At 36.1% G+C, this 136,699-nt stretch overlaps 7 protein-coding genes across 9 annotated transcripts; 4 read left to right on the top strand and 3 right to left on the bottom strand.

The window, feature by feature from the left end:
- The first annotated feature begins 19,769 nt into the window (after nucleotides 1-19,769).
- On the top strand, nucleotides 19,770-21,256 carry LOC128175551 (uncharacterized). The gene has a single exon (XM_052841303.1). The coding sequence runs from the start codon at nucleotides 19,770-19,772 to the stop codon at nucleotides 20,826-20,828; it is 1,059 nt and encodes a 352-aa protein (XP_052697263.1). The 3' UTR covers nucleotides 20,829-21,256.
- A 1,389-nt stretch (nucleotides 21,257-22,645) lies between these two features.
- Nucleotides 22,646-46,057, bottom strand: LOC128175509 (methionine--tRNA ligase, cytoplasmic-like). Of its 2 annotated transcripts, none has more exons than XM_052841187.1 (25): nucleotides 45,862-46,057; nucleotides 43,707-43,797; nucleotides 40,707-40,785; nucleotides 37,230-37,355; nucleotides 37,003-37,078; nucleotides 36,596-36,711; nucleotides 36,345-36,476; nucleotides 35,816-35,916; nucleotides 34,811-34,927; nucleotides 34,333-34,536; nucleotides 33,902-33,991; nucleotides 33,403-33,589; nucleotides 31,417-31,587; nucleotides 30,306-30,401; nucleotides 29,836-29,953; nucleotides 29,612-29,745; nucleotides 29,293-29,372; nucleotides 28,871-29,002; nucleotides 28,299-28,403; nucleotides 27,646-27,829; nucleotides 26,636-26,731; nucleotides 26,460-26,516; nucleotides 25,453-25,608; nucleotides 24,845-24,943; nucleotides 22,646-22,965 (listed from the first exon to the last, which is right to left on the bottom strand). In XM_052841187.1, exons 1-25 carry the CDS (start codon nucleotides 45,962-45,964, stop codon nucleotides 22,804-22,806), a joined length of 3,012 nt encoding a protein of 1,003 aa, XP_052697147.1. In that variant the 5' UTR covers nucleotides 45,965-46,057; the 3' UTR covers nucleotides 22,646-22,803. The 2 variants fall into 2 exon arrangements, with proteins under 2 accessions (XP_052697147.1, XP_052697158.1); XM_052841198.1 differs by having other exon boundaries at nucleotides 26,460-26,512; nucleotides 26,635-26,731.
- Nucleotides 46,058-46,987: 930 nt separating this feature from the next.
- LOC128175595 (uncharacterized) lies at nucleotides 46,988-56,806 on the top strand. Its single transcript, XM_052841355.1, has 13 exons — nucleotides 46,988-47,222; nucleotides 47,374-47,622; nucleotides 47,804-47,925; nucleotides 48,113-48,254; nucleotides 48,947-49,057; nucleotides 49,288-49,435; nucleotides 49,730-49,852; nucleotides 51,267-51,353; nucleotides 51,505-51,584; nucleotides 51,669-51,746; nucleotides 51,905-51,950; nucleotides 52,045-52,514; nucleotides 52,690-56,806. Exons 1-13 carry the CDS (start codon nucleotides 47,052-47,054, stop codon nucleotides 56,794-56,796), a joined length of 5,934 nt encoding a protein of 1,977 aa, XP_052697315.1. The 5' UTR covers nucleotides 46,988-47,051; the 3' UTR covers nucleotides 56,797-56,806.
- A 135-nt stretch (nucleotides 56,807-56,941) lies between these two features.
- On the bottom strand, nucleotides 56,942-98,944 carry LOC128175503 (cubilin-like). Of its 2 annotated transcripts, none has more exons than XM_052841164.1 (67): nucleotides 98,813-98,944; nucleotides 97,795-97,924; nucleotides 95,680-95,730; nucleotides 95,293-95,418; nucleotides 94,597-94,722; nucleotides 94,020-94,082; nucleotides 93,496-93,534; nucleotides 93,269-93,370; nucleotides 93,076-93,179; nucleotides 92,713-92,842; nucleotides 92,070-92,238; nucleotides 91,498-91,629; nucleotides 90,990-91,085; nucleotides 90,716-90,849; nucleotides 90,217-90,403; nucleotides 89,589-89,939; nucleotides 88,595-88,779; nucleotides 88,148-88,310; nucleotides 87,750-87,940; nucleotides 87,326-87,482; nucleotides 86,929-87,110; nucleotides 86,475-86,640; nucleotides 85,727-85,952; nucleotides 85,088-85,218; nucleotides 84,537-84,723; nucleotides 84,215-84,375; nucleotides 83,860-84,041; nucleotides 82,774-82,927; nucleotides 82,254-82,435; nucleotides 81,823-81,982; nucleotides 81,413-81,594; nucleotides 81,001-81,169; nucleotides 80,406-80,587; nucleotides 79,883-80,045; nucleotides 79,656-79,769; nucleotides 79,261-79,500; nucleotides 78,795-78,927; nucleotides 78,280-78,479; nucleotides 77,790-77,971; nucleotides 77,367-77,574; nucleotides 76,767-76,970; nucleotides 76,358-76,507; nucleotides 75,941-76,128; nucleotides 74,355-74,710; nucleotides 74,004-74,182; nucleotides 73,451-73,660; nucleotides 73,165-73,305; nucleotides 72,645-72,826; nucleotides 67,064-67,232; nucleotides 66,508-66,708; nucleotides 66,259-66,411; nucleotides 66,021-66,142; nucleotides 65,702-65,927; nucleotides 65,237-65,421; nucleotides 64,275-64,434; nucleotides 63,369-63,524; nucleotides 63,074-63,262; nucleotides 62,695-62,821; nucleotides 62,222-62,439; nucleotides 61,736-61,932; nucleotides 60,214-60,376; nucleotides 59,707-59,918; nucleotides 59,391-59,532; nucleotides 58,693-58,874; nucleotides 58,409-58,574; nucleotides 57,807-58,048; nucleotides 56,942-57,297 (listed from the first exon to the last, which is right to left on the bottom strand). In XM_052841164.1, the coding sequence occupies exons 1-67, from the start codon at nucleotides 98,917-98,919 to the stop codon at nucleotides 57,193-57,195; spliced, it is 11,172 nt and encodes a 3,723-aa protein (XP_052697124.1). In that variant the 5' UTR covers nucleotides 98,920-98,944; the 3' UTR covers nucleotides 56,942-57,192. The 2 variants fall into 2 exon arrangements, with proteins under 2 accessions (XP_052697124.1, XP_052697133.1); XM_052841173.1 differs by lacking the exon at nucleotides 94,020-94,082 and adding an exon at nucleotides 94,145-94,198.
- Nucleotides 98,945-100,444: 1,500 nt separating this feature from the next.
- Nucleotides 100,445-104,549, bottom strand: LOC128190779 (uncharacterized). The gene is made up of 9 exons (XM_052862975.1): nucleotides 104,339-104,549; nucleotides 103,750-103,862; nucleotides 103,011-103,137; nucleotides 102,551-102,679; nucleotides 102,195-102,374; nucleotides 101,976-102,110; nucleotides 101,546-101,752; nucleotides 101,329-101,413; nucleotides 100,445-101,051 (listed from the first exon to the last, which is right to left on the bottom strand). Exons 1-9 carry the CDS (start codon nucleotides 104,532-104,534, stop codon nucleotides 100,550-100,552), a joined length of 1,674 nt encoding a protein of 557 aa, XP_052718935.1. The 5' UTR covers nucleotides 104,535-104,549; the 3' UTR covers nucleotides 100,445-100,549.
- A 1,396-nt stretch (nucleotides 104,550-105,945) lies between these two features.
- Nucleotides 105,946-110,983, top strand: LOC128166193 (protein arginine N-methyltransferase 1-like). The gene is made up of 10 exons (XM_052831198.1): nucleotides 105,946-106,053; nucleotides 106,517-106,648; nucleotides 107,107-107,262; nucleotides 107,629-107,692; nucleotides 107,953-108,101; nucleotides 108,452-108,539; nucleotides 108,747-108,862; nucleotides 109,351-109,501; nucleotides 109,618-109,742; nucleotides 110,054-110,983. The coding sequence occupies exons 1-10, from the start codon at nucleotides 105,961-105,963 to the stop codon at nucleotides 110,135-110,137; spliced, it is 1,158 nt and encodes a 385-aa protein (XP_052687158.1). The 5' UTR covers nucleotides 105,946-105,960; the 3' UTR covers nucleotides 110,138-110,983.
- Nucleotides 110,984-113,499: 2,516 nt separating this feature from the next.
- On the top strand, nucleotides 113,500-121,203 carry LOC128155545 (uncharacterized). Its single transcript, XM_052817314.1, has 15 exons — nucleotides 113,500-113,640; nucleotides 115,368-115,523; nucleotides 115,723-115,798; nucleotides 116,033-116,144; nucleotides 116,527-116,674; nucleotides 117,153-117,419; nucleotides 117,782-117,928; nucleotides 118,143-118,295; nucleotides 118,635-118,750; nucleotides 119,002-119,058; nucleotides 119,284-119,355; nucleotides 119,575-119,646; nucleotides 119,813-119,973; nucleotides 120,226-120,374; nucleotides 120,582-121,203. The coding sequence occupies exons 2-15, from the start codon at nucleotides 115,383-115,385 to the stop codon at nucleotides 120,675-120,677; spliced, it is 1,767 nt and encodes a 588-aa protein (XP_052673274.1). The 5' UTR covers nucleotides 113,500-113,640; nucleotides 115,368-115,382; the 3' UTR covers nucleotides 120,678-121,203.
- Nucleotides 121,204-136,699: the final 15,496 nt, after the last annotated feature.

The following is a 136,699-nucleotide window of genomic DNA, read 5'->3' on the forward strand; positions in this document are numbered from 1 at the left end:
GACAAACGGAAGTGCTCAATCTAAATTGTATTTAATATTTCTTGTATACTTGCCCTTTGTACTTCATTTCTCATCCAGCACACTACAAATATCAATGGAAAAAAATTAAACTGATAAACAGTTCGATTTGTTTGAACTCTTCCTGTGTGGACCGGAAGTAACGGAAGACAAAACGAAACCGGTTAAACACATCTTCAATCAAATGTCTATCATCCATTAAAGTTTTGTGTTCTGATCACTTATAGTTTCTGAGATCTCGTTTGTACAAAATGTGTTTCAAAAAAGCTACCTGAGATATTTGAGATATCTCACCGGAAGTAGAATTTTTTTGCTGAGTTAACATCGCATAGACAACCTATGCATAGATTTATACTTATATATTTATTTAATGGAAAAGAAATTTATGCGAAAAAGTAGTTATTTTTTAAGTGATTCCGGTAACGACCGGAAGTTACGACGATCAAAACAAAATAGTTTAAACACATCTACAGCTATGGGTCTATCATCCCACAAAGTTTTGATGTTCAAGTCTTTTCTGTTTCTGAGATCTCGTTGATACAAGCTTTTTCAACGCGGGACAGGAAACGGACGACCGGAAATGATTTTTGACAAAATGAAAAAATTATCTCGAGATATTGTCATTCTATTTCATTTTAGAAAATTTCAGATAAATCTATCCAGTCATCTCTGAGAAATCTTCTGGACAAAAACTGGGAAAAAAATAAAAATAACTAGACACGATCTCGTTGCGAGCAACGAGGAGGTCTTCCGTCCGATTTTTAGAAGAGGAAATGACCTTGCCTTTTATCTTCATCAACGAAACATATCAGGAAATGCAGATGTGATCTCTTAAAGAGCGATGGATGAAGAATTATACACCCCGTTGGATCCCTAATTTAAAGGACCAGCCCCATTTTATTTCATATTAAATAAGAGGTCTTTTGACCTAATAACACGTATAATAACCTGTAATAAAAAGAAACCGAAGAAAAAAAAGAGGATCTTCCTTTGTAAACGGAAGACCCTAATAACAATAAGAATAGAAGGGTCTTCCGCTGAAGACGGAAGACCCTAATAATAAAAGACTGTTTTTGTCTAAATCTTAATTGAAGAGTGTTTTTCAACTTGAACCTTAGCCCAACAACCCTTTTATGTTGAATATTTTAGTTAGAAAATTAAATAAAAAGGAGAGAAAGAAATAGAGAGAAAGAACAAATCTTGGCTCCGGCGAGATTAGAACACACAGCCTTTGCAGATGTCTCAAAACATGGCTGACGCGAAATATTTCCCGAATTTGTCTTTGAATTTGGGAGTTTCCGCCCTGGAGAAGAGCTGAGTTTTTGTATGAGATGAAAAACAACGTGTAAGATGTCTGACTATTCAGGTTTGGTAAGAGTGCGAGGTCATTTGAAATATTGATGCGTGTTTGTGTCTTGAGGGGGGGGGGGGTGAAAAGACTTGAGCTTGATTTTCGTCGTAAATAAATCGAAAATAGAATTTTGAGGTGTGGATCTCGAATTCGGTCATTACATGTACAGTAATCTAGAATTGAACTAGGTTGAAAATAAATGTTCAAGATGAAAGATCCAGTAAAATCAGGCCAGAAAAACTAAATGATTTTGTAAATAGGGGGGGGGGGGGTCGGTGCGTGTACTGTGTAAATTTAATTTCCCGGTATAGGCAGACATATTTGGCAGACAATAAGAATGGTGTCCGAGGTTCATTTTTACGAATTTTCATTAGGATTGAGTGAAGAGCTTGGGGGTTATGATTTTTTTACAGTACATGTCAATCACGACAATTGAAACTCAAATGCCAAAAACTTAATAATGAACTAATTGGTCTGGTAATAAGTACAGTAATCTAGAATAGTACTTAGTTGAAATTAAAGGCCCAAGATCAAAGATCAAGTAAAATCGGGCCAGAAAAACTAAATGATTTTATGAATTGGGGGGGGGGGGGGTCGGTCGGTGACTTCTATAATTAAACGTAGAATATCAAATTCTAAATATCACATATTACACAATTTCTAAACAAAATACGTATGTTAGAACAATGTATAAGCGTTGTCTGAAAGATGTAACTATTGATTTTTTAACATCTGTTTATCTTAGGCTCAAACACTCATAAACGGCTGGTCAGTTTTCAAACCTTGTCGCAGTCACCCGTTCGTTTGTATAGTTACGTGTATAAACTTTGGAGGTTTTTCTTAATCCCAGACAGGCAACATATTTGTATCAGTATATAGACATGCACAAAAAAGGAAAAAGTCCACCATCTTTCATAAAAATGACTTTTTAGCGTTGACTTCCAATCAGTATGAAGAAAATCATTAAACATTGAATTTCAAATTATATGAATCCAAAGACATTATCCCGTAACTTGAAATAAATACATGTATACTTTTTGGACGCCAATGTACATTTAGCCTCTATCCAATTTACTGCATGTTACCTGTACTAGTTCTTATTTAAATGCTAAAACATTTGTACTTTAGAGAGAGAGAGAGAGAGAGAGAGAGAGAGAGAGAGAGAGATTTTCTAGCCTTTTATAGTGTTTAGGGAATCAGTATATTAGCAACGTATGTCAATAAACACATTTATATACATGCATGCGTGTATCTATATATGTGAATAAATACTAATCAGTCCTCCTTTTAAGGTCATGTTGAATACTTACTTAAACGTGGGTGCATTGCTAAATATTGTGTGTGTCATTGAGATGGCTGCATTTCTTTGATGCCGGCAAAGCGACCCAGCGTACTGCAGGGGTACTTTGGCGGCACGTCTTTGATGCCTACGATGCGACGAGCATTTGAATTTAGCGAACTGCTGACAGAAACAAGCTATCTATTTGTAATTTGAAAAAGCCGCTATTATTTCTATATATAATAAATATAAAACGGAAAACATTAAAATCCATCATTTTAAAGATAAAATCGTTAAACAAAACAAAATTAAGAAAATGTCTTTGATACCGGCAATGCGACGAGCGTCTAAATTTAGAGAGCTTCTGACAGAAAAGAGCTCCATATTTGTACTGAAAAAAGCCGCTATTATTTTTAATTATGACAAAAATAAAACGAAAAACATTCAAATCCATCATTTTAAAGACGAAATCATTAATCAAAACACAAATAAGAGAGAAAAACATTCGGCACTCAAGGACTGAACCCGGGTCGTCTGGGCACAAGTCCAACACTCTAACGACTGAGCTACGCAGACCTTCGCTTCAGGATTTTGGGGTCCAAAATCTCAAGAATGCGTAGATCGATTTTAAAACGAATTTCATATTTGGAAGTTTTGAGGGCGTCTTTATCGAATGAAATAATAAAATAATTCAAATCCCAAAAATTGAAAAAATAAGGTTTTTCATTTCCTTCCGGTGACGACCGGAAGTGACGGCAGACGTTCGGATATGCGTAGTACACTGCGGCTAACCACTTTCTATCATCCCTGAAAATTTAAAAGTTCTATCTTAAATACTTTTGGAGAAAACTTGTGAACAAGCAAAAACATAAAATCTTTCATATCTCGGGACCGGAAGTGACGACCAAAAAAATCCTACGTACTTTTCTTACAAAATTTGTCATAAACAAGATCTGAAAGTTTTATTAAAATCGGCTGAAGCGTTTTTGAGAAAACGTGGGAGAAAAAAAAAAGAATAATAACTAGACACGATCTCGTTGCAAGCAACGAGGAGGTCTTCCGTCCGATTTTTAGAACAGGAAATGACCTTGCCTTTTATCTTCATCAACGAAACATATCAGGAAATGCAGATGTGATCTAAAAGAGCGATGGATGAAGGATTATCCACCCTGTAGGATCCTTAATTTTAAGGACCAGTCCCATTTTATTTCATATTAAATAAGAGGTCTTTTGACTTAATAACAGGTCTAATAACCTGTAATAAAAAGAAACCGAAGAAAAAAAGAGAGCCTTCCTTTGTAAACGGAAGACCCTAATAACAACAAGAATAGAAGGGTCTTCCGCTGAAGACGGAAGACCCTAATAATAAAAGACTGTTTTTGTCTAAATCTTAATTGAAGAGTGTTTTTCAACTTGTACTACAGTCCAACAACCCTTTTATGTTGATTATTTTAGTTAGAAAATTAAATAAAAAGGAGAGAAAGAAATAGAGAGAAAGAACAAATCTTGGCTCCGGCGAGATTAGAACACACAGCCTTTACAGGTGTCTCAAAACATGGCTGACGCGAAATATTTCCCGAATTTATCTTTGAATTTTGGGAGTTTCCGCCCTGGAGAAGAGCTGAGTTTTTGTATGAGATGAAAAACAAAGTGTAAGATGTCTGACTATTTAGGTTTGGTAACAGTGCGAGGTCATTTGAAATATTGACGCTTGTTTGTGTCTGGAGGGGGGTGAAAAGACCCGAGCTTGATTTTCGTCGTAAATAAATCGAAAATAGAATTTTGAGGTGTGGATCTCGGATTCGGGTAACAACAATTAGGGGCAGTCCTAAAACAATGACTGATGCAGTTTACCCATGTATTTCAGTGTTGAGAATTTTTGTTCGTGTCGTTTACTATTATGTTTGACTGTTTTATTTCAGCAGGATTGATAAAATCTTTATAAATGTAGAAATAACGAAATCAGTAACACGTAAATTTATTCGGTAAAAATTTGATGACAGTAATTTCCACAGTTCTAACATTCATAAGTAGTTCACACGCTATCGTAGATTCAGACTAAACGGAAAAAAAGAAATATACATGCAACAGAAATATTACGCGGCTGCACAGGGGCCAAGCCCATTTCAACATTAATTTCAATGAAACCATAAATAAAGAAAGAGGTCGAACTCTGACCCAGATAGAAAACTACCAGCTCGCTTCAAAATCCTAAAAAATCAATTAATCTTTAAAACACTCGCAACGTGCATGTATTTTTCATAAAAGTAATGTCTGAGATACACTCCTGCCGAATTTTAAGTTGATGGGTCTTACAATAGCGGAGATATACGCAATTATTCTCTCGAAGTCGCCAGTTTATTTTCACTCGGACATTTACCGGTCCAGAGCTCACGATGGGATTTTGCCTATGACAACAGCAGTATTGCAACAAGTCGAGAAACATTTGCAATAATCTTTTAAAATCTTACATCAAACACAATTTATGGATTTACTTTTTACTTTTAAAGTTTTCAGAAATAAGATATATAAAATGCCATAACATTTACATGCTAAACACTACATATGTATGATGAGAGAGAGAGAGAGAGAGAGAGAGAGAGAGAGAGAGAGAGATTAATCAGAAATCGATTTGATCAGAGACATAAATAACATTTATGTCTCTGATTTGACAAAGAAATTTATAATTGGTTTATCTGCTTTTTCATATCTATTATATTTCTTTTTGTCTCAAGTTTTTCTTTGCCGACAATAACTGCATAATAAAAAATTCTGGTAAGTCAGCAAATAAAATAACCTACATCATTAGAAATATAGTATGATTATTTATTCCCCATTTTCCCGAATCCAAACGATACCCAAGTGTTATGTCTAAATGACCAATGTTAAGCATTCAGTTGATAATAAAAATCGTTTTTTTTAATCCCAGACAGTCAATAGATTTGTTATTAAATCATTGAACAGTGAATTTCAAAAAATAACATCCGTAGACAATATCCCGTAACTAGAAAAAAATACGTATTTACTTTTTTGACGTCAAATGTACATTAGCCTCTAGCCTCATTACTCCATGTTACCTGTAGTAGATCTTTGAGAGAGAGAGAGAGAGAGAGAGAGAGAGAGAGAGAGAGAGAGAGAGAGAGAGAGAGAGAGAGAGAGAGAGAGAGAGAGAGATTTTAGTGTTCAGGAATTCAATATAAACGCAACATTTGTCAATAAACGCATGTATACATGCATACATGTACATATCTAAATGTTTGAATAAATACAAAACAACCTTTCTTTTTAAGCCATGTTAAATACTAAAAACGTTGGTGCATTGCAAAATGTTGTGTGTATACAATCATTGAAATGGCGGCATTTCTTTGATGCCGGCAAAGCGATCCAGTGAACTCTAATGCGGTCGAACTGCAGGGGTGCTTCGGCGGCATGTCTTTGATGCCGGCAATGCGACAATCGTCCGAATTTAGCGAGCAGTTGACAGAAAAGAGCTCTATATTTGTACTGAAAAAAGCCGCTATTATTTTTATTTATGACAAAAAGTAAACGTAAACATTCAAATCCATCATTATAAAGATAAAATCGTTAAACAAAACACAGTTAAGCAAGAAAAAATAATCGGCACTCGGGGACTGAACCCGGGTCGCCTGGACACAAGTCCACCACTCTAACGATTGAGCTACGCGGACTCTCGCTTCAGAACTTTGGAGCCCAAAATCTCGAGAATGCATGGATCGATTTTAAAACAGATTTCATATTCAGAGGTTTTTAGAGTGTCTCTATCGAATAGTAACATAAAAAAAATTCAAGTTCAAAAAATTGAAAAATTAAGGTTTTTCATTTCCTTCCGCTGACGACCGGAAGTGACGGCGGACGTTCGGATATGCGTAGTACACTGCGGCCGTTCACTCTCTACGATCTCTGAAAATTTGAAAGTTCTATCTTAAATACTTTTGGAGAATACTCGTGAACAAGCAAAAACATAAAATCTTTAATATCTCGGAACCGGAAGTGACCACCAAAAAAATCCCACGTACTTTTCTTACAAATGTTGTCATTAACAAGATCTGAAAGTTTTATCAAAATCGGCTGAAGCGTTTTTGAGAAAACGTGGGAGAAAAAAAAAAGAATAATAACTAGACACGATCTCGTTGCGAGCAACGAGGAGGTCTTCCGTCCGATTTTTAGAACAGGAAATGACCTTGCCTTTTATTTATCTTCATCAACGAAACATATCAGGAAATGCAGATGTGATCTAAAAGAGCGATGGATGAAGGATTATACACCTGTAGGATCCTTAATTTTAAGGACCAGTCCCATTTTATTTCATATCAAATAAGAGGTCTTTTGACTTAATAACAGGTCTAATAACCTGTAATAAAAAGAAACCGAAGAAAAAAAGAGGGTTTGCCTTTGTAAACGGAAGACCCTAATAACAATAAGAATAGAGGGTCTTCCGCTGAAGACGGAAGACCCTAATAATAAAAGACTGTTTTTGTCTAAATCTTAATTGAAGAGTGTTTTTCAACTTGTACTACAGTCCAACAACCCTTTTATGTTGATTATTTTAGTTAGAAAATTAAATAAAAAGCAGAGAAAGAAATAGAGAGAAAGAACAAATCTTGGCTCCGGCGAGATTAGAACACACAGCCTTTGCAGGTGTCTCAAAACATGGCTGACGCGAAATAATTCCCGAATTTGTGTTTGAATTTGGGGTGTTTCCGCCCGGGAGAAGAGCTGAGTTTTTGTATGAGATGAAAAACAAAGTGTAAGATGTCTGACTATTTAGCTTTGGTAACAGTGCGATGTCATTTGAAATATTGACGCGTGTTTTTGTCTGGAGGGGGGTGAAAAGACCCGAGCTTGATTTTCGTCGTAAATAAATCGAAAATAGAATTTTGAGGTGTGGATCTCGGATTCGTGTAACAACTATTAGGGGAAGTCCTAAAACAAGGACTGATGCAGTTTACCCATGTATTTCAGTGTTGAGAATTTTTGTTCGTCTCGTTTACTATTATGTTTGACTGTTTTATTTCAGCAGGATTGATAGAATCTTTATAAATGTAGAAATAACGAAATCAGTAACACGTAAATTTATTCGGTAAAAATTTGATGCAGTAATTTCCACAGTTCTAACATTCATAAGTAGTTCACACGTTATCGTATATTCAGACTAAACGGAAAAAAGAAATATACATGCAACAGAAATATTACGTGGCTGCACAGGGGCCAAGCCCATTTCAACATTAATTTCAATGAAACAATAAATAAAGAAAGAGGTCGAACTCTGACCCAGATAGAAAACTACAGCTCGCTTCAAAATCCTAAAAAATCAATTAATCTTTAAAACACTCGCAACGTGCATGTATTTTTCATAAAAGTAATGTCTGAGATACACTCCTGCCGAATTTTAAGTTGATGGGTCTTACAATAGCGGAGATATACGCATTATTCTCTCGAAGTCGCCAGTTTATTTTTACTCGGACATTTACCGGTCCAGAACTCACGATGGGATTTTGCCTATGACAACAGCAGTATTGCAACAAGTCGAGAAACATTTGCAATAATCTTTTAAAATCTTACATCAAACGCAATTTATGGATTTACTTTTTACTTTTAAAGTTTTCAGAAATAAGATATATAAAATGCATTTACATGCTAAACACTACACTACATATGTATGATGAGAGAGAGAGAGAGAGAGAGAGAGAGAGAGAGAGAGATTAATCAGAAATCGATTTGATCAGAGACATAAATAACATTTACGTCTCTGATTTGATAAAGAAATTTATAATTGTTTTATCTGCTTTTTCATATCTATTATATTTCTTTTTGTCTCAAGTTTTTCTTTGCCGCAATAACTGCATAATAAAAAATTCTGGTAAGTCAGCAAATAAAATAACCTACATCATTAGAAATATAGTATGATAATTTATTCCCCATTTTCCCGAATCCAAACGATACCCAAGTGTTATGTCTAAATGACCAATGTTAAGCATTCAGTTGATAATAAAAATCGTTTTTTTTAATCCCAGACAGTCAATAGATTTGTTATTAAATCATTGAACAGTGAATTTCAAAAAATAACATCCGTAGACAATATCCCGTAACTAGAAAAAAATACGTATTTACTTTTTTGACGTCAAATGTACATTAGCCTCTAGCCTCATTACTCCATGTTACCTGTAGTAGATCTTTGAGAGAGAGAGAGAGAGAGAGAGAGAGAGAGAGAGAGAGAGAGAGAGAGAGAGAGAGAGAGAGAGAGAGAGAGAGAGATTTTAGTGTTCAGGAATTCAATATAAACGCAACATTTGTCAATAAACGCATGTATACATGCATACAGGTACATATCTAAATGTTTGAATAAACACAAAACAACCTTTCTTTTTAAGCCATGTGAAATACTAAAAACGTTGGTGCATGCTAAACACTACATATGTATGATGAGAGAGAGAGAGAGAGAGAGAGAGAGAGAGAGAGAGAGAGAGAGAGAGATTAATCAGAAATCGATTTGATCAGAGACATAAATAACATTTACGTCTCTGATTTGATAAATAAATTTATAATTGTTTTATCTGCTTTTCCATATCTATTATATTTCTTTTTGTCTCAAGTTTTTCTTTGCCACAATAACTGCATAATAAAAAATTCTGGTAAGTCAGCAAATTAAATAACCTACATCATTAGAAATATAGTATGATTATTTATCCCCCATTTTCCCGAATCCAAACGATACCCAAGTGTTATGTCTAAATGACCAATGTTAAGCATTCAGTTGATAATAAAAATCGTTTTTTTTTAATCCCAGACAGTCAATAGATTTGTTATTAAATCATTGAACAGTGAATTTCAAAAAATAACATCCGTAGACAATATCCCGTAACTAGAAAAAAATACGTATTTACTTTTTTGACGTCAAATGTACATTAGCCTCTAGCCTCATTACTCCATGTTACCTGTAGTAGATCTTTGAGAGAGAGAGAGAGATAGAGAGAGAGAGAGAGAGAGAGAGAGAGAGAGAGAGAGAGAGAGAGAGAGATTTTAGTGTTCAGGAATTCAATATAAACGCAACATTTGTCAATAAACGCATGTATACATGCATACAGGTACATATCTAAATGTTTGAATAAACACAAAACAACCTTTCTTTTTAAGCCATGTGAAATACTAAAAACGTTGGTGCATTGCTAAATGTTGTGTGTATACAATCATTGAAATGGCGGCATTTCTTTGATGCCGGCAAAGCGACCCAGTGAACTCTAATGCGGTCGAACTGCAGGGGTACTTCGGCGGCATGTCTTTGATGCCGGCAATGCGACAATCGTCCGAATTTAGCGAGCAGTTGACAGAAAAGAGCTCTATATTTGTACTGAAAAAAAGCCGCTATTATTTTTATTTATGACAAAAAGAAAGCGGAAAACATTCAAATCCATCATTATAAAGATAAAATCGTTAAACAAAACACAGTTAAGCAAGAACAAATAATCGGCACTCGGGGACTGAACCCGGGTCGCCTGGACACAAGTCCACCACTCTAACGACTGAGCTACGCGGACTCTCGCTTCAGAACTTTGGAGCCCAAAATCTCGAGAATGCATGGATCGATTTTAAAACAGATTTCATATTCAGAGGTTTTTAGAGTGTCTCTATCGAATAGTAACATAAAAAAAATTCAAGTTCAAAAAATTGAAAAATTAAGGTTTTTCATTTCCTTCCGCTGACGACCGGAAGTGACGGCGGACGTTTGGATATGCGTAGTACACTGCGGCCGTTCACTCTCTACGATCTCTGAAAATTTGAAAGTTCTATCTTAAATACTTTTGGAGAAAACTCGTGAACAAGCAAAAACATAAAATCTTTAATATCTCGGGACCGGAAGTGACGACCAAAAAAATCCCACGTACTTTTCTTACAAATGTTGTCATAAACAAGATCTGAAAGTTTAATCAAAATCGACTGAAGCGTTTTCGAGAAAACGTGGGAGAAAAAAAAAATAATAATAATAATAGAGGAAAAGAAACAAAGCAAAAACAATAAGGTCTTCCGTTTCCAACGGAAGACCTTAACTAGACACGATCTCGTTGCGAGCAACGAGGAGGTCTTCCGTCCGATTTTTGGAAGAGGAAATGACCTTGCCTTTTATCTTCATCAACGAAACATATCAAGAAATGCAGATGTGATCTTAAAGAGCGATGGATGAAGGATTATAGACCCCGTTGGATTCCTAATTTGAAGGACCAGCCCCATTTTATATCATATTAAATAAGAGATCTTTTGACCTAATAACAGGTCTAATGACCTGTAATAAAAAGAAACCAAAGAAAAAAAAAGAGGGTCTTCCTTTGTAAACGGAAGACCCTAATAACAATAAGAATAGAAGGGTGTTCCGCTGAAGACGGAAGACCCTAATAATAAAAAACTGTTTTTGTCTAAATCTTAATTGAAGAGTGTTTTTCGACTTGTACTACAGTCTAACAACCCTTTTATGTTGAATATTTTAGTTAGAAAAAGAAACAAAAAGGAGAGAAAGTAATAGAGAGAAAGAGCAAATCTTGGCTCCGGCGAGATTCGAATACACAACCTTTGCAGGTATCTCAAAACATGGCTGACGCGAAATAATTCCCGAATTTGTCTTTGAATTTGGGGCGTTTTCGCCCGGAAGAGGAGCTGAGTTTTTGTATGAAATGAAAAACAACGTGTAAGATGTCTGACTATTCAGGTTTGGTAACAGTGCGAGGTCATTTGAAATATTGATGCGTGTTTGTGTCTGGAGGGGGTTGAAAAGACCCGAGCTTGATTTTCGTATTAAATAAATCGAAAATAGAATTTTGAGGTGTGGATCTCGGATGCGGTTAACAACAATTAGGGGAAGTCCTAAAACAATGACTGATGCATTTTACCCATGTATTTCAGTGTTGAGATTTTTTTCGTGTCGTTTTCTATTATGTTTGACTGTTTGATTTGATTGATAAAATCTTTATAAATGTAGAAATAATGAAATCAGTAACACGTAAATTTATTCGGTAAAAATTTGATGACAGTAATTTCCACAGTTCTAACATTCATAAGTAGTTCACACGCTATCGTAGATACAGACAAAATAGAAAACAAGAAATATACATGCAACAGAAATATAACGCGGCTGCTTACATCCCTTGTACTGTGTAAATTTTAAGTCTCCGTACAGGCTATACTCGCCGTTTGATCTCAGGAATTTCTTCTTAATTGTTCAATCCGCTGCATATTTGGCAGACAATAAGAATGGGGTCCAAGGTTTTTTTCTACAGTCATGTCAAGCACGCCAATCGAAACTCAAATGCCCAAAAATTTATAACTCTCTTAAAAATGAACGAATATGTCTGGTCATTAGTACAGTAATCTAGAATTGAATTAGGTTGAAAATAAAGGCTCAAGATGAAAGATCCAGTAAAATAAGGCCAGAAAAACTAAATGATTTTGTGAATAGGAAGGGGGGGGGGGTCGGTGCGTGTACAGTGTGTAAATTTAATTTCCACGTATAGGCAACAAGCGCCGTTTAATCTCAGGAATTTCGTCTTAATTGTTCAATCCGCTGCATATTTGACAGACAATAAGAATGGGGTCAGAGGTTCATTTTCACGAATTTTCATTAGGATTGAGTGAAGGGCTTGGGTGTCAGAATTTTTTTTTTACAGTACATGTCAAACACAACAACTAAAACTCAAATGCCAAAAGCTTCATAACTCTGTTAATAATGAACGAATTGGTCTGGTAATTAGTACAGTAATCTAGAATGGTAATTAGTTGAAATTAAAGGTCGAAGATCAAAGATCAAGTAAAATCGGGCCCTAAAAACTGAATGATTTTATGAATTTGGAGGGGGGAGGGGGAGGTCGGTGACTTCTATATTAAACGTAGAAAATTAAATTCTAAATATCACATATTGTAATATGTGGTATTAAATAAAATACACATGTTAAAAACAATGTATAAGCGTTGTTTGAAAGATGTAACTATTAATTTTTTTTTTACATCTGTTTATTTTTAGGCTCAAACACTCATAAACGGGTGGTCAGTTTTCAAATCTTGTCGCAGTCACCCGTTCGTTTGTATAGTTACAAGTATAAACTTCGGAGGTTTTTCTTAATCCCAGACAGGCAACAGATTTGTATCAGTATATAGACATGCACAAAAAAAGGAAAAAGTACACCATCATTAATAAAAATGACTTTTTAGCGTTGATTTCCAATCAGTAGGAAGACAATCATTAAACAATGAATTTCAAATTATTTGAATCCATAGACATTATCCCGTAACTTGAAATAAATACATGTATAATTTTTTGACGCCAATTTACATTTAGCCTCTATCCAATTTACTGCATGTTACCTGTACTTAGTTCTTATGTACTTTAGAGAGAGAGAGAGAGAGAGAGAGAGAGAGAGAGAGAGAGAGAGAGAGAGAGATTTTTTCTAGTTTTTTATAGTGTTTAGGGAATCAGTATATCAGCAACGTATGTCAATAAACGCATGCATACATGCAAGCGTGTATCTATATATGTGAACAAATACTAATCAGTCCTCCTTTTAAAGCCATGTAGAATAACGTTGGTGCATTGCTAAATGTTGTGTGCATACAGTCATTGAGATGGCGGCATTTCTTTGATGCCGGCAAAGCGACCCAGTGAACTCTAATGCGGTCGTACTGCAGGGGCGCTTCGGCGGCATGTCTTTGATGGCGGCGATGCGAACTGCTGACAAAAACGAGCTCTATATTTGTACTAAAAAAGCTGTTATTATTTTTATTTATGATAAAAATAAAACGGAAAACATTAAAAACCATCATTTTAAAGGTAAAATCGTTAAACAAAACAAAATTAGGGAAGAACAAATAATCGGCACTCGGGGATGGAACCCGGGTCGCCTGGGCACAAGTCCAACACTCTAACGACTGAGCTACGCGGACTCTCGCTTCAGAACTTTTGAACTCAAAATCTCGGGAATGCCTGGATTGATTTTAACACGAATTTCATATTCTGAAGTGTTTTAAGCGTCTCTATCGAATAAAAACATAAATAAAATTCAAATTTAAAAAATTGAAAAATTAAGGTTTTTCATTTCCTTCCGGTGACGACCGGAAGTGACGGCGGACGTTCGGATATGCGAAGGGCACTGCGGCCGTTCACTCTCTCTGAAAAATTGAAGTTTCTATCGTAAATACTTTTTGAGAAAAATCGTGAACAAGCAAAAACGTAAAATCTTTATTATCTCGGTACCGGAAGTGACGATCAAAAATAGCCCGTGTACTTTTCTTACAAATTTTGTCATGAATAAGATCTGAAAATTTCATGAAAATTGGCTGAAGCATTTTTGAGAAAACGTGACAGAAAAAAAAAAACAATAAAAATAATAGTGAAAAAGAAACAAAGCAATAACAATAAGGTCTTCCGTTTCCAACGGAAGACCTTAATAATAGAGGAAAAGAAACAAAGCAATAACAAGAAGGTCTTCCGTTGGAAACGGAAGACCTTAATAATAAAAAACATTACAATCACTATAAGGTCTTCCGTTGGAAACGGAAGACCTTAAATATTGAAATAAATGGAATTGTGTTTCGTTGCATTCTAATCATTTTGAAAACAAAGAAAATTCGACTAAAAAAAATTGATATTTTTTCGTATGTATAACATGTATAACGTGCTGGTTTCTCAGATTTAGCAAAAAACATAGTTGGTAATCAAGTAACAAATGTTGGGTTTTTTGGTGTGTTATGTAGAATATGATTTATTCTAATTTTCAATATTATTATAATTTTTTTTTTTTTGCTTTTTTAAATTATTAGTTTTAGTCATTTTATATAAATTTTTATACCCAAAATAATAAAAAGGATTATATGAGATATACATAAACATACGTAAAATTATATATATATATATATATATATATATATATATATATATATATATATATATATATATATATATATATATATATATATATATATATATATATAATCATGTATATGGCGAATAAACAGTTTTTCCATATGTCTGTGAGTGAATTTTTCAATCCGCCGAAAATGTTCTGCACAGACCAGTAAATATGTTATCCCGGTATTTTAAACCCTGATCGCGAAAATATGTCCCCGTGAACAAGATTATCATCGGTAAATCGGGAAATAAAATCTTTGCGAATAATTTGAATTTTACCTTTGGATGTTGAATCGTTTATTATTCGTATGTTCCTGGAGACATTAAAAACTGTACAGTAAAATGTAACAGTGAATGACTAACAGCTGCATATAAATCATATTAGTACCATATTTAAGAGTTATCAAACCTTGCTCAAAGCGTACATTAATGTGATTGCTGAGGATTACAAATTGGGTTTTTTTTTTAAAGAAAACGTTAACCTGTTATGATATTTCTTTCTTTCTATATTTTTTTTCTTTTTTTTTTCTTTTCTTTTTTTTTTTTTGTTTGTTTGTTTTAAATCGAACCTTAATTGTCTAGAAACGAATTGATGAGACAACAGCATGTTGATTTAAACTTATTTTATTGTAATGCATTGTTACAAAAGGGATTCAGGGGTTTCGAAATTTTTAACTAAAATACTCTGAAATTAATACATTGCGCATAAACCAACTGCATATTATTGAAGTGTTTATATCTCAACTCCCATGTGACTAGATGTAGTTTATCAATGATCAGTGTATTCCTTGCGATACTTTTGGTTATCAAAATCTTTTTAATTAAACGTAATAAGTCTTTAAATACTCGACGACCTACTTTTACCGCTTCAAAATCACGGCCCCCGTGCTACACCGATCACAGCCCCCTTATGTGTGTTTGTACACGGTGACTTAACAATCTTTTTTATCGAGAGAGTCTGAATTTCCGGTTTTTATTAGTAATACATTTTAGACATTCTTAAAGTTTTTTTAAGAACTCGTGAACTTCGTAATGGGATGATTTAGAGCCATGTTAACAATGAAAGTAAGAAAAGCATTCGCTTTTTAAATATAACTTCATATTGATTTATTCTTAAGTATGCTCTTTTTATTTTATTTGAACGATAAATGTTATCTTTATTTTTAAAAAAAAAAAACAACAATATTTAAATCAATATCATCATAATTATTCAGATTTCGAATAATAAAAGGTCTAAACTTAGCGAACTTTTCTACATTTTCAGCTGCATGAATTTAGCTACGAGATCTGACAAGTGTGACTTTGTTTGTGTTTTGTGACGTCTTTCCGAAAACTTGTAATTCTATTAAGCTTAAAATGAGGTACCTTTATCATCATCATTATGTCTGTAATACAGCTGATATTATTAAAACGAAAGTCCTGGTTTATGCAGTATTTAGTCTTTGGATTATTGTTCTTAATTCGAAGCTTATCAAACAAAGCTAAAAAAGGAGAGAAAAAGAGCAATCTCCCTAAAAACAGTTTTTAAAACGTGTTTATCAATGCAAAGCAGGTTAAGTATTAACACTGTTAACTTCATATGTATGGTTATAACAAGAATGTCTTATACACAACGTTGCATAATGAAGTTCTGCTGCACAGTTAACTGTGGCTACAAGGTGACTTAAAAATAACACGATCTGTCAATTTGTCAACATATATCTATAAAAAAGATATAAAAAAAAAAGCAACTTGGTATAAACGTTGTATTTACAAACGAAACTCCGCCCGGAAATATCTCACCTACAAGTAAGGAGAAAAGTTTAGCAAACAAACGTACTGCATGTATAAAAAATTGAGAATTATGCCATTAGGTTTTTGTAATGGCGAATTTCAGCACGTATGTACACGAATGAACACACGTGTGGATTGCAAAGTACCAGTCAAACTTGTAGGTTATATTTTTTGTTGGCTATTTACTTTAACAAATGTTCTGATTTAAAGGCGCTTTTGATATTCTATTATTCTGGAATGCTACATCTTGATTGCGAAAATTTGTCCCCATGAACAGGATTTTCATCGGTCAATCACGGAAAAAAAATTTGCGAATAATTGAAATTTTACCTTTGGACAGTGAATAATTTATTTTCGAATGTTCGTAGAGACATAAAAGTAAATTATAAGTAATTTTAAGTTAACAGATGCTTAACACCAGATTTAAGATGCATAATCTTGCTCAAAGCGTGAACAACTTTAATGTGATTACTAAGGATTACCATTTGATTTTTTTAAAAGAAAATGTTAACCTATAATGGTTTTGGTTTGATATTTTTTAAATAGTACCTTAGTGTCTAAAACTGATTTAATGAGACAACAGCCTGTTGATTTGAACATAATTTAGCGAAATGCATTGTTACAAAGGGATTTAGCACAAGTTATGAAAACTTATTACACCCTCTCCCTACACGTATAACAACGAGATCAATGACATACGTCACACGGTTTTAATATATAGTACAAATTTTGCAATTACTTGTACAATACCAGGCATGGGGTAATCGTAATCGAGTATTCGTAATCGATTGTAATTATAACTCTTTTTCATGTAATCGACAGTAATCTGTAATCGAAGAGATTTTCGATTACTTGTTATCGCAATTTAATCAATTACAGCTAAAAATTTCAGTGTAAATATAATTACTTTTTCGATTACTTTCGATTACTCTTCACATAAATACTTTGTGATGCACATATTAGTAGAAAAAATACTCTACAAGTGTTATTTATAATATTATAATTAGAATAAAATTGATTATATTCATGTATTTAGTATAATTTTTCTCTTTCACTAAAAATAAAAATATTGGTTAACTTGAGTATATTATCAAATAATCAGTTGTTCTGTATGCGTTCACTCCGCCTTGCAATTTTTTTCATTATTTAAACTAATGTGTCTTAGAAAAATAAAATCACTAGAGCTACCTATTGGTTGACTATTATTGAGAGAGAGAGAGAGAGAGAGAGAGAGAGAGAGAGAGAGAGAGAGAGATATTACTCAGTAGAACTGCTTAATGATTGACCATAATTGAGAGAGAAACAGAGAGGGGAGTTCGTTATCACTAGATGTATTGTAACAATACATCTGGTGATAACGAACAGCGTTTAAAATCGAATGTCCAAAGAAAAAATATAAAACAGGAGAAGAGCAAACACTGGCCTCTACAAATATTAAAGCTACAGGATCAGTTGTCATAGAGAAGTAAGCATCCTCTGCTGACCGGTCATCCCATCGTGTGCTCTTTGTCGTAATCGGGAAAATCCGGAAAATACATTTGATTATATATTATTTAAGTGATGGCTTATAAATAAAACGGAGAAGGAAGGGGCTACTGCTTGTTGTGGTAATGTCATGTTGTAAATTTTGAATTTACCGGATGGCAGTAAATAAAATTTACAACATGACAGTAATCTAGAAAAATATATAAAGACACCAAAAAGGAATCCGTTTTCTAAAAATACAAATTTTGCCAATATTATGTTGTAAATAAATTTTTCCAGATAAAGTTGGGTTGAAAGTATTCAGTTACTGTAAATACTTAATTAATACTTCATATGGTTCTTATAATTAATGTTGCATAAAGCTTAAGTGAATTGTACCACTTAAAACAATCTTTTTTCTCCAGATAGTCTGAATTACCGGTTTTTATTTGTAATGCATATACCATCCATTGTTCTTAATGTTTTTGTAACAACTGCCTGAATTTCGTAATTGGATGGTTTAGAGCCATGTTAACAATGAAAGTAAGAAAAGCATTTTTTTCATATTTCTTCATATTTATTTATTCTTAATAATGCTTAAAATTTGATTCATATTTAAAAAATGAATGCTCTCTTAGTTATTTGTTATAATGGTTGCGATCTACCAGTTGTGGGAACAATACTAGTTAAATTTTTCTCTTAATTGCCAATATTTCATTGACGGTACTGAAAAACTTAGTACTGATAATTACTGATCATATTTACTTTGCTCTTACTGAGTTGAGAAAATGTAACTGAGCTTATTTTACCTCAATTGATCAATTTCTCCAACATCTGACAACATATCTAAAAATGTTTTAATGAATTGATGCTATAGTTAAAAAGTAGTACACAACTCCAAGTAACTAATTACTAGTAGTCCGTGCTAATGTCATGTCCTAGCCAGCTACAAGTACAAGCTGACTCGTAGTATTATCATAGACGGGGATACATGGAAATGTAAATATTTAAAAAGATATTTATTAAGGATTAGGTTTATAAATACAGAATGAAAAAAAATCCCCTGATGATAATGAAAAACCATTTATAGGGCGTGTAGACAATGTATTATAAAAACGGAAAAAACTAATATGGCCGTAAACGTGTTATGGGATAGAAGGTAACTATATATGTTGGGTAACTTTACATTCGGGATTTTTCTATTGATCATTATTATTTTTCAGAAGATCGTATTTTCACATTAAAAAAAAACTACATACACGTATATTCTGAAATGTAAAGTAAATCAGGAGGACAGATTGTCAACAAATTATCCATTAGTCATACTTTATAATTAAGGAATGAATTCAATACTTATTTGTTTAATACGATATAAAATGGTTTGGGGCAGTTTAACTTACGCTTTATAAACCTCAAAGCGGTTTATAAAGAAGCGTAAACTGTTTCAAACCATTTTATATCATATAAAACTAATAAATATCAAATTCATTTCTTATAATTTAATTTTTTACTCTTCATTGTAGACAAAAACAGTCATTTGACCTTTAAATTGTACTAAATTTAAACGTAACGTCAGGCGTATTGATTCGTTTTTGACGTTAGTCTTACTATGACGTAGGCAACATTCTTTATACGATATAAAATATTTTTTAGCCACTCAGAAAGCGCGTTACAACCAGAATTAAATTATTCATAGATATCTTATTTTTGGGCTATAAGCTGTCATAAGGTTAAAGAAAATCCAAATAAATTATCATAATTTAAAAATATTTTCTTAATTATATCTTATTTTAAAATGGCGTCACTGAGTAAGAAATCATTTAAAACCTCCAATTTTCGTTGTCAATGTGAAATACATGTATTTCTCTTAAGTTATAATGTCCGACACCAATAAAATGTTGTCATTGATGATAAAATGCATTTCAAATTGGTGAATTGCTAGTACGCTATTCATTTTTATGGTTTCACACATTTTCATGCAGCGCCGATCCATTCTAGTATGCTTAGTACTAGTCTTGCTGACAATACGACTGCTATCAGTAACACTAACTCCCTGTGACAAACCAGAGGAAATTTGCAATGAAAAAATCTCCATGTTAATTTGTGCGAACAAAACTCAACACAGACTTGAAGACAACAAGCTAGAAACAGAAGACAAAATTCATGTTGTTCGTGAAGCAAAGAAAATTGCCATTAATTATGGAATGGTAATGGTGACGTTTATAAACAAAGCATTTGTTCCTTTTCTCACCAACTGGATGTGTCATACTGACAAAATGATGAATTACTCTCAGGTGCTGGTTCTAGTCACGGACAAATCAGTTTACAGAGACATTTCCGCCCAATATCCATCGCTAACTGTTGTGTACATTAGTGTGTTCGAAGAGATGAACGGCAGACAGAAGTACTGCACTGCAGGCTTCATGCGCATCGGTATATACAGAACCAGGGTCGTCAACTGGCTTATACAGGAAAATATACCCGTCTTTCTCTTTGAGCTGGATGCACTGTGGATCAGCTATCCCGTACCCTTTGTGACAAGCAAGAAAGAATACGATTTGACAATTATACCAACGTATGAGAAATCTTTCGAAGCAGCGATCGGGTTTTATTACATGAGGAATACGACTCGGATGAAGCGGTTCTGGGCGGAGCTCGTGCACCGCCTGGACGCATTGGATACCACGTTTTCATGTTTACACAACGAAGACCTCGTACGATCCAACCACAACGATCAGATTCAGCTGATGGAACTCATTCTAGAACATTACAGAAACATTGTTATCTACTTCCTACCACTGAATAGATTTCTAGATGGGAAGTGGTACAAAAACCCAAACACAGAACAACTGAAAAACGCCTTTATTCTTAACTTCAATTTCATTATTGGGATTCAAGAAAAGATAAAAAGAGCAAAACGTTTTGGACATTGGTTTGTTGCCGACGATCACGTGACATGTGTGAGACCAAGCGTCGAAATGACTTTAAGAAATCAAATAAAGAATAAAAATAAGAATTCGGGGTCAATAAAGTGACTGGACATAGCTATGTCGTCACATCTTATGAATAGAAAATAAATTCGTGTAATAACTTTTGATGATTACAATGAATGCATTGATTGTGAAAAACAGTAAAGTCTTTAGAGACTTACAGTGAATAATGTGTACGAAATTGCGGAAATCATGATGAATTCGCAACAGTCTAAATTCTAATTATGCCTTAAAAAATTGAATGTTTTTTAAATAAATGACGAAATCGTGTTTTAAAGTTTATGATAAAGCACGTAACAGTTTTAAATTTATACAAAATTAGTTACTTTCCATACAAGATCGTACTGGACAAACTTAAAGACAACTTTATCATGTAGAATTATGGACCTTATGGGGTTTTTTGCAAAGAGAGGAACGGTACATCAGCAGAAAAATTGGATTTTATCCAGTTCACCAGAACTTCAGAAGTAGCGGAAGAATTGGAAACATTGAATTATAAGACATAAATCGAAAATAACCTGATAATTAATTTTCTTGCTGTTTTGGGGCATGCTTATTCTGTTCAGATTCAATCTTATTTCACCTGTTAATTCCGTGACATCGTCACGTTATTGAGATTCTCAAAGACACCCTGTCTCATAAAAGGACATCCAGTTATGATCCACAATACATGTACATGTATCTACACCACTGTATGACTTTGGACTCAAGTAACACAATTATATAGTATTGTAGATAAACACTTGATTTATACAAAAAAGGGTTCGTTCCTTTCCCATACAAACTAGTGGGTTATTTCAAGGCTGAGAATTCAATTATTTTTAAAAATACTCCACCATCTAGAGGTTTCAAGAGCAGTACTCAACAAAATCAAACAAAACAACAATCTGATGTTTTAATATTGCAACAAATTCATATCATTCCTACTTAACTCAAGACATTTTCAAATTATTTTTAAAAGAGATTTTTTTATATATTTCTAAAAATATGACCGAGAGCCCTTACTACTATAGAGTGGATCACCAGGGAATTCTTACATATTTGTATGCTATCATATGCAGCAAATGTACCCATACATGTATGAATTGTTTATAAATCTGTCACTCATATTAACATTGATTGTCAATTAATTTAAAATCAAATTCTGCATGTTTTTCTGAAATTCATATGACCAAAGACTTATTTGAATTGTGGTATAGCTGTGATACAATTTATTGGTTACTATTGTCTAAAACAAAACAAACAAAAGTGTTTATTTAAACAATACATGTACTAGTGGTGTACCTTTATCTAATTAGGCAGAGAGAGAGAGAGAAAGAGAGAGAAAGAGAGAGAGAGGGGCAGTCTACATTGTTGTACATGTAATAATTAGTAAATAAAACATCGGAAGTTAATAAAACTTGACTTTGAACCACTCATAATATATGTATACATATATCTGTTCAAACTTTCTAGAGCTCCTTGTAGAAGTGCATTACACTCGAACAAACACTAAGTGTCATCTTTAAATGTAGGCAGTCAGACGGATCAAATCTTGATTTCACAAACTGCTTGAGTATAGCCTTCCCAGCTAAGTATCCATTGTCATGTGATCTGGTTTTATCCTTAAGAGTTTATCTCTTTCTTATGACTCTTTGATGAATGATAATATACTCAGTCCTATTGAAATATACTTATGAAGTCATTATGACAACAATGTAAATTGCTACAAGTACTTGAACCCTCTCCATTTTACTTTTTCCACACATACTTTAAGTCATGTTATTTTGTTCAAACATGAAAGACAAGCAATAAATTACACATTGCAATACAAATTTTTAGAAGTTCAAGCTGCAAACAATTTTCAACTAAAAAGAAAAGGCTCCATTAGTGATTTTTTAATGTTTTTTAATTACAGTACATAATAAATTCAATTAAATTAAAAATTCTTGGTAGTCACAACTCTTTGTCTATGATGGCTTCTCTGACCATTTTTTTTCATCTTATTTCTTTCCTTAGCCCCTTGAGAAGGCCTCTCTGATCACTTCTTTTTGCCTTTCTTCCCTTTGCCCCCTGTGAGGGCCTCTGGGTCCTGTCCCTGGGCCACAGCCAGCTTTCTCTTCAAATCCAGCAACACAGCAACCTCCGAGTCAATTTGGGATTTTTCTGCTTTTTGGGATTTTAGATCCCGAACCAATAACCCCTGAAAAAAGAGAGGCTAGATGTGTCAGAATGGGTAAATGTTCCCTCAATAGGAAAATGAACAAGAGGCCCAGGGGTCACATTGCTCACCTGAGCAACAATATAGCCATAACTCTGATCAAATCAGCATAAGTATTGAAATTAATATATCTTGACAACTAAGTATAGTAGATCTTGTTCTAAAAGTTGAAAAAATCTGCTGATTTTTATTCATATTTTTAGGGTAAATACCAAACTCTTTTTGTTGTTTTATTATTGTAAGAAGATTTTTCTCTATTTCCATATAAAAATCCCCCCCCCCCCCACTTTGTGGCCCCACTTTTCTCTAGGGAATCAAAATATTTCATAGACAGGTCAAACAAAAAACAGTGTATTCTTGTTTCATGTAAAATAGCTGCAATAATGTAGCTCTCTCCCAATTTTTTTTCTTTTTCTTTTCGGTAAACATCAGATATAAAAATCGGAGAGGGCTACATTATTGCAGCTAGTAAAACACGGGTACTTTAAGGCAACTCGAGTTTTATGATTGTCAATATTTTTGTCATTTTAAAAATTGTTTATCTTTATGAAAACAAAGTCTGAATATTAATATCAAGTGAATATGTCCACTAAAGAATTATACTTCTACTTCAGAATTGAGTCGCCTTTTGAAGCTGTCTTTCCATTATACCCCTTTCAGTTAAAAATAGATCACTTGTTTACCTTAACAAAAAACCAAAAAGTGTAACACTACTCCAAAGTTCATTCATAACTTGAGTAATACAGAGAAATCAAAGATATATTCAGTTAAAAATGACAGATTTCTTGAATAAAATATGACTAATGCTGCTTATTGTAACATCATATTGATCAGATATTGATGAGAATTTTTACTCAATCGATCTCTAAAAGAGTTGCCTTATCATACCCACAAACATAGATATCAATGCCTGTTAGAATAGAGGTTTTCCACATCTATTATGATAATGTATTCTCATACTAAGTGTAGAGAATAATGCCTGTTTCCAGAAAAGACCTATTATGATGCTGTAATTCCACACTTAATATACAGACTTACTCGAGTTACATGATAGATGCATTCTGATGGTATTTCTACAAAACATATCAAAATGTACTTCCTACTGTTGAACAATAGATGTATTCTGATAGTACTTCTATAAAAAATATCAAAATGTACTTCCTACTGTTGTACAATAGATGTATTCTGATGGTACTTCTACTAAACATATACTTGATAAAAATGTACTTCCTACTGTTGAGCAATTGATGTATTCGGATGGTACTTCTATAAAAAATATCAAAATGTACTTCCTACTGTTGTACAACAGATGTATTCTAATGTAACATGTAGATAAAAATGCACTACCAACTGTACTATACAATAGATGTATTCTAATGATATATATCCACACAATTAATCCATTCTGATGTTATTTAAACAATAAAATGCTTTCTTTGGTGATTCATGCGGGTATGTTAGTTGCCAGCATTGCAGAAAAAAATACATAACCCGCATTATTTTTTTTTTTAATTTCTACCTTAATAGCCAACATGAATCACCAAAGAAAGCATTTAACAAACATTTTATTTCTAAACATGTACCTATTTTTGCATAATTGAATTAATCCTATAGAGCAGGTATAAGCAATTATATTATTGTTAATGTACATCACTACAGTCAATAGAATAGCCTGTGAATGCTCCTATTTTGGGGGAATTTAAGTTTGATGTAATTTTTCTTAGATTAAAGACATTGAAATACTTGTTTGCACCGATCGTATAGACCTCAGCCCTGTAATTTCTATAGAGCTATGAATCACATTCGGTTTCCGTAAGAAATAGAGGAGGAATACTATGTGAATGTAAGTAGGTGGATGGACCTGTTTTGAGACGGCCTCCGTCAGTCTCTCCACTTCTTGGCTGTCCACCGCCCCATTGGCTGTTGTCCCTGACGACTCCATCTCTGGCTTTTTACTTTCCTAAAAAACAAAAAATTTACATTCCTGATCTTTTCCTTAGTTTTTAAAAGATTTCCTTTGTATACAGTAAAACTATTTATCAAAGAAATAGCCACCCATACAAGCTCCTTATTCCCTACAAGAAAGGATTTTTTTTCCTTTCCTGATCTTCTGTGGAATTATTTAAATTTGTGGGGGCCAGTTTTTGTGGATTGTGGGTAATTTGCTAAATTTCATGGATGCACCGGTTTTCAGTTTCGGTAAGAAAGGTAACTTTTTTCTAAATTTGTTTTCATGAGGATGTAAATTCATGAGGAAGACCTACCCAAGAACACCATAGAGAATAAATCTGGAGGCTTTTTTTTTTTTATATAAAATGCTTCCTACCATAAGCACACATAATATTCACATATGTTAAGAAGAATTATCCATCACCCTGCATTAGTTAAAATTTTAACTCTCATGTTACACTGAATAAATGAAAAAAAAAAATATTCCTAGATTTTGGTTAGTTTTGGAATTTTATGAACCTTTTTGGCTTGCTTGCTGTTCTGTTTGCCTCCTGCTGGAGCAGGTTCCCCCGCTAATTCAGCCAGTTTCTTCTTCAGGGCCAGTAACTTGGCCACCTCCTCAGTGACCACAGCTTTCTCCGCTTTCTTGGCTTTGAGCTCCCTCACGAGGTTTCCCTGACAGACAAAAATAAGCTACATATCAGGCACGTAGCATCTTTTTTGAAAGTGGGGGGGCCAGACCCATCCAAAAAATCTTGACAAGCAAAAAAAAAAAGAAAAAAAAATTTTAAGTTTCCAAAAATCTCTCAAAATCATAATCGGGGGGGGGGGGGGGGGGGGGGGGGGGGGGGGGGGGCAGGGTTTACTCAACGTTACTTCCAAAAACAAATTCTTCCCTACCAATCCGTGGGGGGGGGGGGGGGGGGGGGGGGGGGGTACCTTCAATTTGACTACTCATTTCCTAATTTTCATATGGGGCCAACTCCTTTATAATTCATTTTTTTATATGTAAATTTCAAAAAATTTGTTGCTGCGAGAAAAAGTGGGGGGGCCAGGCCCCCCCTGGCCCCCCCTGATGCTACGTGCCTGCATATATATATATATATACAATATATTAACTAGGAACTATTAGAATACACTACCAAACTGAAACAGTGTACAACTTGTATCTGAATTTGTGTAAGATTATTTTTCCCAATCATCCTATGTGAAGACTCTGAAGGGTCATGGCGATTTAATTTTATTGAGTTCTTCTTCTGAGCAAAGAGGAGTTTTGTAAATCTTAATTATTGTTAAATAATTCAATTCAATTGCAAGAATATTTCAATTATTGTTAATAAACTTAATTCACTTACAAAAATATTTTTATTTTTCTAAGATTTGAAAGTACTTAGCCATTGCAAATAGTTCTTAAATGACCTAGTCCTATAACGCCTCTAGTATTTGTCGTAAATTATCTATATAGGCTAGACCGTGAACCAGTTAATCAGGTTGTAACATAAGTGATAAAGATTCAAAATAATTACCTGTGCAGCGACTTCATCTGTCAGTTTCTGTATTTCCTCGGGATTTCCAGATGATGCCTTTGAACAATATTGGAAGATAAAATGTTTATATTCTTTTATAGCCTACTGCAGACCCAAGATTCTTGAATGACGTACTTTGTACCAAAAAGAGTCATTGCCATCAAAATTGTACTCACCTTTGAGGCATTCTTCTGCGGAGCTGGTTTCCCCTCAAATTTCTTCTTCAATTCCTGAATTTTAGGGGTTTCAATTTTCTCAAACAACGGACTAGGCTAAAAAAAAGTAAAGAATTAAAGATTGAAGATGGGCTAGATTCATCTAGACATAGGTTTGGATGGCTTTGTGTTAGATTGACAAGACAGAAATGGTCCAAGGTCACTTCCAAAATCAGGTGTCCCAACTTGAGAAGTACTCAGGCAAATGTGTCTCAAATGATTTTTATTACATGTCAAAACTGCTACCATTCATATAACAAAGAGGACTTATCATGTTAACATGTTTTTTAGGCAATTAAAATTCATTTAAAGTACGTTTCAAGGGAAATTGCATACACACATCTAGCACAAAAAAAATTTATGTGAAAAAATATTAATGGAAATCCATCTGAAAATTTCACTTGTTACAGTATTAAAGTGAATGCTCTTTTGAAAGGTTATTCAAAGTTTAATAAATTGCATCTTAAAACACAAGACAATGTAAATGTAACATGTACATTCAACATGTAGCAGATATCATAGAGGACATTTCTTCAATTAACTCTGATTTGGAGATTGAGGATGAGACAATTTATATAGAAACAAGTTCCATAGAAGTCAAATACAAAACTTAAGCAAAATTTTCTACTTTACTTTTCTGATCTTATTATAAAAATGTATATGTTCATTGCTGCTTGAAAAAAACGTTTTTTCTTCTGCACCTACATGTACCTGTTTTAATGAAACATCAACAAAAATTAGAACAGTACACAGGGAAATATTCATCCCCGTTTTATTTTTGCCCCTTTCGCCCTCCTTGTCAGCAGGCAAATTTAAAGCTGGCAAATTTCATTGTCACGAATAAAGTCTCTTTTAACACACCCGCATCTGGGCAAATACAACACATGGCGAAGTTGCAAGTTTAGGACAGCAAAAAAAACCGGTCAAAAATAACCCTGTACAAAATAGAACATATCCTAGATCATTGGTACCTTTCCGATTTTATGTCCGGGTGTTAGCTGACACACAAACTCCTTGTAGATGACGTTACACTGGGGTGGGGTCCTGAGCTGACCCTGTATGGTGTTGCTGACCGCCGGCATGTAGGGTTGGACCAGCACAGACAGCAGGGTGGCCAGGTTAGCTGACAGACTCACCACCGTCCCCGCACGACGCCTGTAACCATAGAAACACAGCTCAGATATACCACAAAGCATAAACAAATTCACTTATGTACTAATGCAGCAGAGCTTGGAAATAAACAGTGTCCATCATGATTTCACTACTTTCGTCATAAATGATAATTCAACAAGCTCAGAATGATTTGTTTCTACATGTACCAAGCTTGAATTGCCTTCTAAGAAAAAGGAGTAAAAGCTCAAAAATACTCAATTCTTTACAAGCAGAGACTACCTTTTATAAAAATGAAGTTAGCATGGAAATTTGTTCTTATAAAGACAACTGATTAATGAATGTTGTATTAACTGTCTGGTTTGCTTCCCTTTACCATTAGTACTATAGACTCATTGCATTATGAGCTACAATTATGTCTCCCAATGCTGTCATACTTACTAAAACACTGCCCTTATCTACTAGCAGTAAAGACTCACTGTGTTATGAGCTAGGTCATTAACTGGTGACTTACTTGTCTGATTCGCTGCCTTTGACCAGAACCCAGGGCTTGTTGGCCTGCATGTACTGATTGCCCAGTCTAGATATACTCAGGATGTTTCTGATGGAGTCCCTCAGTCTATGAAATAACACAACAGTATAGCAAAATTACACAAAAAAATCAAAATAAAAGAACTTCTCAATATACATTTAACTTCTTATTAAACACTTTTCATTTGCAAATGCTAATGTGAGGCTATTTTCAGCCATATGCAAGTTATCACAGTCATTTGATTTTTTCAATCTATACATGTACAATGAAATGAACTGGTTAACAATGATGATCAACTTGCAAAGGTTGCTCAACAATCCTGCAAGAGTGATAAGCTAGGTTTACAGCAACAGGTTTCCCTTTAAAAGATATCATGAACACTATCTTGTTAAAATATTAAAATCTTATCTATCTATGTACCAATCTAATTGATAAACTTGCGGCAAAATCTCATAAATCCTGTGAAAATGCTATACCTGGTCTTTATTATTTTTTCAATTACACACACTCTCTCTTTAACAATTTACAAAGTAATCCACTGAGTAATGTCTCACTTGATTTGCTCCATGTTGTCTATGTAGGAGGCTAGTTCACGGTTGACCAGAGCAAGTAGGTGGAAGTCGGCCGGGGTCAAGGTCATCTCCTGGATCTGACCCCCAAAGCTGTTACTGACAAACATTAGGGCCCTGAAACACACACAAAGGTACACATATAAATACACACACACAATAGTACAAATATAAATACACACACTCAGTAGTACAAATATAAATACACACACAGTGCAACTAAAGCTTATTTCTACTCTAGGAATAATAAAAATACATGTACAAGTACAACTTCTGACTGAGTTACAGGGCTTTATGAATTAACACAATGACAAGCTAAACTGGAATTCAAGTTTATCATTTCCATGTTCTGTAAATGAGATTACTGTCAGTAAGCCTATAATATACTGTCTATCTACATGACCTGCCTGTTAATGAAGTTCCCGAGGTTATTCAGAAGTTCACTATTGTTTTTGAGCTGGAAATCATCCCAGCTGAAGCTGCTATCCTAGAAAGTCAAAGAGCAGAAAGTTTATTATGGTGAACCAGTCAGATTCCAAGTAAATCTAAGCCATGGGCAGGTAATGTAAACTATAGGTGTTCCAAGTCTCCGACTGAATTATAGATAAACTGAAACATATGTAAAAGTAACAAACTTTTTATAAAAACTCAAGAATTCAGCTCTCTCTTGATTGGCCATGACAGCTACGTATTCTGATCTTACATCAGAGTGAGAGTTTAACTCACCTGAGATTCTGGTCGTACAAACAGCAGGTAAAATCTAAATATATCTGCTGGGATTCCTGTGTCCTTGGCTTGGTGACCAAACACACCTGTCCCCCGACTCTTGGAGAACTTGGTGTCCTCATAGTTCAGGTATTCTGTAAAACAGGCACTAATTTTGTCAACAAAATAATATCAAATAATGATTCCTAAATAATCTGTACCTGTAAATCTATGTGCTCTCTCACCTGTAGCTGACATGTGGTTAACGACTGTGAAATTATCGTCAGCGCCCAGCAGGGAGCAGGGGAAGATGACTGAGTGGAAGGGGACATTGTCCTTACCCAGGAAATTGTACAGCTCCACCTATAGGACAGGTGTAAAACAGGTAAAGGTAAATATGTATACACATGTACAGCTTTACCTACAGGTGTAAAACAGTTAAAGTTAATCAATACACACATGTTCAGGTAAGTTTAATCTACTGAGACTAAGCGCATCAGTTGATTTCGATGGGACAAGGCATGTCTCCAAGTTTTGTAATTCGAAAATGTATTTTACAAATTCAAGGAAAAATCTTCATATATGAGGGCATTATTGTTAGGTGATTACCTGTTTGGGGTTTGTGAGGTGATTGTATATTTGGTGTTTTGTGAGGTAATTACCTGTTTGGGGTTTGTGAGGTGATTGTATATTTGGGGTTTTGTGAGGTGATTACCTGTTTGGGGTTTTTCCACCATTGCTCCCATCTGTCGGTGTATGAGGCGGTGGCTGAGATGTATCCAATGGGGGCATCAAACCACACATAGAATACCTGCACAGGTAATGAAAAATTAATATAACTAGAAAAAACAGCAAATTTATAAAATATTACTAATAGTCTTATAACCCCTCTAGGGATATTGATTCTGTGCCTTGTACATAGTCTTGGAACTCCTTCTAAAGTTGATTGCAGTTTATATCTTGCTACCCTCCAAAGAAAATAATACAGCTTTTCTTAAAACCCCTCAAGAGAAACTTTTGTACATGCCCTTTTTTTTGGAACTTTTCTACAGGTATTAATGTACAAATTATCTTGCAACCTCTCTATTGGTACTAATGCACATAATTGATATATGCATTTTTTGGAAGTTTCTGTAAGGGTATTGATGTACAAGTACTTTATCTTGAAACCCCAGGGCCACATCTAAAAACATTGATGTAGATATATGTACTTTTCATCGGTCTTTCTGTAGGAGTATTGATGCCCACGTACCTTGTCTTTGTACCCCTCTAGAGACATTGATGTAGATATATGTACTTTACATCGGTCTCCCTGTAGGAGTGTTGATGCCCATGTACCTTGTCTTGGTACCCCTCTAGAGATACCGGTATTCCCCACTTGAGGTCCCTGGCCACGTACCTTGTCTTGGTACCCCTCTAGAGACATTGATGTAAATATATGTACTTTTCATGTACTTTACATCAGTCTCCCTGTAGGAGTATTGATGCCCACGTACCTTGTCTTTGTACCCCTCTAGAGACATTGATGTAGATATATGTACTTTACATCGGTCTCCCTGTAGGAGTGTTGATGCCCATGTACCTTGTCTTGGTACCCCTCTAGAGATACCGGTATTCCCCACTTGAGGTCCCTGTCCACGTACCTTGTCTTGGTACCCCTCTAGAAGGACTGGTATTCCCCACTTGAGGTCCCCGCCCACGTACCTTGTCTTGGTACCCCTCTCGATGTACCGGTATTCCCCACTTGAGGTCCCTGCCTACGTACCTTGTCTTGGTACCCCTCTAGAGGTACCGGTATTCCCCACTTGAGGTCCCTGCCCACATACCTTGTCTTGGTACCCCTCTAGAGGTACCGGTATTCCCCACTTGAGGTCCCTGCTGATACAGCGTGGCTTCAGTCCATCTCGAATCCAAGAGTTGGTGATGACTCGAGCATTGTTAGTCCAAATCCCTTTGTCAAACTGAGCATTCAGGTGGGCCTTTAACTTATCTTCTATCTGTTGAAATATAAACATGCTATGCTTATCCATATAATAAATTCCATGATTAATACTTAAATAACAAAGAAAATAGTTTCAAACTTTATAATACATGTTGTTTTTTCATGGCTAATTTTGTGAATTGTCATACTTTATTATTGTACCTCACCAGGTTGAACTCAATTTGTTTAAACAAGGAACAAGAAATTAGGATTGTATTTGGTATACATGTATCTAGAACCAGGTAACTTGACTTACCTTGGATAATCTTGTAATAAATTATTTTCTTACCTTGGGTAAAATTAAGAACAGGTAACTTACAGTACCCGCAACGTTATTTTTTACAAGATAAATGATAGGATAGGATTCACGCATGATAGGATAGCATTAACGCACGATAGAACAGTATACACGCACGAAAGGATAGGATTAACGCACGATAGAACAGTATACACGCACGATATGATAGGATTGATACACGATAGGAAAGGATAAACGATGTTCATGATAAACGTATGATCGCTTTAAACGATATTTACGAACAAACTGATAATGGCAGAATTTGAGAGAGAACACGTAAAAATAAAGATTTATGTGGCATTTCTTTTTAGTAACAATTGCCGAGTTGTTAAACCCACTATTTTCTGAGTGATTTAATCTCGGCCTGAAATATTCGCAGCGATCGGCTAGGGTGTTCGGTAATGAAAACAATTTTAACAATACAGAAAATTTATTGATCATTAAAGCTCATAATTTTAGTTGAAAAAAAATTAACTGGTCATTTTTATACATTCTATAAATTATGCAGCGATGATTAATTATATAAATCCAACTCTTGTATAAAGTAAATATAAAATCTATCATAAGTACATTTCTTTCTGTATAGGAAAATGATGCATTTTATTAATTATTACAGACAAGTTAAATAAATATTTATGCAGATACACATTCCGCATAGGATTTGTTAACATTATTTTCATTACCACACACCCTAGGTGATTGCCAAGAAGATTTCAGCCTGAAATCAAATATCACACGGAAAATAACGTGTTCAAAATACAACTCGGGTTTTAATTAAATATAAATTATATCATAAATAGTTTTGTTTCTGTAAAATATGCTGCAACAAAATTATATTCATAAAAGTTAATGTTTACGCAGGTATAATACACTCTTCGTACAATTTAATATATTCGATATACAGGTAAATGTGTTACCTTGTTCCTACGAACTTCGTTTTTCATTTTCAATGTTAACAGATATGATTTACATATAATATTGGTTAATTTTGATCTAAAAAATTTAAAAATTAGTATCCTGACGGAATGTTGGATAGGATTTTACAATTCTTGTTCGATAAATATTTGTATAGGGCGCACCGAACGAGTTGCAACTTAGTAATAAATTTACTTGCTTATGAAAAGGCATGAAACGATTAACACGATTAGTTAAACGGAAGAATTGTTGAAATTAAACGATAAACCTGATAGGATTAACGTACGATAGGATAGGATTAACGCACGATAGAACAGTATACACGCACGATAGGATAGAATTAACGCACGATGGAATAGTATACACGCACGATACGATAGGATTGATACACGATACGATAGGATAGGATTGTAAAAAATAACGTTGCGGGTACTGTAACTTACTTTTGGTAAATCTAGGAACAGGGCACTTGACTCACCTTGGGTAAATCTAGGAACATATAAATTTTCTTACCTTGGGTAAATCTAGGAACACATAAATTTTCTTACCTTGGGTAAATCTAGGAACATATAAATTTTCTTACCTTGGGTAAATCTAGGAACATATAAATTTTCTTACCTTGGGTAAATCTAGGAACAGGTGGTTTGAGGACTTGACCTGGGGAATGCCTTTACACACTTTACACTTGGGGTCCTTGAGCTCAATGGCATTTAGTAGTTTACCGCACCCATCACACTGGTCACCACGGGCATCGTCAAAGCCACAGAGGGGACAGGTGCCCTCCACAAACCGGTCAGCCAGAAACCTGTAAATGAAAGACAGCAATTCAAACACAGAGTATGGTAACCGTTTATCTAAGTTATTATAGACAGAGGGGGTGGGTGGGGTGGCAGGTGCACTACAAAAACCGGTCAGCCAGAAACCTGTAAATGAAAGACAGCAATATAAACAAAGAGTTATCATAAACATAGATGGGGGAACAGGTGCCCTCCACATACTGGTCGGTCAGAAACTTGTCAACGAATGTCAGCAAATATACAGAGTATGTTAAATGTTTATCTCAGTTAATACAAACAGTGTTTGATATTATGCATGGTGAATTTCATGCTTCACTGACCGTAAACACTGCTGACATTGCAGCTGTTCCACGCTGTCCCTGGAGATAAAGCCGTTCTTCTCCAGCTTCCAGAAAATGTCCTGGGCGATTCTGTTGACAGAGAGAGTTGGAAACAGTTATGAATACATTAGACTTCAAAATCATTCTATATTCACAATGTATTATATCAAACACAATTTACTAACCTTTGAATGAAAATATTGAGATACTAGTAATTTGAAATAAAAACAGAAATCTCCACATGTATCAGTAGATCTCCATATGTTTATCTGACTATTTTTAATCAAAAATCATGCAACACTTAAAGCTATTTGATATACAGTTTAAAATGTACATCAAATTTGAAAAATTCTTTTCCTCATTCGAATTGATGAGAACAAGATAAATCTAATAGTAACACCAAAACCTGACAGATTCTGTATGATACTTACTTTGTTTGCTCTGGTATAGAGGTCCGGCTGAACTTGTCAAAGGAGATGTTGAACCAGTCGTAGATTTCGGCGTGTATTTTGTTGTATTTATCACAGATTTCCCGCGGAGTGACTCCCTCCTCGATTGCCTTTGTCTCTGTCGCTGTCCCGTACTCGTCTGTTCCACAGATGTACAGACAGTTGTAGTTTCGCAGTCGACAATATCTAAAAATAGCCTTCATATGTCATAATACATGTCGATATTGGTCTTATGTCACAAATGTTTCAAATAAAGTTTGTTCATTAAATACAAACAATTCATATAAAGATGGATTACCTCTTATATTTTGAAATGTTAAAATAAAAAGCACCTTTTGATTTTTAAATGATAGTTTGTAAATTTAAAACATTTTGAGGATCTTTAATGATTATAACATGAAACAGCAACTCTGGTTTCCATCTTTTGAGATTATGTCTATGTAAATAATGAAGCAGAGACCTTGAGAAGACATCGGCACTGAGCACACAACCAATGATGTTACCAAGATGAGGAACATTGTTGACGTAAGGGAGAGCACTGGTGATCAGAAGATTTCTCTCCCCTGACTTAGGTAAGCTGAAATATAAAGCCCGCAGTGTTAAACATCAAATTAATTTACATCACATCTCAGACCTACATATCAGTCTGGTATCTGTCATGGTAAAAAAACTGACAATAAAAACATATTAGCAATTCATTTAATAAGTATACATAATAAGAAAAGCATTTTCTTGTTTGATGATACTAATATATGTATTATATGAAAATTACATTGTCATGTTACTACAATTTGATAAATTAAATAATTGGTCAAACAATATTTATTGTTTTAGTGTTCACTAATCTCATATTAATTTTTTTAATTCCACAAAGACCTTGTCATTAGATTTACAATCAAAGTACTGAAGTACTGACGGGAGCTGATTTTATCGATTATCATTTATTTTAAAATCAACTTATCTTGCATGGCGATAAGTTTCTAGTCTGTATTTGTATTACGCACTTTTTTATAATATTAATTTTTAGACTTTTCCGACAAGAATTTCGAGAAACCCCATATGAATCATGTTCTGTAATATTTAGATACTTAGTAATAAAAGAAAGATTTTAAACTATGTATTAGTAATCGAAACAATTCTTAAAAATGTATGGATCCAAGCACTATTAAAAACGACCTATAGTCTCATTCAACCAGGCGCTCGGCTGTCTCCCTTAATCTCCGACAAGCAAGAGAGCCTCTCTGCTTGTCGGAGATTTACGGAGACAGCCGAGCGTTTGGTTGAACGAGACTATATTAAACTCTGGCGTAGGAATACATGAGACTACAAAAATATCTAAATTGTTCGTATTATATAAAATCGGTGATGATTTGTGCTGAGGTCCAAACACTGTTTCACTTTCGGTTTGCCAGAGTAACTGCATAGGAGAGTTGATTAAAATCAACTCCCAATAAAACTGACTTACATGGGGTGTTTTCGTTCTCTCGGCTTGGGGAATTTTGACTTCCCAGTCAGCCATGATTCTTTAGCAGCCTGAATTTCCTCTGGTGAAGCTTCCTTGGTGAGCTAACAATGAAAAATGAATTAAACCCTGAATATACATGTATAAGCTTTCTTGCTTTAACGTTCAAATGCCCACTTAATAGATATCTGTACGGTGTCAAATTTTAACTTATCAATTCTTTAGTCAACAGGTATTCAGTTAAGAATAAAATAAATACCACATGGGCCAAGCCTGTTTTCACATTTATGGTTTCATTGAAATCAATGTCAAAACAGGCCTGTCCCTGTAATATAAAACTGAGAACATTTCTTCATGATAAAAATGAAAACAAGATTAATTTTTCTATTTTGTCAACCATGCTTGGTTATTCATAACCTCACTTGCTTCTGCTAATTCCTTTTTAGAAACTAAATAAGGCTGATGTATCCGTTTCATGACTTCTAGGCTACATGTACCACTGAAAAAGTCTACAACACTTTAAGACACCTACCAGACTCTCTTCAGGTGTTGGTGTCTCCAAAGGTTTTTCCATTTTGACTTTCTGTGGCTTTGATTTCTGAACTGGTTCTTCTTGTCTGGTCTCCGTCTCCAACAATGGAACAGGCTGAGAGTTCAGAGAGGCCTGTGTATATTACATGCATAAGTATAATTAAATTACATGCTCATTTACATATTATAATAAGTTCTAAAGAGTTTAAAGGACTAGAATAATTTAATGATGGTAAATTCATCCAATACAACCTTTAAACATGTGGTGTCTCCTCCAGGTATGACTTTATCCAGGGCTGTCTGACAACATGGCAGACTGTTGATGGTGTTAAACCAGGACTTGATGTTAGAGTACTGGCCCTCCCACCCTGTAATCACAAGGACTCACTACAGATGCCATTTCATGAGAGTCAAACTCATACTCTTATTACTTGATCAATTTTAACAAATTATATAATTCTACAAATGATAAAAAACTGTCTTCTCTCATTCTCTCCTTTACTTTATTGTTGGTCAGGGTAGCATTTTATTATTAGAAGCAAAGAGTCACAAAAGGAGCACCTGGTTATAAATTATGATAATTAATCTTCACAAGCACAGTCATGTAACTCCTAAGCATTGAGATCTAAAGAATAAACTTTGTTGAAAAGTTCCTCTACCTTTAATTTCTGCTGCACCTTTGAACACAGGGAAGAGGGATGCCCAGAGAACAAAATCTGCTGCACAGTCCTTGGTCTGATCATTTAACAAAAACACTTACATAGTATCAAAGTAAAAGACTACAATTAGTGTAAAGTTTTAAAAATGTTTTCAATATGTTTAAGTCCCTGTATAAGGTAACAGGGAGTGAACCTAAGAAGAAGACTATAATCATGACTGTTATTACCTTGGTCAGTGATTTACTTTTGAGTTCGGCGTTCAGGAACTTGAGCAGCTGTTGCAGTCTGTTCAGAGACTCGGTGTCCGGCTTCTTGTGAACCAAAACACTGACCAGGTAACGAACCAGGTAAGGCTAGAACAAAGAAAGGAACAATTGTTTGAACAAAAAATCAAGGTGTGCTTAAGGAAGAAATTCCAGCACAATAACTATATGCTTGCTAAGCTAATGCTCAGCACCATAAAAACCCTAACTCTTGACATACGTCAGATTACTGCATCTTGATACACATTACAGTACACCATAAAACATAATGCTATAATGGGTCAAATACAAAGTACATACAAATATAACTTACAAAGTCATGTGACAAATTTTAATTAAACTTTGTTCCATATTTGAAACAGGTCTATAATTTAACCTTAACAGAAATCATTTAATTCAACTTGAACTTTGAAAGATTTATGCAAACACAGAACTGTGATAACACCTAGACACAGAGCTGTGATAATACAATGAAAACGAAACTGTGAAAACACAATGACACAGAACTGTGAAAACACAATGACACAGAACTGTGATTACACCCTGACATAGAACTGTGGTTACACCCTGACAGAGAACTGTGATTACACCTTGACACAGAACTGTGATTACACTTTGACATAGAAAAGTGATTACACCTTGACATAGAACTGTGATTACACCTTGACTCAGAACTGAGATTACATCATGCCATACAACTGTGTTCACACCTTGATACAGAACTGTGATTGCACCTTGACACAGAACTGTGATTACACCTTGACAAAGAACTGTGATTACACCTTGACATAGAACTGTGATTACACCTTGACACAGAACTGTGATTACACCTTGACACAGAACTGTGATTACACCTTGACAAAGAACTGTGATTACACCTTGACATAGAACTGTGATTACACCTTGACACAGAACTGTGATTACACCTTGACACAGAACTGTGATTACTCTTTGACATAGAACTATGATTACACCTTGACATAGAACTGTGATTACACCTTGACATAGAACTGTGATTACACCTTGTCATAGAACTGTGATAACACCTTGACATAGAAAAGTGATTACACTTTGACATAGAACTGTGAAAACACAATGACACAGAACTGTGAAAACACAATGACATAGAACTGTGATTACACCTTGACATAGAACTGTGATTCCACCATGATATAGAATTGTGTTTACACCTTGACATAGAACTTTGGTTACACCTTGACATAGAACTGTGGTTACACCTTGACATAGAACTGTGTTTACACCATGACATAGAACTGTGATTACACCATGACACAGAACTGTGATTACACCTTGACATAGAACTGTGTTTACACCATGACATAGAACTGTGATTACACCAATACACAAAACTGTGATTACACTTTGACATAGAACTGTGATTACACCTTGACATAGAACTGTGATTACACCTTGACATAGAACTGTGATTTAACCATGACACAGAACTGTGATTACACTTTGACATAGACCTGTGATTACACCTTGACATAGACCTGTGATTACACCTTGACATAGAACTGTGATTACACCTGGACATAGAACTGTGATTACACCTTGACACAGAACTGTGATTACTCTTTGACATAGAACTGTGATTACACCTTGACATAAACAGGTCGAGACCACTATATTTTGTGACGTCGGCATAAATTTGCATACTAAATTAGCCATCTGTTTACTTTTATCGACAAACCAATCAGATGAATGAGTTGCAAGGCATTGTGGGCTACTACAAGTTTCAGTGAATACAAAACGTATTGAAAATATATACCATTTTGAATTGTCCTTTGGAAACTCATTTTGAATGATTTTTCAGAATTTATGAAATTAATATGGACAGTTATGTCTCAACTTCAATTTCTATGCTCACATTTAAAAAATATTGCATATGAGGACTTATATCAACCTATATAAATACCCCATTGTCACTGTTAAAAAGAGAGGTACGTCCTATAGAATTAGAAGCAGCGAGTACCGTTTTTTCACGTGATATCCCATATTTTAAGGCAACATTATTAGAATGTGCGTTGATATTTTCCAGGCACGTAGCATCGTTTTTGAAAGTGGGGGGGCCAGACCCATCCAAAAAAAAATCTTGACAAGCAAAAAAAAAAAAAAAAAAAGAAAAGGAAATTTCAAGTTTCCAAAAATCTTCAAAATCCTAATCCGGGGGGGGGGGGGGGGCTCAACTATACTTCCAAAAAAAAATTCTTCCCTACCAAATTTTTTTCCCCTCCAAATCATGAAATTCCTAATCCGTGGGGGGGGGGGGGGGGGGGGGGGGGGGGGGGGGGGGGGGGGGGGTATATTCAATTTGACTACTCATTTCCTTATTTTCATCTCAATTTTTTACTAACTTCCAAAAAAGTGGGGGGGCCAACTCCATTATAATTCATTTTTTTATATGTAAATTTTAAAAAATTTGTTGCTGCGAGAAAAAGTGGGGGGGCCAGGCCCCCCCCCCCTGGCCCCCCCTGATGCTACGTGCCTGTTTTCTTCAGGGACATTCATCAGAATGCTTAACGGACAAAATACTATATGCTGCACAGCTTGCGCTTCTGCATTTGTATATTTGTGCATTTCTACTACCGTGGCTATTCACGTATGTTAAAAATGTACAGTTATCTGTGTTTATTTCTAGTGCACAATGCTAAAGTCACCAATACACAACTGTGCAGTTTTTTCTTATCAAAACCTGTTTGTACTTGTATGCGTATGTTTGTCAGTCGTTTGATACTGATCATTTTTGAAGCAACAATTGATCAACTAAAACAACAGTATTTTTCAATGTGAGCATGGAACAAAGTTAATGGTACGTAATCTTTCCTTTTTTACCTTCTAAAGTAAAAATCAAGATGTACAAACATTCCGGCAAGCAATTTAATATTGTGAATAAAACAGACAAAAACCACGTGCGTCTGTTGAATCGTAAACACGTTGTAGACCGTCATGCATTGCAACTCATTCACTGGATTGGAGAATCTGTTTGACGAAAATACTGTCACGTGTTAAATAATGCTATCCATATAAGGTAGTGTACCCGACCTGATAAAAGTGTGATTACACCTTGACATAGAACTATGATAACACAATGAAACAGAACTGTTATTTTAACCTTAAAGCATGATCACTGAGAAATCAGATTTCACTTGGATATTTGATAGGGACATGGTACAGTGATCATTCTTTGACGTACATTATTATGTCTTACAAATTTAGCATTTTAATATCATTTAAGAAGTTAACAGGTTTAAATTATTACACCTTAACCTAAAGCAGATGTTTGATTTCAGCTTCACATAAATATGACACCTAAGTACTATATCACAATCACACTTGGTTAAGTTTGCACCTTGACATTAACATATCACCTTGACACAGATTTAAGGCCCCACCTGGGGATCAATGACAGGTCGTTACCTGGAGTTGAACACTCTCCCACTCCAACCACTTGTCTATGTTAGGATCATCCTCATCAGATTTCTTGTTCAATATGTATCTGTAGAATACAACAACATTTCATAGTACATGGTATGCAATCAAGTATCTGTGATTATTCAACAGTAATACCCCTGCTCAGATATGAATGAACAAAATAAGCAAAGTCAACATTTAACAGGACTTTGACGTCCAATTGGTACAAAAATAGACGTATGGCATGCCTAAATGAAGAGTGTGTTAAAATTTCAAACACCTGCAATAAATAGTTGCTGAGAAAAATGTGACAGAAATTGTTGTTATGGACGGACAGACAGACAGACATACAAGGGTAACACAGTATCCCCCCTGTCCTATAGAGCGAGGGTATAATAACTTTTATAGCAGTAAAATATAAGCAAAGAACCAATTTGAAAGTTTGTAACCAGACAGGTAACGAGTAAGGTATATGTACATAGAGCTATGCACAACGATGTCAGGTACTGTTTTGTGTGCAAAGAATCTCTCTTTATGACTAAAGATATTCATGAATTAACTGTAAACCAATTCTTATTTCAGTAAAAGAGAATTTCAAGAGGTTCACATTAACCTTCCAAGACATTTCTCACAGCAAATCAGTCTTCTAATATCTGCGGTATTTTTAAAGAGCTTTTTTAAAAGGCTTAGTCCTATAAACAAGTCACTGCAAACCATTTCATCACTTGTTAATAACAAAATAAAGTCATTGCAAATAAAAACAAGAGGCCCATAGGCCACATCGCTCACCTGAGCAACAATAGGTATGATAAAATCAGCTTAACAGTCATAATTCAAACTATCTTGGCAATGTATTATAATACATGTAGATCCTGTATAAGTAAGAGACCATTTTTTTTTACCCTGAATATTCTTATGTTTATAATCAAGTCCCTTTTCTAAATGCATGATTTTATAGTCATAACACCTGTTGAGCATTGCAGCTCTCAAAAAGACCCTTAACAATTGTTTATATAAAGGATATAAACCTACATCAAACTCTGAACCCCTTGTGAGGCCCAAGAATTGTCATGGGGACAAAGTCTAATCAATTTGAAAGAATCAGCAATATGTCGAAATGCTCACATTTAAGTAAAACCATATATCTTACATTTCATTTTTTGTGAATAATTAAAATATTTTCCTTCATAAAATTGGAATCCCATAAGGCCAAACCCTACTCCTCAAGATTTTGATTTGAAAGAATTTAAATCTACATTATCTGAGGTTGCTTTCAGTAAATTTACAGCTTTTCTGGGCAAATGGGTTTTATAAAAAGATATTTTGAATTTTATCTTTTTATATTCCTATGTAAATTTTTGCACCCCCCCCCCCCTCCGGGGACCATGATTTTAACAAACTTGAATCTACCCTACCTGAGAATGCTTTCACACAAGTTTCAGCTTTCCTGGCTGATTAGTTTCTGAAAAGTAGATTTTAAAAGATTTACTCTATATATTCCTTTGTAAAAGTTCGACCCCTTTCCATTGTGGCTCCACCTTCCCCCTGGAGTCATGATTTTCAAAAAATTGTATCTACATGTACACTACATAATGATGATTCAACACAGGTTTCAGTTTTCCTGGCTGATTAGTTTCTATGATAAAGATTTTAAAAGATTTACTCTATATATTCAAATGTAAATCTTTGACCCCTATTGTGGCCCCATCTTATCCCCGGGGACAATGATTTGTACACCATCTGAGGATGCTTCCACACAAGGTTCAGCTTTTCTGGCCAAATGGTTTTTGAGAAGAAAATTTTAAAAGATTTAAACTATATATTCCCATGTAAAAGTATGACCCCCCATTGTGGCCCACCCTACCCCTGGGGGTATTGATTTTCACAACTTTAAATCTACACTACATGAGGAAGTTTCCACACAAGTTTCAGCTTTCCTTGCTGATTGGTTTCTGAGAAGAAGATTTGTAAAGATTTACTCTATATATTCTAGGTAAAACTCCCCATTGTGGCCCCACCTTACCCCACGGGGACAATGATTTGAACAAACTTGAATTTACACTATCTGAGGATGCTTCCACACAAGTTTCAGCTTTTCTGGCCAAATGGTTTCTGAGAAGATTTTTTTAAAAATAGCAACAAATTTTCAATAAATCCTAATTATCTCCCCTTGAAAGTAGTGATGTTCCAAGTATCGATTATAATAAAAAATCGATTGATTGTTATCACATTCTAAGCGCTCGATCATAAAAGGTTTCCTTACGTTAATCGGTTTTTTTCCCTTTCAATGAGCACATATCATAAACAGAATATTCTAGACGCGAACTATCTAAACCCTAAAAAGGCACGCGGTTTGAAAATGGCTGACATATCAGACGAGCTCGATATTCTTACTCGGGAAATATGGCACATTCTAGATTTTGGATGCATTTTGGTTTCAAGAAAATAAATGTGGGACTGCCTACATAGAAAAATCTTTTGAATATAGTTTTTTTATCGCTAGAAATACTAAGTAAATCAAATTACAAAAGCCTAGTAATGAGTTTGTTCATTGTAACTTGTTTATTTACATTTATTTAGCACTACACTATAAAATATAAAAATTTCCAATTATAATCGATAATTAGTTAGTTGCGGGAAACTGATTATCGATTTATGAAAATCTCACCGATTCCCATCACTACTTGAAAGAGAGCGTGGCCCTTCATTTTTACATACTTGAATCCCCTTACCCAATGATGCTTTGTGCCAAGTTAAGTTGATATTGGCCCAGTGGTTCTGGAGAAGAAGTCGAAAATGTAAAAAGTTTACAGACAGACTGACTGATGGACGGACGCCAGACAAAAAGTGGTCAGAAAAGCTCACTTGAGCTTTCAGCTCAGGTGAGCTAAAAACTCTGGCTTACAGTATCATGAAGTCTTTTAACAGAATGCAGCCCAGGCACAGATTTCCTGGTGAATGACCTGTCTAAGGTAAGAATAGAAACTCATACACAGAATGTCTTACCTGGTGGCTGTGTTAGGTGAGAAGAGGAACCTCTGGGGGCTGACCTCCAGCACAGGTAAACTCGGCCCAGACAGGTAAGGGACCACTCGCTCTGTAACAAGAAATGTAGCACACCAATAAAATGTACTGCTGTCCACTAAAAAAAACACTTCAAAGGCAGTCAAAATCATCCCATCAGAGACAAGCAAAATTTTAAAAAAGTTTCCAGTCCTACCTTCTTTTAAGCCAAAGACAAGGATAAAAATCACTTTTTAGTGTTAAAAGAATAAAAAAAATATACAAAATTTTTTTAGCAGACTGATATGATGCTTTAAAATATATACATATATGTACAACTAAAAATGGAATCTTTTTTACCTCTTTAACACAGTCTTAACTCCAAATTTTCATAATACACATCCACTCTTAAATTTTCTGACTAAAATGTCATCATCTAACAAGTCTGAACTATTTTAATCCATCTATACAGGACCAGTATTTGATCAGTGATCGTAACATACAAGATGACAAGAGAAATCACCCATCAAGGCGCGAGATAATTAAACTAACGATCGTTAACATACACAGGATGTTCTACAAATCTCCCAGACATGTCTCTCTGACATGATTTTGTGGATGAAACATTTCCTTTCTTCAGTCAGTGTCCTGTGCATCTTATGATGGAATGCCAAGCTTATATTCACCAAAGTTATGATACCATTATGATGATTATGTAATTGAAATCGTAAGTTTAAAAATAAAGATCAATATTGAATCAACTTCTATCTGTACAACGTACTGTACTTCTTAGCTTTTAAATTATCATTTATTTATTTATTGGCTATTAAATAATGGAATTCTACATAGATATTTTTATTCACTTTGTGAAAATTTTGCTACTGTATACAGCAAAATATTCAACCCTGTTTTATTTTTGCTCCTTTTGCCCTCGTTGTCAGCTGAGAGGAAAAATTAAGACTGGCCGAATTTCAATGTCTCACATTATCTCTCTTTAAACAGAACTGTGTCCGGGCAAATTCAAGACGGAGTAAAACTTACTGCAAGTGAAGAAGGGTGAAAATTATACGAGGCAGAAATAACCCTGTACATAAAGTGCTGTAATTTTTTACTCCAAATTACATGGAGAGCTACACGTACCATCCCAAATGTTGCAGTATTTCTGTCTCACATATTATGTATTGAAACTAAATACTTATTTCTAATCTTAATGATCAGTACAGAGCATTATGTGATGTGAAACATTTTGTCTTGTCTGTAAGCAATAATTAACAGTATCTTATGTGCAGAATAAATTAAAAATAGTTGTGTTGTATACACCTTTGTAGGTAAATCATCATTGAATAGAATGGTAGTACACATAGTAAAAAAAAATTCCCAAATTCACTCTGAAACATCTGGTAGGTGTCTTAGGCCACACCAAATGAATATAACTTCTTGTTTGTCGTACATTTAGCGAAAAAGGGTAGGAGCCGGTGAGCAAGTAAATAATAAAATTATTTTTTTTTATAGCAAAAAATTTTAAGCGCTACATGAATAAATTTGAGCGGACGATTATATTTCTTCTACTTGTTTCTGATTTATAAATTAAAACTATTAAAAATGTAAGAAAAGAGAGAAAAAAGAACAGAAAACAGCGCAGAATTTCCTGGATGCCGGAAATTAATAATAATATATGCATAGTTTTATTTAAATATGAGCGTGTGGGGTCTGACGAACAAGAAATTATATGTGTAGCCTTACTATATTATATTCTTTATCAGTGATACATGTAGCTTAGAAGTCAGAAAAGAAATAAATCAGTTACGTGTACTTTGGTTATAGTGTGGAATAGTTAGTTAGTTACAGTAACAGTCAATTGTAGAAAAAAGGATACCACTGTCTGAATCACACTCTAGATTTGCGCACAAAGTTATTTAAAAAAGGAATAACTTTATCACAAAGAGTTTTTAAAAGAAAAGAATTATTTAATCTACGTCGTATTTTCTCTGAACTATCGATTATAGCACACCCCTCTTCAAAACTAATTTCATATCAGATTATAATGCAATAAATCAGACAGAAATCTTGTTTAAGATCAAAATACGCCGCAACACGGATGGAGCACATCCATGCAATGTTCCAGATGTAAACATCGGCATGTTTGTTTTCACTTTACCTTCCAGTCCACATTCCGTCAATGAATAAGGCAGTCCCGTGATTTCTAGCGCTGCTATCACCTTCAGAGATTTGAAATTCCCTCGATCAGTGTATAGTTTCATTGTGTTTGGCGATGTAGATGAATAGTTTCATCAGCCACAACCAGTTGTCACACAAGTATTGAAGTAATGTCTGCGCCCATATAACACGTTAACAAGGAGGACTTCGAGCCCGATGATTAAAATCCTTCCATATCACCCCCTTTTTTATGATACATTAAATCAGAGACATATATACGTCCCTGGTTAAATCTAATCACGCTATAAATTTTGTCAATAATAAATGACGATGAACACATTTTGGTTTGCTCCCTGTTTTTGATATTTACAAATAAGCAAAATCACACATATAGTAGTGAAAGAATAAACACTCTATATATATTTTTTTTTTTTTACTTATTAAACATGATATCTTAAGGTGGGTTTTAATATGAAAGGCTAAGAAATTGTATCAATATTGGAAGAACGATTTCTTTTTTTTTTTTTCTTTTTCTTTTTTTTTTTTTGATTGTTAACACATTGGGGCGCGTACCGCATTGATGTTAAAATCTCATATTTTATATTAGGTTATAATGCCTCCATTCTTTTAAAATAAAATAAGTCATATACGTTTCTTATCATTAAATGGGTGGTTTAACACGAATACGATTGGTAGTATGAAATGAATTGCTTCTTTTTCCGTGGATTCTTTCATTGATACACTGGCGTCGGAAGCAAATTGAAAGTGGGGGGGGGCTAGACTAATCCTGCGAGAAAAGTGGGGGGGGGGGGGCTGAACCCTCTATCATGCTATTTTTCTAATGGTTAGGTATAACTTTGCAAAAAAAGTGGGGGGGGGGGGGCTAAGCCCCCCCTAGCCCCCCCCCCCCCCCCCCCCCCCCGGTTCCGACGCCTATGTTGATAGAAACTTTCTTCATCACTGTGTTACGCGCACTGATGCATTTTATCACCGTCCAGTTCTAATTTCTACCTTGATCTGTCGAGAAATATGTATTCACGTCATGTCAGAATTAAACGTCGCGCACCTTTAAGCGTTATGACGTCACAGTAATGTTCGATTCGTAAATCAAGTTGTCAAGCAACGGACGTAAGAAAAACATCATGGCGTTGTGAAAATGATTTTTTACAAGATTTTAGAACAAAGAAGAAAATGGAACAACTGAATTTATCTACAAGACCAAAATCACCAGAGAGGGACAAGTGTTACGATGCGGGAGACGGACTTCCATTATGGAAATCACTGCCTTTGTACTCCAAATTCCCCATGCTACCAGTTCCAAAGGGGACCATCACATTGTGTACAACAAAGCTATGCGAACCGGTGAGTTGTTAAAAAGCTAAAATTCGGCGGGTTTTTTTTTTGGGGGGGGGGGGTATATTCTAGAAAATTATAAGGAATAATGCCCTTTTTCTTTGCCAGACATTAATTATATGTTTAAAAACTTCTATTGTGACATTAATTCATTTTCTAGCTGTATAAAGTTAATGACTTGGAGTTTGACCTAAGTGACCCCTATTGTCACGTAATTTCCAATGAGTACCAACCCTTACACGACCCCCACCTAAAGAACCACTACAACCTCCCACGCATGCGCCGTCATCTCCGTAAGAAGGGGTTCATCACGGAGAGGGACAAGGTCATTTGTAACCTCCGGGAGTTCAACCAATACAGACAGTACCTCCACAAAATGTGTCTGCTGGAAATGGCCAAGGAACGCAAGGTATGACAAATATCAAAATTCATTAATCTCGTGGGATTCTATTACATTGTACATTGTTATATTTTTATTTTATAGTTATTGGGAGGGGGTCTTTTTTTATTGCTGCTCAAGTTGTTTTGTTTTGTTTTTTGTTTTTTGTTTTTTGTTGGGTTTCTAACTCAAATTGCTCAATGCGTTTTAGGAAAAAGAGGAAGAAGAGAGACTCCGGAAAGCTTCCCAGGAGGAGAGGGGAGGGAGACCGGAGTCCCGGGGGTGTCAGGTCAGGGCACGGCTCCATCAAATGAGAGAGGAGACCAGGAAAAGGTCGGGAAAATAGGTCATCTACTGCCACCGCTACAACCAAGCACTTTATTCATTTTGTCACCACCACAAGCTAAAACATTCAATTCATAATCCTGTGTTGCATGATAATACATCAGCTTTTGCCGTATCACGCTTTTTCATTATTTTGCCTGATCAGAGATTTTAGCAGTTTAAATTTTGTTTGCAGGATTCAGAGAGAAATTGAAGAGAAAGAGGAGAGACTGAAGTTAAGGTTACACGAAATAGAGATCCGCAAAAAACTGAGAGACAACCAGCGGCGTCAGCTGTTACAGAGGCGGCACGCGGCGGTGGCCGAGTACCACGACAAGGTGTGTGTGTGTGTGTGTGTGTGTGTGAGAGAGAGAGAGAGAGAGAGAGAGAGAGAATCAAAATCATGGCTACCTAAAAGAGAAATTGAGAGAATATTGAGAGTACCACGATTACATGTAAGTGATATATTAAAGAATAGAGAATATCACAATGTGAGAGATAGAGAGAATAAAGTATAGCACGACAAATTGAGAGATAGAGAGAACAGATAGTTTCACAAGATAAAGGATAGAGAATATTCAGTTATATAGAGAATAACGAAATACTAAGAAAAGGTGAGAGATAGAAAAAAAAAAAAGAAACGACATTACGACAAAGTGAGAAATGTATAGAGAAAAGAGGATATCACGGCCAGGTAAGGGATAGAGAATGCCACAGGTAAAAAACAGAGAGAATATCAAGTGATAGAGAAAATAGAGAATATCCAAACTTGTGAGAAAGAGATAACGCAGGAATAGGGACAGAGAAAAAGAGAAACATACAATAAGAATGGCCGCATGATACGAAAATACCAGAAAATGTAAAATGAGGAATAGAGAAGTTAAAAAATCCAGATTAAAGAAAAGAAGTACATGTAGAGATAGAGACAACGATAGAAAAGAAGTACATGTACAGATAGAGACAACGACAGAAAAAAAAACAAGATAAAAGGATTTCATGGTTATTTATAGTGTTCTCCTTTTTGAATCAGATGATGAGAGAAAACATGATGCTAAATCGTCAATGGAGACAGAAGGAGAGACTCCGCCAGCTCAGACTGGAGGAGTACAAACGGAAGAGACAGCTCTCCAAACAGAAAAGAGTGAGTTGTGTTAAAAACTTTTTTTTTTTAGAGAAAACGAGAAGATGTCACCAGAAAAAATCGAACTTAATGCATCGTGAAAATAAAAAAAAAAGCACTATTATTGGCATTTTTTTTTAAATCGCTCCACAAAACTGGTCCAGACATAATGTAATCCTACACATAATTATACTAGCTAGCAGTCCTACATATAAGTATAGTTCTAGGTTGTAAGGATTTCCTACTTTCAGGATTTTGAGATGTGGAATTCACGGAGGGCCGAGCAGTTCCAGCGAATTGCAGCGGCAGAAGAGGCGCGAAAGGCGGAGGAAGTCAGACGCGAAAAGAGCATGGCCGAACGGGATCAAAAATTCACTCAACATCGCGAGAAACTACAGGGTGAGCTAAAACGTGGGGGGATCACCGGCAATTTGTGTAATCTATACGAAATCTTTGACCCGGCGTTTGTTGTTTTACCCGCTGATCCGGTGTTTTAGCCCATTTGCAGTATAATGCGATAATTGTCATGTGCGGATGCTGGGGGGGGGGGGGGGGGTCGGAATTAATTCACTTATTAAATTTATAGAGAAAATTACCAGAAATTTGCGTCCCTGATCTATCCCCCATCCAACAAACAAAGTTAATCTTCATACCCCCTCCAACCATCGTTTGACCCGTGATTCTGCATTGTAGCGCACCTGGAGGAGATCCAGCGCCAGTCCCGGAGTGAGCGGGATAAGACAGAGAGGGAACACACGGAGAGACTGACCCGGCGTCTGGCCATGGTCAAACACAGGATGGCCCGGGCACGGAGGGGTAGGTCTTGTATAGAGTTCTAAGTCTAAAGTTGTATCAAAGTACTACACAAATTGCAAATAAAGCCAGGGCACGCAGAGTTATGTCATATATCTAGTATATATCTAGTCAAAAGTCTAAAGATGTGTCAAAATACTACACAAATTGAAAGAGCAGTTTTACATTGTATGGGGATTCATATATATAATATAGTGATACATCGTTCACATGTTGTTCCTACTCCACAATAACTTAGTAACCTACTTTATACAAAAATAGCGATATTCGAATTTAATTCTATAAAGTCAATTGTCTTACGTTTATTTCATGTAAAAATATTATTCAAATAAAATGCAAGTGAAAGGGTTTTTTCGAATTTCACTTCAAATCATTTTCACGTAATATTTTTCATACATATACATGTTTGTCCGAATATACATATTCAAAAGATCTGCTGTTAGATCATTCCATATTTTTTTATGTTTAGCGTCCACAGATGAATTGATTTTGAAGCATGAAAATAAAAAAAAACCCACAAACAATGTACATGTACTCTAAGAATGAACCTTTTGAAAAACATGTGCCTAATGATGATGCATGTTTGTTTATTTATACGTACCTTGTTAATTTTTCCGACGCTCTAATTGTCTGTTTACCGGTTGCCTCATAATGGTTTTGGTGTTTGTACTTGTAGACATTCATATGTTTACAGAAATGTACAAGATAGTGGTATCTAAAGATCTGTTTAAAGTGTATAAATATCTATGATCACAGATTAATAAATCTGTTATTGATAGATATATGTAAAGAACAAGATAGGATAGGGGCCATTTATGGCCCCCTCAGCAAATATGTTCATTTTACTACCATGCATAGTATTGACCTCAGTAATCAACATGGTAGGATTTTTTTCTTGGTAACCCTTCAGTATAGTTGCCTAGCAAAGAAACAAACGTGACCATGGTTTCGGTCTAAATTAAGAAAAAAAACCTCTTCATTCAATTGGGAAATTTTAAGTTACTGTTATTTGATTAGCATAAGTTTATTTAATTGAAGTACCAACATGAATTAATGCATTAAATGCATAAATTTATTTACTCAGCGTTTCCATGGCAACCATGGATTTCCTTAGTAACCATAGATAGATATATGTAAATTCGTTGTCAATTGTGTGTAGTGCCCTTTTTGATATACATGTAATTCATTTTAACAAATGAAATATTCAACATGACTAGTCATTTGTTAAAATAAATCATATCAAAAAGGACAACAGATTTCTGTTTTCATATTTGTTTACGAAATGTATATTTTCTTCGTATTTTGTCAACAGTGCTTATTATATATGTTTCATTGGTAACTGAAAATTAACAGTTTGGCAATTATCTTAATTAAGCTATTCAGCAATCCTGCAATGCTAACTTGAATTAATTTACAGGTAGACGAAGTAGATGTCGCTATGAGAGTTTGTGGGCTTTGGAGGACATCCTCAGAGAAATGGCCACGTCAGACCTTCTTTTCTCTGGTAAACGTAGACAACCAGACAATGCTGTTTGTATCTTTGCAAAAACTCAAAGATATTTCATTTTATTCTATGACTTACTCTCCTTGTTTGATGTCAACTTATTGTTAGAAAAAATATATTTATCATAAATGTACTGTTTATGATTTCACAGGTAGGGAATCGACTGGCCAGTTTCTGAGAATGTTGAATGAGGCTCTAGATGCTGAGATAAAGAAACTCGGGGAAGACGAGGTAATTATGGGATATTTAAAACAATTCTCTGATCACGAATTCCTATTTATGCTCTGATGAGGTATCGGGTTGTGTTTTTTTTAGCCTGGATACGACAATGAGGAGGACATCATCACAAAGGCCAGAGAGATCGTAGATTCCGTCATCCATCGAGTCAACACGGTGAGTACCAGTTACTAACTACCTCCTCTATAAAGATAGGTTCCTAACAAAACGCAAAGATATAGGTATTCTAGTATTGTTCTACAATCTTGCAATAGTTTAAGTTACCAAACATATATTTCTGATTGTGCATACTTCTGTTTGATGGTTTACTTTAGGAAGTTTACCCGGTATATGTGCAGATGCGCCGGGAAGAGCAAAAGAGTAAGTATTAAACGATCACTAAATTATGTATATACTCTCCTCATTCAGTTAATTCAATACATAGTTGACGGAACTCCTGGGTGTATGATTTCAGGTACAGTGAGGTTTGGTAAAGACGACTCCATTCCGCCGAACCGTGCGGTAGACCGGACTAAGCTCCGCCCAGTCAGTGATCACGTGCTGACCCCGATCTCAACCCCTTGTGTCATTGGAAAAGTCATCTCGACGGAGAAATGTTCGGAGATGAAATTAGTGGAAAGCCTCCTTAATCGTCTCCTTGACGACCTGAACCGAGGACGGCTTACGGAAGAAGAGGTCAACCTCCTTACGGGGTATGCGATGGACGTGGTGTATAACCGCATCAAGGGGGTAGGGGTCGGCTACGACATGGGCAAGATCGCCGAAAGTGTGGTGGAATTCACACTCGAGAAGATCCTGAACGACATCCGGTCTAACAATGTTCCCCATGAAGAAGTGACCGAGATAGCTGCCTTGATGATTGGTAAAAGAATGGAGAGCGATGCCTCGGATATCAGCATTAGTTCTGATGATGATCAACTTCAGGTATTGTTATCAAAACTGCTTACTTTCTTCATAAATGTTTATAATTATGAACTCGGGTGCAAATTTAGTTTTGAAAATTTAGTTTTGAAATAGTATTTGGTTTGTCGATTGAAAATAAAATGGAAATAAAACAAAAATAAAACAAAGACAATCGGTACTTTATATTCTGTTACAGATGTTCATCGACGACACACTAGAGTCCATCATCAATGATACAGGTAGAGAATCGCCTCAGCATGACGCAATTTTGGAGGAATGGATAATGAATACGCTTAAAGAAATCTCAGACGACATCAACCACGATAGGCTGTCCAAGGGAGTGGTGGCGGAAATGGTGTCCATGATGACCACACACGAAGACAGTGGAGATATCCAAGTCGTGGCTTTACGGCCATTCTTAGAGAAAGTAATAGAGGAGATAGGAGAAGAGCAAAATACACCCTTATATAAAGTGGTCCACGCCATTGTATCGGCGTACCACGCCTATAAGATTGCGGCGCTGGAATCTTTTAGCCAACTGATCAGACTGCTCATAGAGAGACTCAACCAAGCAAACATGGACAGCGAGTTGAAAGACTCCGACATAGATCTCAATATTCTACAAGATGCTGCTGAAAAACTGTCATCAAGTGCTCTGAGCAAGGTCAGGATAAGCGACATGGCTACAAGCATTGCAAAGGTATTCCAAGGCCATGAATATACAACTACCTCCAGTCAGTTGGTTGACGATGTCATTGAGAAGGCAAAGAGCCTAGTCACAAACTCAGATTTTCCAACTCTCAAAGGATACGCCAAAGCGATGTCAGAGGCATTAGAAACTCTTCTTTTCGTCATTCAAGAAGAGGAAAAAAGCTGTCAAGTCGATCCAAACTATCTCAGTAAAGTAAACGATCTTGTTGTCAATATTCTCAAAGTAGTAGAAAACGGCCTGGAGAGCGACGGTTTCACCGCTGATGATGTACAGGACATGACAAGAATCTTTACAACTATTGTAAGTCGAAGTGTATCGCCAACAAAAGAGGGTTCAAGAGAGAAGATGCTCATTACGCATATTTCTGACCTTCTCGGCACACTTGAATCCGGGCAACTGGACCCACAGGAACTCTTGCACCTCGGTAGTGCACTAATTGAGTGCGGAAATCGGTTGCTCCTAGGCCATGAGGCAGTGGACTCGTCTATTTTATCCAAAGAACCGTCTCTGACTAGTTCTGCTGTTGATTCCGATGTTTTGTCACACATATTGTATTCCATTCAGGATGAAATGAACAAAGGCTTGATTACCAAAAATGCGATTAAAGAATTGGCTCTATGCATTTTAAATACGAGAGCATCGGAGGGCTTCTATGAAAAAAAAGTCAAGAATTCCTTAGACGACAGATCTAGTCCAACATCTGCGGCCAAACTTGAGTTCGCGAAAGAAACGTTAAGGGAGATGCTCAGTGATTTTGAGCTTGGGAATGTCGACATGGATAAGACAACATCTGTTGCTCTATCAGTTGTCTCTGAGTTGTCAGATGGGTTTTGTGGTGAGCACAAGGACACGACAGAGAGAATAGCTGATACAATAATACAGCTGCTGCAAAGGGATGAAGTCACAAAAAGCGATACCAAGCGAATCTTCTCCATTGTTCTTCAACGTCTCGTATCAGGGATAGAAGAAACTCATGCTGATGATCAAGTAAAAGCCATTGATAGTAATTTGGCCAACTGTGTGGTAGAAGAAGTCCTTAGGAAAATAGAGAGAGATATAACGAGTGGTCGACTCAGTGGTGGGGACATTTTATGTGTAGTAGACGACTCCAAAGAGGAAAGAATCTCGGCCCTTAAAGGTCATTGTGATATCGTGAACCTGACTCTTGCTGTAATGCAGCAGTTCCTCTTGGATATGAACACCAAAAAGGCCACGAAAGAATTTGTCCAGCAATTTCTTTCTTCTGCTTTGCAAATGGATATTCCCTCCGACGAAACTGCTCCAATGTTGAGAATGCGTGTCCGAGATATCATGAAAGAAATCAGAAAAAACAAACTTCAGTCTGTTCATATAAAAAGATTTGTGCATGCTTTTTCATCTAAGTTATTGGGAAAAGATGACGAGACGTCGAAAAACGAGGCTGTGGCACTACTGAAGCAAGCTGTTCAAAATGTCCATCCAAGCATAATGTCCGACTTCATTCGTCTGACGCTACAGACACTTGTCAGCGACTGCACTTATTACCAGCGTGAAGAAATGGAAACCGAACAACAAGGATACGTTCTTCGATCAATGTCATCTTTGGTAGCTGATAGAGTTGTTGATAACTTACTTCACACAATAGAGCACGCTATAAGAGAGGAAAGACCTGCACAGTCAGCGGATCACCTCGCAGTGGACAACTATCTTCTCAGTAGATCAGACCTTTCCTGCATTCCTTCCGAAGACTTGAATGCCATCATAACAGGGACATTGAACAGCATTATTAGCAGTATGAGACTCGAGAAGCCAGTTGAAACTAAAAAGGATCATCCAATAGAAGCCACGTCACAAATTATTCATAATTTTGTATTAGAGAAGTTACAGGACATTGTAGACAGTATGCAAGATAGCCTGGAAGAGGGCGATGCATTTACAAGGACATCCATTTTAAAACGGTCATCTTCTACTGTTATCGAAGGAGCAGGGGTCAAAAAAGTAATTAGTGATACATTCAGATCCGTAGTCGGTGATATTTCTACAGAGCCAGGGCGTGTCAAATCCAACCATGCGGAACAATCCACGTCTACAGCGTCTTTAGAGGCGGAGGCTATTGTAGTGGAAGCTCTCCAAGGAATCATTCAGCATTACGAGGAGAGGGGAGTTGATATGTCCCATGATCAACTCATCAAAGAACACATGTTGTGTATCCTAGAAAATTTCAAGAAAGACATATACACTAACAAAGCCGTACACGACTCGCTTCAAAACATATTTAACTCATTCATTGTTCCTGTTGCGAGCTCACATATAGAAAACGAGGAAATGGAATCCGCGATTGACGTCATCATAGAAAACGTGAAGTGCAGCAGTATACCGGTAGCAGATGTACCCAATGTCAAGGACGGAAAACCGGACAATCAAAGAGAATCGAGCATCCAACTGATAATGGAGAGGCCAGGTTTAGATTTGCAAAAAATGACAGAAATGACACAAGAAATGGCATATCTGTATGACAATTTTCAATCGTCTGAAGAGGAAATTGATAATGGGGAATCAAATCATAGTTTGAATGAACGAGTAGCCAGCGAAGTAAAAACAATCGCTAAAGAAGTCCTTGAGAAGACAATAGATAACGTCCAGCACAACAAGTTGAGTAACGATGAGCTTCTGACTCTAGCCTCGGCGATATCGGCGAACGAGGGCGAAGTGCCGATGACACAGCTGCAATACTCAGAGAGCAAGATTGAGGATATGATCGTGGAGGTTCTACAAAACACCGTAGAGGACCTGAGAGAAAGTGGCATCAATCAAGAAGACTTGCCAATCATAACAAAGAATATGTTCCAAGTGAAAGCAAACAATGGAGGTAAAGAAACGACGGCTAACACGAGTACTTCTGATGTTTCCCATGCACCCTCTGGTGCTATTGTGGAAATGGTGACCTCTGTTCTCAGCAAGATTGCGGCAAATTTATCAGAAGAGAGTGTCAAATTCACGAAAGTTCAGAGGAGTGACGAGTGTGTTCAACAAAGCGCATGCGACCAATTGGACCAAGTGGGTGTGGAACAAGGCAATTCATCTCAGGATAACATGAATCCAAATGCCTTAAAACTCCCCACGGTAAGATCGCTTGAAGATAACGCAGGACCTTCAAAACGGACCACGCCAACTCCAGTTGTTCAATCTGCACACGACATCAGACACAAAACTCCCCATCAGAGCGGTAAAAGCAAGGATAAATCTGATCGAAACGTTCCGAAAAGAGGAACTTCAAAACCTCTAACACAGACACCAAAACAAACCCAAAGACAAAAGGCGACTCACAAAGCCTATAGACCACCCTTTCCAAAGGAGAGTAAACCGCATATAATAAAGAGTGTGAAAGGCGGTGTCTCTCCAAAAAGTGGTACTGAGAAGGTAAAGCAAGGAAACTTGGCTGTCATAAAGCCTCGTCGAAGTCATGAAAAGAATTTGCTTCCATGTAATGCAGAGAATGAAACCTTCACAAACCAGCTGGAGGAATCGGCAGCAAAGGATCTGCCGCAACAAGTGTATTCTCTCTGGGGATCGTTTAAGCTTGCGGTAAAGAGCGTTTACGAGACGTCGTAGATTTCATAAGCCCTTTATGAAACATAATGAAAAACAATATGAGAAGTTATCAATAGAAAACGATTTTTTGGACATCCAATCTTAATATCTCTTTTTTCTAATTAAGAGACATATAAAAATCGTTTTAAAAATACTCGACACCAGATTAAGTAGCAATAGCACTTTTTATTTATGTTTGATGTAAAATGAATAAAGAATGTTATAATCACAGTGTGTACTCGTAAATGTAAAACAAAAACGTGTTTTCAGAAACATAACGGATAGTCTTCAGGTATGACACGGTGACATTGTTGAATGAAGTATATAGCGGTTACACTCATCGAACCTTGTTCAAGTGACAGATGCCGCGGAATATACAATAGAGTTAGTTTGTGTCTAGGAGCTACATAGTCCTCATCAACTTGTGTACAAAAGTCGGAATCCAGGCGCAGTGTGAAATCCATCGGTGACGAATTTGATGAGAACCTTGTTACCGGAAGCCCTGAGAGGTGGTGGTTGTTCCTGCAATAAAAATAGCACACCTCTGATATACAAGGCAGAACGATATGTTTGGTTAAGAATTTTCGCAAAAACTAATGTCAAAGACCCTGCTCATGGACAATAAATTATTGGGTTTTTTAAAATAAATGGTGGAAAAATTCGATCCGAAATCGTGCATTTTAAGTGTTTGACACCACAAAGCATATTTATGGGATTTTTCTGGGGGTTTTTGGTGTGTGGGTTATTTTTTTAGGGGGTGGGAGGGCTAAAAACGAATCACTGTAACTATATCAGCATAAATTTTCTTAATTCTGCCGGTCTTAACACAAAATTTGATGAGTTTTCTTCCTATCTGTATTGAATATCTGTATTGAATGGGAAATAAGTGACTTAAAGGAGTTTAGACACAAATGATTATAGCATAGAATAACCAATTTCAACAGTGTACAAAGTCAATCAAATGGTTCATTATTATAGGTTAAATTACTTCTTTTTAAATTCATATAGAAATATTTTTAGTATCAACGTACGTTTCCACAGTATCGTCCAAACGAAGGTGACGAATCCAAGTAGCCATTATGAATTTCTACATATGCACGGTTACAGTCTGGGCTTCCTAAGATATTGATATTAACGACATATGCAGTGATGACCCGACGCGCAGGCGCAGTGATGAGCCAGCGACAGCTGTGTCGCTCAGTGTAGTTGCCGGGGTAGTTCGGACTGGTGATACTCCCGTTTATTCCAACGATATCACCGCCACACCCCATACCTAAAATTCAAATATATATACAAGATTTACAACCACATTCTCCCAAAAATAAAACTGTCTTGAATCCCTACACCAGTCATGTGTTACACTTTTTTCGAATATCTCAAGTCTATTCTTAATATTCCTAATACCAGTAATCCATTGTATACTGGCCTAGGTACGAATTCTCACCGCTTACCATTTCTTGCCTTTGAAATGAAATGTCAAAATTAACAAGTAATACTTTATTGTGGCGAGAAAAGGTACTGTAGTTGCCAGTAATTTGTATAAATCCTATGTTCTTGAGATAAACTGATTGGAATTAAAAATTGAGACATTCCATGACTTATGAGCGGAAAGATAGCAAGCAGCCAAACACACCTGAAGTAGAGGCTGTCCACGTGATGTCGTAACCCGGATGGACTATCGAGGAATCGGTCACCAGATTCATCCACAGTGTATTCCCGGTGGCAAAGATCGGGTTCGGTATCGTGTTCCCACAAAGCTGATTAATGAGCGGAGAGGAGGAAGTGGATCCATTACGTATCTAAAACCATGACAACGAACCATGACAACTAGTAATATTAACGTAAGCTTCGTTCATAAGACATTTGAGAATATATGTCACCAAAGTTCTTTATAAAAAGATGTGGTAATTAGTTCACCTCCAAATAGTCATATCTACAGGTAGAGTGGGGCTCGATGTAGAAAGAATTGAAATAGAGTGTGACGTAGGTTCCGGCGGGGGCGGAGATGGACATTTCACAGTAGGCGTTTCTTGGGTAGTTGCCTGGCCACCCTGGGCTGAAGATTTTACCCCCGGTCCCGGTGTAGGTCCTGTTGCAATCTGAAAAGCAAAACGGGGAAATACACAATTTTTGTAAAATGTATATGAGGTTTTCTCTTTTGCTATTTGATATCTGAATGATACTCATTTGGTATTTCATATCCAAATGATATTCACTTGGTATATTTGCTATCCAAGTAATACTCATTGGTAATTTGATATATGAGTGATACTCTTAGCTATCTGATATCTGAGTGATACTCACTAGCTATCTGATATCTGAGTGATACTCCTAGCTATCTGATATCTGAGTGATAATCTTAGCTATCTGATATCTGAGTGATACTCTGGTAATTTGATATCTGAGTGATACTCTTAGCTATCTGATATCTGAGTGATACTCACTTGCTATCTGATATCTGAGTGATACTCTTAGCTACCTGATATCTGAGTGATACTCTTAGCTATCTGATATCTGAATGATACTCACTTGCTTTTTTGTATCTGAGTTATACTCACTGGTAATTTGATATCAGTGATATTAACTTGCTATATTTGTATATTAATGATACTCACTAGCTATCTGATATCTGAGTGAGAACCCCTGGCTCCCGGAGCTAGAGGTTACCATGTAGTTTATCTGTAGCGTCCGTCCCGCAGAGTCAAAAGGTGGCGGCAGACTTGTACCACAGTACAGGTGTGAACGCCCAGTCCAACCCTGTAGGTTTTATATAAAAGCCAAATATTGATATTCTTCATGTTTTAAGTTAAAAATTCAGTTTTAAAGTAATCAAAGTCTTCCAACGCTTTCCAAATTTTAATCTATCGCTCAAATTTCAGATATACACCAAGCAAACATTTATCTTTCCATCACCCATGTTACAATACTTACCAGAGGCGAGTCTCTGAGTTCTATGTATTCCATAGAACAGTTGTTGTCACTGATGAGGTTGAGACCAGTAAATGAGACCCGGATCTGTTGGTTGCTATCCCCTGAGTCGATGGTCCAGCGGCACCGTAGGTCTTGACCCACCGGCCGTGGGTAAGAGGGAGAGCTGATGGTTTGGGGGCTGTCAGAGGCCGAAAACGCCCCTCCACACAGCGCTATAAAAGGAAGAGAAATAGCGATAAAGAAGAGTAAACGTGGTTGGACGACAAGACGGTCAAAGCGAGTACAATTATAACCAATATCCGCGTACAGTGAAAGTTTCTTTTCTCTAATCTAAAATGTTTTTAAGACTGATAGAATATCACTAAGCAACATCGCATGTCCCGGGCGCTTTGTTATTATCGTACTTACTAAATTACAATTTGCGTTATGACATGTTTTTTTTTATAAAAATGACAGAAACTTGTCCCTGTACTTTCAGTATACAGAATGTAATACTAAGGTCCTCACCGTCCTGCTGTTGGTACGTCGCATTGAAGCCGGCCTTGTGGACCGTGTAGTCCGCCACGAACCTGACATACAGAACGTTAGAGGTCGACGTGATGGGGGCGGGCACCTGTGTCCCACAGTACCGTCCAATCAGCGGGTCGTCCTCACTCATCCCGTCATGCACCTTTAATGAGGAATTAGCAATTTCATTTTTTTTTTAATATTTTTTCTCATTGAACCAAATTTATCATTAAATTCTACTTTTCCATTTTTGATGTTTCCTTTTTACAATGGGACCCTATGAACTAGGACTAATATCACAGTTGATTCCCCCCCCCCCAAAAAAAAATGTCATATTGGGGTATGTATTGGCTTTTAAAAAATCATATTTTTTCAAATTAACAATTTTGAAAAAGTTTCTCTGTATGCTCAATCGATAAATTCTTATTTTCAAATCCATCGCCACCTCGAATAAATAAGATAATCACATTTATGGCAAAATGCATACTAGTAGTTTAAAATTCCGGGAAACGATGACGCGTAGGCGCCATTTTAGCATTTACCCAATCAAATTCATAAAATCACAATTTCTCAACTATTAATTTAAACGTTACATGTAATGTTATTTTTTTAAAGAAACGCAATTAAGAAGAAAGATATAATTTTGCACCTACAACTGCCATTCTCTCAACAGAGGTCGTGCTACACAAGCTTTGCTTACACCTCTGTCAACGCCAGATGTACAAGATTCATGTACAAACTGAAACGATGGGAAAAACGTAATTAAAATCTATGTATCTATTTATTTCATCTATAAATATGATTTTAAGTATTTCAATCTAAATCTCTAATACTTTTATTCATTTTTATTTTAAAGTTATTAGGAGAACTATTTCGCGGATGAAAAAATTCAAATACGATCACAAGACCTAGTTTAACAGATGTTTGAAAGTTTTGAAAAATCAGTTTCTGCACGTTCCCTATTCACCGTTGATTTTACACAAATCAGCAGCAATGCCATCTCCAGTGTACAGGGGGAAAAACTCAACAATGCCATGTGCTATGCTTGTTTTGATCATGTGACAGACTATTTTTCTGGCGTTGATAGAGGTGTAAGCGAAGTTTGTGTAGCACGACCTCTGGTGAGAGAATGCTACAAAAATAAAAAGATGCGCAAAGTCGTGCGCAATCGCAAAATATACTCGACATCCTTAACTTGTTAAAATATGGTCACTAAAAATTTGCAGAAAGAAAACTAAGAAAAGCGATACATTTGCCATTACATTCAACATGCATAAAAAGACAAGGCACAGGCTTCGCTTTGCCCTCTATGGATAAAACCAACCCAACTCGCAGACTGTAGACAGTAACAAACATTAACATATTTCTGCAGTTTATAAAGCATAAACTTTAAATTTGTTAGCTATCGTATATTTTAAGAAAGTATGACATACAAAATTTATAGACCATATATCCACTAAATATTGATATCTTCATGAAATGATGTTAAAATCAGTATTTTACAGAAGAGGACTTGTCTCACCGCTACATAATCGTATCGACAGTTAAAATGGTCCTCCAGGTCAAAGCCCTCAAACTGGAGCTGAACGACTTTATTGTCCCCGACAATGATCGTCCATTTACAATTCTGAGGCTCATAGACCCCATCTCTGTCCATGTCCACGGAACCGAAACGCCCCGATGTCGAATTCAATACACCACCGCAACCCTGTCTCTCACCTTGAAAATGAAAAATTTAATTATATGTTTACCATGCAAATACATCTTAATTCCATAAAAATCATTCGCTAGGTATATAGATGGTTATAATAAATGATCGCAGAATAAACTTTGATGGGACTTTGTAAGCTCCAAAGTAAAAGCAATTTCATTTAGTTTATAAACAGAAAATAATTGTTGGGCTTATTTTTTTAACCAGTTTCAGATTACCAATATTATTTGGGGGGGGGGGGGGGGGTTAAATATCAACAATGAATTATATAATCCAATGAATGCTGTTGGTCCTTACCGTACGCCGTCCAGTAGCCGGCACTGAATCCACCCTGTACCACTGTGGGGTCAGTGACAAAATTTACCACCATGGAATTTCCGGTACTCCTCAGGAGATCAGGAACTGAGCGCCCACAGAACCGGCCCATCAGGGGAGAGGAGAGGCTGTCACCGTCACGGACCTCCACGTAGTCGTACCCACAGGACGGGTGGGCCTCCACCTCAAACGACGAGAATCTGTATACATAAACAGTGAAATCCATGTGAGCTTATATCATCAAAAACGAAGTTCTGGTATAAGCATACAGTAAAACACAAAAGTGGAGCTAGTATCCCAAAACTTGAGAATCTGCCATAGGGATACGGTTAAATGCATGTTTGTATAAACTAATATCCCAAAGTAAGCGTTTGTCGCTTGTGGTTGTAACTGTTGTTGGGAGAGACTGGATTGGGGGGGGGGGGGGTGATGGCATTGAATGGTGTATTACTTACTTGAGATCCACCACCCTGTTTTCTGCCACTGTGATCAGCCATGTACAGTTAGCCTCGTTATGGTAAGGGGTGGGGTAGGTTGGTGTCCGGATGGTGCCGTATGGCTCCGTGTAGGTACCGCCACAATCTACAGCAAAAAAAGTCGTCCAAAATATAACCTATCCTTATTAAAAAAAATATCACAAGCCTAGGTTATGTTCCTTTTTTAAAATCCCTATGGCCAACTGTTATTTGTAGGAGGTTCAAAAACGTAAAATAGCAACTATAGTTAAACACAATTATAGCGAAGCGCATAAAGTGTGTTGTTTTACCCTGTTTAATTGTAATGTTGCCCGAATTCTCACAAATCGACAGTGAATGAAGTATCGTGTAACCTTACCTGTCACGCGATACTGCGCTCTGAATCCGGAAAACGCCTGGTTTCTATCCGTCACAAACTGGATGAACATACTTCCGCTAGAACTTACGGGATCCGGAGCATCCGTTCCACAGAATTTTCCCAGAGACCTTCCGGTCGTATCGTTGCCAGCATATATCTGAACGTAATCGTAAGGACATCCGACTCCACCTGGATGTTTGTTAATTCAAATATGAAAGACAACAGAAATGCGTAAATAGTATTTTTGAGACTACAAAAAAAGCTATAAAATAAATTGCTCATTTTAGTAACATACCTTCCAGGTGGAAGTTAGCGCGGGAGAAATCGAACACGATAAATCGTCCGGGATGGGCAAGGATCGTGTAGTTACACATCAAGTTGTGGCCATATTGATTCGGATAACCTGGTGACACAAAGTCACCCGAGTCTTCTGTGAATATCGCACCACAACCTTAAAAAATAAAAAAAAAATGTTGAACAAAATGATGAATAGTGTTATTGTCCAAATATTTTTGATAATTTTTCAATAAAATGTTAACCGTGACTAAAAATTAATTGTGTGAACATTTTTAAAAAGATGTAAAACTTGCATAATTTTCAGCTCACATATATTTTAAATGAAGAAAGTAAACCTTACGCGAATGTTTTATTAAATGTCTAGGCTATCTTTGTTATATTATCAAGATTTATAGTGTACCGGAGAATGATATGATTTTTAAAGACTTTTTTCGGTGTCCATAATATGGATTCCAAATCGCAAACAACGTTTTCTTACTCGTAATAATTTAATTAAGACCAGCTCGTAACACACTGAATGTACGATATCTTATCTTACGTCGTATACGGCAAAATCAGACCAACGACAAAAAAGCATTCATCCACTTCGCGAAATCTTTTTGAAAAAAATTGTATAATTTTGGTTCTACTGGCAGAAATTTTATTCGTTAAGGAAGAATCTCGATTTAACCTGTTAGTATGCAATACAATTAAACTCTTTCATTTTCACTGACTTTCAGTTTGCAAAATGTAAAATTTGGATAGTGTGGTGAGCTTTGCTATGTAATTTTCAGCATTTACATCCCGTTATATGAAGCCTTGGAATAGGAAATGCTGATGTAAAATAGAAAATCTGTTGGTTTTGTGAATTTATATTAACTAATAATTAGTTAGTTTATAAGATAAAGATTCTGTCTAACGATACCAGAGGTCCAGTTGGCGGCAAAACCATTGCCATTGATGGCGGGATCGGACCGGAACTTGACTACCATTTGACTGGAGGTAGATTTTTGTGGTGGTGGGGTCTGATTGCTGCACCACCGTCCCAGATTAACAAGTGTTCCGTTCCTCAAAGCGTCGTCTACCTAAAGGAGTTATTGAAACGTGCAATGTGTATATGTATTTAATTGTCGTGCTATAAACAACGCCATACGAATTAACATGTGGCAAGTGTGTATTTACGTCTTTAAGGTGTCAATTTACATTTGATTTACATGTATGTAACGTTAAAAAAATGCAAAGTATTCTAACATCTTTCATTAGTACTGAGAGAATGACAATAATTAAAATACTAATTGATAAACACACTATCACAACAATATTATAAATGTTTTGTTTAAACCAAAATTTTAAAACAAGTACAAATCTTGATTTGAATGAATTAAATTTCTTGTGCACGCAGAGGTGGAGTCAAACGTATCTCCGGTCTCATCTACGAGGAGACCCGTGGTGTCCTGAAAGTGTTCCTCTGATCCTCAACCATGTTCGATAACTCTAAATTATTCGATTTTTTTTTGGTACCATAACTCTGTTTTTATGTAGACAAATTAAATAAGTCTTCTTTAATATTACAATCAGTTATCCATTAAAATGTTTGGCTTAGTGGCTCCACGGCGATTTACTACTTCAAGGGAAAGGGGTTCGAGCCGCCTGTACACCGATACCTTTTCTTATATTTGATTTCAACTTGTATATTTATTCGATTATATTCATGGTAGGCAAATTTGCAATAACTTTGTAAAATGCATGGATATGCATGAATAATTTTTTTTATTTCATTTCGTTTATAAGGTTTGAAGGATACATAACATTTTTATGATCAGAGGACCTTCCACTGAGAACTAGCCAGCAAGCTCTGTCTGACATACTGCCCAGCTGTGAGCTTACCTCAACGTAATCATATCCACAGGCTCCGTGTGCCTCCATGTCGAATGGCGGGATAAAGTTGAGTACCACGTGATAGCCCTCCTGTACGTTGATGTCCCAAACACACTCCGTATTGTGGGGGTAGCTGCTGGGGTAGTTGGGACTGGAGATCAGACCCGATTCGTCGTGGAACAGACCTCCACATCCTATTCAAACAAAGAAAAAAAACTTTGACTTTCTTTGTTGTGGTATCATAATGGTCATGATGAAATTTGATGTTATCTGGGAAAGTTTTATATGTACGTCTTACGATATATCTCTACTATGAATAATTTTACTTCTGGATACCTCCGAGATAGTTAAGGCTTCTCCTTGGCAATTTGTAATTCACTCAAATTCCAAAGATAATTTTAAAATAAAAATTTACATGGATTTATATGCTTTTGTGTGCTTAGCACCGTAATATTTCGTGATGCAAATACAAACCGTCGGTGACGAACTGATACTGTATCCTGAAGCCATTGGCCGCCACACTGAAGTCAGTCTTGAAGATGATTCGGATCCCGTTACTCTGGGAGGTGAAGGGCTGCGGTACGGTGGCGCCGCACTTTTTACCGATAGATGGCGAGCTGACCATACGACCGTTCAATATGTCTACGTAATCAAAATTACACCGAGGGTGGTTCTCCAGAGAAAAGTTCTTAAATGTCACCTAGAACAAGACAATTTTATTATCCTCTCTCCTCAAGTTTCAAGACAGCAAGTCAAAATTAGGATTTCAATGGGAAACAGAAAAATTTAATACCTGGATTTTCGCCCCCTCTGGCGCTAATATAAGCCACGCGCATGCGTCACTGTGATTATAATTATTTGGGAAGTTTGGACTCAATATTTCTCCATTATCTTCTGTTAGAACTCCTCCGCAATCTGAAGGCAAAAAAAGAGCATGTTGTCTGTCTCTTGCAAAATGTAAATGTAATGGTTTGTTAGAAACGTTTTCATGTAAATGTGTAACACACTTTGAGTGGAGTTGACCAACATACCTGTGTAGGCATAGGTGAGAGCGAACCCCCTGTCTACAATAGACACGTCCGTGCGGAATCGCATCCACAAATTTGCTGACGGCGAAATTATCGGATCCGGAAGTGTGGTATTCCCACAATACCTGCCTATTAACTCTCCATTCTCTGTGCTACCTATTGGAGGAAAACATCATCAAAATACCTGGAAATACGATCTCTGTGTGTGTCTTTAAAAATGTAGAGACACAAAAGGTGTGCATCATACGATACCTTCTTTGATTTCCAAAAAGTCGAAAAGGCACCGGGCGTGATTTTCGAGTCGAAGGTTGTTAAATACGATGAAAATTGAGGAACTGGTTTGGTTCTGGTTTCTGAAGAGCCAGAGGCACTGTTCGTTATTGGTATAGTTACCAACGGCGTATCCAGGTGACGTCACGTTTCCAATGGGACGAGTCAGCACACCACCACATTCTACCAAGAAAAAAGAAAACACTTCAAATCTCTGATTAAAAAAATTAGGTGTGTATGAGTGTGCATTTCTACATACATTGAACGACTAGAAAAACTATTAGCACCAAAAAAAAAACAAAATTCGTGTAAAATATAATCTTATCGCTCCTGATTTATTGAGATGAAATGTATTGTAACATTCATTGATTATTTAGAGAGAACTTGACGGTACCTATAAACTATACTGTACAAATAAATTAGAAGTATATGCATTATCTTACTTTGTTTGTTTGGCGAGTTGTATTTTTACACATACACGTATCAATTAATCAGCTTGTTAGAAACTTTCTATATATATATAAAGAACCGATCTTACTCTGTTCGTTGGGCGAGGTGTAGCGAGCACTAAATCCTCCATTACTGACCGACCCGTCTGTCCAGAACACCACCTTCATGGTGTTACCGCTAGACTCCACCACAGGCGGCGGCGTGTCGCCACAGTAACGCCCGATAATCGGCGAGTCACTCAGTATGCCGTTGTATACCTTCAATCATATAACGTTATAAAATGGCTGAGGTGTTTCCTTTCATAACCATATTTTCATTGCACGATCAATAAGCTTACGAGAAAGGAATATTTATTATACTTATACAGAGTTATCATCAGCACAATCATGAAATCAAAGTACTGAGAGTACTGAAAGGCGGGGTCTTGAAAGTTTGAATTTGTAATTGTTCACGTTTTCCTCCATTATGTTCCAAAAAATATGAGTTTGAATTAGTTGTTTCAATCTACATGTAGTATGCTAAAGATCGGATTTTTGCAATTGCCTGATACTTTGTCATAATTTTGCTAAATCCCGACCGGGACTGTTCTTCATAATTGTAGAAATTGACACAACGGTATATTATGTAAAATAAGACCCCAAGAAAAAATTTAAAAAAACTACAACTAACATGGAAAATCAAAACAACTATATTTAGGTATATAATTTATACGCGTTATATTTATTTATTTTGTGATCAAAGGGAAAATCGGGTAGACGGACGGTTTCTGTTATACAAGGTTTATGAAAACTCCGAAAACTCTCAAACTAGCTGTTGAATTACCGAACAAAGTTAACATGTGTATACCGATAACAAACACAGGCATCTAACGTTAGAAATATTTCTTTTTTACAATAAGATTATTACAAGTACTATAACAATAAAAAAAAGTTTGTCGCGGTAGCCATTTTGATTTTTTAGACCTTCTTACCTGTCATGATTTTCTTGCAGCGATTCATATGAAATTAATAGGTAAAAAATAAATTCGTTCGCCACTTACTACTTTTTGTGTAAACTCGTGCATCATTTACACGAATCACGATACAACCGTTTCTGAAATTTCATTAAAAATCATACTCCGAATTCAGTCATCTGCTTTTCAAATCGATAAAACAAGAAAATGGAGACCAAAAGTGAATAAATCACGTCATATTTTGGGGTAGACCTTCCTGATTGGCTGTTATATATGATAATTGTAAATTGTTCATTTTAGCTATTAATTCAGATTTATTTGATTTTAAAATTTCTAAAATATGCAAAGTTAACGCTTTTAACAGTAAAATTAACAAATGTTGTAGGACACTGTCATTTCTGGGATCTTTGTCCTTTCAATACACTCTCGTTTATTAAACGCACAATTTAATGCGTGTCTTGGAAAAATGAACTTAATTTCGAAAGCGATTTAATTTCAAATTTTTCGAGGAGTTACAATAAAGGATTTGTAAATCAGATTTTAACACTACTTTTAAAACTTACTTTTTATCTTCTTAAAATTTAAATAAGTCCTATTCATTTACATGTACTACCACACGATAAATTAAACATAGGTAATCATAGATTACTAAGCTCACCGAGACGGAGCATCACCCTTATGAGACATCACCTTCATAAGACCACCTTTATCATTTTATATGAAAATCATACTTTATGATCTTGGATATTCATGGATTCTGTTTTGACAAAATATCGTATATCATCTGATAAAATTTTTTATGATAATCACATGTTCATATGTTATTCAATACAATGATATAAAATGAAATATTGCATCATGTCATATTTATAATATATATCATATAATACAATAAAATACCGTAATAAACAATAATGAGATATGATATTGTAACGTATGATATGACATTGTATTGTGTTATACCTTATTGTATTTGATCACATAATACAATATCATAAAATATAATACATTAGAGTATTATATTACAATATCATATTACATAATACAACATAACATTGAAACATGATATTATATTGTATAATATAGTATGATATTGTATTGAATGACACTGAAACATATTTGATACATTATATGATATTAAATCATATAATACATCAATATAATTTGATTCCAACATTGTATCTTATCAAATGATACAATATTATGTGATAAAGTAAAATATTATAAAATACAATATTATATTATACATATTGTATCATATGACACAATAATATATATTACAATATCATATAATACAATTTCATGTGATATGATAATATATCATATAAACCAATATCATATCATACAATATCGTATGATACAATATTATATAATATTACAATATCATATTATACAATTTCATGTGATATAATTTTATATTACTGAAACCAATATCATATTATACAATATTGTATGATATTGTATGATACAATATTGTATAATATACAATATTGTATCATAGGATACAATATAATATTCTACAATATCTTATGTAATTGTATCATGTGATAAAATTATAAATTAAAAATACAATATAATATTATACAATATTGTATCATAATATACAATACTATACATAACAATATCATGATACAATATCATATAAAATATCAAAAAAATTGATACAATATCATATCTTATCGTTATTATAACATAAGATATCATATTGTATCATATCAAACAATATTGTTTAATATCATACAATACTATATCATAGGAATCATGTTATATCATTTTAATATCAACAAACACATCTATCTATCGAGCTGGTTTGAGTGAGGTAGGAGATTTCTTTAGCATCCTTGATAATGGAGATCAGGCTCTGCATCTGAAGCAACCTCTGCATTTAATTTATAATAAAGTTAAATCAACTATGCAAGCTATCATCTATAAAACATGTGACCTGTTCCAAAAAACTAAACCTCATCCAGCATCCGAAACCTATGGCTCAGATTCAGCATTCAAGCCCATCAGGTGCATTGGTATCATAAGACGCATCATCCATGCAAGTTTGGTGAAGTTTGGACCAGTAATAACTAAGATATCATCATCAGAGGGCACTAGCAATTAAAACCTTAACTTCCTCCAGCATCCGCAACCTATGGCTCAGATTCAGCATCCATGCCTGTCAGGTGCATCTGTATCATAAGACACACCATCCATTAAAGTTTGGTGAAGTTAGGACCAGTAATAACTAAGATTTATTTTTTAGCATCCTTGATAATGGAGATCAAGCTCTGCATCTGAAGCTACCTCTGCGATTCATTCATATTACAGTTAAATCAACTATGCAAGTTTGAAATAGTACTATCATCTATTAAACATGTGACCTGTTCCTAAAAACTTAACTTTATCCTGCATCCGAAACCAGACTCAGCATTCAAGCCTGTCAGGTGCATCAGTATCATAAGACACACCATCCATGGAAGTCTGGTGAAGTAAGGACAAGAAATAACTAAGATATCATCATCAGAGGGCACCTGTTTCAAAAACTTTATTTAACCAGCTCTTAAAATCTTAACCTCCTCCAGCATCCGAAACCTATTGCTCAGATTCAGCATTCAAGCTTGTCAGGTGCATCAGTATCATAAGACGCACCATCCATACAAGTTTGGTGAAGTTAGGACCAGTAGTAACTAAGATATAATCATCAGAGGGCACCTGTTTCAAAAACTTTAACCAGCTCTAAAAACCTTAACCTCTTCCAGCATCCGAAACCTATTGCTCAGATTCAGCATTCAAGCTTGTCAGGTGCATCAGTATCATAAGACGCATCATCCATACAAGTTTGGTGAAGTTAGGACCAGTAGTAACTTAGATATTGCTATCAATGGGCACCCGCAACAAAAACTTTAACCTGCTCCAAAAACCTTAACCTTCTCCAGCATCCGAAACCTATAGCTCAGATTCAGCACTCAAGCCTGTCTGGTGCATCAGTATCATAAGGCACACCATCCATGCAAGTTTGGTGAAGTACGGACCAGCAGTAACTAAGATATTGCTATCAAAGGGCACCTGCAACAAAAACTTTAACCTGGTCCAACAACCTTAACCTCCTCCAGCATCTGAAATTTAGGACCCAGATTCAGCATCCAAGTCTTTCAAGTCCATAAGTAGGTCCAGATGCATCATCCATGCAAGTTTGGTGAAGATAGGACAAATAATAGCTTAGATACAGGACCTGCAACAAAAACTTTAACCAGGTCCGGACGCCGACGCCGAGGGTATAGCATAAGCTCTCCTTGACTTCGTCTCGGTGAGCTAAAAATTCAAAACATAACAATCATGCGTTATCTCTGAATTCATAGGTCTAATATTGGTTCGAGATATTTATCAATAGGAGAAAGATCAGCTGACTGTCTGATGAGAGGCATTATGATATTGATGAAGAAATCTTTTAAATCATGAATGTGACTGGTTTTGTCCGTTATAAAGTATAGAAAATGTCACATAACATTAAAACAAATTACATGATTGTAAATTCCAACTAAGCCGGACAACATGAAAAGTAACATTTAATTTGGTTCTTCAATCGATAAGAGTGTATATATCAATTAATCTATTGGTCACCCAAAATGTATAATCTAGATAGATTTTGCTTACAATTTATTGTTTAAAATTTAAATTCAGTTTAATTAACTAAAAAGTCAATGAACGAGAAGGCAAATTCAGACTTGTTTTTATTTTCTATGTACAAAATTTTTTTTTAGAGATGAACAGCAGTCATAACGCGTGTTGACTGGAAGCCAATGAAACACCTATTTAATATGTAGGACATCTTCGGCTCGCGCATGAAGTTCGGTATTAAACTTCACAACTTTTCCAAAATGGCACATTGCTTTTGGGAACTTTACTTTCGATTCAACCTTCAACCTCTTCTATTGATTTTATGAGCTCGTCCACCAACTGAATCTTTTGACGGCGTTGTGCATTCAGTTACGTAACTCCATTCCACAAAACACTACAACTATTGAACCCGAGCAAGAGTATTTTGATCAATAAAGCTATTTGTTTATTTTCTTTATAGAATTTGGTTTACACATAGAGGACTTAAAACGATTTAATGCGTGTTTTTATATTATATATTTACAGAAATGCATGAAAAGTTTCTGCACTATTTTCTTTCGCGTAGACTCAATGCATGTGTTCTACGCGTGCCTTCCGGTTTGAGACTTCGGCTGACAGTAAACCAATAGACGGGGTCACGTGACCCCGTCTAAAAATGACGTTTACACCAACCGTTACATGGTTATAGAAATAACTTTCATCATCAGCTAATTCAATAACATAATTATTTTTGTAATTATTTTTCGAGATATAGTCGAAAAAAAAGATTATACCACCATATACATGAATTGAATTAACCGCAATTTTTACACTATCATAATTTAAATTAATCTGATTAAAGCACAGTCAAATCAATACATTTTACAGCCACATGATCAGCAGCATAAAACCATCGCCATTTTACAGTAATTTGACAGCAACAGAATCGTGAACATTCAATCTTTCAAAAACAAATTGTAACAGTTTGATACTACTGCTCCAAAATCACAATAAATATTTCTGTCATATATGTTATTTAAACACAAAATCTTCGCTCCATGGTGAAATACAATGTTAAATATGTTATTAAAACATTAAGTCTTGCTCCATGGTGAAATACAGTCAAACTTACCGCCACGTAATCGTACACACAGCGCGAGTGATCCTCAATATTGAGAGCATTAAACATCAAGGACACCCTCCTGCCCGCGGGGACACGAATCAACCAGGTACACAGACGGTTGTGGGCGTACTGTCCGGGGAAGTTGGGGGAGGTGAAAGCCCCGGTACTGGTGGTGAACTCTCCACCGCATTCTGCGGAACAAAGTGAAGAAGACGTCTAACATGAATGTGTGAAAAGGAGGTTTGAGGAGAAGGTAAACATTACCAAACTAGTCTTCCTTCATCTTCGCTAGTTAACGGCTTGAGGAGAAGGTAAAAATTACCAAACTAGTCTTCCTTCATCTTCGCTAGTTAACGGTTTTCGATCCACTTCGCTCGGAAGAGCGAAAACCCTTGGCTAGCGAAGATGGTCTTCATTTTATGCTACCGCATACCTTCCATGTCTACGTATATTCTGAAGAATAATATTTATGTCAGGTGAACATGGAAGTTGAAAAGTAAATTTTCCTTCATTTCATGCCAGGTCTTACCTTCAACGCTAGCCTCAAACTTGATTTGGAAGCCGGGGAAAGTGTTAGCGTTATTTGAAACAAACTTAACGTGAGCGTAACTGTCTGACGTTAGAATGGGCTGCGGGACCTGACTACCACACCTCGTCATCAAAACTGGGCCTTTGAAAGAAAGAAATCAAAACACATTGATCCTATTTATTGACACAATATGATCTGCCATATTGAAAACACTTAACAAATAGTCAATTTAGAATAAAAGAATTTAGATTGATAACTTAGTGTCTCAGCCAGACAGACGCTGTACCTGTTGAGTTGACATCTCTGATTTCCAGGTAATCCGCCGAGTTGCAACTTGAACTGGATTCAAGGTTAAAGGTTAGGAAAGTCAAGGTCAGGAAATGACCTGTTGGACCCCTAAGGTTCCACTCACAATTTTCATTATTTCCATAGTTACTTGGGAAGTTTGGAGATGCGATCATGCCGCTCTGGCCTATATAAGTACCTCCACAGCGGGCTGTCGATAGAACAACGGTACACGTATCATTTATGGTTACGTTCTTGTCACAGTGATACAGTGAAAAATGAAGATGAAAAATGAACTGAACACCCTCAAGAAAGCATTATTTTTTATAAATACCAATGTGAACCCTAGTTCTATTCTTTCATAAGTTAATTATGAATGGGTTTTTTTCAGGGCTTTGAAATACAGTAGCACAATGAATGATTAAACTGAATTACAGTGAATTGCTTTAATTAAGACATTCTTTATAAATACAGTCTATGAATTAATTCAGCCAATCAAACTTAAGCTTATCATGAACACATTTTTCAAAAAAGGATAAATGCTAAATAATTACCTATGTGAACCAGGGCCTTGAACCCCGCCCGGGGCACGCTATTGTCGGTCCGGAAGCGAGCGTACATCACGTTGTCTGTTGACTTGACCGTGCTGGGCCGTGACGTCCCACAATATCGACCAATCAGATCAGAGTTCTCGGTCCCTCCGTCCCGGAACTCAATGTAATCAAAATTACAGCTGGAAACACCAAGCAAACAGATATATACTCAAAATACCGGCAAATGAGTCTGTAACAATGAAATACTTGACAATCATTCTATTTAAATTGGTAGAAAAAAATACGACAAGCAATGACCACTTTGTATTTCTTTGTTTTACAACGCCACTATAAATAAGGAAGAACACGTACTTTTGATGAGTTTCGATGTTGAAGTTTTCGTCAAACTCCACCTGCACGGTCTCTGTGGCAGGTACCAGTATGGTCCACACGCAGTCCACGTTGTGAGGGTAGGCTGCAGGGTAGTTGGGCGACATGATGTATGCCTGGGGAACGTCGTGAGTAAGCCTTATACTCTCGCCACACTGCACGTGAACTTCACGGAACGTCAACCGGAAACCGACCGCTGAGCCTGCGCCGTCGGACACAAACTTCACGTACAGTCTATTACTACCGGTTTCCATGGTAGCAGGGCTCTGGTTTCCACAGTAACGACCGTTTGTACTGGTGCCCACTGGCGGCGCATTAGCATTGTCTCCATTCAGCAGCTGTAAATCAATAAGCTTATTTCTATGTTTCGTTCGGGAAATTCTTCTTTAAAAAACAAATTTTAAAAACTACTTAAGGATTCCGTTTACTCAGGGTTTGAGATTCTAAAATATATTTTTACAAAGTTCAATATCTGAAGTCCAAAGTTGTTTTAAAAACACAAAATAACAACGTTATTAACAAACATCGACATTGATATCCATGATTTGTTTATTTGAGGAAGATATGCTCCGACAAAGGTAGATTAAAATTGAAACAGAGGAAATTCGGACTAATTTTTAAATTTTCTTATTTTCTCTTTAAAACTTTCTGTTGCAGTGTAATTGCAAAAGTTAAGTTTCTATGTGTTTTTTCATATCAATTTACATATTTTATGGTTGTATTTACTCGTCACTATTACATTATATCACTGGCTGACACGCAATTGGAAAAATCTTTAAAATACATAAAATCGATTCAAGATAAAATATCTTGAAATTTTGATCATTGACCTTATATAATGTTAATGTCAAAATAATACAGACAATAAAAACAGTTTTAGGCAATCAATGGTTTGGAGCTCCTATTAGTCAGTTTTTTGTAAAACTCGATCAAAAATGGGTACAATTTTTGAAATTGATAGAGGAAATTCAGACTAAATTAAATTTAAAATATGAGCTTAAAACGATTCATTCAAATATAAAATTAGTAAAGCTATTCGTATTTTATCATTTCCCAACCTACAAATTGTTTTATTATTTTCAATAATTAAAAAATTAAGAAAACTTTGAAAATGGTGGAAAATTTTGACATTTTTTTCAAAAAACATTTAGAGGTCAATAACAGAAAAAGTAGGTCATTGACCTAGTTATTTGAAAGTGAAAAATAGCACCACAACAGTGGGGCTACAATGAACAATAAGTAGTTTTTCGTTCCTATTCGTGGAATTTTTTTCGCCCCTGAGTAAACGTAATCCTTAAAAACATAGCACGTGTTTTTACAATATGGTACAGGTATTGTGCATCACGCACCATTTACGTGTTTTTACAATATGGTACAGGCATTAAGCATCACGTACCATTTACGTGTTTTTACAATATGGTACAGGCATTAAGCATCACGTACCATTTACGCGTTTTTACAATATGGTACAGGCATTAAGCATCACGTACCATTTACGTGTTTTTACAATATGGTACAGGTATTGTGCATCACGTACTATTACATTACAGGCATTGTGCATCACGTACCATAACATAGTCGCCATCACATCCTCCCACAGAGCCCACCACATTGAATGAGCTGTTAAACGCCACCTCTATGGTCCGACCCGTGGTTACCTGCACCACCCATTCACAGTTCTGGTTGCCTGGATACGGGCTGGGATAATTGGGGCTAGCTATGACCCCCTGACTCATGTCCATGCGACCTCCACAGGCTGACAACGATAAAGCAAGCCATACTTAATTTACTTATGCATAAAATTGTGAATTAATGTTGAGAGGAGTCTAATATCAAGTAAGTAAAGCCACATAATTAAGGTATGCTGAAATTATGCGTGCTTCAATAATAAATTAGATTTTTGACGCAAAATCATGCGCACTTCCAGCACATTAACAATAGTCTTCTACCTGCATTTGTTAAGGGTGAATGGACCAGTACCTTACCTTGTCGGTAGTTGATGCTGAATCCTGTCGCGTTGACCGATGCGTCGGTTTGGAACCTGACGGACATGTAGTTGGTGGAAGACAGGAGGGGAGCTGGGTTTCCCTCTCGGCCACAGAACCGACCCAGAACTCGCCCCGTCCCAAAGGCGTCTGAAACGTCAAAACAATTGTATTTTTGTGAGGTTTTGTTTAATTATATTGCATGATGGTCTTATACATAGAGATATAAAAGCATGGTAGACAAAAGAATCAATAAATCAATGTTCTAAAAAGAATGCTATTAAAAGAAAAAGTGAAGACGTCCGACATGTTATTTTTGGTTTTTCTAACTTCTATGTTTTGACATTAAGTCTATATACTCAAAGAAGGATAAATAATAAGAATAAACTCCATTTAATTAAAAACTAACTGTCGTATACGGTAATGCTATCGAAGGAGCACGTGAAGTGTCCCTCCAGATCTAGGGTGGAGATATTGAGCCACACACGGTTCCCGGGCAGCGTGGTAATCATCCACAGACAGTTCAAGTTATTGGAGTAACCACTGGGATACCCCGGGGATGTGAACACGTTGTCCTGGTTACTGGCACCAAGATTTCCTCCACATCCTGGGACTGTAATTAAATTCAAAATAATTAAGAAGAGAATACTACGTAAACTCTTGACAACAGAACTTTATTTCGCGATTTGCCGCGGCAATAAGCTGGTTTTCGCGCATTTTATTTTCGCGCATTTTGTCGCACACAAAAATACATAGTTAGCTGTAGTGTTTTATAGGCCTTTGATATTTTGATATGAAATGAAAACTCAATATAAAAGACTTTCAGTGAAAAGAAATCTAAATTGTTGTTGTAGATTTCATGGAACAAAGTGAATTTTCTTGTTTCAATTTAAAATATCTTCCAAATCGCAACTTCTAGGGCCTTTCGGGCAGGTTTTTCCGAGCTTTGCTGGAAAGACCCGAGTAGTTCCAATTGAATGTCTTCACGTTGATACAATGGTTTTCTAACCGGGAGTAGTGGTTCCAGGGGAAGGCGTGGTGGAAGGTATCTGATCACTGGTTGCCGCCCACTGAAACATGAATCCCTGACCGGAACTTGAGAAGTCGGAGTGAAACTCGACCCTGATAACGTTACCCGGGCTGAGGAATGGGGGAGGGGTGGTTGTCCCGCAGAACTTCCCGATCTCCGCCCCGTCAGCGTCAGGACCATCCAAAAACTGCCGGAAGAGAAAAGAAATACATATATAACCTTGATAATCTCATGTATAATGTAATTTCCACAATACAAATTTTGCTGCTGTAATATAAGATAGCTAAAAGGGAACAGGGGAGCAAACATTCCAATCGCTAAATATAGCACTACTTGTATTCACTTTAAGTTGTGAGTTTTGGTTAATTATTACGCAACAAACCGACAGACAAACAGACCTACCCTAAGATAGTCAAAGTAGCAGTTAGCGACCGATTCAATATCGAGGGCGTTGACGGTGACCCTGATCCTCATACCGATGTCCACGGTGATCGTCCACACGTAGTTCACATTGTGTGGGTACTGGTTAGGGTAGTTAGGGGAAGCAACCTGTCCAGAGCTACCGGTAAGGTCTCCCCCGTACACTAAAATAATGTATGAGACAGATTTGTGACTGACAATTGTCTTTTCCGACGGTACCAATTAAGCGAACAGATCGACAGACCCAAATAATATTTTTCATTCTCCACTTTAGAAAGGATATAAGTTTTAATTTTATAAATGCTTTTACTTATAATAATCAATTTGTACATTATAACTATACACTGGAAATTGTTTACAATGTAAAGATGAAATTGACCATTGATTTTGGATTTATAAACTAAGCCGCCACAAACTACCGGAAATGTTTACTTTAGTATTACCGTACGGGTGATTAAGAAAATCAACTTACTTGTATTGAATTCCGCCAAAAACCCGGTCCCCGAACCGTACTCATCAGACCGGAACTTGATCCAGAGTCCGTTGGCCGCCGTCAGGTTTCCGGGGAACCTCGTGCCGCAGTACCGCCCGATCAGTCGACCGTGAACGTCACCCTCCCGGAGCTCCACGTAGTCATAGTTACAGGACGGGTGGTTCATCAGGTTGAACGTTCTGTGAGGGACAGTGTATGTCACGTGTTTTGTTTTGTTTTATGAAATAAGGGAAAATAAAACGTCTTTCTATGTTCAGATGGTAACTTTTTTTACTTAAGGCACTTTGTGCGGTTTGAAAGCGGAATCTAATAAGTCATCTGTTGTATCCCTGTAATATTTAGGCACTTATTTGTGTTGATTTTCGCTTTTTATGCTCTCAAGTTATTTTTTAAATAACACGAAGCCCGCTTATTTCCTGTGATAAAAATGGGCACGTCTCTAAAGCGTAACTTGGATAGAGGCAGAAATTTCAGGATATATAATGAAGTCTTACTGGAATGAGATGCCAACTCTGTTTCCAGGCGTGACCCGGATTGTCCAGACACACTCCGTGCTGTGGGGGTACTCATTGGGATAGCCAGGGGTAGCTATGTAGCCGCTCTGTGCTGTGATTTCAGCACCACAACCTTAACAAAACATTGATAGAACTCAATAACAGTTACATGTACATACGGTATCAACGCACGCCAGGGATGACCGATCTTGATTCAGTATAACCACGATACATTGTATCCCTTAAGTTATCAAAAGTATATAACAATACAGTTAGAAGATTTAAAGAATGAAACTTACGATCTCGCCTATCATTTCTCCATAATCAGACTTTCGGTACAAGAGTTTTAACTCTAACCGTGTTTTACTGTATTCATTATAAGACATAGGGACTATAATCAAGCATCTAAAAACTTTGTTCATAGCTGAACAATAGAGTAAACTAGAAAATGTTGCCTGGTACATACTAGACATGGATTTTGTGTACAGAGCTCTGAATCCCGACATCTGCACCGACCGGTCTGATACAAACTGGATCATCAGGGCGGACCCTGACGATGTAATGGGGGTCGGAATCGTCCTTCCACAGTATGTCCCGACTTCCGGTGCGTTAAGGTCGTCGCCATTCAACACCCGAATGTAGTCTTTTCCACAGTCCGAAAACTCCTCTATGTCCATGTGTGTAAAGGTCAAGGTGATCCGGTCATCTGTTTCAAATTTTTAATAAACATAACTTTAAGCAAGCAGAATTTGAAGCATATAGGCACAATTTTAGATTACAGCATGTATTAAGTATATTGGTATGGAGAAAACGAAAGAACAGATTATATAACGAGATTTACAAATGTTTTGGATAACATACCCGAGTGATCAGCCCTGATCAACCAACTACAGTTGCTCATCATATCGTAGGAGTTGGGATAGTTCGGTGACGTAATCACGCCGTCATCTTCCCCATTCAGAATTCCACCACAACCTTTAGAGATAAAATTTATAGATTTAAAAATCCATTTCTATAATAACATACTATAGAAACAAAACATATAAAGTTGATTTTTGGTTTGATATAACAAATCACTGGGCACCTACCGGTGACATACTGGGCTTTGAACCCTCGTCCAGAGAGCGAGACATCGGACCTCATCTTGACGTACATATACTGACCGCTGCTCCTGTATATACTGGGCGAAGGCAGAGAGTTTCCGCAGTGCCTCATCAACTCTGTAGAGTTAGCATTCGTCCCATCGTAAACCTGGTCACAAGTAAACAATTGATTGAATGTAATTTTTGACACATTATCATTACTATTCATATGATTTCGGTTGAATAAAAAAAAGGAAAATGGTCAACACGACATTTCAAAGTGCAAAATGTGAAACAGTGTTGTTTCAAGATAATGATCAGCCAAACAAATAAAAACTTAATTTTAAGCTCTACGATAGCTGTCAAAATTTGTATGGGGTATGAAATCATTTACTGACGAACATTACAATATAGCATAATTTTATATGAAAATAGGTCTAATAATTTATTCTTATTTCACTTTTTTAAAGTGTAGTAGTTTTGAAACTAGAAAGAGCTTTTGACGCCAAGTTTCAAACAGGGTACGTACGGCCACGTAGTCGTAGGTACAGTTGGTGGAGCTCTCCACGTCAAAGTCCTGGAAGGTCAGCACCACCCTCTTGGACGCCTCCACGGAGATCAGCCACTCACAGTCTGTGTTGTGGGGGTAGTTCTCGGGGAAGTTCTTCGACATCAGCGTCCCTGTCGGGGTACTGAAATTTCCGCCACATCCTGAAATATCAATACATATCAGTGACCTAACCCCCCAAAAACTACGGTATACACAGGTAAAATTGCAACATATGTTCAACATATGTTTCGAGTAACATATGTTGAACATATGTTAAACATATGTTAAACATATGAATTTTTCACAGTATGTTAAACATATGTTTGAAAAATATGTTGAACAAATGTTTGAAAACTATGTTAATCATATGGCAGACTCAAAACATATGTTTAACATATGTTTGTAGTAACATATGTTCAACATATTTTTAACATATGTTGAACATATGTTGCAATTTTACCTGTGTAGTTGTTACCACTTCTTTCAAACAGAGAGTTTACATAGATGTAAGGTCATCGTCAATGAATAAAACGGACACACGATAAATCAGTATCTGACTAAAATTAACATTTACCTCCGACAATGGATTTGTAGGAAGCACTGAAACCTTTCCCGTTAATGCTGACGTCACTACGGAAAATGACGTACATGAGATTTCCGGTGGTCGTCAAAACCTGCTCTGACGTCTGCTTGTGACAAAGCTGGACCAATCTTGGTGCCGACATATCACGACCAGCGTACACCTTAATGTTAATATAAAAAAAGATATGTGGAATTCATGAAGTATGTACTTGTAAATGTAACCATGACTTCCATTGCTGAGTAATGTGATACTGAAATCGTTTTACACGTACATTCATCGTGTTTCGTTACATAAAAATTCCAAAACATAAGAGTATCATAAAGTTAATCAAGAACACAGTAATAATACAATGCATGGATTCCTTCTATGAACTCCACAGTCATTCACTGTGTTCTGTTAGTACCTCTAAAACGTCAAATCGGCAATCAGAATGGGTCTCCAAATCAAAGTCTTTTATGGTCAGCTGGATGGCCTGTCCCGTGGCCACCTCTATCCTCCATACACAAACCCGTCTGTGGGGGTAGGGGTTCGGATAGTTGGGACTTGTGAAATCATTGGTGCTCTGGGTGAAGTATCCACCACAACCTAGCATTATAAAGCATTGGCAGATGTGGATGAGGGAGACTTAGATTCATGACACATCATAACATGTTAACGTAAATAAAAACACTCCTTAATTATAATTTTACGCAATGTAATTTGAGCCTTAACGTATGCTTTAATAGATTTAAAGCCCAAAAATAGACCAAAACTTTAAAAAAAAAAAAAAAACAACAACAACAACAACAACACAACAACAACAAACAAACCTACCATTGGTGATGTACTCTAGTCTGAATCCATTGCTGGCGACGGAAAAATCGGAGATGAAGTTCAGCCATAGGTACTCCGAGGAGGAGGAGATGGCAGGGGGGATGTTATTGCCGCAGTAGGTCCCGATCTCAGGGGAGGTAGGTAAGTTACCGTCGCGCACCTGTCGAAGCAAACAGTCTATCAACACCATTTTTTATCTTATATATCTCATAAAACTGTTTTTACGAATTAAATATAATAAAAATATAAAGACTTAGAGACTCTTAATCGAAAAAGACTATTTTGATTGATATATCTTTGTTGACTTTGGGACGTAATTGAGACGATTTTAATTGTTTTAAATAATACTTCAAAAATTCCCTTCCATCTGGAAGGAGCTTTGAGGACTCCAGACAGTAGCTTGAGACGATATTTAGACTTCCAAGACTTACCTGTAAATGGTCGTAATTACACGAAGTGTGTGTCTCCACCTGGAAATGTGAAAACGAGACGTTGAGGGTGTTTCCCAGGGTCGCCTGGATGACCCAGGTACAGTTCCGGTTGTGGGGGTAGGGGTTTGGGAAGTTCGGGCTCTCTATGACGCCACTGTAGTCAGTCAAGACCGTGTCACAAACTGAATGAAAAACAAAACTGCTGATCGCCAAGCTTTGCCAAGCTTAAATTCGTTGTTTTTTTTAAAATAGCAATATATTGTAGAACATTTGGTACATTTAAGATAAGTTTGTTTTCCTGTTATTAAGTTATATTTATTCCTTTCTTTGCCCATTTAGCCATTACATCAGACTAATTACTTTTTTTCATTTAAATCTTTATAGTGTATTATAGTTAATAAATCTATGGATAGACCATAATTAAATAAAATAACTGAATCCTTACTTTCCCAAATAACTTTAATAATTCCATAAACATCATTCTTCAAATTAATGTAAAAATGTTGCTTATTTTGCTTACTGCTGGTGTAAAAAGCATGAAATCCTCTGCCGGATACAGACATGTCCGATCTGAATTTTATCCACAGTTTGTTGCTAAGGGAATCGATGATGTCAGGCACTTGACTACCACAGTAACGGGCGAGTAGGGCGCCAGTCGCAGAACCATCGCGGATCTTAAAACGGAATCAAAAACTTGTAATAACAAACCATATCATTATTTGTAATCGGAATGCAATTGAAACGTCACTCATTAACAAAGAAAAATACCAATACCAATACTACACTATTAATTCATTGGATGAATCTTTCTACGATCAACACCATTAATTTTCAATCGTAAGTTTTCGTTACCATCGTATCAGATCGCTCTGCATCTTTACTTAGCGCGGCACGTCGCATTTAATCGTGCACTCTAATCTGCTGGATCTTTCTTGGGAAAGGCATTCATCACGATGCGCTGCGTTTAATTGTGTTGTGAAACTATCAGCAGTCGGGCTAAATAAACTTGTACATTGTCGGATTAAACCGTGATCGCCTTCCATCTTGAACGTGAAAAGAATCGCTATCATTTATATCATAACCCCATCGCAGCAGACCACATTTAACAAGTTCATGATGAACGTAGTGTATTTAGAGTACAAGAACATAAATCATCTGCACGTACACAAACGTGCCAGGCAGGGACTCGTGTCGTTAGGTTGGGATCAGATCGGGATCCAGTAGGGAATTCCATCTTATCTGAACGTACTTTCTTGTATCTAAACGGGCAATAAGATCGTGACAGATCGCGCCGCATAAATATGTCTATCGTGACCGTTCCGATTCAAAGCTAAATAAATCGCATAAGGTCTTATCGACTCTCATCACCTGGTACCTAACTATATATAGAGAATTTTCACGATCAGTTGTCATTTGTCAATCGTAGTGCTCGTAAACGATTGCACGACAGTAGGAATATAGCATAAGAACTCTACACAGCATTTGTAAATATAAGATATGGAATAGCTTATATTGGTCTTTAAGTGATGAAAACCTATTTCAATAGATCCATCAAACAAGTTGTTGGTGATGCATCTCTCTTTGTATTGCCGTCCGGACTAATTACCTCTACGTAGTCGTAAAGACAGTTCACGTGGTTCTCAAAGTTAAAGTCCACAAAGGTCAGATGGATCCTGCTGCCCCGGGAGATGGTGATGGTCCAGAAACACTCGGCATTGTGGGAGTACTGGTTAGGGTAGTTAGGGGACACGAAACTTCCGGTGGGGTTAGTCAGGTCAGCTCCACAGCCTAAAGAGAAAGGATGAATATTCAGGACAATCAAAGAAACTGAAAAAAGTTAATAATTTCGTTAGTTGTTTCGCTAAAAATGCTATTTAGGTTGTTCATCATAATACTATAGGAATTGTATACAACGCCAAAAGGACGTCAAGTGTCTAGAAACTCGTGTACAAGTCTCCAACCTGTAGCCGTTGTGTCGTAGGAGATCCTGAACCCTCTTGCCGACTGGGAGGCGTCCGACTTGAACCGGATGTACATCCTGTTGCTGTGTGACCTTATGGTGGTGTCTATAGTTGTACCACAATACGTGTTCACTAACGGAGAACTCGGAAACCCGCCGTTCCTGAAGGAAATAACCTATCACTACTTATCTTACTTACACGTGTAGGTAGATATGTGCAATCAATTACAGTAAAGAAATAAGAATGTTCTTTGCTTTTGATATCTTGGAATAAATACATGTTCTTAAATTATCATCATACTAAACATTTCAATCATTTCTACCTGATCTCCAGGAAGTCGTAAGCACAGCTGGCGTGACTCTCCAGCCGGAAGTCGGTCACGTTCAGCAGGATCTGGTTGCCGTCCTGTGCGGTGATGGTCCACACACACTCCCTCTCGTGGGGGTAGTTATTGGGGTAGTTCGGGCTGGTGATGACTCCCGTGGAGTCGGTTAACTCTGCGCCGCAGACTGTAACACACATACGGGCAATCCATTAAACACTAAGTTACGTGCAGACGGTATCTCTTTTCTAGATCATATTGTAAATTCACCCAAACCCCCCGACCCAACCCCAACCACCCAACCACCCCTCCCCACCCCCCCCCCCCCCCCCAAAAAAAAAACAACACTAAGCAATTGTTAAATTGCAGGAATTAAATTACATCGGGAAAGTCGCATATTAATATGTGCAGTATCCAACAGAAATTCACTAAGACAACAGCCAATAGAATTACGCAAAGACGACAGCCAATAAAGTTAGGCGATGTATTAAAACAACCAATAGAAATACATGATGAATAATGTCATCCAATAGAATTATATCAGGACTTACTTGTGGAGGCATTAAGTGTGACGTAACCAGCGGAGAATCCTTCATGCGCGATACTCTCGTCCGACACGAACACCACGGTCATGAAGTTCGTGGAGGATGTTATAGAGGGGGGCAGAGAGGCGCCGCAGTACCTACAACACAATGTAAGGATGTTATAGAGGGGACAGGGAGGCGCCGCAGTACCTACAACACAATGTAGGGTATCAGTACCTATATATAACATTGAATAACACAATAACAGTCCCTATTACACAATGTAAGGATATTACAGAGGGGGCAGGGAGGCACCGCAGTACCTACATATAACATTTTATTATATAACATTGTACATACAACACATTGTAGGGTACCTATATATAACATTGTATAACACAATAACAGTCCCTATTACATAATGTAAGGGTGTTATAGAGTAGGTAGGGAATCGCTGCAGTACCTACATATAACATTATATAACATTGTACCTATAACACAATGGAGGGTATCTTATGAAAAGTGAGCTAGATAGAGATAGACCACACTACAAAAACAAACATATCTATTATAAGAGCATAATATACAGCATACTCTATTCAGTAACCAAGAGGGAACGTTTGAAGGAGAATAACTATTACTTCACGTCTCCATAGAGACACTGACCTCCCCAGGAGGCTGTTAGAACTGGCTGTGTAGTTATCATACAGCTCCACGTAGTCATAGCGACAGTTTGCGTTACTCTCTATACTGAAGGTGTGGAAGGTCAGTCGGACCACCAGCCCGGGGCTGGCCTGCATCGTCCAGGAACAGTTGACTCCGTGGGGGTAGATGTTGGGATGGCCGGGACTGGTTACAGTCCCCGTGGGCTCAGACAGCGTCCCACCACAACCTGTCATGAATTATAGAGATAGACACAAAGGTAGGAAAATGATTACTAATAAAGACTTGCTGATTTAATGAATAGCATTATATCATCAATTTTATCGACAATTCCTCTAAGGATATAATAATGTGAAGTCATAACGTTTTATTAAAATACAAAATAATCAGGAACTTATCAATGACGTATAAACGTTACATGTTATGGTTTTTGTTTTAACCATAATTACAATAATCCCCTTTCGTGATGCACAGGGGCATCTAATCCGCTCTGCTGTATATGACATATTTATATACAATCAGCGTACAATCAATATATACGTATATGTCATAAAGAGCAGAGCAGATTAAATGCCCCTGCGCGTGATGGGTGCAAAATAAGAGTAAGGTCAACAGAATTATTGAAGTCGTATGCTGAGACATTGCGTAATGGGTTATACGCAAACAGATTCTGTTTTTATTCTCGATATGAAAGCAAACAACAACGAATATATCGATCAACTGTGTGGAATATTGCGTGAATTACACGCACCTGCCGAGGACGATGTGTAGGAGGCCATGAAGCCAGTGTTATGCTGGGACCCGTCCGTCACGAACTTGACCGTCATCATGTTCTGAGTGGAGGAGACGGGGGCCGGGATCTGGGCCCCACAGAATCGACCCAGCAGTGGGGACTGAACGCTGCCGCCGTCATAAACCTGAAACAGTGTGAAAATATAGAGATCAGCACTAAATGCGAAAAGCAACAATACACGAATGGCGTTCCTAAATTAGTTTTTGTCACGGTATTTCTGTAACCAATTGCATCGCAAATGTATTGCATTTCAAACACAATTCATCACAAAATTGGGAATATTATTATAAGACAATACATTGCATGTAAATGCCCAATGTTACAATTGAAAGAAAAAGATTATTTGATAATCGTTATGGAGTTGAGGAGACATTTAGTTGATCAATCCAAGCCAGAGATGCTATTTGAATACCGTGAGATAGTCGTAGATACAGTTAGTGGATCCCTCCAAGTCGAAGGCGGTGAAGCTGAGGGTGACGACCGACCCCGGGGACTGGTTGATGGTGTAAACACACTCCTTGTTGGCGGGGTAGGCGTTAGGGTAGGACGGCGAGCTGAACGACCCCTCGGGCTCCGAGTACGTCCCTCCACAAGCTGTAAAACAAATCAAGCACAAATGTTATGCAATATATGGACCCTGGATAGAGACCTTGAAAGCTCAAAGGGGGATCTTCAGAATATGTTCTATGACCTTTAACAGTTGTCCACACCTTATACAATTCATTCCTAAACCCTCAAATTTATAAGTTCTATTTAGACCATTTGTGAATAGAGAGAATATACCATCTAATAAGATTAGTTTATCTTACCTGTGGTCCAGGTGGCCCTGAATCCCTGCCCGGTCTGGGAGTGGTCCGAGGAGAACCGGATGAACATGGTGTTCCCTGTGGAGGTGAGCGGTGAGGGGAGGGTGGACCCGCAGAACTTGTTAAACAGGGGTGACATCTCATTGGGGCCGTCACGTACCTGCAGAGAAAAATAAAACCTGCTTAGGTTTGTAATGTTTGCCTGTGTATGAATCTGTATTGCCGCATCATCAAAAAGCCTGAATTCTTAATGAACTTGTAAGAAGAATGACGATAAAAATGGCTAATATAAATAAGTATGGAATGATAATAAAAATGAAAAACTTTATATCTAAATGACAATTCCCTTTTTTGCAAATCGTCCATCTTGCAAATCTAGTCGGATACTATCGCAGCAGTTATGTAAAATCAAGAACCTTTTAATTACCTCAACAAAATCATAGTTGCAAGTGGATTCGAACTCGATATCAATGGTTGTGAAGGTTAGAGTGATGGTATCACCCGCTGGGACTGTGATTGTCCACACACACTCACTCTCGTGCGTATACGGCGACGGGAACCCTGGTGATATCACCACTCCCTCTGATGACGTATACTGTCCGCCACATTGAGGTCCAGCTATAAATGTACACCGTAAAATTTCATTCAGATTGTCCAAAAATAAAAATCATTGAGGCATACATGTACATGACAGGCTACTTCTTCAATCTCAAAAATATAGTATAGATAAATCATTAACTGGACAACTTTTTAATAAAAAAAAACAAATAAGACCTTTACAATTTTCTCAGTAGTTGAACTAAATCTCAGATTGGCTTAACTTACCGGACACCGCGGCGTACGTAATGAGGAAGCCTTGATCTGACAGTGAGGCATCAGAGTGGAACCGGATGTGGGCGTACGGGTTGGTGGTCGTGATAGGGACCGGAGACTGCGTGCTACAGTACTTTTGTAATAACGGCGCATTTTCGTCTAAACCATCTCGGATCTGTCAGAGATTGTGTTTTTTTAGAATAAATATCTTTTAAATATCTATAATTTTTTCTCTTACACAAATTTCATTCGTGTATAACTGATAAATTGTTAAAAACTTTGCTCTGCGTGGCTTAAATTTGAAAAATTTATGTAACACTATATTTCTTGATAAAAAAAAAGTTAAACCATAATACACAGTACATTTCTCTTACTGATGTTATGTAAATACATGTACAGTCTTGTTTTAATTGCTAAGATATATATAAATATAATTCACAAGGTCAAGGCCATCCTGACCTCTACGTAGTCATAGCTACAGTTGTCATGGTGCTCCAGGGCCATCACGGCGAACGTGAACATGATGTTCATCCCCGGGGACACCATCACGGTCCAGGCGCAGTCTCGGTTGTGGGGGTAGTTCCCGGGGTAGCCGGGACTGGACAGGGTCCCATGGTCACCCTGGTTTAACAGTCCGCCACAGACTAAATTGGCAGAGGAGAGAAACACTTTATGATATAAACTAACTGAATTATTGCAATAGATTCTTTGTACACGTTATCCAAACACTACGCAGTTTCATACAGGCTGTTTGGGAATAGACGAAGACATTTCACATGAACAGAAAACAATAGTAATTTCATCATTATTTGGAAAAATGCAGAAGTATATGTACTTGAAATAATTTTTTTCTTCAACTTTTGGTGATTCATTCAGGATATGAAGGTAGCGACATTGCAGAAAAAATACATAGCGGGTTATGTATATTTTTCTGCAATGATCGCTATCTTCATAACCCGCATGAATCTTTTTTTTTAAGCATTTTATTGTTTATATTAACATCATCTTTCTATTAACTAATTAATTAATTGAGAGTGAAAGTAAGTAAAATTCACTTAATTACTGTAAACGTACATAAGTACGTTAGCTAAAAGAAACAGCCAAATCGTCTCCTGTGAGACTTTGAGTCTGACATCACCATGGTTATTTCGTGCAGTCCGTGATTTTTCTTAGGTAGTTGTAGGTCTTGACCAATAGATAAACAAGGAGTGTCAATCTCAGACCTGTCACTTTCATGTCAGTTTCAGCCGCTGTAAATTTCGACCAATCGATAAACGGGGCGTGTTTATTTCAGTCTGGCTGTTTCTATAGAGCTATGAATTAACTATAAGTTCCCGTAAGAAATAGAGGGAATAATGCTTGGTAGATTTAAATATGTCACGTAAGTATGAAAATAAATTACCAAATACTAAAAGTACATAATACATCATCATACACATAGGTAAATACTCACCTGGATCAGCGGAAATCCAGTTGAGTGAGAATCCGTCTGAAGAAATGGACTGGTCGCTGTAGAACCAGATGTACATCTGATGCTGGGTGGTGTTGATGGGCGGGGGGAGGGTGTAGCCACAGTACGTCCCGATCTTGTGGGCGGTGGCGCTGGGACCGTCGTGAACCTGGAGGTAGTCGTAGGCACAGCCAGGGTGGTTCTCAACGCTGAAGGAGGTGAAGGTCACAGAGATAATCTTCCCGGGGGTGGAGACGATTCTCCAGGAACAGCTGACCCCGTGGGGGTAGGTGGCACCCGTCTGTGTGGGGTAGGTTAAGGTTCCTGTCTCCTGAGTCAGCACACCACCGCACGCTGTAACACAAAGATTTATGACAGTTGATTTAAATCATTGTATTTAAAAGGTGGAACATTTTTCAGAAAAATAATAGAAGTTGACGTTAGTCGAACGTAGGTCTTTGTGGTCCCAGGTTTGAAAAGGAAGTCTCTCTTTTAGAAAAGGAATTTGTTGCGTAAAATTGAAAGGGTGACCAAAGAGAGTACGCCTAAGTTGTTGTAGATTTTGGTTCTATTAACTCAACTGTAAATCTACAAGAATATGAACAACTTCGATATCTTAGATATAGCTTACATTGCGTCTCTTCTTCACAGTTATTTCCGGTGTAAGAACTTGTGCACGCGCATGTGTATCCATTGACCCGGTCAGTGCACGTGCCTCCATTCTGGCACGGGTTGCTTGCACACTCGTTGGTATTGGTCTGACACTGGTTCCCCTCGTAGCCCGGCTGACAAACACAGCTGTATGTAGACCCTGAGTTCTAAAAACCAAATCAAGTCAATGAAAGATAATTAACTCTTCGCACAGTGCAAATACATTGATGCTAAATACACCTTTACCCTCTGTTACCATGACAGCGGCACTACATAGCAATAAATAAATGGTGTTTGGCTTTTTTACTCATCAAAGACTATCAAATTGTAAAATATGAGGAAAGTCTGTGACTGTGCGTGGCTATAGAATTTTGATTCTTACATAGAATTAATCTTACATGTAAGAAGGAAGATTCTTTTTTAAACAAAAGACTTGTGTGGGTTTACCGATTTTACAATGTTGTTATAGCGTGCAGTACCTGACAGAGCGCGCCGTTCCTGCAGGGATTGCTGGCACATGGTCCATCCGTCACACCCTGGGTCACACAGCCGTTAGAACCTTGTCCATTACCCACGTACCCCGCGGGACAGCTACAGACCACACCCTGTATACCTGTAAGGTGAACACAGCACTGTATACTGGTCTTCTTTACAGAACAAATATACATCTGTTATTTTTGCATTATGCATTATAAAGTTTTTGTCGCGAAATCAATTCATATTTTCGATAGAAACGTTACTAAAGAGCCAAACCTGGAGATTCCTGGCATGTAGCCAATGAATGACACCCTCCATTGTTTATATTGCACAGTCCTACCCACGTACACGTCACGCCATTTCCTTGGTAACCTAGTACGAAAGTGGTCGTAAAACGGTTAACAACATGAATCTTTTTTGTTGTTTGTTCATACTTTGAATAACAGTTACATTTCACATTAAAATAAAACACTATCCGAGTCAGTGATTAGTTGTATTTTTTCCGCAATGATCGAACAAAATGCCGTTATATCCCAATGAACCGACAAAAACATAATGAATTGTTGAAACAGGTATTAATTAACATCAGTCTTCAGTTTATTATCCATCAACTGAAAACAGAGAGGGTGAAGGAAATTCTTTGGGCGGGTCTTTGAAGTGAAACAGATTACACTCTAGCATGAACAACACTCAGCTTTCATAAGAATTTACGAGAAATACGCAGTGGATGTAAATTGCAAGCCATTAGGTGAGTTGATTTCAGTTATTGGAATGTTCCACTTACCGGGTGGACATGGTCCACAGGTTCTTGACCCCCTCGTGTTGGTACAGTCCACTCTCGGATTGACAGAACAACCGCCATTGTTTATTTCACATTCGTTGATATCGACACAGGAAAATCCATTACCAGAAAAACCTGGGCAATAGAGTGCATTCAATAACATGTATAGTCAGATTTACTACATCTAAGTATCTGTCCTTAATTTGACTAAAAGGTTCAATAAAGGCCAATACTTGTATATTTGTATACAATTTATTCATCATCCACGGAGGTTAACATAACTCGTCTTTTCGTTTTACCGAAACATTGAATATAACTATTACACTTTTAGATCAAAACAACACTTAAAATTGATCGTCTATCCCTTATCCAGCGATTCAATGCAATCAAAAAATCATTATGTCACTGAGGCAATGCCTATTTATAACATGGCATCTATCATACATGTAACTTCATCTTAATTTCATTGGACTTTAAAACCTAAAACTATCTGCCTGATTTTATTTGGTACTTTGTGTATTTTCAGTTCAAGTACAAACCTCCATTCATAACTTTGTATCAACACATGGTCTTACCTGCTGGACACTGGCCACAGGTGAATGACCCCGGCAGGTTGATACATGGGACGCTGGGGTCAGCTGAACAGCGAGGACCGGGCTCCGAGCATTCGTCACGGTCCACTACACACATGGGACTGGAACCACTGGTCGTCCAGCCGTCCTCACAGATACACGTGTACTTGGGCTACAACAATCAAACACACGTCAAAAAATTTCCTTTTAGAATTGTTTTGGAATCTTTTTCCCGCATTCTTTTATTTCGTATTATTTTTTACCTTTACAGTCTCACAAAAAATGTAGATACATGTATTAGGTTGCTCGATGATTGATGGTTCAAAACAGAGGGCAGAACAATGGTTAGTTGTGGAACAAGGGGACGTGGATCGACTGTATTGCTATCACCCAGTTTGTAATATACATAAACTATATAGTACTTTTAGGAGCCATGATTTTAGAAATAGAAAAGGCACAGTGATACACATGGTCACAGTTTACACGACTTCAAGAATTAATGACACACATCAGACATCAAACAGAGAGGTCTCCTGATATTAGAGACAAAGACATCACACCATAATCAGATCGAAATTGTGAAACAGAATAAGATAACGGGTCGCTAAGGTGTTTTTCTGTATCTGTGCGTGGTTGTGTCCCTTACCTGTCCCGGCGTGACGCGGTCTGAGTTGACGCACGTGCCGTGTCCACAGAGTTCCTGATGTGACGCCTGGCTGCAATCGTCGTGACGCTCGGAGCACCTGATCCCGTACCAGTTAGCCGCGCACTGACACCTGTAAAGTCACATAACAACGTGTAATCAACATTCCAACCCGTACCAGTTAGCCGCACTCTAACATCTATACAGTAAAACTGTGACGTAATTACTACGGCACAGAAAGATTTTACCCCATATACTATAGTGCAGTGTAATGACATCTTGAAATACAATTTCATTATGACAGGTAAGTGTCATGACATCAAAGTATTTTACATATGCATTTTCTCTGCATACACGGCGACTCACGTGAAGCTCCCCGGGGTGTTGACGCACGTGGCCCCGTTCTGACAACCCAGGTCAGTCCCCGCGTACTCACTGCACTCATTGACGTCCACGTCACAGAATGCGCCCTGTAAAATACAGTCAAGTATGGGACAATTACCGGGTAACTTATTGTTAACACCGCATCCCCGCCATCCACATATGCCCCCGCACATACCTTCCACGCCGGAGGACACTGGCAGAAGAATCCGTTGTACCTGTCCACGCACGTGCCTCCGTTCCTACACGGGTTCGAGTTGCATTCATTCTGTGTCAGCAGCTGAAGGTAAGAAGTGCAGGTGCGCGGATATTTCAGTAAGTTCAGTCATTGTAATTTTATGATCATTAACGTGTTTAAAATTTAATTATTTAATGAAGATACCATTTGCAGATACTTGATCTCACCTGTTGTAGAGACTGTACGTTTTCTTCCAAATCGGAAACCTTGTACCAAAAATTCAAATCATTAAGTTCAATGTACATTGGGATGAAAGCTATACATTAATACATATGACCGCTATTTATAATTTCAAATTACAAATTATACCACTGTATACTTAAGTGTATTTTGTGACAGGGTATCATTATTCATGCAATAGACTCGGACAGAACATGCACGTGACTTTTTTTACATCTGGTTATATGCCCAATGTATTAATCATTAGGGTAAATTCAAATATGGAATAAACAATTCTTGAAAAGTTTCATGCATATTTTCAGGCAGAGGATCAAATTTTTCAATGCACGTTAAAACCTATTTTGCCATAGGTGAAAATCCACTTTATAAGATCGGGTATTTTTTTCATATATTAAGGATGTTGCAGGTATCATTTCACACGCAAGACAAATTTTCTGCCAGAGATTTTTATACTGCATCCGTGCGACAAGACAAAACATGATCGTGCACGTGCACGGCGTGCAATTGTTACCCTATTCCTGACTCTTCGTATAGCTCTATTTTGATTCCGATTGCGTCTGTTACTCGTTCTATCCTTAAAAAGGAAGCGCTAATGTTAGTAATTGTAAAAGTAATTGTAAAAAGAGATTTACTCACTCTCCTTTGAACGTCAGAATTACCATTAGAGATCTGACCTTGTAAGTTTGATACCTGTGTAAAAACAGTTTGGTATATCAACACTCAATGAGGAACACATATCATTCATTAATTTTAATCATAATTAATAACACGTGTATATCAATTTTATTACATGGATCAGTTTTGCAGACATTTAATATTGATGTAAAATAATATTATTCATGAAGGACTGCATATTCGAATAGGGGAAGATACCTATTTTACATACTGTAAGATTGCTTTTTGTCCAACCTATAACACTTGAATTCGAGAAGAAAGACATTCGTGCATCTTTCTGCTAGTGTGCTGATTAATTTGGACTCAAATGAAATATTGAAATTCGGTAAATATAAATTACCAGTGTTTTTTACGAATGAGAAAACTTCAATGTTTGATTATATAACAAATGCAGTATTGACTCAAACACTTACATTATTTTCTAATGTGGTTAACCTTGACCTGATATCATTCAAGGTCGTTTGAAGGTCGCCCGATGAAGTTATGGAATCCAGGCGCTGTTCTATCTGCGTCAGTCTTACAAGCAAGTTACTGGGCACCTAGTCAAACCACACAAACAGAAACAAACGTATTGGTTAAGTTTCACAGGCCCTATATTTTGTTTAAAAAAATGAATTAATTTGAGACAATTTCCCTTACCTTAATTGTCATGATCAATGCTTGTAATCAAGACTAACAGACATATATACCTATCATTTTATAGCTATCAATCACTAACTATGTGTAACTTTTTTGCCTCTATACTGTACTTTTTATAAGTTTTTCAAAAATAATTTGATGAGTTATTAAACATTGTCAAAATATTTTGTATTAAACATAGTTTAATTAAACTGAAATTACAAGATGCCTGGTTATCACAGTTCTATAAATGGACATCGTTAAACTTTGTTAATTTTAATATTTCGGTTATCACAAATGATAACATATGGTAAAGTAACATGCAGCACATTCAATCCCTCAATTTTTTTCATTCAGATCGTATATAAAAAAAACTCATCAAACTCTTCTCTGTTTAAAGGTAGAAGTATACTATAAAATAGCCACGATCACTGAGCCTCGTTAATATTGATATTTTACGTAATACGTGGTTGTCAAGGAGACGCCCTTACATTGATCTCCAGGGTGTTGACACGGTTGCTAAGCGTGGTCAGCTGGTTCTGGACCTCCCCCGTCGGCTGCAGGTTATTGAGGCGCTGTTCTACATTGGCCACCCTCGTCTCCAGGTTACTGGGCGCCTACACACAGACAATGGAATATACATGTGGTTTTTAATTTCTATTGTCCCCTAACCTAATTGGGGATGATGTCCAAGATCATAACAACAAACACCATTCATCACTGAATTTTCTTTACACAAGTATGTATGTTTAAATAATCTTTTCCACAATAATTGCGGTAATGCTATTAAAATTGTATTTCACTTTAGTATTTTACTTTTATTGTAAGTTTATTGCATTGTTCATTGATGTCACCGTCGGCCGGCGACACCCACTTACCACGGTGGGTGACGTCTTCATATGGTCTATGTCCGCTTTGTTGCTCCTGACCTAAACATAAAAAAGCATCGCCATTATCATCGTCATCATCAGAATATTGTTTCAAAACATTTTTTTTCGGGTAAGGGGTAAGTGATAGGATGACCTGTATCAACTTAACGGAGGCACATCACAATTTCGTCAAAGAATCCCGCTATTGATGAAGTCGATCTTTGATGATCTTGAGCTTTCTTTGAATACCCCTGGTGATATATCATTTTTTGTTTGCACTTATAACGATGGATATGATATATATTTTGTTATTTCAATGGAAATAATTTTGGAATGTTTTGTATTTAAAAAGCTGTCATAAAGGGTCTAATCAATAAAAAGAGGGTTAATACAAGGAATAAGAGTCGCTCATGGTATAGGCTACGTATATAAGTTTTATCAAACTCCCGATACATCGGGTATATAAAACTCAACTCGATGAATAAAAGTCATAGACTATATGATTTTTGTTCATCATTTTGTTCAACAAAAATCATATCTATAGTCTATCAGTTCAAATCATGGGATACCAAAGATATATTTGAAAACTATCTTTAACTAAATGGTATCTTTATTGCTTAATTTGTATGAATAAAAATTATGAAAGAGCTTGCGTAAAGAATTTGGCCTAAATGTTACGACATATTTACACATGCGCAGTAAGTACGCATTGTCGGGCACCTGTTGCAGTCTGTGATAGGTAACGATAAGTCACGGCGTGCGGCATAATGAATTCATAAAGCCCAGTAATGACCCGGCCATTGTCAGTACCAGTCGCCGGGTCGCTCCCCGTAAACACCGACCCTCCGTATGTAAATGACCACATCAAGGGGGCCAACAGCCAAGCGTTATTACCCCCCGATAAAACGCTGATAAGGAGACGCTCCACTTTCCCACGTATCCTTTGCAAAAAGTGTTCATAATTTATCATTATTCATTTAATAAGGAGAGTACTCGAATACATATATCATGTTACTAAATAGATGCACAGAATGTACGGGTTTCGTAACTGTTCCTCCCCCTATGTCATTAATAGCAATCTTTATATCCGAATACTAGTAACCGTTCGATGTTTCCATTCATGTAGACATATACCCCAACTCTTTTATCTCCAACCCCATCCCGCCCGTTCAAAACACATGTGTCGGTGGTATCAAAAGTTTGTTCATAACATCCTTACGCTTCTGTTGGATCCCCAAGCACTTTGCCCCCCGCCCCCTTTCCTTCCCCAATTTGTCCTGTTCATTAACACTAAAAAAGCAGGCAATTGGTTGGATGCTCTCTGTTTATGTCGACACATTCCATTTCTCTACTACCTCTATTACATTTTCTTTCCATGTTCTCTCGTTTTGTTTCTAAATATTGGACATAATTCTTGCTGTATGAGAAATTGACATAGCTCCCTTCACTCATCTTTAAAATCTTCTCTAATCTCCATCCCACCCACCCCTGGTTCTTTAAAACCAACATTAATAATTTTGGGCATTTTCGCCGTCTATCGCTGACAAACCTGCTCTCCCACTAACACATTACCGCTTTCTTCTTAGCTTTAGCATTTAAATCAAGCTGGATAATGGTTGGGCAATATTGCTGACCATGTGAACATATCCTGCTCCCGTCTAACGCATTTAACACTATGCCCCATGCACTTAAATTTGGTTTATTGATATTTCCCCGTATCGAGCTGGTTAGCTGTTGGACATTCTCGCCTTCTATGTAGATATACCCCCTCTTCCCTCTATATCACATGATTCCCTTCCATATGTGTTGACCCCCCCCCCCACCACCACACATTTTTTTTTTTCGTTCAATAAAGTAAGATGACTACCTTGTACCTAGTGGAGAAGGCTTAAATAGGCTTTGCCTGCTGCCCAATCCTATTATGTAAATATTATTTTGCATAATAAAATATGTTCAAATCAATAAGATGGCTAGCCGCTGGTCATTCTCGCCGACTATGTTAATATCTATCGCTCTTTACTGTCCCAGTTTCTAGACACTTTTCGCCGTTTATGTTGGCATGAAACACTCTGTACCCTCCCCCCCCCCAACACACACACACTCCTTTTAGTTCTTTATACTTACCAATGTGGCTAACTGTTGGACGTTCTCGCCGTCTATGTTTACATATCCCCCGCCCGTGGATCTGAACGTGATGTTGTGGTTAGTGCCCGTCTGAAAAATCAGGTGTCCGTTCATCGTCATCATCCGGGGTCTGAAGAAGAGGGTATGTACACAATATCATATAGGACAGACATAATTAATTAGATTGTCTAAAAAGTATTTTGCAGAAGTATATAATAATGCCGTTTTAAAGTTAAAAGATGCACCAGTTTTAAATTATACACATTATTATATATGAGTAAATCATTTGTCCTTTGAACTTTTTCGAACTTTAAGAAAACGAATAGGGTTTGTTACTTTTGTAATTTTATTGTTATTAAGAACAAAATACTGTGGAATCATTAAATTTCGTGGTGGCTTAATTTTCTTGGAATTCATGGGTATCTCTTTTCTACGAATTAACATCCTCCAAAAATGAATAAATTAGTTTATTAAAGTTTAATTTCCTTTTGTAAATATAAGACAATACACTCGAAATTACGTCTCCACGAACCTGTAGAATTTAAGCAATCCACGAAAATTGGCCCCACGAATTTTAATAATTCCTTACTACATTCCAGGATCATACTATATTTTATTAAAAAACAGATGATATATAAATTTGCACGCTTTTTCATATCATAAAACATGTCGAATTTTTCTAAGTTTTACCAAAAGCAGTTGTAAATTTATTTCATGAGTACATTTTTGTTTCCTTGGACCCCTTCATCAGCTACGAAATTTAATTTGAATAAACACGTGGATTTTCGCTTAAAATTTAAATAATTTTTGATGTTTATTTGAAAATGTCGCTCCCAATCATTTTGCGATATAAACTATAAACTTTAGGCTTGAATCAAGTTTTTCTTTACAAGTTCACAATCTTTTTTTTTAATTCAACATTCTCACTTCATGATAAATTTCTCAAAGAGTCTTTGTTATCGGATTTAAGCACAAGAAAAATTTCCAAATAATCAAAAAAACTAAAATCCAAACTTACTGTTCCGGCGATATTTGTCTCCGTTGTCTGACATTTTGTTCGGTTATTGCAAATAAATACACAAAAAATAAATACAAAATTATTGTCATGGCGCGAGCGGCCCCCATAGCTCTGAAGTCGCTTCCTCTCTCTGTCGACTCGGGAATATTTATACAATAACTTGGAATAATCTAATCATAAAATATGCTAATTGTACTCCACTTCAAGGCCTAAGTATCACTGATACAGATTGTTTTATAATATACCCATTACACAAGTCGGCACAGAGCGCTACACTGCGATTTCTTTATGAGAGTGAATTTATAATGAGTCAATAATATGCGTCTTCGTCTTATAGTTTGTTTACTTTCACTAATTCAAAAACGATAAAACATGGGTGTATATTAAAATCTGCTACTACATTGTTTTACATTCTGTTGATTTTATGATATCATTTTATTGGTATATTTGATGATGGTGGTTGAATTGTATACTTGTAAGTAAGTATTCCGGTTTTTAACATACATGTAATTCTACACTTGCTACATATGAGTTCTAAAAATCGCCAATTGCGTTCATATCTCTTTAAACGCAATTGCTCCCATCAAAATTTGAAAAAAAAGTTTTTATTGGAAGGAATTAATAAACAACATTTTCGAGCGTTCATGACATGATAAACTGCAGTAGCTCCCCTGATGTCTTAACATTAGCGCATCATGGACTATGAAATATCCAAGCATTAGCAGTTCATACGCAGTCACGTGTTTTATATATCATAATCAATATACGTATTTTACGACCAAGTATATTAAATTTAAATGAATTGATTGCATATTGTGTATTCATGTTTCGCAACCCCTGTTGTGTTTATTCAAAGATGTTTGCTACAAACCACCACGTACAACAGTATATGGCTGGGGATAGTATACAGTATCGATTGCCAGTGTGTCTGTACCAGAGTCATACTTAAGAAATAAACAACGTTATTTAGTGAACATGGCGTTATGAATAGCAATTGCTCTGTTGGCATATTCCATGATGCGCGCTAGCGCATCATGGAAAATATGCCAGCAGAGCAGTTGCTATTCATAACGCCATGTTCACTAAATAATCGTTGTTTATTACTTATATTTGCATTTTACCACCCGCAAATACCCTGTATAAGCCTAGACCTTGACATTTAGCTATTACATCAAAAGTAAACATTCAGACTGTAATGTATCTTTTTAATTCACATAGATTTGTTAACAGAATCAATAATATGTTATAACAGTAATTCCTTTAAAATATTATCAAAAACATGTTTTAATATTACATGTTAATACGTCAATTTTAACGGAATTGGATAAAAACACATGATGTATCGTATAGTGGTTTAAATCTATAGCGTCATGGAAAAGTATATAACGTTACACCTTTATGACGTCATAGTATACTGACAGAGCAATTGCGATTATAGAGAAATAATTGCAGCTCCTCCGTATGGGCTTACAGTGGGAAGGAACAATGGAAATGCAAATATATGCAAGTAAGGATAAGTGTAAATGTATTTCACTATATAGTAGTTGATCAATCTTGATATCTTGGGTGAAGAGATCTGAACATGAAACATCACCAGAGTGTTTCAGTGATAATCATCTCAAAAAATCACAAATCGGGTCTATATATTTAATGCAATTTCACCATAACAAAAGGCACCAATAGTATATATAGTAAAAAATAAAGCAGTTTGATTCCTTTTTCAGTCTTCTTCACTCTTTACCATTCACTATAGACGTATCGGAATGGCGGTTTTCTCGTTAACTTTGGCTGCCGGGGCAAACTTCGAACGTTGGAGTCAATGTCTGCGCATATAACGCTCCGGTTGCTAAACTGGTTTTCTCTATTAGATTTAGATTGGACTGTTTGTTTTTTCTTTGTAAGAGGTCTAATCTCGTCAGTCCCGTTCTCGCTGCTGACATCACTTCTGACGTCACTGTGGTTTGTTATATACTGTTGAGGCTCAATGGATTTTGCTTTGGCACGACCATCTTTTAAACTGTCGTACTTCAATTCTGAGGAAGAGACACTCATGTTGCTGTTGTCTTTCGGAAACGCCTGTATCGGCTCTGATGAGGCGATTTCTGTGACGTAAATTTCTGGAACAACTACGTCTTGTTCCTGCTTAGTTCTGGGCGGTGACGTATCGTCTAAATGAACGTCATTTCCGTAGGAACGAATTATAAACTGGTTTCCATATTTCTTTCCGTAATGTTCTTTTCTAAAACAATTATCATTTTAATATTAGAATATAGTTATACAGTTACTCATGCATATGGATAACCAGAAATCTACTCATTTATTGTTTTCTATAAACAGGTCCAATCCATCTAAACTGTAGGTCAAGTATCTGGCATTTTGGTAGCTATGTTTACTATCTCAACCATAAAGTAACCTTGGTACAGCAAAGGGACATATACTTCATTGTTTGAAATTTTTTGCCAAAAATCGTAAAATTTTCAGAGACTGTGTAATAAAACTAATATTCATAGTGGTACCTTCGTCTTTTGGCGACTATGGTGGCGGCACAGATGATGATGACCAGCAACAAAACGGCCCCCGCAACCAGACCCACGATAAACACTGCAACAACAACACATGTGACGTCACATACTAGTAGTGCGCTATCAAAACATTGGGGGGCATATGAAAAGTTTTCATCCCAAACCTACATGGGTATGACAGGGACTGTGAAGTACCTATTGATAAACCTACGTTTATCCTTAAAGTCATCTTTTTCTTCCTTGACCTGATTGTTGACGTAATAGGTTGAGGAGGGGGCGGGTCCCAAATCGGTGGTTTGTGGGCGTGGTCCCGGCGTAGTTTTTGTGGTTACAGATGTAGTGGTGGCGGCGGTGGTGATGCTGGTTGTAGTTGGTGCCCTTTGAACTCTACATCGCGCCTCTCCAAACAACGAGGAACCTTCAAGGACATTTGCTTGTAACGTTTCACCTTACACATATATATCACAATAAAATTTTGTTAGTATCCGATTTTTTGAAATTTATCTTTTAAAAAAGCATTTCGTTTGTGAACTTTTTTTTATAAACAAGAAAAACGTTTATCAAAAGTCGCGTGAGGTATGTCGTAATTTTCATTGACCCTGACTGACGTTATGTGTTTGACAATTACAACAGGGTCTCACCTATTTCACAAATGAAGGGCAGTCTCTCGCTGTAGCAGGTATCGGGGCTGATTGTGACGGTACCCGCCTGGTTCAATAGGGACCCTCTCCGAAGTGAAAAACAGTACAACAGGGCGTCTCTGTAACCCCCACTTCCTGTCAACAAAAGAATAAGTCGTACTTGGAATAATAACGACATAGATACATTTTAATAAATATAGTTTTGTCATTGGATCTTACCCCTGTCCAAGTTGTTGATGACACTTCGGAACACCCCGGACCAGTAGGTTTGAGGCCACGTCATTATTCTGTTCCTGCAGAATTCTTGGGAATTTTCTTGGTTAGCTAGGAAGCCTTGTTTGGTGCACAGTCCGTTGCTGACGTCCCAAGGGGTCTTGGTATCAGTCATGTAGCCATAGCCTAATCACAAAAATAACACATTCAGGGGGGCGTTTGTATAACTCAAACCATTTTACTTTATATCTTTTATAAAATAGACTGTCTTATCAAATATTTTAAATGTTAATCGTGTGAGAACAATTTTAAGTACAACCTACGTTTGTTATAGCTCATAAAGGTTAAAAAGTAATAATTACCACATGCTCCATGGAGATCAGTTGTACATGGTCGTGACGAAAACGAGACTCCGGACGGGAGACAATCTAGTTGTGAACAGAGACACATCTCCTGCTGCGGACACTGAGCGTTGTCGGGGGTGATAGAGGCTATAGGCATAACAAGAGCAATGTTCATTATACAGTAAGAATACAACAATATTTGGTGTAGTTATTAAAACGAAATGGAACGTCAAAAAATTGAATTCTTTCTCTAAAATTGCGTATTTTCTTGTGTATCAAATACCAATATTAGAGCTTTTTTCTCTATAAACATTTGTTCTATTAGAATTCTTGAATTTCTATTTAAATTTACTCTTATCATGTAGTGGTACATGAAGTGAATAAATGACTAAATGATGTACAAACTATTTTTACAGAATTAACTTCGAGCAAATATGTGGTATCTAGAAGAATAATTCACATTTTCGACAATTTGTACCTTTTCTGTACACGCTGATGACGCCAGCACCTCCACAGTCTTCAGCCTCGTTCCCAGGACACTTGAGGTTGCATGGCAGACTAGCCTGGTTGCCTGGAGACGAATCGATGCAGAAACACGTGTTGTTCTGTAATATTTAGTACAATGTTCTTTGTGTATATATATATCAAAACTATAAAAATAAGTCAATGCAAGTTAATCAATACTTGTAAAACGACTGCTGAAAACATTAACGCTATATTTTAGATTTTTTTCATGTAGCATTTCTATTGTGGTTGCAAAATCCTTACAATTCCAGATCCCAGCAGCAAAAACGTCCGTTTATTTAACATGTATTTACCAAATATTATTCTAAACGTTTTTTTGCTTTACAATTGTTTTGGGATCTTTTATCTTTTCTTTGGGGCACTTGCTATGAACACAACTGGGCTTGGAACCACATGGTTTTAGATGCTTAAGAAATCTTAAAATTAAGTACACTTTTTCACATATGATAATGCTGTGTGTTGCTTTTATTGATTGTTGTCTTTTTCGTTATTTCCCGCGTATCGACTACAGGTGATGTCCCCGAGGCAGGTATATCAGATCCACAGATACAGCTACCGACATAAACTCATTGCCCGCGGTGTAAGGTCGTCTGCTGTCCACATCTGTGTAATGTTGACTTTTTCTCCCTCTATCTTTGCTTTTTCTTACAATTAGTACCCATTGTTTTGTTTTAGCTTTAATTAGCTCTCACCTTTAGACCGACATAGGCCGAGTCCTGACACATCTCATAACACACGGAAGCCTCGTTCCGGTCGCTGTTGTCATAGGTAACGTTCGACTGGACCGCAGAATCCTCGAAACAGCCTGGAGGAAAAACGGGTTTAAATACAGCTACTGTTAATGACACTGCTTGACAATCTAATATCGATTATCAAAACCGCTTAACAAAAAACAAAAGGTCTATAATTCAAATTTTATAACAACTAATTTTCATTTTCGGAGGGAATCGGTTATATAGCTTGTTATAAGCTTAGTACGTTTTGGGATATAGAGTACCCGGTATATCTACAAATTCTTTACAGAGGAAAACAGAATGGTCAATGAATCATTAAATCTGATAACCAGACACTTAATCTGTGATTAATGACCAACGTTTAGTGAGTCATGCATTCCTGAAATATAATTATCAACAAACACCATCCTTCCTTTTTTCCATGCACACCCATAGTTCGGACATATAGATAAAAGATCATTATTTAAAATGCACGCAACCATCGATCTTCTATACTCCCCCCCCCCCCCCCCCAAATTATAATATCACCAACAGTTGCTGTACTTACCCGTGATTTCGAACCAGGCTGATAGCGTGCGGTGCTCCCCCACCCAGAACCTCTGGGCGGGGTCGATCTCCCCACAGTTCTCTATGATGTTTCTATTGAGGGTTGTGCTTCGCATCAGTTTCCCGCCTAAATTCCTGCAGACGTTCCGCGCTTCCACCCAGGTCTTCTGCTCCTCAAAGTACAGTAGCTCTTTCATTCCTGGAGGGAAAAAATCGCTAAACCTTTGTGGTACATGGCCGTGCACGTGGTAAAGGTCAAACTAGTTTTACTCTACATTTTTTTTTCATATTAATAGCTTCTGCGGCAGAAATCTAAACATCCAAGTATTCTAACTATTACTTCGATAAATATTTTCTTTTTATTTGATCGGGATTTTATTAATATATTATCATTTGGGTTTTTTTTTTTCATTTTCCCAAATGTATGATGGTAATGTAAAAAATAATAAAATGAAATTCGGAAAAACTTTTTTTCAAGTTTTAAAAAAGATGCAGGGATATTTCAGCTACTTAAGTGGCAAAAATTTTCTTCACATTTATTAACTTTTAAAATAAAGAGTGACTATCTGAAATCAAAGACACGTGTCCTAATATATTTTCTCATTATAAGAAAATTTCCAATTGTTGCATGATTAATTGGTTGATTTTCGTTATTATAAGAAAATTACGTATATAACGTCATTTGCCTGCCCGTGTCTTATTTAACCTATTATATCATCAAATCCTATTTTAGATAAACTTACCATTTGAATAAGCAACATAAAATCCATTCAAAATACAGAAACAAAATAAAATCACAGCCACTTCCATGCCGAGTGTGTATTGTTCCAGAATTAACAAAATGAAGAGTTGCCTGTCTCAGTGTTGGTCGTTGGGCCCGAGGGGTGGACTGTGTCTTATCAGGGGCGGGAGATAGGGATCAGTTACACTCACTGATATACTGATCAAGGGTATATATGAAAAGACCGCGGCCACGCAGAAATCCCAAGCATTCCATCAGACGTGTAATTCACGGGGATTTTTAAAATCAAATGTGTTCGAATGATTTCTTTGATTTTCATCAATTTCTGATTTCATTATGTAGCATTCTTAGACACACGCATGCACTATAAATTCATTTTACTGAACGTAAGTGAGGACGCCCTAAAAACTATTTAAACAATTAAAATGAATAGTTTGATTACATTGGATTTTTTTTTTTTTTTATCACGTATGATAATTAAATAGAACCGGACAATATGTAGATGCCGAGTCGTTTCTGAGCGGATCCGGCTCCGTATTTGTTAGAATCCGGTAACATTGTAACTAAGTGTCAAGTCATGAAGATATACTTGTCAATGCACTGTAAAATGTCGAATTAAATTTATCTTTAATGAAGATGAATATCTCACAGCTATTCAGAAAGATTTTATTGAAGACCAAGACAGCAGACAAGGTAATACTTCAAACATCCTAACTGTTAAATTGAAAAAAACCCACACGTTTTTAACTACTGTATTTTATTTTTATTCAAATTGTGGTAAATATCTGGTACACTATATTTCAATTCCATGTAATAAAAATGTAACTAGACTCTAAAAATACTTCAACAAATATTCAACGTCATTTTTTGCGTCGGGATCAATGTCCAAAAATATTTGCGAAAGTACGCAAAAATTGATGACGCATACACGCGCTACACACAAAGGTTTCAAAATGGCAGAACACATGGAGCAGGTAAGGTTGCGATTAAATCGCATTTCGAGAATTTTTGTAAAATAAAATGAATCATTTCACCTTTACAATTGATAAGTGATTATTTTGTTATTTTAAAGCAAATGTGACCCAGTAAAACAAGCGGGATCAACAGATTCTGTATTTTTTATCATTTCCTTTCGGCGACCGCATGGCATTTTCCCGAAATCGCCGCATTGTGTGAAAGCGTGTTTTTTATATAATGTTGTTTAGTTTTAATTGATCTGTGTTAAAGATATTTGCATACTGAATGGATATCATGCTGATCAAGTATTTACTTTCAATGATTTTGATAATGATCAATTTATTTTAATGCCAATTTGATAGATTGTAGAAATCAAATTGAATGTTTTGAGTAACTGATTTAATATGCATCTAATAATATTCCCCTGTCAGTTCCCAGATAATATTCTGTCATAGTTTGCCTTGGATTTTGTTTTTCCAGACATCAGTAACCACCACCTCGGAGTCTGAATGCTCTACCAAGCCCAAGGAGACCCCTGGCTCGGTCCCTGTGGAGGAGATGACCTCAAAGGACTACTACTTCGATTCCTATGGACATTTCGGAATTCATGAGGTTAGTTTATATTTTGGATTTGTTTTTATTCCAGTTTTGTGCACCTTATGCAAGACATAACTTCCGACATGTTAGCAGAGATCTTATTGACATTCTAAGGTAATTAATTCAATATCCATTGAGACATTATTATGGTAGCCTTTTCCGATCAAATGGAGATGAGATTGACATGTAAGCAGTAATAGGATTTTTATTTGCAGAATAATTATCATTACAATTTCATCATTCATTTTCATTATCTTGATATATGTACAGATGCACAGTTCATATGATATTATTTTAAAATGTAGAAAATGCAGCCATGTATTAATATTTCAATCGTCTTGAGATAAATGTATCATTTCACTCCATGTAATTATTTTGTTGAGGTTAGGTGATGTTAATGTTAAGTTATTAGTGCAGGAAATGTTCCCAGTTTTTGTTTACACAGGAAATGTACAAAGTATATCTTGTTTCAGGAAATGTTAAAAGATGAGGTGAGGACTCTAACCTACAGGAACTCCATGATTTACAACAAGCACCTGTTCCGGGGGAAGGTGGTGTTGGACGTCGGATGTGGAACAGGGATCCTCTCCATGTTCGCAGCTAAAGCTGGAGCTGCTAAAGTCATAGGGGTAGGTACAGTTCACACAAAAAACTGCTAATGTTATAAGGATAAGTACAGCACACAGCCAAAGATGCTCAAGTCATAGTGATCGGTAAAGCTCTCATCAAAAGCAAAAGTGGCTTAAGTCATAGGGATACACACAGCACAGCTCACACCAAAGGTTGTTTAAGACATAGTAAAAGGTACAGCACACAACAAAATGTTGAGGCTAAAGTAATAGGGGTAGATCTAAAGTCATCGGGGAGATACAGCTTAAACCAAAAGTAAGAGCTGCTCAAGTCATAGGGAAGTCATATTACAGTTTCCCAGTGTACACATTCACAACAGATGATAAGGAAGTACATTGTCTCATTCTCATCACTTTGTTTCTCAGATTGAATGTTCCAGCATCATAGAGTACGGCCAGAAAATAGTAGCAGAGAATAATTACAGCAATGGTAAGAACAGCTGATGGCACTGACTTTGTTTCAGTCTCCTCTTGATTCTTATTTATCTTGAAAGTATTTCTTTGAAAACCAAAATATGAGTCTTATGATATAATATCATAAGTGGAATATTTCCGTAATGAAGTGTCTTCTTGATTTTGTTGAATTGACATGCATTTTGTTTGTTTACTGTTGTGTCTTGTAATTTACTGACAACTGTCGCCTTTGTGTCATGTCTTGAATTAACTGACAACTGTCGCCTTTGTTTACAGTCGTGACTCTAGTGAAGGGGAAGGTAGAGGAAGTGGAGCTTCCTGACGGAATAGACAAGGTGGACATCATCATCAGTGAGTGGATGGGCTACTGTCTGTTCTACGAGTCCATGTTACAGACTGTCATCTACGCACGCGACAAGTGGCTGGTAACTATCTCCGACTAATCTAAGGCAGTGTAGCTCCATCTGTATATAAAGAATACTAAACTTACAAATGCTGTAACAAGTTCTATCGTCTATATAAAGGAATTCTGAATTTACAAATGCTTTAGCAAGACTTTTTTTTATGCAAGACAAATCTGAGTGTAAAAGTTCACAGTTATAGTCTTTATGGGCCAACTGTAAATGTTTCAAAACAAAAATAATGTAGACTAGTGATCGTTTACATTATTTTACTTAGTGTGGGGTTTATCAGCAATAAATTGCAAAAACATGAACAGTGGGATTAGATGCTTGAAATAAAATGACTGAATGTAATTTACTTTTATTATGTTTAGAAACCTGGTGGTCTGATTTTCCCAGACCGAGCCACTCTGTATGTAGCTGCCATAGAGGACAGACAGTATAAAGATGACAAGATTAACTGTAAGTACCTGACATTGATAAAAGTAATGAAGTATTGGAGGACTATTGAATCCAGTCAAACACTATTTTAATTAGCAGTCTTGGACAATGTGTATTGGTTTGACTTGAGTGATCCTTTCATTTTTGAACGCAATACATATATTATAGATGTAGTAGCTATATAGAGACATAATAATCAAAGTTAATATGTACGGTTTGATTTTGCAGTCTGGGACAATGTGTATGGGTTTGACATGAGTGCCATTAGGAAGGTGGCTATCTCAGAACCACTTGTGGATGTAGTGGATCCAAAACAGGTGGTGACTAACTCCTGTCTAGTCAAGGTAAGACCCATTGGGAACCCGATTTACCATTTCACAAAGTTAAATCAATGGATCATGTATCTTATATAGTTCTTCTGTTATAAAGATAGATAACTCTTAAAGGCATATCTTTTATTTTTAAAAGCTAGTGCTTAATATCAAATATTTGACTACAGGGAATGTTGAAAATGTGTATAATTATTATGGTTCTCTTTTAAAGTATTCATCACAAAATTTAATTCATGTTTTGAAGTAACTTTGCACCAGCAAAGTGCTAACTGATGGGAATTCTTCATTTAGAGAGAAAAGAAAATTTAAATTCAAGTGTCAAAACATTAGATTCAAAACTTTTAATGGTATTGTATTAGTACTTGTATTACCATGGTATATTCACTTTACTCCCAAGTCAAATAATAGATAAATAAGTGTGAATAAAAGATTAAGGATAAAAGTCTGATATCAGGGTTTGTTGAACGTTGTGTTAAGAGAGATGTTTATGTTGTTTGCAGGAAGTGGACATCTACACAGTACAGGAAGCAGACCTGGAGTTCTCGGCTCCGTTCCACCTCCAGTGTCGGAGGAACGACTACGTCCATGCACTTATCACATTCTTCAACATAGAATTCACCAAGTGTCACAAAAGGACTGGATTCTCTACAGGTAGGTGGTTCACTAAAGAAAAAATGAAGAAGAAAAAACCCTATTTAAAAAAATAATTGAGTGAAGTCAGCTGGATCCAGATGTTGTTGTAATGGACCCTGTTTGTATTCTTTCAGCCCCAGAGGCCCCCTATACCCACTGGAAACAGACTGTGTTTTACTTTGACCAGCTGGACTTGACAGTGAAGAAGGGAGAGGAAATCCAAGGCTCAGTGAATGTCAAACCCAACAAAAGCAACAAGGTCAGTGACCCCCACCACCACCCCCCCCCCCCCCCAACACACACACACACAGACACACACACCCCATACCATCAATGAAACGATATAAGAGATTGCCATTTTTTTAGTTCACATAGCAATTTGATAGTTGAGATGGCAGTTACAACTTTTTCTTTCATTTGAGTTGCATGGTTAAACCTATCAAAAGACTTGATTTTAGAATGAAGTACACATTATTATTTTTTTGCAATGTCAGATCTTTATAAATTCAATTTCATTTGAAAATATAAAATGTGAAGTCAAATAATAATATGTGTTTTTTTCCTTTGCAGCGTGATCTAGACTTTACCATTGAAGTCGACTTTAAGGGAGAACTCTCAGAAATGAAAGAGACCATGCAATACAAAATGCGCTAATAAGATGGTGGGGAATTCCCGTGGTAACCACTCTTGAGCTCCCTCTAATGAGAGGAAAGGCCCAGAGCCCAGATTACACAACTTTTTAACAGACTGCCGCCTGTATAATGCTGTAGGCGTCATGTTCTGTGATTATTTGTTTGTGAACTATAATGTTTTATCTGAATCAAATGATTCAGTATGTATAATTGATCAAAGCAATTTATAACAAATTTTAGAATAACAATTTAGAAATGTTCAGTCAGTGCATGGACCAAACTTTTTTTTTGTGCATATGTTAATCTGTACTGACTGCATTTTTTTTTTTTAATCAAATTTTGCCTCTTGTATATTACATCTTAACATAATTTCATATTTTGGTCAGTTTAGTTTTGAGTTACAATGTAGTAAGCAAGTTACAAAGTTAAATATAAGCTTATAAATTCCGAGACTTAGTCTCCAGATGGTGCGAGATATGGCACGTGGGGAATGATCTAGTTAGCCTCTACAGGACCAAAGTCGCTGTAGCCAGAGAAAAACTGTGTACAGGATTATTTTCGCCCCCAAAAACGATAAAATAGTTATTCTTGCGACATCATTATTAAGTGCAAGAGATTTCACCCCATTTTTAAATTCACTTGAACATGAAACAACTTGCATCATTATATTATCCCCCTTTTTCAAATCCCCCAATGACAAAAAAGGGAGAGAAAAGGAAGTTCTGATGGGAGGAAGTAAGGCTGTACAGAGTATCACTGTTGTGAGATTACCTTTTATTTGTTACTGTAATAGGCGTTTCTTTACGTCATCACTTAACAGGCTTTTGTGGCCCCGGTGCCACACAGAATAAATCACTGCTAAAAACAACTGGCATTGTTATTTGTTCCTAATAGAAAAATACACAATTACTAAGGATCATTGATAAAGGACAAAGCTGGTAAAAAATTTAATTTGACTTTATAACTGTTTTACCAATACCAAGTCTGATACCCTTACAGTTTGATACCAATACAAGATAATGATGAACTAATGGATGTTTCTTACATCAGAATATAAATTCCAGTGAAGTTGTCAAAGGATTGAGCCAGTTCTTTGACCTTCAGTGACCCCAAGGATACAGTGGTTGTAATATTTATGCCCCCCTTCGAAGAGGGGAGGGCATTTTGCTTTGCTTCGGTCTGTCGGTCTATCCACCAACAGTTTCCGTTCATTTTCTTTGCAAAGGATAAACATATTGAAATGAAATTTATATACCGGTTTATCTTGATAATATCTAGGTCAAGTTCGGTATTGGATACGATCGAGCAATTTTCGACAGAGTTATGGCCCTTGGACTTAGAAAAATTCGGGTTATTTGAAGTTTCCGCTCATTTTCTTCGCAGAGTGTGCACATATTAATATGAAATTTGGTGTGCAGGTTTATCTAAATAATATCTAAGTCAAGTTTGATATGGGGTATGATAGAGCAATTTCCGTCAGAGTTATGCACCTTGGACTTAAAAAAAAATTCCAAATATTTGCAGTTTACGTTCATTTTTTTGTGGATGTTTTCCAAGGGAGGGGAGCATAAGTGTTTCACAAACATCTTTTGTTTAGGTTTATTTCATTGAATTCCATAACCAGCCCGATACCAGTAAAGCAGCATGGACGGGAAGTGTAATCATTTAAAAAGAAAGCAAAAATATGTCTGTGTTTAAGCCATTGGAGAGAAATGAACCAGGCAATAGCTAAGGTGCACTGGTGAACTTTAGGATTTTTATTAGATTTTTTAATATCAGAATTGCTCATTCTTGAAAATATTCTGTGTTACTAGAAAGCACCGCTTTTCAATTACACAGTTTAATAACTATTTCCACCAACAGATAGAGAATAATTTATTAAAAGTAACATTAGGGGAACTACATGAATTGTAAATAACCCCCTCCCCCCCGGCTCCGCACCAAAACGGGAATCCAACTCCGGACCCTAACCCCCGCGTTTACCGGGTCAGTGGTCCGCTTCCCAGACATCCGTTACAGCTCTTCTCTATTTAATGTTATTCGTGTCTGTCATTATACGTGTTAAATTTGTTTAAATGGATTATATCCTAAAAGCTTTCTTGCATTCTTCACGCCATGAGTGTCACCCATTCTTAAAGTTCAATGACTGATACGTGTTTGAAGCATGAAAAGATCCACCTTTCAAACACCCTCGTCTTGTCAGAGATTCGACAGTAGTTTTTTGTCTGTCCACTCTGTACCGACTGAATACCGCATAGATTTGAAGAGGATGAACTAACAATATATAGAGACGTTTCTATATAAAATTTAAGCTTTTAAAAACGTAACCGTTAGAGTGTTAATATAAACTCACAACAGTTCTTTCACAGGCACGTACGCATCATCGTTTTTTAAACTGAGTTGGGGAAGGAGAGGGCAGACACGCGAAAAATCATGACATTTAGACAGGCGAAAAAAAAAAAAACCAATTCCCTAATCTTCAAAATCCTAATTCAGGAGGGGGGGGGGGGTAGTATCGAAAACTGCAATTTCAATGTTAATTTCGTTCACTTCATGCAATTTTTATCTGCTCCCAATAGAAGTGAGGGTAGGAAGCAATTCCATCAATTAAATCAATTTTCTGTATATAAATTTAGGAACAATGTTATCAATTTCTCATTCATCTTATCCTGTATGTAATCCACGCAAGATAATTGAAAATATGAAATCCCATGTTATAAGGGAAATAGTAAAATATGTTTGCTGCGAGAAAAAGTTGGGGGGGGGGGGGGGCACCCTCGACTCCTACCTCCCCATGCTCCTTGCTACATGTATTCGCCTGTTTTAGTGCAATTTATGATCAGACAAATGTGTTGGGTTTTTTAAATTAGGAAATATCCATTTATAGATTACTAGTGATACATTAGATAGAATGTTCTATCGTTAAAATGACATGTCCTACGGAGCCTTAGCGTAGCCTGGTCACAGTAAGATTATTCTTTCTAGTGATACACCAATGACCACCGTTTTTGTATGTAATTATCTCATATTGAAACGTTGATATTAATTTCGTTTTGTATTGTTCGATGAAAACTTTTATGCACTTTCTCCTTTAGAATTGTTATTTAAAAGTTTTTATATTTTGACCTGCTTAAATAATAATTTGAAAAAGAAGTTCTTTATCCGAATCATTATCTCGTAAGAATTTCATCGGGTTCGATGTTTAACTGTTTTCAGAAATAATATTTTAGAATATATTATATTGTAAATATATATATTGTAAAATAAGAATTTTGCATGATTTTAGTTGGTAGGAGGTAGTATTTCAATTTCTAATAATAATTTTATGATGTCTTTCACCACACGAAGTTCTTGCACTTGAACATATGATTTTTCTGGATATTCTCGGTATTTAGCGAGCCCTTGAAGCTCTATTCACGTGATCAAAAGTTGCAGAAATACTTGTTTTGAAGATTTGAAAGCATCACTCAACAACAGGACAAGGCGATATATTGAATTTGGTGTTCAAAACCAGGGAAAAATTGGGTATTTTATTTAAATAAGCACTTTCTTAATGGAATGGATAAACTCCGATAATTTTTATGACGGTAATTGCTGAGATGAGCTACAACAGTACAAGAGTGCATTTGGATAACAGAAAAAAATATTCATTTTAAGGTAGTCCTATACTCGGAACTAAATGGGCTCAATCATTACAAGATTAACTTTAAATGATAAATATACATTCTAGCAATACATACACAAAAGAAAATATGCATGTTTACATGCTAGTTTGTTTGTTATCACCTCTTAGACGGGTGTACCCCCTTGCGAAAATTATTGAAATTTGCCAGATGTCCGTTTTTCCTAAAAATAATTACCAATTTTGGGAAAATTAGAACTGAACATACAAAATAGAGTATAAATATTTATATAAGCCATATCTCATCAATAATTTTGTGCAAATTTTTGTAAGTAAGTACGCTTTATGGACCTTATGTATCAAAATAGAATACAAAAAATGCAATGCTACTATCGCGTTTGGTAATTTTTTTACTATTTTATGGACTCAAACTTAAATTCATGGTGTTTATTCTATAGATTGACATCTTAGAAAAAAGATTTGGTAAAATAAATTATATGTTGACGGATTACTTTTCACGATATAAGATCTAAACCAAGTAGACCCTGACGAAAAAATCCGTAAAAATCACATTTTGCTACAGTTTTCTGCCTAGATCTGTCAACAATGTTAGATATCATTTAAACATTATTTAATTGACGATTGAATAAATTCGAAATAGCTTCTGTCTCTAAATTTAAACCGGTTTTAGTAAAAAAAAAAAATTCGGGGGGGGGGGGGGGGGGGGCATCAAAACAAAGAAGATATAAGCATACCTGAGATCCTGGTTAATCAAACACTTCGTTTTTCATTTTACTTTAACGGAATCGGGTTTCTCAATATATACCATTTCTATCTCTCATAGAATACATATATTACCGTTCTAATTGCTTATTAGTGTCATTGTTTACAACAGCGATGTAGAGCAAAATCAATACCGGGTATCTAAAACGCTTTGTAAAAGTTGAACAAATATTGTAAAATCTGTATTATGACGTAGTGCGATACTCGGACTACTTTAAATATATCAATTTATTAAGTTTGAATTATTATCTTGATTCATAGAAATAAAAGCATATAGTCTTAGTGCACAAAGTCAAGAAATATTTAGCTACCTTATGAACAAATAGCAAGGAGATCAGCTATTTCAAGTTCTACACATTTCATAATATAGAGCCACACCAATATAATTTCTTGTTCGTTTGACCCTGCGCGCTCGTATTTTAATAAAACTGTACAAGTAATATTATAAATAATTTCCAACTTCCAAGAAATTATGCACTGTTCTCTATTCTATTTCCGCTCTATTTTTCGTATTTTCATTGGTTTTTAATTTAGAAATCAGAAACAAGTAGAAAAAATATAACTGCCTATAGAATTTATTCAAGTACTGCCTTAAAAATTTTGCCTACAAAATATCATTTTATCGCTCGCTCGTACCTTTTTTCATTGAATCTCCGCCGAGCAAGAAATTATATACATGTATTGGTGAGGCCTAGAGCAAATCATTAGTTTTCTTTCAGTGTACTAAATTCTTCTTCTGAAGAGGTAATATTAATGTGCTACATCTAAACTTGTGTTGAATTTGCATAATATAATAATATAATATCTAAACCTATTGGTTTTTGAAATCTTATTGAATTTGTTTAAGAGATCTGTTTAAGACATGGTCAGAGGATCCGTACCAATGCGAGTCCGGAGGAGACAGTCTGATGCCAAGTGGAGAGCCAGCGTTGCCATGTGCTACGAAACACTGAAGACAATTATCCCAAACAATGAGAAATTGTCCAAAAGGAAAATATCCAAGGCAAGGGTGTAAAATTATCAAAAAACAGCTCAAAATATGAATTAATATTTCAACACAGGATGTTTGTTTTATTGCTGTTTTTTGCTATTCAAAGTTTAAATTAATGTTTTCATCGTAAATTATGGGGTTTTTTTCAAACAGAATTTCTATAATCTATGCTCAATCTGGGTTTTTTTAATGTCTGTTTTGATTTTAAAAGGCATACATTTTACAAGAGACAGAAAAGCATATTGTGAATCTAGAGAGGACTTTGCAAGAAATTCTGGACCAGAAAGGTAGAGGTTTGACAATGGATGAGAGTGGACAAATTTTTAACAAACCTGAATATTTATGGAAATGGGGTATATAAATGTTAACTTGCTTTGTTTGAGTAAGTGTTAACAGATTTGTATATTTTCCCAACTATAAATCAAATGTGAATTTTAAAACGTCTGACATAATTATGTTAAGTAAAAACTTGATTTCAGTTACTGGTAATATGACATATAGACATGTAAAATTGATTTCAGTAAAAATGAAAGACAAGGCAGCTTTGTACAGAACAGAGCAGGGTCTAGTAGAGGCCAACCTAGGGAACCTGAAGAACCAGTTCTCTCTCAAGCAGAAGGAGCTCTACCACCAGTAAGTTCTCCTAAAACACTTCTTAATGACCATTACTGTACAACCAGGGAGATGTCTCCAAACACTCTCCATTAACAGTTCATAGATCTCTACCACCAGTAAGTTCCTTAGGTGTCTAAGTGACTTTTAGTGTGCCTTATGATCTCCAAATGATGCTCATAGAGCTCCATCACCAATACATTCACCCAGAAGACTTTCCAGTAACAAAGATTATTAGTTCAATGATTTCCAATAATTTGTATGCTCTCTGAACATATTATGCCTTCTGATTATTCTAAATATGCTACATGATTTTAGACAATAACTCTCTGCAATTTATAAATTTTATGAGCTGCTTTTGAGATGGAAGATTAATATAATTCCTGTATTTGGATATCTGCAGGAACTACACTCAGCGGAAGAGGAGTCGTTGTAATGTTCCATCAGACATGGAGTCCGGGCTGATCAGTCTGAGGTCTTCCATGTGTGACTTTGTGGTGTTACCAACAGAGTGTCTGAAAACTGACCTCCGACAGGTCAATGTCTCGAAGGTCAGTCTAAGATCATTGATGTGTGACCTTGTGGTGTTACCAGCCGAGTATCTGAACACTGACCTCCGACAGGTCAATGTCTCGAAGGTCAGTCAAAGGTCATTGATGTTTGACCTTGTGGTGTGTCCAGCCGAGTGTCTGAACACTGAGCTCCAACAGGTCAATGTCTCGAAGGTTAGGGTCAAGACTAAAGGTCAAAAAGGGGAGAACAAAGTAACAAATATTTTTATGAAAAATCAATGATTTAGGTTTAAAAAAAAGTAAATATACCTGTATTAGTTCTCAGGTATGACCACATCAGGTCAATTGCTGCGGCATTTATTTATTTTATGAACATATTGAAAAGGGGAATAACTCAATTTTCAATTTTAAGTTAACATATAAAAATTGAGTTGTTTCCCTTTGCAAATCACCTGCCTGACTCATTATATGTTGAACTATTTGGGTTCTTCTGAGTTATATTTATACCTGTATACAGGTGGAAAAGGATGCTGTGGTGCCTCTGTCTCTGCCATCAGACAAGTCAAGTACAGTGGTTGGACCGGAGGTGTCACAGATCGAGGGTCTCTCCACCTACACCACCGACCCCCGACCCTGTTGTGCTTTTCCCTCGTCCACTCCAGTGGGACCGGAGAGGAACGAGACATTTCTGTGTACAGGAACTGTGACACACCAGCAGAACAAGATGTTTGTCCAGAGAATGGATCAGGAAGTTCCGCACCACTTCTTCCTGACTCCAATCAAGGTCTCTATCCCTCCCTCAGTTATACTCTTGTAGTTCTGTTTTTAGGTATGAAAGGAGCTATTAATGCTCTTTTGTTTTTCCGTTGTTGTACTTTTGTGTAAATAATACGGTAATCACATTAGGATGTAATGATTTCATGAATATTTGTGAGTATCAATTTTCATGGATTTATCAAAATTTATAGTTTCAAGGAGACGTAAATCGTGGACAACTATCTTTTCAATAACATTTGTTGTCACATGTCTTACTTCAATGAGCAGTGATTTCGTCGATTGAGACAGGAAATGGTCAATGAATAATGATGAAATCACAGTATTATACACCCAAGAAAGAAATAATATATATAAATTTCTGCCACCCAGTTTCCTGCAAGCAGTACCCAGCCTGCCCAGCACTTCATCAGCCCACCCCCGGGAATCAGGACCTTCTGTGGGTTTAACCTGGACCGCACCCCCTCCTCAGATAGACCACCCAAATCCAAGTCCCCATTCAAAAAGGTGATCAGAAAGGTAGGTTAACTTAGTCCTTCAAGACCCTTAGATAGGTTTGTAGTCCTGTGGAAATTAAGGACTTACATAGGCAGAGTGCCTATACTGTCTAATCCTCTCATGTTTATACATGTAAATCATAAAAACAAATTTCCTATGGGACAAAAGCATGACTGGTATAAAACATGGTAAGTCAAAAAAACTCAAAAACTAAAAGAAGTTTTGTATGGAAAAGATGCAGTTTGATAACAAGAGATTTACACCAGTAAAGATGGATGACCTAGGATTTACACCTGTACAGTTTGACAGTAAAGGCTTTACACCTGTAAAGTTACCTGAACATGAAGATCAGGGTGTGCCCGATTCTCCATTTACCCTCATCTCTGGGGTAAGTCTCTGAGTCAATATATTTCTGCCTGTGGTTGATAGCTCTGAAAAATTTCATTGCATTTTTTAATATATTTTAATTTTGGTTTGAAATGTGTTTAGGATACTTTTGATAAACATTTAGTATAGATATTTTCACACCATTGGTATACTTTATAGTTTTGAATTTTTAATTTTGACATTCTATGTAGTATATACTTTAGGTATATACCTTTAAAAAAAAAAAAGGGAACATACAGGTTGTCATACAATTTAGCTCTAACACTTAATGCCAAATTCTCCCTCTTTTTGTTTCCTGTATACCATTTGATGGTCAGATACACGGCAGATTCTGTTACAGCGGCTGTGTGAGGAGGAGGGGGAGGGGGATCTAAGTCTCTCGGACCTCCTTTGTACAGAGAGCATTGACCAGATGGACCTAGAGGACCAGCAAGATATACCTCAGCAGAACCAGAGGTAAGATAAACCACCCAGAGGTAAGATCGACATATCACATTAAAATCAGAGGTATATGAGAAGATATTGCTCTTCTTAATCCATCAGAGAGGGTAAAGTATTAAGGTTGAACAGGTGGCAATTCCCGTCTCAGCCAGGACCTCTGAAATATCCTGCCAGTGCTCTAACTTCTGAGTTAAATAAATCTGAGTCTGTGAACGCGATAATATTTAAATATACCATGGTACATGAACTGTTTGTTTTGTTGACAGTACTCCGAGTCACAGACGAAGCAGGCTGCATCAGAGGAACAAGGAAGGGAGGGGGAGGTAAGGCAGGAGTCGGCTTGCTTACAGTAGTAAATTTTACTGGTACAAAATCAGCAAAACAGTCTGGCTGTCTGTCCCTCCATCTGTCTGTCCCAATATGTAATTAGAATTTTCTTTATTCTGTATAATAGTGTTTAATACATTGATTTAAATTGTTGATAGATTTTGTGTACATAGTGATAACATAAGATATAACCGTTGATATTTAGCTGATATTCTTTTCAGAGGTCGCAGTAGAAGTATGTCTGAAGACAAGCGGGAGACCAAGGAGAAGAAATGTCGACGACAACTAGAGAAGTATGTAAATTTCTAGCAGTCTGTATAATTGTCACTGCTTAAAATTCCCCAGTTTGTAACCTATACTGGTTAGTGATTGTCAAGGCTGATAGGACATGCACAATTACAGAACTAATACAGAAATAATAAAATATGTTTCAGACAAAAGATATTATCTGATATGAATTGTAATTTTTGAAATTTCTCATACTATTCATGACATTTATTTCTCATTCTAAGGAGTTTTTATGATGAAAGAAACCCAGAGGACTTGGAGCTGCATGGCATGGAGTCACAGCCAGGAATGGCCAGGTATGGTAACAGTCTGTCAAACTTAGAGTCTGTTATATTGAAATCCACCTTATAGAAAGTTTTCACTCAATTCATGAAAATTGATTTCCCTGTATATTGATATTGATAAAAACACAGTATTCCAGAAATCTCCCTTTAATTATTTTAAAACTACCATGTTATACAGGGACTATCTGTCATTTTGTCATTTGGATGAGAAGAGGTACTCTGTAACTCGGGGGACTGACCAGGGACAGGAAGGTTACGTAAGCATGGCGACCTTGTTGAACAGCCAATCAGAGGTCAGCAGCTGGAGCAGTCAGGAGGTCAATGTCAGCCAGCCTCAAGGTCAGTGTGAAATATGTCAAGGTCAGTAAAATGGACAGTCTATGATAATCCCTCTTGGGTATTTTTTATTTTTTGTTGATTGGGAAAAGGGGAGTGGTTGTAGTTAGTTTTTAAATAATATTAAGTTATCATGATTTTGTAGAAGTACATGTATATAGTAAACTATACTTTATAAATAGCTAGAATTATTTTAATTATTAGATAAGATTCGTATCAAGCAGATGTTAAGTAATGAGAATGGTATGGTTTTAGATCTGTCGGAGGTCAATCAAGTGGTTCCAGGGCTGTTCCTGGATGACCTTTTGAACTCCCCTCCACCCACGGTCCATTCGCCATTCCTGCACTACAAAGGGAAACAAGAGGAGCCATACGATGACACTGGGTTCTTCACAATTCCTGAGGCAAGGAGTTATCATAAAACTGTTGAATATAATTTGACGTATTTTAAATTTATAATGTCTTATATATGATCTTCATCATAAAAGTTCTGGCCATTGTCTGAAAAAAAATGAAAAATGGTAAAAAAAAAATTAAAAAGAGAAGACAACCCTGTGTGGACTGTTAGTCTGGAGTCACTAGATCTTTACCCCATGTTTTGACTTTTGTAGGACATCATCACAGACTACTCAAGGACCGAGCCCTCGTCTTCTCAGGTCGTCCCGGATTTTGACAGCTTTTCTCACCAACAACACGCTATGTATTAATTGTCTGTACAAGTCCAAAACCAAGAAGTAATGTGACCAGATTTTGATAGCTTTGTATCAACAACTTGGGAAACAAGAATTCCTGTTCCAACAGAACAATGGATACTGTACAAAGAGGCACATATTAGGACTTGAAGAAACTAAGTGAGGATTGATACAGTCAAAGCAACATCATGCTAAGTCTTTGTTAAAGTAAATTTTACTGCTTTCATTATTTAGAACCTTAGTAGAATTTTATATTACTCTAGCAAATCCAAGGCAGTTAAATGTTAAATATTACTACAGACTTGATGATCTGCACAAACCCTTGTAGGAATAGCTGTGCCTTAGGTTTTTATCTGTTTGTAACATGCTAGTGATTATGTATTTATATTTATGTATTCCACATTTATTCTGTCAGTGAGAGAGGCAGATTTGACATTTGAATGTTTAGCTCACCTGAGGATAGTCTAGGATCCAAGCTTGGACATGGAATATCTTTGACCATGCATTCAAGGGGATTATGATGAAATATGTTACCCATTCAATCATTAAGGTCTTCCGTTTCCAACGGAAGACCTTGTACTGATTCTGTTGGAAATTCTTCATTATTATTTTTAAGGTCTTCCGTTTCCAACGGAAGACCTTGTACTGATTCTGTTGGAAATTCTTCATTATTATTTTTCTTCTTCTTTTTCTTCTAGACGTTTCTTTAAACCTTAATATCTCGCTTGTTTGTTATCCGATTTTATTCAAATTTTCAGGGTACATTGGAAATGTCAATAGCTCACTATGACTAAAAGGATTTTGTGATCGGTACTTCCGGTTTTGAGTTATTCCCCTTTAAATATTTTTTTAATGGGTCTCGTGTACCTGCAAAGGCTCCGAGATGGTCGGTAGAAAGAAGTTTTAAATTACAAATCTTCAAAGTAGACACCTTGAACGTTGTCCTCTCAGTTTTATTTGTTTTATCAACCTATGTATACTACTAACAAAATCAAATCGAAATTTATGTTTTAAAAAATGTTAAATTTTGCTCATGTTTTTCCACCATAACTTTTTAGCCCTAAATATTTCCTAAATACATATAGAACAAAAGTTATGCAAAATACCAAGGGCTTTCATTCGGTATTATGAAAAAGGGGCTGGCCCCTTAAATTAGGGATCTAGATCCCTTAAAATTCTTTGCTTTATAACTCTAAAACGGTAAATTTTTCAATAATGGTACCGCTAAGAAAAATGTTGTTTGTGATCTTATTAATCTCATAAAACTGTTTTTGTGTCCATGTATTGCATAATAAGAGGGTAAAAAGTAATACATGTAGACCAGTACTCGTGGCAATCTGGCAAATAAACGGCACCTGCTTGTGCTTAAAAGTGAAACAAGACGCATAAACGTTGATTCTGACTAGTTGGAATGCTACACATTATCAGAAAAATGCGTTTACGTGTCCAATTTTTTCTTTCCAACACGTTTATGGATATTTGCAAATTTAAAAGTTCATTTATGAAAACAAACTTTAAAATTTAATTTAATCTTTTCACCTCCACCCCTTTTAATGTTTGGGCACATGGTATAAATGAAAACTATTGTCATATCATAAATGCAATTGCATTCTAAATCCATATCCTTCCCGTTAGCTTTGTGTGTATGGTTACATAACTCATCCCTTACATGTGGTCGAGGAGGGGTGTGGATCCGCTAATGACACAAAAATTTTACATTTTACTTACCATTTTTTACGTGTGCAATGACAGGCAATGGCTATGAAATTTTAAAGAAATAGATTTTGTGGTCATCACAAATTCATTTATCGGTTTTTTGTTTGTTTGTTTGTTTTTTTTTTATGATAATAAGTCCGTATGTTACTTCTTTACATGCCATGTTATGAACTGCACCGAACTTAGTGCAGTGATCGATGATCGGTCAGTAAACCAACCACATGTTAAAGATAATTCTTAAAATTGTATTGACATAATTTAATATGTTCTATGCTATAAATTAGAACAGCGTTCAATAAAACGCTCCTCGTAATCAATGAAATTAATATAAATAAGGTTTTCGTGTTATTCACGTTACTAGTAGCACCTCAATTTTTAAAAAAGCGCCATCTAGTGAGACTGAGAGTTTGTCAGTCTTATGAACTCGTTTTGTAATTTACTTTGAACATGTTGATGCTTTCTCTGTGGTAGCCTATACTTAATACGAAGAAAGGAGATAGAGAGAATCATCTGTGCGAAGTTGAATATCACCAGCTGTAAGTGTTTTATGAGTAAATGGGTAGCAAATATTGGAACAAAATGTTGCTTTGAGTGTTTTGACTTTTCACGTTCTGTTTTGGCGGTTACGCATTGTTGACTGTGTGTTTTCCTCGGGCACGTATCTTGAAAACTACGTCGACAATATTAGGTTTACACGTTGTACAATGATGCAGTTAAAATTTTGACTTTTTGTCCGTTTACCCCGAAAAATTGTAAAATGGCCTTGTAACCCTTTATTCAGCGATAAACTCGTCCATTACTCGGATAACATACTGCAAAATTTATTTCGTTGTGGTTGAATCTGGGTGTCAATACATTTTTTTAAACTGAAGATGTTTATTGACATTGATTAATATATATATCCTGTTATTTTATATAACATATAATGAATATATTCTAAATATGCATTTTTGAAAACGTGCACCATGAACAGGTCCTGTGCAATCACATGATTTAGCTGAGTAGCTTGATTTACCTATATGGCTCTTGTTACCTACCTTAAAAGCCGAGAAAATAAGCAACGCCTTCAAATTTACCTGGTCAGTGTTCCCCTGTCAATCAACTGAGTTGAGGGGGCCCAGATTGGATGTTAGAAAATGATTGACACTCGTTTACTTGTCCTGTGTATACCATGTCTAGCGCTTGCGACGATCGTGCAATTAACTTTTGTCCTTTGATGGATACCGTGACCATAAAACGCAATGTCTTTATAATCAAAAGAAACTACTGTGGACATCGATAAAACTAAATTAAATTTTCTGCTCTTGAAAATTGTGAAAGATATGAATTAAAAAATTACTCGTACTTGGTTTATGTACCACACAAAACGCGCTGATCACCTGCAGTCTTTCAAAATCACGTGGTGCCAATCATTTATGAGAACTTTCTTTTATTAATAAAGATGTTTGTGAATAATTGAGAATACAGATTTAAATTAAATCAAATATTGGGCCCACAATTTATAACTTTAGTTATCATATTTCTTTGAGAATTTTCACGAGCCGAAACCGGAAAAGAAAAAGTACTGACAACTCTGGAACATGCGCAGCAGGTAGAATCGTGCACTTTAGCAGCTGTTCGGAGAGGTAATACAAACGTATATTGTATAAATGTTGCATTAGTATTTGAGTACAGTATGATGATAACATTGCATAAAACATTGCGATAAACTCTCTCAGATCCCGTCAGAAACTTATTTAAACAAATGAAAGATTTCGGCCATGTCGCACATGGTTATTTCATGCCTTTATATTCATCTCAACAATCGACAATTTGCTTTTTGAAGTACATATATAAATACGATATTTTTCTAGATCATCGAAAAAACTCTGTTGAGAGCATTTTAACACCCTGTGTATATAGACATGTATAAACAAGCGAGTGAGTTTCCCTAGGGGCTTCACATCTATATTGATATAGACTCCACCCCTACCTTAACTTACCTGAGGTAAACCACCCGGTTTAAAACCTTTGGCGTAATGGCCTTGAAGTAGGTTTTTTAAGGTACTTTTATGCAATTTTTCTTTTTTTGTCAAACAGACAAAAAGTTTCATGGTACTGTCAACCTTTATAATATTTCTACTGTGTTGTAGCTGACATGAATTTATAAAAAGTTTGGTTGCCATATAAGTTTTAATTACTCCTCAACTGCTACTGGTGTAAATATACAGACCAAGAAAGTTACAGTCAATAGCTTTCCGATTAAGGCATTTATGTTGCACCGACATCTTAATGTATTGACTACACACACTATATATTAATATGTTTGTAAAAAAGAATTAACTACTATCAATAAAACATAAATGATTGTTTTTTTTCTGTGAAAGAATTTCCAATGTATTCACATTATCTTGCACAGATAGAGCAGTGCTGCTTAACTTCGCATGCATATCAAATGCGTGTGTCGTTCCTACTGAATGTATAAGTATAACGTCCTCATTTTTTTCGTAGACCTTGGCTGCAGTACACTAGAGACAGTATATAAGTGATAGTAAATTTAAGAGAGTAACAACATAACATTGATTTTATCAGTTTCAACATGAACTCTTTATTTTCAAAAGTCCATGCTGCCCCTGCACGATCCTCTACAGTGTGTGGTTTGCGCATGTTCGATGAATGGTATGACACAGGAAAGTTCTTACGATGATCAAAGATTTTTGAAATATGTATGCTTGGTTTTTTTTTCTATTTTGTTTCGTCTTTTGTTGGATATTCCTTACCAGTGCAGGTTGCAGGTTGTCTGTTTATTTATGTTCAAAAAACATTTCTTCAAATTTTTACCTCCATTGTAACGTGTTCGGGTCAATGAAATACCTGAAAGCATGTAAATATGAATAGTGCACTTGGTCTTATATAGGGGTTGTGTAGTGATGAGCAGAACAGAAGAATTTGACAAATAATATGGTGGTAGTTGAGATAAAAGGGAAATAATGTGTATTTATGAATTCATGTCAGCTTTAATAGAAGCAACCCAGAGCAGAAAAAGTTGCTGCTTTTTAGCAATTTTAAGGAAAATATGCATTTCTATTGTTTGAGTAACTGTATGACACCTTGTGTGTAATGGGACAGGTATAATTATACCCCCGCAAACGAAGTTTAGGGGGGTATATTGGTTTCACCCTGTCCGTCTGTCTGTCCGTCTGTCTGTAGACGCAACTTTGTCCCCCTATAGAATTTTTTATTACTGCATGGAACAGTTTGAAAATTTGTACATATGTTGAACACTATCTGAAGATGTGCACCTGCAATTTTTTTTAAGATCAGACAAGAATTAATGATTTTATGACAGTTTTTATTTTCCTTATTCTATATATTGTACACTAATGTTGAAAAGTAAGGGAGGTAATCCTAACAGATTTTATTAATTAATTAATAGTATTAAAACACTCTAAAATATATTTATATAATACATCCAGATGGAGGTTTTTTGTCTTTATGTCTTAAAAAAATTATTTTTTATAAGTATTCTATCAACTGACAATGCAAAGTTTTTGTTTGTCAATGATAAATTCTTAGGAGCTAATAAGAACATCAAAGACAAGTGTGGCTGAATTCATTTGTCCCAAGGGAGCCATTATCTGAGCCATGGTTCAGATAGGGCATGTGTTTAGGGGAAATTGTAAATCTGTAAAGTGGGTGATGGTTTTGGGGCCATTTTAAAACTGTTTCATGTAAACCAAAAGTTCTATCATAAGGAAATAAATAATATCATTATTATTAAAGAAGTTAAACTATTTTTAGAGGTTGTTTAAATTTATTTGTCAAGTACATTGATGAAGTGACCCTATTGGGCATTAATTTAAATGAAATTCAAAATTACTGATATGATTGTAGTGTTTTGGCAATTTTAAAATTGTTTGTAATATTAAATTTTCTTTTTTACATATTTTTACATAGTATGGTAATTATGGTAATGTTTTGGGAGTTTATTAAATTTAGCAAGCTCATCAAAGAAAATCAAAGTCCTATGGGATCAATTTTCTGATATGGAGTTCCATTGGTGCCATAGGAGAAAGTGAGGAAAATTTGAAACAACTAATTGCATCTGTCAAGACTCTTATTAGAAAGATATTGAAAGTTTTATCAACAGAAGAGCATTGCTTGGCTACCAGTATTTCCATTTACTGCAAAGGGAGGGGTTATTGTCATTTTGTTGGTTTCTCTTTAAATCAATTAAATTTTAAAAAAAATATATCATTAGATACATACATTTGTAAATGTATTACTGTTATAGATATGTATTTACAGTGAAATTCTGACAATTTTGATTTTAAATTTTCTTTAACTAATTTTTTTTTTTTTACAATTCTAGAATATTTTTTTTTGTATGTGTTCCAAACCTTTATTGTTCAATTCAATAATTTGTCCCATTTGAAATTAGCCTTGCGGGGGTATTAGTCCCATTAGGACAGTTCTAGTTGTGATTACTTCACATTGTGCTGAATTATTACCAATCAATCATCATGTTGACCAGATCTGTTCTTCTTTGCACATTCCATTTAAGAGGTAGCTGTTTGGTAACACATAAAAAGTTATACATAGCCTCAAAACTTTTAGAACTTTGACTGCATTTGCCCTAAAAGAGCAACATTTTTAAAGCTGCAGTTCAGTATCAAATAATTTTTCAAACTAATTTTCTTAGAAAGTTGTAGATTTTCATTCATTTACACTAACAGAATTGTTCTCCTTTCAAAGTTAGAAATATTCATAGTAAATTAAAAAAATTCTTTATGGCTATACAAAAAGAAACCAAAATGTAGCACAGGAATGTGTAGAAAAGTGAACTGTTGGGTGTTGTCCCGCTAATAATTGGGTGAAATCAATCCGCATGTTATGCATAGATTGTAAATAAAACAAACTAAAGAAATATTAGTGAACAAAACATACATGTCTTTAAAAAAATTTTTGATTGACCAAAATTAAACTTTATGATCTTTATTTATAGCAATGTCAAAGTCATAAAACAACAATACAATCATATCTGCCTTGATGTCAGGGGCATATTTAATGTGGGGGAATTAACACGATGCCCTTTTATGTAGTTTCTGTTGTAAACAAAATATTGAACATAATTTTTTTCATTGAAATATAGCTTAATTGACTGAAGTAAATACTGCATTGCCTATTATTATACACATACTTACTAGCATAACCATTGTATAAGAGCTAACACAAAATTTGATAAAAAATTGGACCAAGCAGCATTAATACTGATTAATTCCTGAATGGTTTTTAGGAGTTTATTTTAATCAACTCTCCAATGCAGTTACTCTGCAGGCAAAGTGAAACAGTGTTTGGGCCCATACCAATCATCACCGCTGACAAGACTTAAATCTTGAAAATAACATATAAATTCGCTGTATTGTATGTTGAACCATTAATTTTCAGGGAAACATATTTATATATACCTTAAAAAAAGTCAGATTTTACGAACAATTTAGATATTTTTGCAGTCGTATGTATTCCTTTGCCAGAGTTCAATTTAGTCTCGTTCAACCAGACGCTTGGCTGTATCCATAAATCTCCAACAAACAAAGAGTCTTTCTTGGTAGTCAGAGATTAACGGAAACTACCGAGCGTCTGGTTGAACAAGACTAGAGTTCAATATTGCTCGGATCCAGACATGTGTTCAATTTTTAGAAATATTTCGATTAATGATACATAGTTTGATGGAATTAATCATATGGGGTTTTCTTTAAATTCTTGTCAGAAAAGTTTGAGAATTCATATTATGAAAATGTGCGTCATTCAAATACATATTAGAAACTACTTGCCATGCAAAATAACATCTCGTTGATTTTAAAATTAATAATAATGAATAAAATCAACTCCCGTCAGTACTTTGGTACTTTTTAGATCACCTGAGCCAAAGGCTCAAGTGATCTTTTCTGATCACAATTTGTCCGTTGTCTGTCGTTGTCGTCGTCGTTGTTGTAAACTTTTCACATTTTCATCTTCTTGTCAAGAACCACTGGGCCAATTTCAACCAAACTTGCCATAAAGTATCCTTAAGTGAAGGGGATTCAGGTTTGTTCAAATGAAGAGCCACACCCTCTTTCAAGGGGAAATAATTTTGAATTAGTGAAAAAGTAATGGTGTATTTTTAAAATCTTCTTCTCTAGAACCAATTGGCCAGAAAAGCTGTAACTTGCGTGGAAGCATCCTCAGGTGGTGTAGATTCAAGTTTGTTCAAATCATGATCCCCAGAAGTACGGTGGGGCCACAATTGGGGGTCGAATTTTTACATAGGAATAAATAGAGAAATACATGTATCTTTAAAAATCTTCTTCTCTAGAACCAATTGGCCAGAAAAGCTGTAACTTGCATGACAGAATACTCAGGTAGTGTAGATTCAAGTTTGTTCAAATCATGGTCCTCGGGGGTACGGTGGGGCCACAATTGGGGGTCAAATTTTTACAAAGGAATATATTGAGAAATATCTTTAAAAATCTTCTTCTCTAGAACCAATTGGCCAGAAAAGCTGTAACTTGCGTTGAAGCATCCTCAGGTAATGTAGATTCATGTTTGTTCAAATCATGATCCCCGGGGTTAGGTGGGGCCACAATTGGGGGTCAAACTTTTTGCATAGGAATATATAGAGAAATGTCTTTAAAAATCTTCTTCTCTAGAACCAATTGCCCAGAAAAGCTGTAACTTGCTTGGAATCATCCTCAGGTAGTGTACAATGGGGCCACAATTGGGGGGGTCAAGTTTTTACATAGGAATGTAAAGAGAAATATCTTAGTTTTGAAAATCAATTGAGCAGAAAAGCTGTTACTTGAGTGAAAGCATTCTCAGATAGTGTTATATATATAGGGAAAAATCTTTAAAATTCAAATAAAAAAGGATAAATCTATAAAAAAAAAAAAAGGGGGGGGGTCAAATTTTTACATTGGAAATAAATTTGATAATCCTCAAAAATATTTAGTATATAGTATTACAGTTAATGGGGTGATCTTCACTTGCTTCTTCATAACGGAGTTATCTTCCTTTGTTTGTCATATTTAGGGATTATTCATTGATTATAATGTAATTAAGATGTTGTATGATCAAAGTTATGCAAGTATATTTATCATTCGAAACAAAAAAAGTTTTTAAACTTTCTGAATAAACAAATAGACTTAGATAATAGTAAGGCCATTCCAAGTTTTTTCTACGTTTAGCGTCCGCGGTCAGATTGGTTTTGAAATAAAAACAAAAAAAACACAACTGTTGTTCATAAAATTAGATCTCTTTTTCATGTGTCGGGCTCAGGATCGCATTTTTAAATCCAGATCAGAAATCAAACATATCAACATTCAAAATGGAAATCATATAGTGGGTATTTGTTTTTTTTTGTTACAAAATGAAGAAAATACTTCAAAATATATAACAAATTTTATTTTGTTGAACCTTTGAAGTTGTGGGTTTTTTTTCTAAGGTTTGGGTTTTTTTTCCTGATAGAAAGACAAGTTTTTGAGTTTTAGGTGGACGCTAAACAAAGAAAAAACTTTGCAATGGCCTAAAGTAGTATTTGGCCAACCAAAATCACTGATAAGCAGTACATGTAAAATGATTTTAGTATAAATGTAGATGTTGACAACATCTTCCAAGATGGAACAGGAGAAGTGTGTAATACAAGAGAAGCTTTCAATAGTTGTTTTTTTTTAAAGCAATATGAGCTGCAATTTTCATGTTGAAATTTTTTTTTGAAGAAAATGTTATTTTGTACTAAAATGACAAAAAATATCATGGTTTTAAAATTTCTGTCAGCTCTGTTTTTGTGGGAAAAGCCATTAAGAAGCCTTAATTGGAGCAAAATTGAATTATTGTCGTCCTGTACAAATATTGATCTGCTATATATTCCTTATAAGGGAAATCTTTCTCATGACAAAAATTAATGATTTTTTAAAATCTTATTTATCATAAAAGTTTAAGTTACAGGCAGACTTATCATACTAGCAGGTTTTTGCAGCAAAATAAATTTCTAAAAAATACAGCTCATATTGCTTTAAATGCCTACAGGGAGAGTTCAGAGTTTCCGAAAACTACCAGTCCTACCGGCAAAACTGATAGAAAATCAAAATGTCCGATAGCATTTCATATATAACTGGTCTGTGTGACCGGTATGTTCCATTTTCACAAGCATGTTTCTATGCTCCGTTCTTGTCTTTTAGTCGTAATCTTCAAAACGCTTTAGGGAGTGTTTAAATTTAAGTTTCTTCTGAGCGCTTATCTTACACTGATATAGAATCATGTCGTGGTCGCTGTCCATCACTTTTCTGTTTGTACGAGGCTAAAAGCTATGTGAGGATTGAGAATAAAGAAAAGTATGAAGATATTTTAATCCACAACGGCACGAAATTGTTGAAATGTAGCAAGGTTAATGGCATGACTTGTTTCATATTATAGAGACGGGTCAATCATTGGCGTTTCATGAATCAACTCTCACTTTTGATTCCATTAATTTTCGATTGTATAAGATAATATGTTTGTTAAGATTTAATGAAAATTAACCAGTCCAGTACAGCAGCTAAAAATCGTGATTTTGTGGCACATACACTACTCAAACATCTGAAATGGAGCAGAATAAAAACGAGGAAAGAATAAGATAAATTGTAAAGAGTCATTAATAGAAACAGAACAGAAATTAATTAAAGATTGGCACTATTATTTAGAAACAGAGTAATTACATAACACTGAACAACTACTGTAACATTAATATCTGTTTTATTTGGACTGATAAAATTTGTTTCGAACTGGTAGAACATGCTAAGTCATCAGTCCGAATGACTGATAGAATTTTTGGTTTTCAGAAACTCTGAGAGTATCTGTCTGCCCCGGGGGATGGGTGGTTGTTTTAGATAATACCTGATATGAAAACTGTTGCAAACTGGTGGTTGTTTTTTTTTAATCTCAAAAGATATGTAACACTCTAAGACAACTTGATGGTTGTAGCCATCTTTAGACAGTACTGATCTCGTTTATTTACAAATTTAGAAAAATACCCAATTTAAAAGATAAGTTTTACAGATTACTTCTTTACAAAATAATAGCTAAACAAATCATACCAAAAAATTTTACACACATCTGATGGTTAATTTGTCTACCATTGTGCCTCCTTAATGGAAAACAATACAGCATACCTCTTATAAATTTCAAAGTAATTGCAAATACCATTTCTTAATTTTAAATTAAACCATAGCATGAAATTTAGTGACCCTATTTTATAAATATAATACAATTCATTTCCGATTAGATTATTAGCTGATAATCAGTTGGTAATGGACTAATGGTCAACTGATTCTGCTGATTAATCGATTATGATTTCTAATTGATTTGACAACGCTAGTAGCTGCTATGATCTTGAATGCAGCCATGATCATAATTCTTAAAAATACAGCTGTAAAATATTTATGGGGGAATTTGTCATTTATGGATTGTTTAAAATTACTGGAGACTTCTATATTTATGTCCCTGGTTTTACTGATAATTTCTGAGATTTCAATTTGATAAGGATTGGATAACAATTATAAGTATATATTACCATAAATTGTTTAAACTATGGCCCCTGGATGATTATTGGGCCTTACAAGGGGTTCAGAGTTTGATGTAGGTTTACATCCTGTATATAGACAATTGTTAAGGGTCTTTTTGATAACTGCAATGCTGAATGTGATCTGACTACAAAATCATCCTGTTACAAAAGGGACTTCATTATAAATATAAGAATATCCAGTGGGAAACATATTTTTTTGTATAGGATCTACATGTATTGTACCACATTGTCCAGATGTTTTGTTTCATGACTCCATGAAGCTGATTTTATCATGCCTATTGTTGCTCAGGTGAGCGATGTGGCCTGTGGACCTCTTGTTCTTTAATTTTAATTCTGTTACATGAAATAGATACCTTCAGGGTGACTGTGGTAATGCTATTTTGCAGGTCAAAACGACGTAGGCAAAATATTAAGTAAAGTCAATAGTTTTATTTGTCATTAAATTATCTACCTAGTAAAACTAAGGCAAAATATATAAATTTGCCCTGCAAAAGAGCAGTACCATTGTAACCGTGTAGGGGTGTATGGGACACATAATCCAATTGGTTCATTTATTTGAATAAAAAGTGGCATCCATTTGCTGATGTAATAAAACGAGGGTCAGACCTGTACCACAAGTATAACCTTTGCTACTTTGAATTCAAGGCTGTATACATTGTTCTATTAGATATGAATGTATTTCCAGATGCCGAAGAAAAAGAAAACAAACCTGAAAGCCATCAAGCTTAAACAGAGAGAAAGAAAACGAGAGAAGAGGCTTCATGAGGTGTCCTGCACTACTGATGTAGAGAGTCTGACTACAGAATTGTTACAAAAGGATAAAAGATCCTTAGCCCAGAATCAGGCTTCTCTTAGAGAGAAAAAGATTCATTCAAATGCCCTGGGGGTTGCATCTCCCCAGGGAAGTCTGAGTACCGTATACGTGTGTACGACACCGATCTCTGATTCCGTTTCATTGAGTACTTCTGAGGAAGTATCTGTCTCTGATTCGGTCTGTACTCCTCTGAGGGTACCCTGGCACAATGATGGCTTAGCGCCATGCCTTGCAGATCAGACGCAACCATTTCTATCAATGCAAGATAGTATGGTTATGGAAAAAGATGCTCAAATGTCTAACTTGGTAACAAAAACAAAACAGTCTAACTGGGTAACAGAAAATGAGAAGTCTGACTTGGTAACAGAAACTGAAAAGTCTAACATGGTGATTGAAAATGAAACATCTGACAAGGTCACAGATTCAAAAAGTTACTGCAAAATTGCAAAGAAATCATCTGCAGTTGAATTGATGGAGTCAAATGATGAGATGCAAATGAATAACATGTATACCTCAGTTCAGGGAAACTTTCATCAGGCAAATGACTTGTTTGGATTAAATGCTGGATTACAATGTGTTCCAAATTGCTTATCAGCATTATCATACCATAAAAATAAACCAGCCCATTTATGGCAGTCATCAGACATGGACAAAATTTTGACAACTGGAAATGAACTGTATGATACATTGCAGAGATACACAAATATTGGACATCATTACTTGCTTATATCAGACCTCCCAAGGAATCTTGATATCCATTCAGAATTGTTTTCGATGTCATTTGCTGAATCAATTGCCACTTTGATACCCATATCAATGGAGCAGGAAATGCCAGATTTAAGTCAGTTTAATGCTAAACCATTGAAAGAAGCAATACAAAGCAGTCTTGAAAACACAGATGGCTGTTTTATATGTTTTGGAGACAATACATTTTTGTGTGGTGTTTTAAGCAACGGTTTCTTTCTGTTTGACTCTCATTCTAGAACATCATCAGGAAGAATGTCTGCAAATGGGAAAAGCACTTGTAAAATTGTTAAAACAGTTGATGAAGTTCATATGCACATTATTGAATTGGCACTTTCTATGGGTTTTTCTAATGCTATAGAATGTGAAATAACAGGAATGTGTTGCAAGAAAGATGGTATTGAAGAAAATGTTGAGAATGAACAAGTTCAAGCACATAATCTAATGTCTTGTGATGTTGTTTACATTCAACAAGAGAAAACTCCTAAAACAGAATTTCATCAGTTGTCAGAAAATGCCAAGCTAACGCTTTGTTCAAACCTGCAAATCCCGTTTATAGCAAAGAAACTTTGTAGCGAAGGAAAAAAACCACATACAGCCAGGTCACCTCTTCAATGCAAAATAGTTTTGGGTGATGGAAATTGCTTCTTTCGAGCTTTATCAGTATGCCTCTCAGGCTCTGAGGAATCGCATGAAATTTTAAGGTCTAAAATGTGTACACATGTCACACAAAACAAGGCTTTGTTCAAAGGACTTTTAAGATCACCCAGCCAATCATTAGAAGATTACTTAATGAGTATGAGTTGTGTTGGTACTTGGGCAACTGAATTTGAAATAATAGCCATGTCACACATGTTGAATGTCAACATTTTCACATATTCTGATTGGGCATGGAAAAAATATTCAGGCAGCCTTGTAGACAGACTATTCTCACCAATAGATGGAAGTATTTATCTTAATCATGTCAATGGAAATCATTACAATGTTGTAGAGTCTGTGTTAAACACAATGGTTTTACCAAATGGAAATGAAAGCAATTGTGACGAAGTCGTAAACGCCAATATCAAAACACAGAAAAGGATGCACACTAAAGAATCTGCAGATCATTCAAGTCGTGAACAGGATAAAAAACGAAGGAAATTGTGGTTCCAAAAGCAGTATCAAAACAATAATCAATTTAGGGAAAATATACTTCAAAAGAGGAAACTTGATTATCAAAGCCAAAGAGAGAGCAAATTAATGAAATTGAAAACAAAATACAAAGAGATGGAAGGCTTTAAAAGTAAACTGAAAAGGTACAGTAAGGACAAGTATGAAACAGATGAAAAACACAAAAGTCAGAAAAAGGATTACAGCAAACGAGAGTACAGCTCAAATGTAAAGCATAGAGAGAGGAAAAAGGAATTGAGCAAAGAAAAGTACAACACAGATAAAAAGCATCAAGAAGAGTTGAAAGAAAGAACTAAATCAAAGTACAAAAACAATCTAGTATTTCAGAAAAAAATGAGAGAGTACAGCAAAACTAAATACAAAACTGATGTTGTTTTTCAGAAGAAACTAAGGGAGTATAGTACAAAAAAGTACAATACTAATGACTCATTCAAAAGGAAATCGATTGAGTACAGCACAAAAAAATATAAAACTAATGAAGGTTTTAGACAAAAGGTTAGAAAAAGCCTAAGACTGAAGTACCAAGACAAAGATTTTCAGCAGAGAAAGAAAGAATATGGAAAAGAAAGATATCACAAGAAACCAGAACTCAAAGAAAAAGTAATGCAAAGCAAAAAGAGACGAAGAAATATTAATGCATCAAAATGTGTTGATACTGATTATGTATTGGAGAATTTCCAGAAGAAAGCTTCAGAGGGGCCTTGTTATGCATGTTCTTCATGTCATCGACTTCTATTTAAAAATCAGGTGGAGAAATGTGATTTGGAATCATTTAAAGAAAAATCAGAGTCAATATGGAATGTTGCAAGACAATGCATATCTGACAAATATCTACACACTTGTTCAGCACATTGTCCTCTAAACTGTACTTTCTCCTCTCATTGGATATGCAAAACATGCCAACGAAAAATTATGAGTAGTCAAATTCCTGCCGAATGTGCTGCAAACAACATGCAACTGTTTGATGTACCAGTTGAGCTAGAGAATCTAAATACACTGGAAAAACATTTAATAGCACTGCACATTCCATTTATGAAAGTTGCTGCATTGCCAAGGGGAGGTCAGAATGCTATATATGGCCCAGTTGTATGTGTTCCATCAGACCCAAAGAAAGTCGAAGCTCTGCCAAGAAGAGCAGAAGAAGATATGGTAATAAAAGTCAAGCTTAAACGCAAACTTTCGTACAAGGGTCATTATGAATACCAATTTGTCAATCCACTACATGTTCAAGAAGCATTAAGGTATTTAAAAGAACACAATAGCTGGTATTCAGAAATAGACACTACAGAGGACTGCATTCGCAAAGATTTGGACAAGGAAGAAACTTCTTTGGATGCTGAAAATGAGGGAACAACAGAACAAAATGATTCAGAGCAAGATCTTCAGACTGGAGTTCAATATGACACTTGCCTACAACCAGTTGACATAGGTCAGGAGGTTCTTGATCATTATTTCAATGATATATACAACATAGCACCAGCAGAGGGAAAAAATCCAGTTCGAATGCTTCAAGAAGATGGAAATGAAGCAAAGTCTTTTCCACATTTATTCCCAAATGGGAAAAACACATGGACTGAGAGTAGAGAAAAGAGGATTACACTTGCAAAGTACTTTAACAACAGATTGATGAATGCTGATGGTAGGTTTGCGAAAGATATTGATTATATATTTTTCAGCCAATATCTATCAGAACTGAATCAAGTTATTGATAAGACACAAATATCGATTCGAAAGTCTTCTGTGAAAACAAAACAAGGGACAAAAGTTACAGCGAATATGTTGCATGATCCAGAGATTTTGAAAGAAATGTTTAAATCTGATGAAGCTTTGCGCTTTCTTCAACCCATACGTGGAACACCATCATTTTGGCAAAGTGTACAAAAGGACTTGTTTGCAATGTTAAGGCAGCTAGGTATACCGACTTGGTTTTGCTCATTCTCTTCGGCTGAATTCAGATGGCATGAAATTATTAATGTCTTATTGCATCAGCAAGGTGATGACAGAAAAGTGGATGAG

This window comes from Crassostrea angulata, chromosome 1 (assembly GCF_025612915.1).
Source record: "Crassostrea angulata isolate pt1a10 chromosome 1, ASM2561291v2, whole genome shotgun sequence".
NCBI lineage: Eukaryota > Metazoa > Mollusca > Bivalvia > Ostreida > Ostreidae > Magallana > Magallana angulata.

Coding starts and splice junctions, on each gene's coding strand:
- LOC128166193 (XM_052831198.1), top strand. CDS start 105,961: ATGTCCAAAAATATTTGCGAAAGTACGCAAAAATTGATGACGCATACA. Junction 107,263..107,628: donor GAGCTGCTAAAGTCATAGGG/GTAGGTACAGTT, acceptor TTTGTTTCTCAG/ATTGAATGTTCCAGCATCAT. Junction 108,102..108,451: donor ACGCACGCGACAAGTGGCTG/GTAACTATCTCC, acceptor TATTATGTTTAG/AAACCTGGTGGTCTGATTTT.
- LOC128175595 (XM_052841355.1), top strand. CDS start 47,052: ATGGAACAACTGAATTTATCTACAAGACCAAAATCACCAGAGAGGGAC. Junction 49,058..49,287: donor AGCTCTCCAAACAGAAAAGA/GTGAGTTGTGTT, acceptor TCCTACTTTCAG/GATTTTGAGATGTGGAATTC. Junction 52,515..52,689: donor CTGATGATGATCAACTTCAG/GTATTGTTATCA, acceptor ATTCTGTTACAG/ATGTTCATCGACGACACACT.
- LOC128155545 (XM_052817314.1), top strand. CDS start 115,383: ATGGTCAGAGGATCCGTACCAATGCGAGTCCGGAGGAGACAGTCTGAT. Junction 115,524..115,722: donor CCAAAAGGAAAATATCCAAG/GCAAGGGTGTAA, acceptor TGATTTTAAAAG/GCATACATTTTACAAGAGAC. Junction 117,929..118,142: donor TCAAAAAGGTGATCAGAAAG/GTAGGTTAACTT, acceptor TGTATGGAAAAG/ATGCAGTTTGATAACAAGAG.
- LOC128175503 (XM_052841164.1), bottom strand. CDS start 98,919: ATGGGGGCCGCTCGCGCCATGACAATAATTTTGTATTTATTTTTTGTG. Junction 94,083..94,596: donor TAACCACATTAGAAAATAAT/GTAAGTGTTTGA, acceptor TTCCTTTTTAAG/GATAGAACGAGTAACAGACG. Junction 61,933..62,221: donor CGGCTACTGGACGGCGTACG/GTAAGGACCAAC, acceptor TTCATTTTCAAG/GTGAGAGACAGGGTTGCGGT.
- LOC128175509 (XM_052841187.1), bottom strand. CDS start 45,964: ATGAAACTATACACTGATCGAGGGAATTTCAAATCTCTGAAGGTGATA. Junction 29,746..29,835: donor TAACCACATGTCAGCTACAG/GTGAGAGAGCAC, acceptor CCTGTTTTACAG/AATACCTGAACTATGAGGAC. Junction 29,373..29,611: donor TTGTACGACCAGAATCTCAG/GTGAGTTAAACT, acceptor TTGACTTTCTAG/GATAGCAGCTTCAGCTGGGA.
- LOC128190779 (XM_052862975.1), bottom strand. CDS start 104,534: ATGAAAGAGCTACTGTACTTTGAGGAGCAGAAGACCTGGGTGGAAGCG. Junction 101,414..101,545: donor AGATGACTTTAAGGATAAAC/GTAGGTTTATCA, acceptor TTGTTGTTGCAG/TGTTTATCGTGGGTCTGGTT. Junction 101,052..101,328: donor ATAGTCGCCAAAAGACGAAG/GTACCACTATGA, acceptor TAATTGTTTTAG/AAAAGAACATTACGGAAAGA.
- LOC128175551 (XM_052841303.1), top strand. CDS start 19,770: ATGCAGCGCCGATCCATTCTAGTATGCTTAGTACTAGTCTTGCTGACA.